We start from the raw sequence: 141,746 nt of genomic DNA, 5'->3' as shown, positions 1-141,746 counted from the left end.
TGGTCTGGTACATTGCTTCACAAACCAAAACCCTTCTACAAAAAGGGGTACAGGCTGGGTGAGGGTCTCACAGCATCCTCTGGCCCTCTACAAACACAGCAGCTCTCTTAGGCTTTGGGAAGAACAAAGGCTTTTGCAAGCAATGGTTAAAAGCCTTTCTCTTGCTGGCCTTGCTACAGATTCGTTGTGTGCCTTTAGGGCAAGTTATTTATCATTTTTGCACCTTCTCTTACATAAAATACTTGTAGCAGAGAACAGAAAATGATAAATGCTGGGGCGTTTTCCACCTCACACTGTACTGCAAAATATCACTTTGCTCCAGGAGCATGAGTGCCTTCTCTGCTCCCTAAACCAGAGATGGCAGACAAACAATGCAACATCAAACACTGCATTTCCAAATCAAAAAATCCAACCTTTGGACAAGAGTCCTTCAGGATGAATATTTTTCCTTTTTCTGTTACATTCTTTAAGAGGTTTTTCCTACTAGTGATGTCTATAAAGCATCTGCTTTGTGTAACAGGGTGCAGACTGCACTCCAAATCAGGTGGCTGAGTTGATTCAGTTCAGTTTGTAAACCAGGGGAAGGCACTGTCTGTCCCTGAAGGGCAGCCCTGGGCAGTGTGGGGTGTTTTGGAGGCACATGGACAGGAGGCCTCTTGGGACCACCAGCCCTTTGGGACACACAGGGCCACTCATAAGGAGCATTTACACTGCAGGATGCAGCTCAAAAGGATGGAGCAAAACAGCGAGGAATGTAATAAAACTCCCCCTGCATGGAGCGGGGAGAACAGTGTGTGAAGCCCTTAGAGCACCAGATCCTGAAAAAAAGCTGTGGGTGAAGACAGGGACACCATCCCCTGCCATGAGAAGGACCTTCAGGAAGGTTTGGGGACATGCTTAGGATCAGCTATTCCTTAAAAGTGGGGAGAAAGCCTCTCCTGCCTTGTTCTTGCTGTCCTGGGCTGAGCCTGCAGCCTGGCTGGGTGTTTTGGCCACAGCAATCCTCCACCCTGCAGCCAGGCAGTGAGAGCTGAGAGCCACTGTAATAGCAACAACTCTTTATTCACAAGCTGGAGCAAAAAAGGGATCTGCAAGCAGGGGGAGAGAAAGGGGTGGGGGGCAAAACACAATTGATCTTGTAAAAAAGACCCTTAAAAAATACCATACATGAAGGCCCTGCCTCAAGTTTTTAATTTATCAGTCTGCAGTCGGAAGAGGAGAATGCAATAAGTGCATGGCACACAGGGAACTGGGGGTAGGAGGGTCCCTTCTAATAAAAAAGAATGGACCTGAACAAAGAGAAAGGTTCTGCTAAACCGATGGTGGCAGATGGCATCAGCCCCACCATGTTCCCTTTCAATTGCGGGAAAATATAGTAAAGCAATTTAATGAAAACGCTTAAATAAGCAAACAGTGCAGTTAATTGAACCCATATGCATTAGGAAGGAAATCTAAAGTATACTGATTCATTAAGTTTTATATAACTGTAAACCCCCAGAACCTAAGACAGAGTAAGAAGCCATGATGAAGTGCCAGCCAGAAGGAGACCTTCTACCCAGCTTCACTTCGATCTGTTTTGTTATGACAAGAACAAGTGGTTTTAACAAGTACACCATAAATCAGGAGTGTGCACTCCAGCCTGGAGTCTTCCAGGTATCAAACTCTGCTGCAAACTCACATTCCTTTTCCTCTGCTAGGCTTTTTTATTTTCCAAGACAAAAATAACTGGAACTTGGATGCTGCCATCTGCAAAGAAAATAAGCAGAGAATAGCTGGTCCTTGAGGCCTTTATTATATATTTTATTCAAGAAAACTTGGTGCTGTGTCTGGATGACACTCCCTGAGACACTTTTAACTGAGGGCTACATGTCCCTCACACCTGGCTTTGGCAGGTAAAACAAACTCCTTTGTTTGGCAGTGAGAATGGCTCCCCAGCTGTGACTTTTGGGAAATAGGATAGACAGAAAGCTGGGATTGGAAAGACAACAGCTATACCCACAGTTTAAAATCCACAGTTTAAAAACCACCCATAAATAAAATCCTGAGGAGAAAGCAGCTCTGGCACCCCTGAAGAGAGTTCAAAAGTTCCTTTTGATTACAAGAAGGGCAGAACTTCAGATGAGGAGATCAGGAGACCTCTGGGGATGTTTGGTTCAGGATTTGCCTTGTGTGATTTGGAACCGGAGGAATTGACTCTGTTAGCTGCTTTCACTGAGTTCTCCCTGGCTCATGAAACAAGATCTGTTCAGTTTTCAGAGAAATCTGGTTTACTGAAAATAAAATCCAGCAAGTGATGATGAATTGATCCCAAGGCAAGCTAGGTTTTGGATTTTTTGGTAATGTTGATTCAAAGTGTCATTGCAGTGAGCAAAGACCTTCATCCATCCATTGATTTGGGTCTGAAATGAAGGTGACCTACAGCCAAGAGAAGAGTCTCAAAGGCAATTGGAACAGCACCCAGAGCATCCAGGCTGGTCCTGGAGGTCATCAGTAACCTGTGAAGACACTGAGGCCTTTTCCATCCATATTCACCTGCTATGTACAGCTCAGCAGATGGAGGATGTAACAGGAGAAAAAACTACAAAGGCAAAAAATTGCAAAAATTAACTTTTCATTCATAAAGGTTGACAATGGAGGCTAAATCATTGCACAGTGCAACTCTTGCTACTCAGGACTTAAAAAAAATCCCCAACCACTTGAAAATGAGCACAAAGAAAGCAAATATCTTTAATGAACATGCAGAACATTTTGGAAAAATTTATTGATTTAAAAAAAGTCAGTGAAAAAGCCGATAGATTTCGAGGTTGGATCTTCACAGAGACTTACAAATATAACGGGTTTTTTGTCTCTCTACAGGTGGTGCCGTGGGGATCCCAAGGCATGAGGAGTGATGGGGGCACGGAGGTGCTTGGGCTGACCTCACCCTGACACCCAGAGCCCTTTTGGCCATGAGGCAAAATAGATGCAGCCCCAGCCTGAAGGGAAAAGTTCTGCTGGTAGGTGACTACTGCAGCCCGTGTTTGAATTTCCTGGATGTCAGGCACAGTTAATGTCAGGGAGACAGAGGGAGAGCTGAATTGTTGGCCCCAGTTCAACAAGGCACTTAAGCACAAGCTTAACTGTAAGTACGTACTTAAGTCCCTCCTTATATAGCAGAACATATGTTAACACCTCGCTGAAGCCTGGGCTAAGTGCATGCTCAAAGTTAAGCGTCTGCTTAAGAGCTTTGTTGAATCAGGACTGTTGTTTACTTCCAACAATTGATGTCTCCTGGAGTATCCACAGTGCTAGTTGCAAACCTCACGCATCTGTTTTCTCTTAGGATTATTAATAGAGTCATTCTTTAAAAAACACACTTGACAATCTGCAATTGCTGCCTTCAGGAGATCAGGGAACCAACAAGACAGGAGCATTTCCATAGAGATGCCTCATGCCCTTCATTTTTCCATTTTATTCTAGGGAGTTTAAGGGAAAGCGACAGTGTTACAAAACAATGTGGCGCCGCCAACAATAGAAATTATCTGAATTTAACTTGATTACAAAAAATGTGTTTCCAGTTTTAAGAATTACAGAGATTGCTGGCATATAAACTTGTAAATGACAAATGGCTAATGTAAATGTGTGTCAGGTTAATATATATACATGTAAATCACACAAATACAAAATTGGTCCAATAAATCAAACGTCTATCTCAGGAAATGTTGACCAGTTGGACATGGCTTAACTCCACCACCAGGTAGCAGAAGGGACATTTTAGGGAAATTAAGATAACTCACAATTTGTGTTGTTTACAGTTATTCCCATTCCCAGGACGATGAGCCCCCAGAGAAATAATGCTCCCTGTTAAAATGGACTGTCATGAGTCTGGGACCTCAGGGTGCTCTCAGGAATCAGGTAAGGCACAGAGCAACATTTTGCGTCTCTACTCACCTTTTTTCAAGGTTTATTTTCTTTTGCCTGGTTGTTGGGCATCCATCCTGTGCTCTCTGCCCTTTGGGGACAAGGCAGCTCCCTGTGTTTCTCCAGGCGGATATCCACATCTCCATTTAGGTCCCAGGGCAGCCTTGGGGACCTGCCAGGGCGCTGCAGTGTCCCCAGAGGGGCGGGTGGCCATCCCAGCTGCAGTTTCTCTGCCCGGGGCTCAGGGCTGTCACCAGCCTTCCTGGCCCTGCCCCGCGATTTCCCAGCGATGCTGGAGACTTAGACCACAATAGAAGGAAATCACTAAAGCTGAATTGCTCCAAGTAAGTCCTCAGCAGGGTTTGACTGGTAAATATTTAACAAGGAGAACTCCCTATCCTCTCCTGGTACGTATTAAACTAATACATTTATTTTAACAAGGGAAACGGTTTCCCCAAGCTCCCGCTCAATTTGAGCCCTTGACTTCTGCAAAAGCCTCAGTAAGGCTGGCTTCCTGGGGCTCAGTAATTCACTGGGACTAAATGAGAGATGGCTCTGAGCCATGAACTTGGAGTCTGGAGGCGACAGGACCTCCCCAGGGTTGAGGAGAGCTCAGTACTGGGGTTTCCATTCCCACTTGCCTTCAGACTGGTCCAACCTCAGGACATCCCTGCCACCACCAGCTTCTGGCCACTTCAGCCATCCTGTGGAGCCAGGCTGACTGCATCCCACTACAGCTTCCAAGGCTTGGAAGCAGTTCTCAGGCCAAGTTCTCCCCAGAGAAGCGTTGCAAAGCTCCACCAGCACCCATCCCATACTTCCCTGACCCCCAGTCCTTTCTGCTGCCTCTCCCCATGCTCAGATGGAGCCAGATGTCATGGGCAAGGACATGATGCTGGGAGAGCCAGCAGCTCACATTCTTTGTCCCCCAGCTGGTGATGCTGAGGGATTATTTCCCCTTGGCTCTGCTCTTTCCTCCATTCCATGGACCAGAGGGGGACTGACAACCCCCTCATCAGAAATGCTTTCACTGCCAGTGATCCTCTGAGCTGCTCAAAGCCATTTCTCCTCAGGAAACCCTGCTGAGACATCTCCTCATGCTTTCTGACCTAAACAGGACACTCTCACAAGTGCAGCCCCACACATGGGAGCCTGGTTCTCCACACGACCTTCCCACAGGACCTGGGGCTCTGTCCCATTGTGGGCTGTGTCCCTTTGTGCTCCAAGAAGGAAGGTGGTTGCCCAGTGAATGCTGCCTCTGCAAAACATGCCCTGAACGGCTCACAGGACACAGCACTGGTGCCACAGCCCACCCACGGGCACCCACAAACTGCACAGCTGCTTTTCCTGCCGTGGCATTGCTGCTCCTGGGGGCCCCAGAGATGGTCCCATCCCCTGCAGGCAGTGGAGGCTCCTGGTGCTATTGGCTGCCATCCCAGCTGGCAGAGCCCAGTGCTGCCCTTGTGGGCTGCAGGCAGGTTTTGAGGTTGCTGGACTCTCTCTAGCTCCCTCACTAAGATTTTTTTCAGACTTTCCCTCAAAGAAATAAGAATCCCTGAAAGCAACTCCCAACTTTGCATCTTTGCTCCAAGCCATCCCATGACTGCAGCACTTCCACTCTGACTCACGGGTAGAGGGCAGGTTTGAACAACTGTGGCTGTTTCTGCCAAGGCAATTATGACTCCTGGCATCACAGCCCAAAACTCTCTGGGAAACTTTCCCTGCTCAGCTCACCCTGGCTGCAGTGTGTGAGATGATGTGTGACATTCCCAGGAGAGATGCAGGCACTTGAGGGGCAAACTGAAGATGTGAGACCTTGATGCATTGGGAAGAGCTCTCTGCTTCCATAAACCATCTTCTGCACACTTTGGCATCTCTCCCCAGGCCTGATGGGTAAGTAGTGCTGGGAGATCCTTTCAGGTGATGCTGTGAGCATGAAAACATCCAACAAAGCTTGCTGTGGCCTGAGCATCTGACTTCTTTTCTCCTGCCACTATGATCTGACACGTTTATCCTTTGTCACCATTAAAACATGTCTCTACGTATCCCTTCCCCAAATATTCCAACCTGCCTTCATTTCTTCTCATTATTTAATAAATGCCCCTCTTGAAAAGGGCTGAGGGAAGACAAGGAATGTTTGCAATGTTTACGTTGCCCTCACAAGCAAACAAGTCTGTCCCCGATCCTATCCCCACCTGTCCCAGCCCACAGCAGGCAGCGAGGTCTCTCCCACTGCCAACAACATCAGTAGGAAAATCCTTTCCACTCTGCTTTTCTGGGACAGTGATTCCAGCAAGCCTTACAGCAGCTTGGCAGTACAGTAAATAAGAAACAGATTTCCAATTGTTTTGATTTACCATCTTTTTCTTTGTAGCATCTAAGCCCGGGGGCTGAGGACCTGACTCCAGAAAGTCTCTATCCAGATCACCAACCTGCACCCACAGGCAGTGACCCCACAGTGAGGCAGGACCTGGCATGGGCTCATCCTGCCTGGGGAGTATCCCAGAGGAGAGTGTGCCACGCAGAGCAGCAGCTCATCAGGCCAGCAGAAATCCACACGCCTCTGCTCAGAAGTGCCCAGTTCCAGTGCAAAATGGAAAATTGGACAGAAAAGAAGCCTCTGGAGCACATCCCATGCTGAGGGTGGTAAGCCATGAAACACTCACTGCAGTTGCTTCTGTGCTGCTCAGAGATGTTGTGCTGCTCCTCACACCATTGTCTCCAGCTGCCTTTTCCCCACATGCTCCTTCACACCCGTGGGTATTCTAATGACAGGTCTCAAAGTGCTGATCCTCATGGGACTGGTCCTCTTCCCATGTTAGCACCAGTCCAAGATAACTTCATCTGCTGGAACAAGCCCTGGTGCATGGGTGTGCAAGAGGAGCATGAACGGCAGGATTCAGGTACTGACCCCTTTTATAACAGAAACCCCATTTTCAGGACTTTTCCTAATCTGCTTTTTACTGGACTCTCCACTTGCTGAGCTAAGGAAGTTCCCACCGAGTTGAAACCCTTCCCTACAATATTCCTTGAGAAAGCTCCAAGTAACATGACTTTATGTATCAGACCATGATGCTGCCTGTGAGTGTCGTATCAAATACAGCATCCATCTGAAGATACCTTCATGCAGAGTGAGGCTTGACTCCATTCAGTAGAACAATTTTGGAACAAAATTTGAGCCCTTTCTCAAGTAAAATCTCTGTGGGATGCGGTTATGTTGCAGAATAAAGACTGTTTTCCCTGTCTGATTCACCCAGGTGATGACTAAGCTCATGAAACATTCCTCAGGCCATGTGTTATTCACAGATCTTCCATCCAACACCTTCTGCCAGCACAGGAAAAAACCACACTGCAATCTAATAATCGCAGAGGGAAACCTCTTCTCTGTCCCTGTCTCATTCTCATGTAACTACATTGCTCAGGCTCTGCAGCCTTGGAGAAAAAAGCCATGACACCTCAAGGAAGTCCTCTGGAGAAGACCAGTCACTGAGCTGCATATAAAGCCTCCAAAGTTTATCCTCATAAATTAATTTTTCTCTTTTGAATACAATATTTCACACATTGCAGATTTGGTTTTTGAATACATCAGAGTCAGTTAATGGGCTCAGATTAGTCCTACCCTGGATTCAGCCAAAGCCAAAGTGGCAGCAGTAAGAGATGCAGCCTCCAGCACCAACATGTCTTTGAGCAGAGTCCTGTTGTCTGCTGCGCAAGGATGACTTGCAAAGTAGGCAGATAAAGTGCTTATGAATTTCATAATGCTGGCACTCAGATGCCGCGGTGCAGGGTAATCCCAGGGATCATGGAGGGAGTATTTTGACAGCAGAGCTTCAAAGCAGTGTCTAGATGCTGCAGGAACTGATGCTGCCACGGATTTATTTCCCAACCATCATTTTCTCTGCTATTTTCCTAGCTACTACAGCCCTTGTTTTAATCTCAGGTGTCAAAGAGCAGAGCAAAGTGGATCAGAGGCAGTCAGCGCCAGTGGCTAGAGGGGACAATCCCTTCTTCCTATGCATGTGTGAGCTCGACGCACTGGGAGGGAAGACCTGGAATTTGCCACCCTCCAAAACAGGTTCACAGGTGCTTCTCATGCTGTTACCCCTTGTGCAGGCACTTTTGAATCTGCAGAGCCCCACAGCAGCATCACAGCTCTGTGTGTGGAGATGCTGCAGTGTGGTAGGCACAGGCTGGAAAGCAAAAAAAGCTTCTGTGAGCAGTCCAGTGGTGTCCAAAATCCAGCCACATGCACACAGAGTAGGACCACTCACCAATAAATAAGTCAGCAGAGTTATGGTGAGCAATGCTCTATACTAAATAGGCAAAGTTCTGTTTGGTTACAGGACACAATCAACATCACCCTGGGGAGTAACTTGGGAAGTAATTAAGAGCAGTTTTATAGGTGCCAGATCCCACTGAGCAATAGACCAGTAAAACTGTGTCTGAGTCTTCTGAGGGATGGATGTGAGGATGGAACACACAGGCCAGGCTCACGCTGCAGGTGTGACAGTGTCTGCCCATGCCCACCTCCTCTGACGCCTGGAGAGCTCAGGGCACTTCACACGGGACCCAGTTACCCTCTCACTCCCACGCTGCACATTCGGGACTGGCTCCACCTGCTTTGGAGCTGATTCACACAAGGTACTAACCAAAAATAAAGGGCCAAAAAGCTGCACCAAAAGCTTTAAGCAGTTAACTTTCGAGACCACAGTGCAGGAGCAGTGCTCCCACAGTGGGCATGGCCTGTGTCCCTCTGCTCTGATCACAAAATACCTCCAGGCTGGGCATCCCAAGATGGGGGTAACCAGGAAGAGCCAGGGTTTTCCTCAGATCCAGGCTTTGGGTTTTAGCAGTTCAGCCTCAGCAGAATGGGCAGGAGGCTCTTTCCAAGATGCCAAAAGGAAACACAGCAGTGGGACCCACCAAGCCATTGGGTTCTCGCTCCCTGAATCCCACAGCCAGTGCTTGGCTGACCCAGCACCAGGGCCTGGGGAGCCAGCTCATGTTCCCAGACCAAGGCAACATTTTTATCAGGCCAATTTAAACCATTAATAACTGTCTGCCCAAACCCTCCCAAGCTTCCAACATTATGTAAATAGAAATGAATTAAAATTATTTTTTTTCCATCACTGTTTGAAATGTGCGATGCTTTTTCTAAACTGCCCCATGAGCAGAAGAGAGAGTGGGGTCTGAAACAGTTCCCTGGCCTCCAGCCAGGACCCAGCAAGTACTTTATATCTCACTTCCAGACAGTCAGAGCAAGGGTTTAAGAGGCTTTGAACACAAACAGCGTTAGGTTAGTTAAGTCCTGCTTTGACCAGTGGCGAGCAATGGAGACATAAACAGATTTCATTTGAACCGGGCTTAATGTAGCTGGGTTTACAGAGTCCCAGCTGAGTTCCACATACATCAGCAGTGGTGTATATGCAGGGTGGCAGCGTGGTCCCCAGGGGAGGGCAGCCATCCGTGTGGTGCCCCGGCGCCGGCGCTGACCCCCCGTGCACCTCTCAGCGTCCCCACCACTCCTTTATCTGCAAAATGGAAAGAGCTGACCTACTTCACAGAGCAAACCTGGAATCAATTAATGTCGAGTCTGCATTTAGGAGAGGCAAAACACTATATAAACATTATGTATCATTTAGCTTCTGAGGAAAAGCCATCGCCTGACAAAAGGGGCCTCTCCTTTCTCTTTTATGAAGTCTGGTTCACACTGGTGCAGGTCTCCTTGACTTTTTTTGGCCTGGTCCTAATTTTCACCAGCCCAGATTGCAGGAGACTTCAACTCACAAAGTGCATTAATTTCCCTCATTAATAAGTCGGGGTGTCCTTGCTGAGAACCCCCATCTCTAATCTGTCTGCTCAGTGAGCGTCCCCAGGACAAAGCTGAGGCTTTGTCACTGCCTGTTCAGCACCAGGACGGCTGCTGGCTCCTCCCAAGACCAAAGACATTGTTCAGAGAGATGCCTCTCACTGCCCTGCCTGCCTGGACAAAGGAGTTGAGCAACATCCCAACACACCACTTCTCCCAGCAACCTGTGCCAGTGCCTCCCCACCTTCACAGGGAAGAATTTCCTTCTAATATCTAATGTAAATCTGCCCTCCTTAAGCTTAAAGCCATTCCTTCTTGTCCTGTCACTTCATGCCCCTGTAAGCAGTCTCTCTCCATCTCTCTTGTAGCCACTTTGGGCACTGGAAGAGGATCTAAGGTCTTCCTGGAGCCTTCTTTTCTCTAGGCTGAACAATCCCAGCTCTCTCAGTCCATTGTCAGCTTAGAGGATTTTGCCACTCTCTGCCTTTTAGGTTGCTGCTTGTGATGCTTGGCCCCAGTATTTATCTCGAATTACTCACCAATGTCATTGTTGCACTCTCCTGCCATTAACATTTTATTTTCAGTTAAAAAATACCTCCAGACCCTTTATGACCACTGCCCCTTCACACTGGTTGCTGTCCTGCATTCTCCTGCCCTTGCACACCGTTCCTTCAGCCTGTCTGAGCCCTTCCTATAAACACAGGAAGGCTCAGAATTGTTTTTCACACTAAAATAATAAGAACCAGGATTACCAATAACCCACATCTTGGGGATGCCAAGCAGGGTGCTGCTGCTGCAGGTGCAGTGCTGCTGGTGAGAGCCAGCCCTGCATTTTTTGGGCACTCAGGGACAGCAGCAGTCCTGGCTCATGGATTCAGAGTGACCCTTGTCACTCACCCAAACACAAATGCTGCAGGAATTGTCCCTGTTCAGTGACAACAGTGGTGTGGCCCAAATAGAGCCAGTGATGTTGATAAGTCAGTCATACCCTTTGTAGAGGGATTTGCTTATTTAAATAAGCAAAGGTCATTTAACTTTGGCATCCTTAGCTTTGAAACCTGCAATAACTATTTCTAGGGGTAGTGTTTGCTCCCCCCAGTTTGGCTCTGTCCTTGAAGCCAGCACAGGAGCAAACCTGCAATTCAGAGAAAATTCCAAACAATACCATTTGTGTCACTCACAGGCCACAGAGCTGGGCTCACCTTAGTAAAATAAAATTTAAAAAGGAGGAGAAAAACTTTAAATAAATAATTGGCAAGAAAAGCCACCTGGAGTTTGTACATGCAGAGTTACATGAGCTGTGTTTCTGGAGGAGTGAACAGAGTCAGCACGGCTGGGGAAGGTCAGGTGCCCCACTTCCCACTGATTTTCCATCTCACTGGACCATATGCTGTGGAGATGTCAGAGAAAAGCAGGTTTTCATCTCATCTCTCCACCAAAAGGGTCACATCATTAATAAGAGCACCACATATGTTTCCATCATGTTGGCAAAGGTTTAGGAAGTATCTGTCATAAAACACAAAATGATTACAAATGAGAACATGAAAAACAAATTCGGCAGGAGCTTGTGTCACTGGTTTCTCCCTCACCCTTTTACGAGGAGCTCCTGTTCTCAGCTCTCAGCTGGCTTGGGGAAGGCTTTGGGGCACAAACAGTACAAATGGCAACCCAGAGCTGGGAACAGAAAGGCAGATTTTGGAGAGCAATGCAGACAAGCTCTGTGAGGTTGGTGAGAGGCAAGGACAGCCTCAACAGTGGCAGGAAGAGCTCTGCAAAGTGGATGACCCTACAGACCCACTCTGCTCTGTAGGGGTGCACCAGTAATTTTGCTTACATACTGCTCATTTTGGGGTCTTACTTATTTTATGGCTGGAAGCCATAATATAGAGAAAAGAGAATATTTTCTAGAAATTCTGCCCTGTGAGGGTGGTGAGGCACTGGCACAGGCTGCCCAGAGAAGCTGTTGATGTCCCAGCTTGGAAGTGCTCAAGGGCAGGTTGGACAGGACTTGGAGCAGCCTCGTCAGGTGGAATGTGTCCCTGCCCGTGGCAGCAGTGCAGGGACAAGGAACTCTGCTGACCTGAGATATTCTAGAAACACGTGGTTTTATTGCAAGGGTCATGGGTAAAGAGGGCTGCTTTCAGCCACCAGCCTCGGCTGAAGGGAAGCCCCAAAGAGAGAGGGAGAGAGAGAGGGGTGTGAGGTCAGGGAGGTAAGGAGAGTGCTGGGGTCAGGGTGGGAGGAGAGAGGGAGGTAGGAGAAGCAGAGGGAGAGAGTGGGCAAGAGAAGGGGTGAAGAGGAAAGCGGTAAGAGGCAAGAGGTAAGAGAGCGAGGACCTTGTTCCAACACATTCTATCTCTTTTTGTGTTGAATATTCTCATTTACAGTGATCAACCAGCACAAGATACAAAACCTACACACTTTGCACGCAACCTACTAAAATACCAATACATCCTATATTCTAAACTCTAAAGACTACTCCTCTTATCTACTTTTTCCTTGATGCCTTGACAGGATGGAGAGGGGCTGCATTCTTGGGTCCTTTTATTTTCTGTCCTCCAACCTATCTCTGTCTCTGTTAATCACTGTCCTCCTGCCTGCCATGCCTACATCTCAAAGCTGGCCTTCATTTCTATTTCACTCACACATTTTATATCTCCAGTATTTCTTACCAGACAATCATATCCATAAGCCCTTCCTGTCCCATCTTTCCCAACAAGCAGGGCTGAAACAAGAGGTTCTTTAAGGTTCCTTCCAACCCAAACCATTCTGGGATTCTGTGTTCCTCTGGCAATGCTGAACTCCCGCTGATTGTGCAGAATCACAAGGAATGGTCATACAAAACTGAGAAAAACTCCTCTGATGTTATACCAGCAATACCATCAAAGGCACACCTTGTGGCTGCCTGATGGTCAGGTGATGGAAGGTGTGAGCCCATTTGCACAGGAGCAGAGGAGTGATGAGCCCCCAGCATCCCTGCTGCAAGGCACACACCCTCTCCCCCCAGCCAAGAGAGAGCCGAACCCCCAAATGTACATTCCCCTGGGCACTTTGCTCCCTTTGGTCGCCCCCACAGTCATTCCTTGGTCCCTGTCACAGCATTAGAACAGGAGACCGAGCTGGGGCAAAGTGAAGCTGCACAGCCAGTCCTGCTCTGTATGACCGCAGTCACCAGGGTGCCTGAGCCTTCACCATCTCTGGCACATCAGCTCTGCCCTCCCAGGCACCATGGCCAGGCCGTGGGGTGCAGCTCTGTCCTGGCACACCTCGTGCTGCTCCTCTTTCCTTCTCCGATTACCCCGAGCTGTGGGTGTGTTTGCCCTAGAACTGCCAGGTGAGGTTGTTCCAAGGTGCTAATCAGCATCAGAGCACAGGAACAAGCTGCCTTGCTCTGAGGTGTCACAGACTGTTTCCTTCGTGCACAGTGGTTTGCTGGCTCGGAGCAGCTCTGGAGCTGCTGGATCTTAGAAAGAGGGAGCTGGCAGGGAGAGCCCTGCAGGCCTGGGCTCTAGTCCCAGCCTTGCCACAAGGTTTCCAGGAAAAGGACCTGGGCTGTGATCCCTTCCCAGCCCACAGCTGCTCCAGCTCTCAGTGGCGACGTTCCTCCCTCCATCTGCCCTCAGCACGGGGCCAGGGCTGATGGCTGCACTTCCACCATTTAGCTCACAGGAAAAAGGGAAGATCTTTCCACAATTCTTTTCAATCATAAAGGTTTATTCGTCAATCATTTGGGCTTATTTCAATGAAGATTTGAAGCACAAGTTGTAGGCAGAGCTCTGAGAGCCACCAATGCTCACATTCTGCCTAAAAGGAGTTCAACTTTTCATCCTCTCATGATCTGGTGAAGATTTTACTTTGATGACTTCAACAATCTCTCCCAATATGCCAGTATGCTCACAATGGTGATGTTGCAACAACCTGCAGGGAGAGAAGAGCATGGTAAAAAGATCCCCAAATGCTGTGCAGAATGAGAAGGGCCACATCTAAGACACATGGAGAACTGCTCTCCTGGCAAGCACCCCTCCATCCACCCAGCAGAGCAAGGAGCAGTGGAGACATCCCAAGTATTTCAAATTATGAGCCTCCAGACTCTTTAATATTTTTACTTTCTTTAATATCTTTCAAAATAATTTTCTCCCAAAAGATCAAAGGAGGCAACCCAGGAGTGGCTTCACAACATGTGCCACGTGCACACAAAACATTTGCAGAAGCCCCAGTCCTGATAAGTGATAGTGAGGAAATAACACAGGAACTCCTGACAATAACCACAGTCACCTGGAGTTTTGAGTAAAAGGGAACTTTTTGATATCCAGGGAATTTTTTTTCTGGACTCCAGGCCAGACTCTTGGTTTTTTAAACAACGAGTATCAAGCAGTAATCACAGGTTTGAATCACATTAAGGTTAACCCAAGATATGTAAAACTCAGCAGTCTCTACTATAGATGAGTAATGGGATGATTTGCTCTCGCAATTAGTGGATGAATATTTTGTGTATATTAAGAGAAATTTTATTGATGTGTGGTTATGTTATTGGGGTTTGTTGTTTGGTAGTTCTCTGTTGTCCCCAAAGTCCCCTTTCCCCGCCATGTCTTGTTGCCACTGCTCAGCCCAGGTCACAGGGGACATGAGGAGGGAGGCCCGGACACGTGTCCCCTCCATGGGGCAGTTGGGAATGGGGAACGCTTATTGCCAGGGAGGCGTGGCATGGCAACACCTCACCTCCAATCAAGTGATTTTGTGCTGTGAGAAACAAGAAACTCGGGAAGAAAGCACTGTCAGCGAGGAGGAGGTGACACTTGGGGCTGTCACCCCACAGAACCCTCCATTTGCTTCACACCAGGTGCTGCCTGGAAAAGGGGGTTGTCTGTGATCCCCACATCCAGTGCACTCTTGGAGAGGGCAGATGGGCCAGGCAGGGCAGGAGCTCCTGGTGCTGATGGAATGGGGATGCTCATCCCGAGGGAGCAGCCTGGCAGGCAGGACCTGAGCTCTGCAGGGACCCCCTCCCCTTGTGTGGGACCCAAACCACTGACCCACTCAGTCTAGTACTGAACCAGTGACTTTCCGGCCCAAAGGCAAGAACATTCTCAAGCAAGTCATCCTGAACTGGTTACTTTTAAATTACATTCGCTAAAAGCAAGAATGAGCAGAAGAGCTGGGGGAAGCAGGGAGTCATGTTGCTCTAATCATTTACATTTCAGTGACAGCTTTACTGCATTTATTTCAAGTCAGCTTTGCAAAAGCCCTTTATCAAGCAGTGGAGAGCTCTCCTGCAAGAATGTGTTTCAAGTCCATAGCAGCATTTTGAATATGTCACATCACTGGGCTGGCAGAGCTCAGGAAGGAGCACAACCTCCTGCAAATGCTCACAGAAAGTGAGTCCAAGCCATTCTGGACAGGGTTCTTGGCTTGACATGACCTAAAAGGGTCTCTTTCTAAACTTCCCTTTGAAGTTAAACAAACTCAGACAAATCACAACAAAACTGATTAAGAGCTTTCCTCCACCCTTATGATGCTTTAAGGTCTGTGTGCTGTTTGAATACTTTTAGCTGCACATGTGATGAACCTACCAAGGAGGGGAATAGGATCTACAGCAGGGATAATTATAAAAGTGAATTTATAAAATTTTATAAAATTATAAAAAGGAAAGAAACTTTTCCTCCACTGAAAGTAGTTTATCCACATCTTGCCCTGCTAAAGACCATCTGACATTTGCAGACAGTGCTTTCTGCCCACAGCCCACCTGCTCCAGTGTGAGGGGGTTGGTTGCTCAGAACACAAACTGGAGATAGAAGAATATCTCTGCTGACCTCAGTGCCTGGCTGCTCCTCCCCTGCCATGCAGCTTGGGTCAGGTGAGAGACAGGAGTCTGCCATCATCTCTCACCTCTAAACCTACTGAGTTTGGTATGATCTCCTGGAGGAGCCTGCAGAGACTTTCCTGCCTCCCTGCACACGAAGGTCTCTCGGGACTGGCAGGGGAACAAAAGCCATTCAGCCCCCACAATCAGGTGACGTTTTTGCCAGGTTATATCATGACATTGGGCAAGTTTGGACTGGGGCACACGGTCATAAAGAAAAACAGCCACCCAGAGGTGGGGGTGACAGGGGAGCCATAAAACTTTCCCAGCAACTGCAGGCAGGCCACTGCCTCCCATGCAGGACCATCAGCTCATTTGGGGCTGCCAAGGATTCTTTGCCTGCGTCAGGACCTGCTGCAGAGTCCTGTGAGCTCTTATTAAGAAGGAGCTTTGTGGTTCACAGCCTGCACAAGCAGTAAACTACACTGGAATTAATCCCAAATATATTTTTAAAAAGGAGAAATGTTGATTCTTTTAGGTTTTCTTCCACCCCCACTCCCCATTTTTCTTTTTTCGCAGAAAAACTTGGCTTTTTGAAAGTTTATTTTGAAATTGAAATAAGGCTGAGTGGGGCCTGTACTGAAACAGGGATCGCAGCTAACAGAACGTCTCTGTATGGAATACAACAAGGAAATTATTTCCTCAAGGTGGAAATTTATTGCTCCAAGGTGGAAGGCAGAGTGTTTTAAAGAGGTTTTTAATTAATAAAGGGAAATGTGCCAAGAATGTGTTGCATGTTTGAGCTCTCTGCATTAAATACTGCTAACCTTTTGAGGGCTAATTTAGGCTTCAATTAATAAATAACAACACACACAGAGGCATAAACAGCCTCCTGCACCTTCAGCAAAATGCATTTTGATGGCTCTGTCACATTTTAAACAAATTTTAGGCAAAGAGGTGTTTCTTGGGGTGCCAAGTAGCTCAGGGCACTTGTCCCCTCAGGTCAGGACACAAAGCCAAGTACCAAATGCCCTTGGAGCTGCAGAACAGCAGTGTGGTGGGGCTTGGCAGGATATTTATAGCATCCCTGGAACAGGAAGGGACTGTGAGACACTAAAGAATTTTTCTGTTTGGCATTTTTTGCTGCAGTAATGCCATTCTAGGCATTCTCACTGAAAGCCTGGATGCAATTTCCCAGTGGTCCCAGTCCCTTAGGTGTTAAGTCTCATTGACTTCCATCAAAATCTAATCCTGCATGGCCCAGATTTTCAAAGGCATTTAGGCTCTTAAACTTGCAGATTTGTGCTGAGTGGGATTTTTTTCAAAGCACCTCAACATTTTAAATGTCTCAGGGGGGAATGGTGCCAAATCTTATCCTACAGGTTTTCTTCCTCATGGTCCCCAGGTGAGGCATCTCCTGGCACTGGTTCCACAAGTTCAAAGTGTGAGGCTCCACCAACACACACACACCTTGATTTAAATTTCTCCCTACTTTGCCTTGTATCAATTTTCTCTGTCATAGACAGTCAGCCCAAACTGGAGCATCTAATCCTCCATGCCTAAATCATTCATTATTTCATGCCCTTCTGCCTGTCCTCCCTTCTCCCAGCGACACAGAATAATTAACATATAAAAGTCTGGTGATAAGTGAAGTTTACGATCCAAACTAGAGGAATGAAGGCTCAGAAGTGAACATTATAAGAGCCCTGTGCCCATAAACATCCCACTTCTGGTGGGCTACCCAGCCAATTAATTACAGGCAGAAATTCTGGCTGAGCATTCATTGCCCACATAAGCTCCTTGCTGAAAAATAAACCTCCAGAGTCGTCAGGAGAAAACGAGGTAGGAGATGGGGTGCTGGAGAGAAAAATAGGAATAGACATGGCCTATGTTTTATAGGGGTTTTTTGTGTGTGTGTCTACTCCAGTGTAGTAAAAAAAGAAAAAGCCTCCTCCTTTAGGGAAAAAGGAACTGCAAGAATACAATGACCAAGCTATGGGCTTCTCAAAAAATCAGGAATTATTAATTTTCACCTTTTCTCATAAGCTATTACAAGCATCAGAGCTCCTCTTGGACCAGGTGGCCCCTGACACGTGGGTCAGGAGAGCCTCACCCTGCTCTGGGTTTGGATCCCCCCTCTGATGTGGCTTAACCATTAAGCAGAGCTCCACACTCTGTACCAGAGGGGCTTGAGCACACAGAGGGTCTGGAAACCTTTGGTTGTCCCCTCCAGGGTGTGTGTGGTGCTGTCCACAGGTGAGAGCCAGGGGCAAAGGCAGGGAGGAGCATGATCTGAGATCACTGAACCCCAGAATGGTTTGGACTGGAAGGGACCTTAAAGACCATCTCATTTCACCCTCTGCCATGGGCAGAGATGGCACCCACTAGATCAGGTTGCTTAGGGCCCCATCCCACCTGGCATTGAACACTTCCAAGAAAGGGACAGCCAGAAATTTTATGGGAAAACTGTGCCAGTGTCTCATCACCCTCAGAGTGAAGAATTCCTTCCTAATATCTAATCTAAACCATTTGACGTAGTCCAGTCACTTCAGGCCCTTTTCCAAAGTGCCTTCCAGCTCTTTTGTAGCCCCTTTAGGCACTGGATGGGGCTCTCAGACCTCCAGGCTGAACAGCCCCAATTGTCCCAGCCTGTCTCCAGAGCAGAGGGGCTCCATCCCTCTGAGCACCTTCTTGGCCTCCTCTGGACCTGTTCCACCAGGCCCACATCTTTGCTGTGTTGAGCACCCCAGGGCTAGTCACAGTGCTGCAGGAGAGGTGTCCTGAGAGTGGAGTAGAGGGGGAGAGTCCCCCTCCCTCGACCTGCTGGTGATGCTGATTTTGACGCTGAAAAAGCTGCAGCTGCTCTCTCAGCAGGGGATGTGTACAGCTTCAGCAAAAACTCATTGGTGTAAACTATGAGAAAACTCTGTTACCTGGAGAGAGGGGGAGATGAGCCCAGACAGCTGCCTGTGGCTGCCAGAGCCTGTGACTGAGCCAACACTTTCACATTAAATGTCCCAAACAACATCTCTCTGCCCACAGGGACTGTTTTAAGTGGGAGGCAGCTCACTCTGCCACAGTCATCATCACTGGGTCACTGCCCAGTGTGGGAGGGTCCTGCCCACCTGTCCACACATCGTGGTCCCCATGGTCCCTTGGAGCCCAGCACGTGCCCCTCAGTCCCCTGCAGGGAGCCTGGTCCTGCAGCCAGAGCTCTTGAAACCTCTGATGCTCGTCACTGGGTTTCTTGACATTAGCCAGGCCTGGCTGCACATTTCTGGGATATACAATTAGGGCTCAGAGGTTTGCATACAGTAGCTGGCTTTTGTAAGACAAGGGCATCAAGGAGTGTGACCAAGAGGGATTTTTCAATGTGAAAATTGAGTATTAAAATGGGTGCTTAAGCCAGCTGAGCCAAAATCACAAGGAGGAAAGGGCTGCCTACCGAAGGAACAAAACAATTGCATTTTAAGAATTCTAAGTGTCAAACAGGTGAGGGGATCTGAAGCTGAAATGCATTTCACACAGGCTCTGGGCCAGTGCAGGCAATGGCACAGGGGAGGACAGTGAACTGGCAGCCACCCCAAGGGCTCACAGGGGCCAAAGCCCCATGCCCTCCATCCATCCCCTCCAGGCCATAGCACATGGGAACACACCTTGCAATAGCCTCAAGTAAATGCTGCAACAATCTAGTAAGAAAATTTGAGGCAGCATATCCATCATAGGAAGGATCTGGATGCTCCATATGCCATTTCCACAATGGCTCCATAAAACAACTGGGTGCTTCTTGTCTTCCCCAAGTGACTCTTTGCACGGCTGGAAGGGTGGAACTTGCTGTATTATGTCACCACCTTATGAGATCACTTCCAGAAAAAACCACATAGGCAATTGCTGGGGTAAATTCCTGGATTGACAAAATTCCAGCATTAGCACAGGCATGAAGAGCTGTGCCTTGGAGCTTCAGGGGGTCATCCTCCCTCCTTCTTTGTGCACCTATGATGTCTGGAAGCAGTGCAGGAGCCCAAGTGCAGACCTTTGCTCTCACTGGGACCCTTCCCAAGGCTCCAGCATCCCTGCAGTCCATGTGGATTGGCTGACTCTGACCAGAGAACCTCTGGCAGCCATTCCTGGGCTCTTTCCAGAGTTCACTTGCAAACGAGTTGCCAGTTCCTCACCAAAGAATCCAGCTCTGTGACAGACCTTTACGTAAACATGCCAGTGGGATAGCTCACATCCATGATTGCTCCTTGCCTTGGATCCCTAGGAGAAAGAGCGTTAACAATTGCCAATTGACTTCAGTTAGTCAGCAGCTCTGTGCTGTGAGTCTGGACACTCTGTGAACACTTGTTCCAGGACACACACAGGCTTCCTGAGGTGTAACTTTGAGCAAGCCACAAATATTTGTTTCTTGGAGCAAACGGGTGAAAAATCAAAACTAGCTCATGCGGAAGAACTCATTAACTTCATTTAATTGACAATCCCCTCATTAATCTGAGGCTAAAAGGGCCAGAGGAAATGCAGATACCTAGAAGATGCTGTGGAAAGTGCAAAGCTTTCGAAGTTGTTTTTTGCAGGATTGAAAAGCCCCTGAGAGGAGGAAAAGGCAAAGCAGGGCTGAGCAAAGGAGCAGGGCTGGGGCAAACCCAGGAATTGTGCTCATCATCCAAATCCATGGATGCTGCACCCCTGACCTTGCACTGAGCCATAAACCAACCAAAAATTCCAATGAGGTCCACCCCATAGTTCTACTCTGCTGAACCCCCAAGGCTCCAGCCAAGGCCAATGAAGAGGCAGCAATGACCAGCACAGCAGCCCAGACATGTCCCAAGGGATGTGTCCAGGATCCCTCCAGCCCCATCCTGGAGCCAGGGATGTGTCATGGACATGTTAAAAATAACCACATCAATCTATCCTTCCAGCCTGGAGAGCTGGCTGGGTGAGGACATGTCCTCCTCAGCCTTCTCATGTCCAAACTGTCCGAGGTGAGAGAGGCTAATTAGAAAACCCACGTCTTCTTCAGCCACTCCAGCACCAGTCTGGGCAGCCAGGAGGAGGAGGAAGGGCAGGAGGAATGCTGCTGCATCCAGACTGAGCCACAACTTACGGACTTTTGCTTTCTAATGTGTTCCTGCAGAGCTGTGGGACCCCATTCCTACAGCCCCATAGCACATCTGATGCCACTGCCTCTCATTCCAAAACGATTTTTGTAGTTTACTGGACCTGAGCTCCCACTGTGGGGAAAGAAAAGGATTATTCTCTGGCCCCGTTTCAGGGCTGGTGCTGTGAAGGTCTGATCCCCAGCCTGGCAGGAGCTGAGCAGTGATCCCAGCACACAGCACACTGCAGGCATCTCTCCTGCTCTGCTCTCTCAGCCTCGAGTTTTTGCTTTTTAATTTCCTGTGGCCACAGAGCACCACTGGAGGGTCTCCCAGGGACAGTGTTTCCCATACACACGGTCAAGGTTGCTGGGGGTGACACAGTAAGTTATATCAGTCTCAGCACAGGGAAGTTGCTGGCAAGACGACTGCATCTGATGGATTATCCATATATTTCAAGCCACAATCAGCCTTAAAGAAAAAAAAAAAAAATATCCCTAACACTCCAGGGGAATATTTAACCTGGTGGCTTGGTGATCTGGAATTAAACAGGGAAAGGTGAGTGCAGCAGCAGCAACACTCTGCCTTGGGGTGCAACCTCGTGGGCTCTTGAGGAGCAGGCACCAAGCTGCCCCAGAGGACAGCACAGCAGAGGAAGGTGCATTTTGGGCAGCTGCTTGAGCCCTGTCTTCACAGAGCAGCACAGCTCCAGTGATGCCACCACCCAGGAAAGGCCAAAATCTTGAGCAAATTATCCTCTTCTCAAAAGGAGCCTTAGGCTGAGTTTCCTGGCCCCAAACCAGCACCTACCACTAAATCCTTGCTGTCCAAGTTTGCTGTGAAGTTCCAGCTCAGGGAGACTGTGCATTCCTTCCCCATTGTCTTATTTTTATATTATTATTTATATTTCACAGCAATGCTCACCTTGCTTACAGGTCTGTGGGATGCCCCAGAAGTTATCAAGAAATGAGTACAGTATGGCTAAATGACTAAAATTATGGCTAAACAAGCACTGACCATAAAACCTGAAGCATTTCAAAGCTGTCCTTCTCATTCCTGAGTATTTTTGCCTCTTTGCTGGTCAGGATTCTCAACACCCCCAGCACAGCTTTGTGTCACAGCCAGACAGTGCAGTTCTCTGAGCTGAATTAGTTGATGGGGATTTTTTCCTCAGAGTATGTAAATAAATATCAATATTCTAAACCAAAGACCTCCCAGTAACTAAGTATTATTTATCTTAAATTTATCTTCAAACTAAACAGCTTTGTCACATATGTACAATAATAAAGAAACAAATTACAAAGGAGGAATTTGATTTTATTGGTTTTATTCAAAGCAAGCCCACGCATTATGTATCACTCCTGAATAACAGAGTTTTCACAGTTCATTAGAGATGTCGTCAAAACTTTGGGTGAAGCTCATTTCACTTCCCCACCAGTAAGAGGAGACATCACAGCCTGGTTGGTTTAGCTTTATTAGCTCTCCACAACAGTGACCATTTCCAAACCATATCAGGGAAATCCTCCACTTCACTGGGGAAAGGCACTTGTGAGAAAAGAACTGCAGAGCACGTAGTCTGATCCTGGGTCTTTTTAGGTATTAACTTGATATCCCAAGCAGGGTTACTGACAATAAACCCCGACATCTTGCTTCCTGTGTGGGACCAATTAGCACGTGACGGTGTGTTTGCTAAGGATTTGCAAAAAATATCTTCCTCATTTTATTGACACAGTCACTTGGGTGGCAGCTCCTGGCATTCTGCATCCCAAAATATCTGAGAGAGACCACCCACCTCGCGTGTACCCCCGATATAGATCCTGGCACGGGCACATCTCATTTCTCAGTAGCCGGTGGCTGTGCCCGGTGTCATCTGAGCAATGCACTCCGGCATTTCGGAGGTGTCAATCCCCGGGAGCTGCTCACAGGGCATGACAGAGCACACTGGGGACACTCTGCAGGGGGACTGCAGCGGGACAGGCCTTCCTGCAAGCTTTCAGCAGGGTGAAATGTCCCTGCTGGCACTGGAAATCTGTCTCGGGGAGGATCACAGGATAAAAACAAAGACATTCAAACCACGGAAGAAATTATTTTAAACATTGTCACTGGGATCTACAACTCCTGCAGCAACGTTTGCGATGAGTAATTCTAGCTATGAAGAAAAAAAAGTGGGTGAGCATAGCTTCAGTCAAACCCAGCTTAGCAAGAATCCTGCTAATGCCACTTTCTTCACCCTGGCAGCCCTGGCCAGGGCTCCGGGCACTTGGCCAAGCCACCCCCGGCCTGATCCAGCAGGTACTGGAGCATTACACCACCAACAGTGGCTCAGTCCTGCAGGGTGCTGAGCACTAACCTGGCCAAGCACTTAAACACGTTTTGTTTAAAGGTGTGGGAGCTGGGAGCTCACCAGGACTTTTTTGGATTTGTGGTACTAGCAACTTTCAGATGCAGTCCTGCACCTGGGAGTGTCCCAGGCAGCCTGGATGGGGCCTGGAGCACACTGCTCTAGTGGAAGGTGACCCTGCCCACAGCAGGGGGTTGAAATGAGATGAGCTTTAGGGTTCCTTCCAACCCAAACCACTCTGTGGTTATGTGACTCTATACTCTCAGACAGGGAAAGGCTCTCAAGCAACAACTCTGGATACAGCTGTTCCTGCCAGTTGAGCTGCAACTCCAAGGACACCTCAGCAGCTTGCACTGCTCTCTCCAGTGTCCCTGCACTTGTCACTGGTCACTGGCAGAGATGATGGTACCAAATCAGAGGGGACTGACCTGGCCAGGCTGCTCTTACACTGTTTGAAGCACAGAGCTGTACAAATCTACAGGAGGGAAGTGGCCAGGCATGGAGGAAGCTCATATGGCAGCTGCCACCAGTCCCTGTGGGCTTGGGGAACAGCAACACACATGGTTTTATTGTGCTCCTGGCTTTATCCAAGCTCAGTTTAGTTTCTAAAAAGGGACTGTTCAAAACTTATTTATTGCTGGTTTATCTATTACATCCTTCTGCAGAGCCAGCAATGGGAAAGGACAAGCACACACATCCAAAGGGGTCTCAAGACTGAAGGTCAGAGAAGCTCAGCCACTTCCCTCTATGGGTTTTGGAAATCAGGATTACAAGGAAAGAGGGATCCCATTTAAACACAAAATACAGGTGGACACTGTATTAAAGCTATTTACATCCTGGTTAAACCGAGGCAGCAGCTTTGTCGATAAACTGAGCCAGCTTCACGTCTCTCTTGGTCAGCCCACCACAGTCGTGGGAAATCAGAGTTATCTGAACCTGCAACAAAGGAAAAGAAAGAGGTTACAAAGACACTTTGATCTCTGACACCAAGGCTGAATAGCAGTTCTTTGGAAATGCCATGCGTCTCCATAGTGAGCTGGTTTTACTCGGTGCTCCTGGCAAGCACCAAGCTGGACCCTCCCTGCTCATGTAAACCAGAAGGCTGTAGGTGAGGAGGCTTTACAGAGCTTGGAATCTCACCAGATGAGCCCTTTGCAGAATAACACAGGCTTTGCATTCTTGGGCTTCATCCAAGAAGAGGTGTCTGATTAAATCATTCACTCTTTACATTTAATTTCCATGGATCAGTTTCATGGAGAACCCAGGCTAGTGACCGAGCTGCCAAGAGCTGGGTCAGGGGCTCACATTTTGTTAAGAATCAGCATCCCAAAGGTGAAAAAATTCTTAAGCTTGCTGTAGATTAATGGAAGGCAAAAAAAAAAAAAAAAAAAAAGTCTTGGTTACACAGCTGCATCACAGGTCAGTTTAGACTGAGCCAGATAACCAGTTGGGCATTATTTTGTCATACCTCTGACTGAGATTTTGGGAATGCTAAAAAAAAAAAAAAAAAAAAAAAAATAAGAAGACAATTTCTGAATATTCTAGAAATCTAAGAAAATCAGGAAGAGTGAGGTGATCTGATTTTCTTCCAGTGATCATTTAACATCCCTTGAACAGGGTGACATGAAGAGCTGATGAGTAAGAGTCTCTGCTGGGAGCTTTAGCTGCAGGGAGAGCTGGGATGTCCTGCTCTGAGGATGGTGGTGCGAGCTACAGACTGCTTCCCACATGTCCTTTCTTTTGGTATATTTTTAGTGAGATTGCCATATATTCACTAAATGCTACAACAAACAATGTGATACAATGCAATGAGAAGTATTAGAAAATAAAACTGAAGGGAGAGTAGTAATTTCTCCCTTCACACAGCACCTTTCATTCGAGGGTTGCAGTAATCCTTGTAACCCTTGTAAATATGAGACCACCATCAGTTAGGTAATATTATAAACAAATTTTATAAGCTGCTATGTTGAGACATAGGAGCCTACAATTTTTAACAAATCAAATCTAAATTGAGACTGCCAGGCTCCCATTTAGGTACCAACAGTCTGCTACCCTACACCGCTGAGTTCCTGACTTGCTGCACAGACAGGAATGAGAGCTGGTGAGTAGTTTCAAAACAGTCATTTATTCAGGTTGGCTACATAAGAGTTTAAAGGCTTCTGGTTTATTTTTAGATCTCAGCCAGAGAAGTGAAGCCACAGGCCCCAACCATATAGTGGCAGCAGGCGTAAAGAGCTTCATTCTTGATTCCTCACCACTGCAAATCTCAGCATCTCTTTATAGACACACTACCCATTCCCTTACCTTGTAGACAAGCTACAAATAAAGGCAGAGAGAATAGGCTGGTGGTTTGGCCTCCTTAACTCCCCTGCTGTGTGAGTAACTAGGGCTGGTGAAAATGTTAAACACGTTACCTTGCTGTAGACATTAAACCATTCTGGGTGGTGATTCATCTTCTCTGCTTGTAGAGCAACACGTGTCATAAATCCAAAAGCCTAGGAAAAGAGAGAGCAAAGAGGAAAATACTCCACCTACCAGGATTGGCAGTGGATTGGCAAGATTCACTCCAAAATCTCAAAATCTCCTCAAGATGCCCCAGATGGTTGCACCTTGGCCTTGTGTGTGTTAAAGAGGCATTTGAACTTCTCATGCTACTGGTGCATTTCCCAGTATGGCTGAAATGATCCTCTGCAGCCCCTGGTAAATCACTCTGCTCAATGTGACTTGGCCCAAGACTCAAAGCTATTACATGACAGCAATGATTTTACCTCTGCCATCAACAGGGATTTTAAATATCCATCCCAAGTCCCCCATCCCCTACTGCATCTTAGAAACGTGACATTTCTAATTAAGCGCCATGCCACAGTATGACACAACACTGCTTCCAGAAACACATCCCTCCGTTTAACCATTTTGCTATTTATTTCACTGAGCAGAAAAAGGCAGCAGGTGGGCCTGCCCCTCTGCTTTATGAGACGTATTTTCCCTTTAAATGAGTTAAAATAGGTTTTCCAATCCTCTGTCCCTACATGCTCCCCCAGGACGCAGGTTTTATCATAGGCTCAAAAGGAAAATAATAGCAGGCCCTTGCCAAAATACTTAGGAGCAAATCACTGCATTATAAAGAAAATTAGAAGGTCCATGCAAATCAAGACTGTGATTACACGGCGGGGCCCGACGGGCCTGGGAGCGTGAGCAGGACACAGGCAGCAGGCTTTGTTCATACCAAGCTCCATCCATCGGGTTCAGGACCTGAATTAACATGCAAACCTGGAGGAACATCCACATTACAGTCTGGTTCAGATTATAATACAAGCTACACAAAACCATACCTGATTTAGGTAGGTTTTTAGTGCTAATTTATGGGAGAGAATGCATATAGCCCACATTCCACCAAGCGATGGCCATTTCAAACAAACATGTGGTCAATGAATAACATATAATGGTTGATAATAGTTTCAAGTCTTTTTCCTTCGCACAAATTGCAAAAACCTTTAAGGGGAAAAAAAGAATTGGTGCCTGGATGAAGAATTACTTTGTTGGTCGCTTTGCCAGTCAAATGAATGCAAACGTTATAATCAGAGAAAATCATTCCAATGAGGTTTGTCATTTGGAAATCACCAAACTGTCAGCAATTAAAAAGCTTTTTTTCTTTGACCCAAGAGCTTTCCAAAACTCAGAAGAATCTAACTTCCCTTGAAGCTCCTGCTCGGTTTAGTTTTACTTTGAGTGAACAATTACTTTTAAAAATTTGCCCATGTTTCAGCAGCGTGCTTTGAAGTAGAAAGCCGCAAGTTGTGCATCAGATGTTAGCAATGATTTAGAAAAACTTCTCCATTAATAGTATTGATTTAAACGTTTTTAGAGTGTCCGTGATCTTAATAAGAATGCTGTTCCCAACACAGCAATTTATACACAGATATATCCTCAAAAGTTTAAAACAGTGTTGTATCTGCAACAAAACTGCCTGTACAGAAACAAATAGCATGGGGAAAATAAAAATAAATATAAATGTATAAAACCCCTTAGCAGTTTTGTGTATGCTCTATTGGTGTCTGTTCATCCCAGGAACTCACCCACCCGTGTACAGACCCTGGTCACACTGCAAACAGTCACTGATGGTGAGACAATAATCATTGCCCCAGTGAAAGCACACAGAGAGAATTACACAAGCACATTACTCTAAAAAATTCATCTCATCTATATACCTTCCTCTACACTTCAGACAAATCCTCCTCATCAGCAGACCACCAAATCCCCCCAGTCAGTGCACCAACATGACATCCCAGTGCCTCTTCCCTGCAGAGAGTAGAGTCTCCAGCTGGATAAAATGGACTTCAGTCACAAAACTGCTCATCCTACCTAAGACTGCTCAACTTGAGGCTGTCCAGGTCATGAAAAGGGATAAATTCCAGCACTGAGGACTCTTCACAGGACACATCCTGCTGCTTGTTGCTCCAGCTGCCTGCAACTGTCCCAACCAGGGCAATCCAGTGTCACAGTGAAGGACGAAGCCTGCCCGCCTTCGGCATTCCCTGCTCCGCTTGGAGACGTTCTCCCTCATTGCACATTACCCACGGCAACTTACCCCTTGCATTTTACTTTAATTACACACAGAATGTATCTCTCACTAAAAAAATGAGCTATGGTTCTACTGAGCAATTTCACCAACACAATCTCCATTAAGGTCTTAAATACTTCCTTTGCTAATTAAATGAATTGGAACACTATTGTTTATTAATCACCTTTATATTTGTAGAGCCTTAACCTTTCTTTGGGAAAATACAACCGGCCCTGGAAGGAAAAGATCTTTAGGTTTGATTAGATATGAAAACACTATTACACAAAATCAGTTTGGACATTTCTTCACGTCTTGAAACTTGATCGGTAATTTGGTCTAATTGGTGATCAAGGAAACTATCTTGTGATCAATTAAAGTAATTACCGCATTCCGGCAACACAACCAACCTTAATTTGAGCAGGAGTCTGCACTTCTTCAACTTTAATTAAAAATAATGAAAATTATTATGCAGTCTGCAGTGCAAGATCATTGTCAAGACTGCACTGATGGGCAGAGTTTATCAGACCATCACACATTTCTTGATGAAAATGGGACAACCACTTCACTCATGACAGTGAGACCCAACACAGTCTTGACTTTCACTCTGTTAATAACAGGAATCTGCAGTCCCTTGGCCCCAGACGAGAACTTTTTCTGATTTTCCCCTCAAAAATAAAAAGACGGGAGAAAGAAAGGTTTTGTGCATTTTCTAGAAGCCATAAAGAAGTATTAAAAGAGACTTCTATGAAGTAAATATTATTAAGTACTCTGGTTTTTCAGTAATAGCCATATTAGACACATTTTAAACCTAACCCTTTTAGGACATTTGGGCTAAAATAGTATCCAGACATTCAGGGAACTCCACATAAGAAGAGTTATGTGAGAGTAGAGTCTCTGCAACAAACCATGAACAGCAATATGAGAAAGGAGTGAAGCAATCCTGCATGGACAAGATGCCTTGAGTGCACTGGTACATCTCTTCCCTTCGTGTCTTTCAAGATCATGAAAGAAGGAACTAAAAACCGAAATGGTGTTTCAGTCAAAACATCACATCTAAAATGTTTCTTAAATACTAGCAGCCCTAATATATCTCCATGAGATAAAAATCAGGGCTACTCTTAGAAAAACAAGCTAACCTAAAAAAGTAAAAAAAACCCCAAGGTAAACTTTAAAAGAATTCAGCTATTTCATAATGTTTTGTGACTGGTCAAGTTGCTCTTGGAACTGATATAATCCACTATCACAAAATAAGACTTAATGTTACTTTTGTTGCCTGAGAATGGGAAAACCAGGGCCAGACACTTTGCTGTCAGACGTGGGAGGAAAGATGAAATCCCATCCACCCCTCTGCTCCACACAGCGCTGCACAGCTCCGGGAGAACCGCGGGATCCCGGAGCTAATCTGCTATTTTTCTTCCTTTCACACTTCTTAAGCAAGGAATCCATTCATCTTAATACTTTTTAAACACGCTGCTTTTGTACAATGCTTGCCAACATTATCTTGATGAGTTATACATCAAAGGCTCACAGGTCGTTGTGTTGTGCTCATACATCACCCACCGCAAGTCCCCCGTGATGGATCACCCCCGTGCATCTCCAGAAGAAAGCAGCTGACAGTACTTGACTCCAAGTGGGGATATTTTAACAAAACAGCTGAAAGGCTCAACAATATAACCACGCACACTTTTTATTTGTTTGTTTGTTTTAAAATGAAGTGCGCACTCAGGGCTTCTTAAATCCTCTGGCTGCCCAGCCAAGGAAAGCATGTGCTAATCACGAGTACATTAAGGTTTCTGCCTCCCATCTGTCATAATAACGCTGGAGGTAGCATTAACCCTGACCCTCTGCAGTGCGAGGGCTACCTGTCTTCCCTTCCCCCGCCACCCAGGCTGCATCTGTACCATTTATCTGTGGGAAATTAATAAATTACTCAGGTTACAATGACACTGTCACACAGGAGATGACTACACCTCACACATTTGCTCTCTCCACTCACCTGAGTAGAAAGTACCCAGGGTACAGCATGTATTCTCCTTAGCAGTCTGACACTTGCAACAATAAAATCAACCATTAAGGTTCACTCCCAGACTCCAGAAGCTTTCACATATCCAGCTGACATTACTACCTAACAGTGAGCTACAAGCCAGCAGATAAAAGGAAAAAGCTCTTTAAAGTCAAGATATTGTAAGTCAGGATTAGCTGCTAGTCACGAGGGCTCTCAGGACATTTTCTCTTGCGCTCTCAGGAAAATATTTGATTTGTTTTATTATGATTCTATTTACTCCATCACTAAATACTTTTATTGTATAAACATGCATAAATCATGTCACAAATCATGTACACTCTTTATCTGAAAATGACAACATAGTTAAAACACACAAAAAAGAGGAATCTAACTAGTATTTAGGAAGGTGATGGCAGCACAGGAGGACACTTATTCATTCCCAAAACCACGTGCCCACATTGGGATGGGATTCTTCCCTGTTGGCATCATCAATTTGCCTGAACCATCCTCAGGGACAGCAGATCCACATGACACCAGATATTTTCCTCCTTTTTTTTGCCTGTGTCTGGATTCATATACAACATAAATTAGGTGAACATCTTCTCTTTGCTGCCCCTCCCCCCTTTTAACGTCAATCCATAAACAGTGGGACAGTAATTAAGAATTTAAATAATCATGCACCAAAATAGAGCTAAACTCAGTCCCACATCTCTCTGCTGAGGCTTCAAGGCATGGACAAGGCAAATTAGGCATTGTGCCTACAATTCCCTACTCTCTCCATTCCACCCATCCTGGCATGGGTAGTCAACAGGGTCTGAAGGTGAACAATACCTGATGAACCACTGGTAGAAATTTGGTTTTCTCCTCTCTAATAGCTAGAACAGCAAAATATTGTGAACAGAGGTAACCCTCCCATTCCACAGCATCACTTGTGACAGGGGAAAGCAGTGCTCTTAACTCTGAAGGATACTCTTGAGGGCAAAAAATGGAAGAATAACACTAAAGACGCTCTGGCATGGACAGAAATGCCACTTCTGTGTTCATAGCAATACCTGAAACTGTAAAACCCCCCACAACTCCAATTTCCAACTGAATTGTCAATGCTTTTCTGCGTTTACAATGTTCTTTGAAAATCCAGAGCTGAGCACTCGCATCCTCCATTTTTATCTGCATACATCCTTTACACAAAAGTGCAATGCTGCTTTACACTCTGAAAAAGTTACCTATTTCTATTCCTATTGCAGATGTAAACAGTGCTGTGTTAGATATGCAGCAGAGAACGTGCAAACCTTTACACCATGGTCTCCAAAGAACGCTGTTTCTGTCTCCCAACACTTGTTTACAATTATGTCAGTGAAGAAACCAGCTTGCCAGCTCTATATCAAACATTTCTGACAGCAAAAGCACAAACACTGATCTATTCTAAGTAGTTTGCCACTCTGTGTAATCTTGGAAAAGGCATTCTTGCCTTTGATTCTAAAAATGTTTATACTTCGTACATTATGCAAATAGTTTTTATATATTAAGAAATAATGCAAGCAAAGCTCAAGTTAAATTAAATTCTTCAACAATAACCTTGCCAAAGCACTGATTTTCCTATTAAAAAAATTATTCCAATTTGTTGATCTTACACGGGATGAAACATACTGTAACAATCTTCATAATTTATGTCCTGTTGGGACACTATGATTTAAAGTAACATAATACAGACCAGCATCACTGCTAATCTAAACCACCTGACCAGATAAACAACAGTTTCCCCTTCTCTCTTCACTGAGAGTATTTCTGTTTATTGTCATATGATTTACCAATCTGAAGAAGGTGGAGAATAGATGGAGGCAGGGAGGAGCAGAGCTGGGAGGCACAGCCTTGCCTCGAAGGGGACGTTTCTCACACAGGTACCAGCACAGGGTCAGGAGCCGCAGGAGATACAGCAGGAAACCTCAGGGATGCTGCCCCAGGAAAAGCCCACAGCACTCGTGGCAAAGGGAAGTCTGTACTCACTCAGCACCCTCCAGACCCAGCGCTGCACTAGACACAACACCGTTCTGGCAGTGCTTGGGATGCAGCTCTCCAAAGGGATGGAGTTCAGTCTTCCCAGCCCAGCCGTGACCTAAGCTGTGCCACCACAGAATCAGAAGGACAGAATGGTTTGGGCTGGAAGGCACTTTGAGCACCATCAAGTTCTAAGCCCCTGCCACAGGTAAGAACATCTTCCACTATCCCGGGTAGCTCCAAGCCCCATCCAACCTGGTCTTGAACACTCCAAGAATGAGGCACCCACAGCTTTTCTGGGCAACCTGTGCCAGGGCCTCCCCACCCTCACAGGGAAAAACTTCTTTCTATTTCCAATCTAAATCTACCCTCCTTCACCTTAAAACCATTGATAGTCGTAAAGCAGATGCAAGTGTCATATGCCCCATCTGAGATTCAACCAATTTAAAAAGCAAATTCAATTAGTTTCTGTGGTCAACGGACATGGATCAGTGCAAGAAAAGGGACTTTGAGGAAGGTAGAGAGTACTCAGCTGCTGCACTTAAATCCTGCTCCTTGCTTTGCTCTCCTCCTCCTCTCAAACTCATTAAGTATGTAAAAAACCCTCATGTGCAATCTGCACAACAAACCTCAACCTGATCTTTTCTAAGCCTGTTTATATCAGGATTTTAACAACTGCTGCCTTCTTTCTCTTACTGATAATAATAAAACATAAAATGTTACACATATTACCTTCTTCTTCATCACATCTTTACTCTTCCAGCAGCCTCCATGCTGAGGATATGATAAGTGATTGCCCTTTCCAAGATTGGCTTTCATGAACAGAGCACAGATAATATTCTTGGTGGTTCAATAAGCAGATTTCACACCAAAACTAATCACCTGTCCACCAGAAAGATTTATAGACCCGATGGAGTAGAAGTGAGAAAACATGGAGATGTCTTAAGGCAGCACAAAAACTTTCTGGAAGTGATAAAAGTTTTAATGCCAATGCAACCATATTATAAAATTCATTCATTTGTTTATAGGTAGATAAATATAATGATAGCTGCCCATAAGAACTTGTGCAAAATAAGTAGATACTCTAAGTCCCAACCACATCTGGAACTAGGTCATGTGGTATTTGTAATGCATCATTTCATATCAAAATATAGAAAATAAATGCTTTTCTTTTTTTTCTTTTTTTTTTCCCCCAGGTCCCTCAGCACTTATAAACATAGACTAATAAATATAATTGTATTTATTAAAAATTATAGATCTCTAAATTACATTTTCCAGAAAAAAGAGGGAAATCATCCCAAGTTTCAAGACTGAACTAGAATATGGAAGAAATTCTTCAGCCATGTCATGTTTACAATGCAGCTCTCCACCTCCCAAGCCATTTTTGTGTGCTTTGTGTTAAAAAATGGAATATAAAGGTTGCCCTTAGGACATTTGCACCAAATAAAATAGCTATTTCAAGAAACACGACATTTTAAAATGAGCTTTTTGCACCCTACCTAAAAACATGAAATAACACAGTGAAGTCCCCATTAACTGAGCACCTGCTAAAGTAATCAGGCACTTAAAATAATAAACTCTCTTGGCTGCACAACTGAAAGAACAATGATAATTTGACTTGTAAAAACTAATGTTTGGTCCAGTAAATTAAACCCCTGGCTGTACTGTAATAAAGCCATCACACAAACCACAATAAAAATAAAGTAGTAACAAGGTGCAAGGAGTCTCCAGTTCCAACCTTCTGAATTCAGGCACCTGAGCCCTCTTCTAAGGCAAAGGGCAATGAATCATCCTCAACAGCACAGTGCCAGCCCATGACACAAAGGTATCGTAAACCAGAGCAAATCAGAATTCATTTTAGTGAATGTTCCACTTCTAAAAGCTTCTCAAACCCTCTGACTTTTACAGAGTGCAGGTATGGTGTAGAAGAACAGAGTTCATTATCCCATCATGTCACATTTTGGATGAAACAGATTTGACTGGAGCAGAACAAAATATTTCCCCAATTTCATATGCGAAGGAATGATTTCATTCTGTAGACATGAAAGTGAAGTTCACATGCCATCCATGCTGTTGATAACACAGGGATGCTCAGACAAAATTCTCCTTGGTCTTTTGGCCAAGATTACATATACTATCAGTTTAATATCCAACATCTTCTCTGCTGAGCATCCAAGGGCAATCATATCCTGCCTCTGATAATCCTCTAAATCTCTGCCATTTATGATCCTAAGAACACATCAAAGAGTGGTAAGAAAGGCTTTGCTTTATGATGGATTAAGAGAAGATGTTGGTCTCATGACCATTTCATCTTCCACTGTCCTGTCGGCTTTTTCGGTTTAGTTTGTTTTTTAAAGACAAGTTCAGCAATTCAAACATGCAACAGAGAAAACATGATGGAGATGTGAAGAATTTGGGCAGGTTTTCCCATCATTCTCTTGGGCCAAGCCAGAAGCTAAAAAGATCTAGAGATTTGCAATAACACAAACTAAGGACCATTTACTGCAGATCCAGTCAGTGAATCATTTCACTCCACTGAACTGCTGAAGGTGTCCGAATGTACTTCAGAATGAGTTTTAATGTTTGGACACCTTTTATAGTAGAACAGTTTAGACAATACACAGGGACAGTGAACTCAGGAGACTTGGGACAGCACAGGGAGGCTGCTTATTTATAATGCACCATAAAATTCAAATGCTATTTTTCAAACAAGATATTTCAAGTCTAGAAATAACAGGTCATTTGGGAAAAAAGAGTAGGACAAGAATTTTCCCAGAGAGGATGGGACATCCTTCAAGCTCTACACACTTGGGTCCCTTGCCTGGTTTGCCATGCCAACTGTTCCCTCTGGGATTTCTAGATCACTTGACCTGAGCTTCATCTCCTGTCTCTGCTCTTTGGAAGAATGGCTGGAGAGAAAAGAATCAAAGCAGCTACACTGAGCTGTGTTATTAGGACAAAGCTCATCTAACTGCCAACAATTCAGGTGCTCAACTGCACTTAACATTATCCACTGTCTTCTGACCCCTTCTTATGCTCCAAGCACATGCCTGGAAGTGACAGGGTATGTTCAATGAGCAGTATTTTGAGAAGTTCTATGGAATTTTTGTTTGTTTGTTTGTTTGTTGTTGGTTTTTTTTTTTTTTACCAGAACACAAAGATTTCTCTGGGCAACCCACACTGCTTGTACATTGGTCCATCTTGCAACAGAGACACAGGCTCAGGAGGGGAGGCAAATAGTAATTCTGAGTCCTCCAGTGAACACCAAATTTCTTTTAGAAATTCATATGAGCACACCACAAATGAAATCCTTTGTAAAACTTGTGTTTTTTTGTTAGATTGGGCATTACAGGACATGTGCATGAACTCAACATTCTGGGCTTGTACAGCTCACAGTATTTTGGCTCACTACAAGCACCCACCCATTGTAAGACAGAGTAAATGTTCCCTCAACCAGAGACACCTTGGACATACACAGACATATATTTAACTGTCTGTTGTTATTCTCACTCCAGTCTGAGGAAAATCATGGTAGATCATATAATCAGGACTTTTCCCTCTGATCCTAGGAATAAATAACATTTTCCTTCAAAGCATCCTTAGCAATAAATAAACCCAACAGTGCAGTGCTGACTCAGCACAGGGTTTCCCACTCATCACTGTGCTCCCCCCAAACCCCTCCAGAACATCGTAACCAGCTTCACGTTTGTCCAAAACGACTTTTCATCTCAGCCAAGCAAAACGAAAGGAGTAAAGGGCAAGGGGAAAAGCAAGAAAGGAAGCTCTCCCCGAAAAAAGCCAGGAAAAGTGGGTTTTGCAGCTTTATAAAAGAGGGCTGAAAAACCTCCACTCGCCTCGCCCCGATAAACGACGGCCCTGCCAGTGGCTTCTCAGAGCAGATGTAACGTTTTAGCCAAACGTGATTGTTTGTGAAAGAAATAATTCTGATCAAAACCCGAAATTGCAGCCAGCAGAAGAGCTGCACTTCGTCACGCTAATCCGCCCTGACGGGGAGCGGCGAGCGGAGATTCCTACTGCGAGAGGAGCAGATGCGAAAGGTCAGCGCCGGCCCGCGACTTCAAACCCCTTAACGTGTAAAACAGTGTGCATTAAAGCCTGAACCGGCTCACGGCGGGATTAACGGATGTCCGCTAAGTGGGTTTGATGTGCTTTTGGTGAGTAATGGGTCATTTTGAAATAGGGGCGTTGTAGCTTTATTTTAGTTTATTCTGCCAGCCGGAGTCCATTTTTAATTACAGCTGCAGAGAGTAATATCCCAAAGCGTGTTGCTCCTTTGTGGGAGTACGAGAAAGTGAGAGCTGTTGGTGTGAAAGGCAATTTACAGTTTGAAATTGTAGGCAGGGTGTTGCTCCAAAAGCGAGGGGATGCAAAAGGTTAAACAACCAGGATTGCATTTAACCAGCATCATTCCAGTGCCCCCATAAAAATACATTTTATTGCATAAAGAAGTTTCAAGAAACCAGTTTTCCTTAACTGAAAAGATAAAACCATTCATCTGAATGACCATCTTCTTCAAAAGAGGCAGTCACACTTGCATTTTTCCAAATGAAGCTACTCAACTGAATTCAAACCCACTGAATTTTCCATTCATTTTCCAAAGGTGTTTTATCATGGAAAGAGCCCAAACTGTAGCTAAAATTAGACTGATTTGCTCCCATTTATCTCTTTGAGCACTGTCCATATGGCTAATAGAACATTATTTGTTCTGTTTAATTGAAATAATCAATCTGTGCAGCTGAAAAAAAAAAGAAAAACTTTTCTTTTGCTACAAATCTACAAGACAGCTTGTGAGATCCAATAGGCATTTTGACAAATAATTTCTTTTGCATTTTCAGATCGATGCATGCAACAAGCATAAGACAAATGCTGTAATAATTTTTACTTGAGTGATAATAAATCCATCTGTTAAGAAAAGCATTTGTATTGGAGTCAACTGGAGAGCAGCCCAAAGGTCAACTGGGCAGATTTTAAGCAGTGGAGTGCATAAAAGGAGATACAACAGGTCTACTGATGGGGGGAACTCAGCAATTAGAAACACCACACTGCAGTAATTATAAACAATAAAATAATGGTTTATTCTAGGGAGAAATATGACTTAGCTCATCAAGAAAATGACCACGCCAAATTACAGTTAAGTCGCCAAAAAAAACCCCAAAAACCACAACTGATGCTAACTCTACCACAACAACCAGGATGGGACATTTTGCATGATGAAGGAGATGAAGGACACATGGTGACTCATGAGTCTTCAATTAGATCGTTATTTTTATTTACATATGATTAATATTGTGACATTTTAAATAATCCTGGTGGCCTGACACCACTGGCAGTGCCACAATGAAATTATAATAGTGACATGGGTATTGTAACAGCACTTGTCACAGGCAGGTGAGACACAGGAGTGATGGCATCTGCACACACAGACCCTAGCAAAGAGGAGACAGGATATTCAACAGCACAAAGAGAAACCATCACCTGAAGGAGCTACAGGAGAGATGAGGAGGGACTTCTTACACGGCAGGGAATGACAGAACAAGGGGAAATGGCTTCAAACTGACAAAGAGCAAGGCTAGACTGAATGTTGGAATGAAATTCCTCCCTGTCAGGGTGGGGAGGCCCTGGCACAGGCTGCCCAGAGAAGCTGTGGCTGCCCCATCCCTGGAAGTGTTCAAGGCCAGGCTGGATGGGATAGTGGAATGTGTCCCAGACCATGGCAGGGGTTCAGAAAGTGATGAGCTTTGAGATCTCTTCCAACCCAAACGAATCTAGGATTCTATGGGTTTGTACACAGCAGGCCATGATGGCTGTGAGAAGAAAATAAATACCTTATTTCCCAACTCCCAGCTCCAAGGATTTCCCTTCTTAGACACAATCAGACCACACATTTCCACCACTACACACCTCCAAGCTTTGCACAACTTCTCACCGCTGACTGCCAATTAACTGGAAGCATCACTGGACACAGGACACACTGACCAGAGCTCCAGTGTCATCTCCTCCTTCTCCAAGGCCAGGGAAGGAGAATCACAAGGTTCCAAACAAGCCATCTCCCTGGGACCTCTGATTTCATTCCCCCAGACCCTGCACTGCCTTTGTCCCACGGGCAGTGGCAGGCAGCAGCACGGGCAGGTGGATCATGTCCAGGTCCCACAGCTGCACCCTGACCTGCCGACTCAGAGGCGAGACTCCTATTTACTCAGTCAGCCCCAAGAATAAACTCAAGGAAGGTGTGACCATCCAGGAATCATATATTTTTACTGTGCTTTGCTCTGAAACACTTGATGCAGTTCATTGACTGTGTTTCAGTCTGCAGGTTAACCTCTGCCAGTCCCAGAAACTTCACTATCAGTTTCTAATAAAAGAAAATGTCAACAGGCAAATACGCCCAAAATTCATTATTTTCAATACAAAGATATTCCCAACTCTGTAAACCCACTCATAAATAATTCTGATTTATTACATATCGGTTATTGTATTCATAAATGCTAGGAAGTTAGTGAACAACATAACTACCAACAGAAATACTTTCATAACTTTGCAGGTGCACAAATCACAGCATATGGGAGAGGACTCAAAGGATAATGGAAAATGAAGCAGTTTCAGAAAGCCTATATGAAAACCAGCACCTACCTAGCTGGATAAAAAAATAATTTATTTTTAGTCGACAGGCAATCAAATGCAAAACTCTAGCAGAAGGAGCTGGCAGAGCAACACTACATTAAAAATAGCAATTCCCCCCAAAATGTATGAAAATGGGCCCAACTTTCGATTAGCAGAAGTGACAGTTGGGCTGAGGCTGCTCAGGCTTTGAGGTTAAACACAACTGACACAGGCTGCACCTGAATCCAATCACTCCCTGGGCTCCGAGAAGATTCACACGCGAGGACTAAATTTGTCACAAATGGGTTGGTTTCCGATCCTCCTGTAGCCAACTTGCTTTATTCTGACCCCCATTTAACAAATCAACTTAATGGGCACTGGGAGTGCTATAAAACTTAACAATGGAGTGACTTTAACTTTTAAAATATAGTTATGAAGCAAAATGTTGGAGAGCTCCTTCAATACTGGAAATCAAATTAAAACTAGACATTTTTTAACAGTCTTGACAGATATAATCCTAGTTACCATGTAAATTTATGGTAAGCTGCTGTGATATTAGCCACAGGTGCTACTTTTAATATATGGCCTGCATCTGGCTGGGAATAAAATATCTCAAGAGGACTGAAAATGACCTCACTATCAGACAATGGAGAAGAAAAAAACCCACAAGACCGCTGTGGCATATAAAAAGCTGGAGATGTGATCCACAACTGAATATTTACCATAAAGTTCATTTTAACTCTGCAGACTGTAAGTTAAAAGACATAATGTTTTCAATACATAAAAGGCATGGACGTATTTCAGACAAACAGCCAAAAGATTAAGCACATAAAGTGGCAACAAAATACACTGCCTATATGTATAAAACCAAATTTTCCAGCCTTTGATGAATGTAAAAAACAAACCAATGTGCCAGGAGTAGAAAAAGGAAGGACAGACCCAGATTATATTTAAGGCACTGGCACCAAGTACTGCCATAGAAAGAAATTAAGGGTATGCATTGTGTATCCTATCAAATTCATTTGGATGTGTAACTGGGATCATACAAGGATCATCAATTTAAAGGGACAAATCTGAGCATGTCTCCCTACAGCCAAAGGAGAAAAAAAAGACATGTACCATAACATGCTTTGTGTGATTTTTTTCTCCCAGATTCCAACCAAGAGAGATAGCAAATCTGGAAAGGAAATGCAAAGTGAGAATAATAACTTATTTAATACTCCTAGACTTCTTGCACATCTTTCAGTATGTTCTCAAACCCACAACACAAATTGCACTGAGACACATGTGCCTCTACTGTTAATGCACAGCATTTCCATACCATACCCTCTACTCAGGCTCATCCTCCACCTCCACCCTCTTGCCCCAAAAGACAAAAAATGTATCTGAAATAGCTTTAGAACTCTTAAAGCATTTGATTTCCTGTCATTTTAGAAAATGACGTTAGAGGTCTTATGAAAACTTCCTACACGATCATTTTTTTCTTTTCTTTTTTTTTCCTAAAACAAACTTAATTAAAAACTTACCCCATAAAAGAAAGCAGCTGTAAATTCTGAACCTGACCATCAGCAAACTTGCCCACCTTTGTAATTTCCTAACTGCGTTTGCTGCCTTGGTGTGATTACCTACGGAAACGCAATCACACAGGCAGTTGCCCCTTAAACCCTCTGGTCAAATCCAACCAAGTTTGACAAGAGACATGAAAGTCTCAGAGCTAAGATGTTCTGCAAATTCAGGGAAAGTGAGCAGCTGGATACAGGACTCAAACTGAGCACTTGGCATCCTGTACTCACAGCCTTTCGCAGCCCAGGACTGGGCTTGAAATGAATCTTTAAACCAAGCCTGTCCCCTCTTCCAGATCACTGTTCCCAAGGTGAACTGACCTGGAACGCTGGGAGAAGTTACCACCATGATCTGCAGGCATTAATTAACTTTCTGTTTCATTTCCCAGTTTTGTTTGGGCAGACTGGAAACAGAGGACTTGCTCCACTGGAAGACAACCGTTTTGTTTCAGCAGCACAAAGATGTGAATGGCTGAGAGCATCCCTTCATGATGCTACACCATGGCCTGACACCAGCCAGCCTTCTCTGCAGCCTGGGAGAGAGGCCCCAGAGAAGCTCCCTGATGTGGCTGTGAGGTTTGTAGAGGCTCATGAGCACCCAGATGCATAGAAGGGATTGGGACTTGCCATGCAGTGCTCCAAGCCCACCTCCCCTCCAAAACCCTGCTCACAGCCAGAGGTTTCTGCCAAGCACATGTTCCTTTGGAAAAGTGACTCAGCCTGGGGGCTTTGAGGGAGTGCACCCCATTGAGGGTCCTGGAGGGAAAAGACTCCAGTCTTAACTCATCCCTGCCTACCTGCCACTCCACAGTGGCAACAGCTCAGGGCAATTGCAAGGCATAAGGAGGAATGGAGGCATTGGTGCCACCAGCACAGCTCTTCTGGACACAGCACTCTCCTCTAGAGCTGAATTGCATTTTTTCCCCCCACCACTGGTGTATTATATTTTATACAAGATGCAGAACACCAATCCACCAGGAACCTGCCTCACATAATGGGATATTACAGCCAAGGACTGATGCTTGGTGGGCATGCACAGCAACAAAACCAACCAAGGCCTTTCAGCAGAAACCCCAGGCTGGTTGCCAGCTTATTTCAGAGAATTTTACCACCAAAGTCCATTTTCATGAAAATGTATCTTCAGACTAACAAACACCATCAGTGCTTTTAAATTCTGGGTTACAAACTAATTCCCTGAGCCAGAAGTGTCATTAGCTTGTCAGCCTTACAAAGGCAGCTCACTGCTGATCGCTTTTAACTGAGCTAATCTCAGCCTGAAAGCTTCAGGAATCTAAATACTCTTCTTGTTTCACAGAAGTTTCATTTCATTCTCATGCTGAAAATAATATACATAAACCAAGCTCATGTCTACACATTTGCACAACTTTATAATAAAAGTTGTGTTTATATTCTTAACATCTGTTGACATACACAGACTTTGTAAACCTGGCATAGATTTTGAAGCCACAGAATTTTCCATGCATCATGAACATTATCTGCAAGAAGCAATAAAAAAAATAGCAATGAATACATTAATCATACCAATATCATCTGCAAAACATAAATTTGAAATACCTTTCATGGCAGCTCAACTTTTTTTTTCTTTCCTTTTTTTTTTTTTTTTTTTTTTTGTATGTGTGTGTGTATTTTTGGGGGTGATTTTTTTCCCCCACACCTGATTTTTATGTCATCTGTGAAACGGCAGCAAGAAGATCACCGAGGAAATGACATTTCTCAGTCCTCTGACTTTTACTAAACACTTTCAATCCTGTAACTAGAATATTTATTACATTAAATGAAAGCAGTTGTACCTACAAGCTTTGTTTTTTCACTGCAGGACTAAACTCTCCCAAAGTACAAGGCAGGTATAGCTCCACTTTTGCCATTTATTTCCTAGGTTGTAGTAAACACAGTACTTACTAACAGTCATTATAAACACAAGTATATGTGCATAATTTAATAAAATTAAGCATACATGCATAATTTAAATTTATTTTCAGCTTCAACTTATCGAAAGGCAAATACCTGCTCTCTAATACCAGCTAAGGATCTAATGCCCTTGGGATCTGCACACTGAGCCTGCTCCTGGACTACAAGAACAGGAATGATTTCTGCCCTCTGCAACTGCAAAGGGGACACTGCAGTAAATCCATAAAAATCAACAGGTGAAGTTCTGCCCTTAGATATTCACATCTATACTTGATCCAACCAGAGCTGCCCAGAGCACCCACCTGGCATGGCTTTTTCTCCCAACTGGGGGCAGAAATTACATTTTGAAGCCAACTCCCAGCCTCTGTCCTCATTTCTGCCTTACATCCATGAAAGCAGCTAAGAATCAAAGGCACTGTTCTAGTATTTCCCAAAAAGTTCAAGTGGTGATTTTTTTAAAGTAGTCTTCCCATGACTACAGGTACTAGAGGTATAAGCATATAGTTCATCATTTACAATATGCCACTTTAGATATACTCAACTTCCTGTACTGGAATGTGCTCCATCCACCTTCAAATCAGGAAGACATATGGATATCTATCCATGCTGTAAGATAAATCTACACTGTAAAAAAGAAATACAACTTTGTAAATTTTTGTTAAAGCAATGTGTTTTCCAGATATCTGCTGGTGCAGGACACTGATTTGTCTCCTCACCTATCTGTTGGCAGACAGGGACTGTCTAAGTCCATCTGATCAAACTGAGTTACTCATTTACAGTGGGTAAAACTACTTTTTAATTAACTTTGAGGGCAACTTCATTTCTAGTTGTACTGAACCAACAAAGACTTTGACCATAACCAGGCAGAGGGGCCATTTCATGAATATTCAAAGTCAGAAAATCTCAACTCTTCCATGGGTCACTTCTATCCCACCCTGTCCCTGGCTGCTCCAGCCCCCAGCTGCCTGCACATCTCACCAAGGCTTCTTGTGAGCTCCCTCTCATGGGCTTCTCCCCTTCACTGCCCTCTGAATGAACTGATTTGGTTCTATTGGCTCTGTATTAACATTCAGGTTAAAAACGTACTCAGGGCTCTGGACATGCTCCCTGGAACCAGCACTGTCCTGCTAATGAGCTGGATTTTTCTGCAGTTGTTTTTTTTCTTTTGCTTTCTCCCAGCTCACCTCACCCACCTTCTCTCTACTGCCTGGGCTTCCTCACTGTAACAACTACTGAAACAGAAAAAAAAAAAAGAGCCAACAAATTGTTGTTTATCCAGCTCACTGTGGTTTCCTAAAACATCTTGTTCTGGGTTTAGGTACAGCCATATAAATACACAGCTCACAGCACAGCTCCTGGTCCCTCCACACACCAACAAACCCACAGCATCCCCAAACTGGAGCTTGCCATGTCCCTCCACAGTGAGGGAAAGAACCAGCTCAGTGAGACCCTTCATCCCAACAAACCCCTGGAAATTCTTCCCCTCGCAAGAAAGAGCTCACCCCTCCCTCAGAAATAAAACAGAAAGGAAATGCATGCTCTGGGAACGTGACTTTTCCTAAGCAATGTCATGATTCCTTAGAAGGGAATTTTCAGGGAATGTAGCTGAACAGGGAACTCAACACAAATTCAGTATTTCTAAAGCAAGTTTGTAACTGATGTCTGAGACAAGTTCTTGCCAGTCTGAGATGCGCCTCAGGATCCTGTCTCCAAACAAAAACCTACTGAGGTAAATACAAAACAGCACTCTGTGTGCCAAAGGCACTGCAAGATCAGCTATCACAACTCAATCAAGGATATACTAGAACTCTGTCTTCCTGTTTAGAAAGTGAAACGTTCCTATGTTCCACACCTTACTTGCCAAAAGTTTCTGTTCTTTCTTATATTTACCCATTTTTCTCACGTATTTCCCTGACAAAAATGATCCTCCTGCCCAACAGTTACATATTTCCAGCATTTATTTATGGGTGCTAGTAACAAAATAAAATAAAAAAAAAATCAGGATCAAATACTGCTTTGTTTGATTCCACAATACCAACCTTGACTCTGACCTGAATATTATAATCAAGAATCTGTAATATTAGAACAAATCTACTTATCAACTACAAAATTAATTAATTTACTCCACCTTCTGAGATCAGAATCTGAGAGCAATTCATCAGGGCAAATCCAAGAGGATTTGGCCCCACCAGGATCCTCCCAAACTTCTGAATATAAATATTTTCCCATCAGGATAGTATGGAAATAACAGCAATTACATTTCCTTTATATTAAAAGTGGCATATAACAATTATTACCTGATTAAAATTTTTGAAATTGAACTCCTTGTAGATGGCATCTCTTTCTCCCAGCTCAGACCAACCTGAAGCTTTGAGATCCAGTAAAACTTGGTTCCTTTCCTCTGTCGTCAACCAGTGAGACTGGGAGGACTATGGAGGGAAAAAAATAAAGGCATGGCACAAGTGAGGCTGAGGTTCTCTTTTGTACAACAATAAGAAAACCACACAAGGAAATTGTGGTTATGCATTGTGCAAAGGTGAGGATGTGGAAAATTCACCGTGCAGTTTCTTACTGTTTAAAATTTCACAGACTGGTTTAACCTAAACCCTGCCATTTCTATATGGGCAGGTAGGTTCAGCCAAGTGATTTTTGTACAAAATTAATGAAAAGCAGCAGCCTCTTTCCCAGGAATGAAGATGGACATCAGCATACCTGTACCCCTGGTCATCTGAATTATCCAGACGCTGTAACACCACATTTAATTTTCAAATGTTCCATTCTGTCCGGTAAGTAAAGGATGATTTACATTATTTGCTAAATGTAAAATTACAAGGCTAAAAGATATCAAGAAATACCTATTTCAAAAGAGAGAAGATAAACAGACGATTGCACTCTACCTACTTCGTATTTTACTATTTTAAGAAAGTGGGAAAAGACTTTTAAGACAGCACATGTCGTGGAGTTCTACAAGGAACAAAGAGCTTTGCAACTAAATTAAAAGAAGAAAATGGCAATACAGACACAATTACAAAAAGTTTGAAGCTACTGGTAAAAGCACTATATTCTGCAAGGCACCAGCGTTTAAGTATGGCTTACTGACAGGAGTCCTTACTTGGGAGCACAGACAAGACAGACTAACACTCTGCTTAAATATCTGAATCACGGGCTGACCCACACACAGGGTCAGAGCCAGACACAGAGGAACATTCTGTGGGGCCTTTGGAAGAGGTTTAAAACCTTCTCTAAAAGCAGGGACTAAGAGCATGAGCCCTTCTTCAGACGACATACTCTGAGAGATGGCTCGCAGTCTCTCATGATAAATGCAACGCTCCAGCGGGGAGAACCTTTCCCCCCAGTGCGGCTACATTCGGATCGGTTCACTCTGTATTTCAGCAGCTGGCCCGGCTCTGTGAGATCCTCCAGAAAGGCAGTTTTGCTCCTGAGGTTCACTCAGACACGGGAGGACCTTTGCCAGCGCTCCTCCAGCGGGAGCCCCGGGGCCACCAGATGGGGCTGTGAGTCTGAGCAGAGCAGGAATTAACGCAATTAACGCGACCCCAGCAAGGCCTTAAGATACACGAGCGCCGAGGAGCAACATTTTCATCAATAACATAGGATAAAATGCTCCAAATGGAGTAAATCAATCTAACAGCAATACTGCTGCTGTTTGTCTTTAGGGGGATACAGAGATGTAACAAGAGATGGGTTTTACAGGTGCCAAACTGAACTCATTTAGGCTGTGTACACTTCAAACAGAACACTGGGCTTGCAAGAACACAAATTTCAGATTTTTCATTGCTATAACTGCAGTCATAGGCACAAATTTCTTACTTTCTTTTTTTTTTTTTTTTTTTTCACATTAAAAAATCACCAAAGCTAAAGGCTGTGTTGAAATGTACTGTTTTATCTGGCAGGAGATGAAATTGGCCTGCAAATGCACAAATAATCATGAAGGTGGGTTGGTTTTTTTTGAGATAGCAAAGTCCAGAACTGCGACCAGGACGCAACACAAAGTCCACTCCTCCAGCTGGGACAGAGATGTCCTGTGCCAGCTCTGGGGACACTGCGGTGCCCTCCTGACACCTCCCTGACACACGGCCATGGACAGGACAATGACCTGAAATTCGATGACAGCGTTTTTAATAGGAATATGGAGCCTGATGCAGGCCCTGGTGAACACTGGGGACGTTTCGCATGGTGGAGGCCACATCCTGAGACGCGTCACGATGTTCAGAAATGTAGCGGAAAGCAGCAAGGGAAAAGATAAAGCAGGAGAATCCAACTGCGTTGGCACACTCAGAGCCCTCAGAGGCTGGTCACAGGCACGGCCAGACCCCAAAGCATTCAGACCCCAAAGCATTCAGACCCCAAAGCTGACCGAGCGCCGGGGTGCGGCACCTGAGCCGCGCTCGGGGCCCAGGGCTCTGGGGTCACACAGGGACCCGAAATGTCTGCTCCAGGACGCTCAGGAAAAATAGTCATTAAGTAAAAAAAAAAAAAAAAAATATATATATATATATATATATATATATGTGTATATATTTAGAACTCTCATGCCTGAGGGGCGAGGGTTGAACCCTGCACGTGCTGTTCACTATTAGCTTTGTGTAAAATAAAATAATCAGCCGTGAGGTGGGATGGCAGGCGGACACAGGGAGAATATGGACTGATTTGGGCCGGAAGGGATCGTAAAGCCCATCGTGTCCATGCCGTGCCATGGGGCACGCTCCACAGGACCAGCCTGCTCCATCCCCATCCAGCCCGCACCAACACTCCCGGGGATGGGGCAGCCACAGCTCCTCCGGGCAGCCAGTGCCAGGGCCTCCCACGGGGAAGATCTGCTTCCCGATATCCCATTTAACCTTCTGGCAGTGTGAAGCCATTCCCCCTTATCCCTTCCCCTCTACGCCCTTCTCCAAAATCCTCTCCAGTTGTCCCCGTGCCTCTTCAAGTACTGAATGTCCCCGTGCCTCTGGCAGCACTGAACGCTGGCAGCCGGGTGTCCGCAGAGGCTCCTGCAGGCTCAGCAATCCCCCTTGCCCCGGTTCCGAGGGGCCCCTCCGCCCCGGCGCTGTCCCCTGCCCCTCACCATGGCCGCGGGGCTCCCGGCGCCGCCCGCCCGCCGCGCTCCCAGCAGCGCCCGCCGCAGCACGGCCCCGCCGCCTGCCATGGCCCGAGGCCCCGCCCCGCCGCCCGCCATGGCCCGAGGCCCCGCCCCGCCGCCCGCCATGGCCCGAGGCCCCGCCCCACCGCCCGCCATGGCCCGAGGCCCCGCCCCACCGCCCGCCATGGCCACAGGCCCCGCCCCGCCGCCCGCCATGGCCCACAGGCCCCGCCCCGCCGCCCGCCATGGCCCACAGACCCCGCCCCGCCGCCCGCCATGGCCCGAGGCCCCGCCCCGCCGCCCGCCATGGCCCACAGGCCCCGCCCCGCCGCCCGCCATGGCCCGAGGCCCCGCCCCGCCGCCCGCCATGGCCCGAGGCCCCGCCCCGCCACCCGCCATGGCCCGAGACCCCGCCCCGCCGCCCGCCATGGCCCGAGGCCCCGCCCCGCCACCCGCCATGGCCCGAGGCCCCGCCCCACCGCCCGCCATGGCCACAGGCCCCGCCCCGCCGCCCGCCATGGCCCGAGACCCCGCCCCGCCGCCCGCCATGGCCCGAGGCCCCGCCCCGCCGCCCGCCATGGCCCGAGACCCCGCCCCGCCGCCCGCCATGGCCCACAGGCCCCGCCCCGCCGCCCGCCATGGTCCCCAGGCCCCGCCCCGCCGCCCGCCATGGCCACAGGCCCCGCCCCGCCGCCCGCCGTGGCCCACAGGCCCCGCCCCGCCGCCCGCCATGGCCCACAGGCCCCGCCCCGCCGCCCGCCGTGGCCCACAGGCCCCGCCCCGCGGGAGGAGCCGCGGCCCGCGCTGGAACCGGAGCTCCGAGCGCGCCGGCAGCGGGGGCAGACGGGGCCGGGGAGGAGGGGGAGATGCCCCCGCCGCAGCAGCCGCCCGGGGCGATGGGTGGTGCCGGCAAAGCGGCGAGCCGTCAGGATCCAGGAGGCGCAGGCACCACCGCATCGTTCCGTGAAACTCCCCGCGAGGAGGTTGGAGTAGGTGGAGACCGATCTCTTCTGCCGTGCCTGCAGTGAGAGGACCAGAACCGGCCTAAAGCCGACATTGGAGGATTCAGATATTAGGAAAAACCTTTTCGCTGTCAGGGTGCTCGGGCACTGCACCGGCTGCCCGGGGAGGTGGCGGAGTCACCGCCCCTGGAGGGGTTTAAGAGGCACCGGGATCTGGCGCTAGGTGATGTGGGTTTGGAGGTCACAGTGGCGGTGCTGGTGGAGGGTTGGACTGGACGGTCTAAAAGGTCTCTTCTAACCTTGATGATTCAATGATTTGTGACACCTACCCGGGAGGAGAAGGGCCGAGCGGAGGTGCCGGCCGCGGGTGGATTCTGTCACACAGTGAGCAGGCAGGTGTCATTTCCACCCCCTGAGACTGCACTGAAACAGCCCCGTTCTGTTTTCAAACACATCCCCGTTTCTTTAGCGGTATGGGCATGAGCACCAGGGACAATCCAGCCCTGGGCCTCTCAAACGAACCAGACGGCAGAGGCAAGAATGCTCCAATTTATCGTTCACAGTCTTTATTAATAACATCTGTCCTAGCTTTATCTTCAGTCACACCAAAGTTTTACCAGTGAGGTTTCCTTTTTTGACACCGGTATACAGAACCTCTGTTTTCCAGAGGAAAAAACAGAGGCAGCAGAGAAATATGTGAATTACATTGCAGGGATATGAGCTATCTGTCAAACAATCAGTCTTAAGACTGTCTTTGTTTTATCTTAGTTTAATTTGCCCTCTAAAGCACCCCATCAGGGTACTCTGGCAAGCGTCCACCATGACATATGCTATGCCATCACATAGTCCAAACCCCACACAACATACCAGTCCATACCTTATCCAAAGTCCTCCATACTGAACATAACTAAAAAAACACGTAAATTCTTTATGTAGCCTCAAGTGGAGAGTGTGGAACTAGCAAATGTGGTATTAGAAATTTAAATAAAATCAAGACTGGTTCTGCTAATTTAGGCAGGTGAGCTGTAGTTCAGAAATTGCATGTTACTTCTGAAAGAAAGCAACTTAAGAGGTTATACAAAAAACCTGATTTATTTTTTTAGAAAGGACAATTAATACAATTTCATCCAACAGTAATGTGGTAAATTGGTTGTATACACACACAGAAATAGTGAGGTGAGCTTGGGAAGTGACTCTAAATCTCATGAAAAACTGCTACTAAATCAAAACTCAGAGCGAAATGAATGAGAAAACCAGAGGTGGGAACAGTCACCTCCACGGGAGTGAAAAATAATTTAAAACATCTTCATAGTTCATTTTATGGACAGTCAGACTAATGTACCAACACCTCCCTTCAGCAGTGTTTTCCTTGCAGTGCCACGCACAGTCCAATGGGCTGTAAAAATCTTCCTTGATCTACAAATTAGAACTGTGCCACTAATTACATCGAAGTCCATTAAAAAGACGTCGGTCAGAGCAGCTTAATAAATACTTTAGTTCATGTTTTATCATACTTGTTCACTTACCACTGTAATCGCCACAAATATGCTTGTTAAAGATTCAGTAGTTGACAAATAAAGCCAATTTTTAGTCATTATTATAAATTACAACCAACAAATTCAACAGTTCATTCTTCGGTATTCCTAGTCCGTAGAAATCCCCACTTCACCAATAAGTGGAAAATTTTGTCCCTGTTTGAACACCCGAGGTTATTGCTGATGTTATTCCTGATGTTCATGCTCTTGTCCCGGGATGAGCCAGCGGATGCTCTCGGTGCGGACGGTGGCGTACATGACAAATCCAGCCAGGAAGAGCACAGAGAACAGGAGCAGCCAGTCTATGCCCTTTGTCAGAACACTTGGCAGGGGCCCTTCCCAGTCTTCCTCTGTCACAGCCACATTGCCTTGAGCTTCTATCCCTGAAAAACAAAGCCCTTGGTCAACATCATGAATACAGAGAAGCTGGTTCCATCTCTTGCTCCTGCTCTCCAGCTAAAGCTCAAACACAGGTAGACTTAAAATTTTGGTGAGATGGCTCTTGTACATAAACATATACCCACAATATGATTTACTTACATAAAAACTCAGTGATTTTTATGTGTATTTGCATAACAGGAGAAGGCCTGTTCTGTCCTCCCACAGTACAGTCTTGGATAAATCATGGGGGTTTTTCAGTGCATGGAAATCTAAGAGTGTTTTTCCAGGAATCTCATTTTTGCATTTTTGGAAATGCAGATCCACACAGCACTTCAGTGAGGATTAGAAGAGAGCTAGTTGGGTGGCAAAGAGAGTTTAGTTTATTTCATTCTCAATTAAGTCTTTGGGCAGGAAGATGGGCTCCATCCTTTTGGCAGCCTCTTTAACTGAACCCCACTGTTCCCCCTGCTCTGTGACAGCAGCCCAAGGAGCTGAGTTTCTGCTCTCAGCACAGGCTGAAATCCAGCTCTTAGCAACAACTGATTAAGTGAACCTCTGCTGGGTCCTCCCAGGGTCTTTATGACATTCATTTTAAAGAACACATACAGCGACAGGAAAGCCCAATTTGGACCTTAAAGCCAGCCCGTTATTCCCAGTGACAAACCAGGGCTGATTTACACACCTGTCTGGTTAAAGATGAAGTCTTTCAATGTTTCCAGCGTTCTGTCTGTATGATTAAATCTAGCCATAGGTTTAGCACCTTGGAAAAGGAGGATATTTGGTACAGCCACAGTTCCAAATCTAGTTGACAAACTACATAAAGAAAAAACAAAGCATGAAAGAAATTAAATCTTCTGGAGGAAAAATAAAGACAGTCACAGAACCAAAAGCATCAGTTTCACTAAATAAAATTATGACCTTACATAGAATAAAAGGTCACTCCTGTTTTTAAAACTCAGAGCTAACAGAAATAAACTGCAGCTAGAGCATAGGGAGTGTGTGCTACCTGCTGTGCTGGGATGCATCCAGTGCCAGGAAGCGAAGAGTTGGAAATGCTCGGGGCAAAGAGTTAAAATGAGGTGCCAAGTTGGCAGAAAAACGGCACCACGGTGTGTAAAACAGGACCAATGTACAGTCACTGCTGTTTGGGTTCAGGAACTCCATCAGGTCCTTGGAGAAAGCACAGGAACAAACATGGATAACTGTATATTTAACAGAGTTAAATTCTGTGTAGGGATGCAGCATTCAGCAATCTATTAGACACTTGGCAATACTGATCATGCAGCTGCACCTTTTAAAACAGGTGGAAAATTGTATATAACCTTTTTTAAAGGTTGTTTTAAAAGTTTATTACTTAAAAATATACATACACATAACAATTACAATATATGAGCTGGCACTAACTGCCATGAACGATTTCCAAGAGAAACACCAGTCCACAGAGCAGGACAGCTGCAGTACCCTGCAGGCACAGAGATGACACACACAGGCACATCAAGTGAGCTGTAACTCCATTTTTTCCTAACCAGAATGGCCCAAAAAAGCCTCCTTGCCCAGTCATATATTTTCTTCCGTAGAACTGAGGACGCTACACAAGGAAATTCACCAAGTCAAGCACTGAAAGCAACAGGCTGACGGGGCACTTTCCGCCACTCTCACGCGTTCACACCACCGCCGGGCAGTGAGCGGTACCTGGGACACGTTCAGGATCTGCAGCGTGAAGCGGTCGATGCCCGTGGTGTTCCTCTCCTCGCAGTTCACCTTGGGAGCCTTGGCGCCGTCGGTGCCGTTCTGCTCCTCAGCGGGCGCGGGCAGCACGGCCTCCAGCACGGGCTGCTGGGCCTGGGCGGCCGCGGGGCCGCTCCCCGCCGGCCCGCACGCATCGCCCCCATCGCAAGCCCCCGCCTCGGCCGGCACCGCCGACAGCAGCACGGGCTGCTCGGGCAGGGCCCCGCTGCCCAGCATCGCGTCCGCCATCTCGGCCGTGCGGTACCGCACCGGCTCGGGGCCGCCCGCGCCCCGCTCCGCCGCCGGCCCTGCGGGGACAAGAGAGGGACGGAGGGAGGTGTCAGCTCCGCGCCCCCAGAGCCCCGCCGCCGCGCCCGCAGAGCCCCCGGCCGCACCTGCGGGAAGGCCGAGCCAGGCCAGCGCCAGCAGCAGCCGCCACATCTCCAGCCCCGGCCCCGGCAGCGCCGCCGCGTCTCCCCGGACAACGAGCGCTTCCGCCGCAGCCCGGGACACTTCCGCTTCCGCCCGGCCGCATTTCCGTGGGAAGAGCGCTCGGGCCGTGAGGGGCGTGGTGGGACCGAGCTCTGCTCGTGTTAGGTACAATGCGGGTGGGTTTATCCGAGTTTTCTCGCGGCCCCGCTGAACCCCGAACTGGGAGCGTTCAGCCTGGAGAAGAGAAGGCTTCGGGTGGTCTAATTACGGCCTCCCAGTACCTGAAGGGAATTTACAGGAAGGATGGGACAGGACTATTTTACAAGCGCATGTTGTCACAGGACAAGGGAGAATGGTTTAGATATTAGGAAAAAAAAATCTTTACTAAATCTTTTTTAAGAAAAAAATTACTGTGGGGATGGTGAAGCCTTGGCACAGGTTGCCCAGAGCAGCTGTGTTTGCCCCATCCCTGCAAGTGTTCAAGGCCATTTGGACGGGGCTTGGAGCAACCTGCGATAGTGGAAGGTGTCCCTGCCATGGCAGAGTGTGGAAATAGATGTTCTTTAAGGTCGCTTCCAACCCAAACCATGCTGTGATTGTGTGAGCCCGCCTTGCGGGGCTGAGCCCGCACGGTGTGAGCGGAGCCGCTGCCCGGGCCGGGGGTCGGGCTGCTGAGATGCTGCTGCGGGCATTTCACTGTTGAATTAAATTCGTTCCGGTTGGAAATTCGCGGAAGGAGGCCATCCCATGGGTTCGGCAGGCTCCTGTGGCTGCGCACTGACTGAGGGCACATAACTCCCTGTAACTCATCCCAAAGGCTGTTCGCAGCCCCTCACAGCCGCGGCTCCCGGCGAAGGATTTGCCCGCTCCCACCCTCCTTAGGGAGGCACGGGAGTTGTTTGCACACAAACTGCCTTAACCTCCAGCAGGCTGGGGTGAGGGTAAAACGCGGCAAACTAAAGCCGTATTTTTAAAAGTAAAAAGAACGAGTTCATATCCAGCAGCTTGTCAACCAAAGCTCCCAAGCAAAAAGGCAAGATAAATACTCCCATATTCCTTTTTAGGATTTTTTTTTCCCTGCTGCAGAATTAGTTTATACTTTATTTCAGTTTTATGGTGAAGCCTCAAGACTATCCGAGGCATTCTGAAAATGAACTCGTTACTTTAAGTGCTGATATCTTTTTTAACACACTTCCTTAAAACTGCCAGCAGTGCACAATGAGATTTTGCCAAAACTCTGCATCTGTCAAAAACTGATAGTTCTGACCTAGGGGAGCATGAGCCATGCACACTGGGAAAGGACAGGAAAACTCAAGTACATGTGTATAAATGAAAATGGGGGTAATTTATTACAGAAATGGGATTTTTTGTTTTGATTTTACTCAGGTGTACTTCTTCAGCTGTGTCGTTCCTTACAGCGCACATTTTCTCACTTGAAGCTTTTTCTTTCTACGTCAAATTTGCATAAGCACTAATAATGAGGACATAATAGTCGAAAAACATGAGATTTGCACATAGAGGGGAAACATTTAATTCGATCAACAGATACAGAGCAAGCCTGAAAGCAAAAGCACAGAGGGAACTGGTGCAGACAAGCTTCCCCATTCCCACTTGTCCTTATATTTGAGTCAAAACAGCATTTTCAACTTGAAAAGAGTTTCCTACTGTGAATTTAATCCTAACATATCCTTCCTCCCGGAACACAAATCAAAATGGTAACAGATTTTTTAAGGTGACTGTAAGTAATCCACGTTTAACAGGTATGACATGACTAATTCACATGGCACTCTTTGTGCTGCTTAAAGAGCTCACACCAAGGAGTTGCAGAAGCACAGGAGTGCCAGTCCAGCCCCAAAACAAGCCCTGGTGCCTCACCATACACATAACTGAGGTTATGAAAAGACAGAACCATTTTAAAGACTCCTTGTGTAGGTGATACCCCAGCAGTGCTGGCCTGCCAGCATGAATAAATCCTGACCTGGCCCTGGCATTGGAAACCACATGTGGCCTCACAACCAGCTGTGCACTGAGCAACAGACTCCCTGCAGCTTCCATCCTTCCATTCATTCCATGGCAGAGCACACAGCAGCCATGCAAGCAGTCAAGGAACTGCCAACACACCTGAAAAGGCTCTATTCTTGTTTTGATACAATTTGTGACTGATATCATATCTAATACTTAAGGTTTCCTCACAACAAATAAAATAATGCATGTTGCTCATGCAATCATGTCCAGGACCTGAGATTTTTAGACCAGTATGTAGCAGACTGTTCTGAACATACCCAGTCATCTTGAAAGTCAAATACTTAGAACTATCAGAATGGCCAACCAAAAAAAAAAAAAAAAAAAAAAAAAAAACCAAACCCAAAAACCCAACCAACCAACACATCAAGTGTCGTCTTCTGGTAGATTCAAAGTCTGCAAAATAACAGCAATTGACATTTGGAATGTTCCAACTCCAGATGTATTCAATGACTTTGAAAGTTCATGGAAAAGAAAATAAAGGGTGCTGGAGAGCAAGCAGAGGATGCAGGCCTGGGAGTCTGGACTGCAGCTTCTGGTGGGTAGGACAGCCTGTTCTTCCCCAAAATTATTGAAAAACTTCAGTAAAGAGAAAAAAATATAAAGTGTTGAGTGGCAGAATACATTTACCAACACAGGTAAATGGGAGTATTCCTGGAATACAGAGATAAATACGTCTTATTCATCACAGAATAATGAATTATGACCACCATTCTACGAACACCTTATTTATGAGTACTTTCAAATTGATTTCCATGTGCAACAGAGAAAAAGTTAGCAGTTGACTATTTATCCACACAGGGTTATAGCTCCTTTCCTCCCCATTTCTCCTATTTGAGTGAAAGGACAAGAACAGTTACTGTCCCACTGTTTTCAATTCATAAAAAATAAGCAACATTCCTCTATCTCCTGACACCTTGCAATCATGGAGTCTTTTTGCCTTAATGCAAATATATGTAATGTGCCTGTAACAAGCAGGTAATGCTGTCAACTGGCATCTTCAGCCAGAATTTAAAAGATATTGAAAGAAAACACCAGGGAAAAATGGTTAGGTTTTAAAGTATTAACTTTATTAATAAATATACATCCATATGATGATGTAAATACAGATCATGAACACTACTCCATTCCCATACACATAATTGCACACGAGTAGCTCAAGTTCATGGACATAAAACCATACACAGTATCTAATCAGGCTTTTTACAGCAGAGGACAGGGTGCTGATACTAGTTATTTAACAGACTACTGTTACCCCCAAAGTAAACCTGTGGAAAAGCAAATGATCAAAGACTGAAGGAACAGAAAGTGGTTCAAATTTCAGAATACAGATTCTTCTATTTCGAAAAAAAGTCACAAGGAGAAAGGTCTAGTCTCTACTAAAGTCATAAATATATTTAGCGGTGGTAAAATATATGCATTAAAATAGAGAAGAATAAACTTTTTCTAATCAGAAATGAAGTTTGCAGTTCCAAGTATTTATGATTGTTATCAGCTGTTTTAACGGTCAACTCTAAGGGTAGAATGAAATATTATATACTACATGTAACAAAGAACAGCAGAGTCACAGCTAATGAAACCATTGCACAAATGACTTCACATTGCTCTGCCTTTTAAAGCTCTTCAAAATGGGGGAGGGAGTTAAATTCTCATCTGAATTACTCGGTGTTTTGTAGTTCCAGGTAATTCTCTTCACAGATACATCGCTGACAAGGCTTGGTTTTGTCCTGACTGAACATTAAGATCCTTCAGACAAAATGAAAATGTATTCATTCAGAAGAGAGATCTTTAATGGCTCTAGTTAATTTGATTACTTTAAACTAAATCCAAGATACAAAGAACATTGCTTTAATGACAAAGCTAAGTGCTGATTTTAAAAATACCATCTTTGATATCAAAGTCAGCTGCTTCTGATGGTATCTGATTTTTCCTGCCAAAATATGGTGCTAGCATCTTGAATCTGTCCAGTGCAAGACTTTATAGTAGCAAAATTATTTGGTTTTAAAGTTTAAGTAAATTTAATCAGAAAATGAATAGTAGTTACTATATGTATCTTAAACAGTTAACTTTATAGCATCATTAAGGAATAATAGCAAGCTAATACATTTCATTTATGTATAAATAAGACATTAGAAACTTGATAATTAAAAGAAATTATTAAAACTTAAACTTGACATGTCGGTTTTCTGAACAGTGTTAACACACAACAGTGATCCTAGCTTATGAATAGCTGAATTATGATATATAATATAAAATAAGCAATTTACCTTACAAGTAATGTTTTCATACTATGGGGGGAAAATGCCAGTTTTCCCATTGGTACTAATAAAGTTTAGGCATTAACATGCTGTTTCAGTGTTTCTCATGGAAAGAAAAGTGTTGAAAAAAGCACAACGTATTCTGCAGAGTATACATAGGAAGAACAGAAGTATCTGAAAATTCCATTTCTAGTCACTTTTTTTTTCCCCCTCACTGCACGGCACCAGTAAACTCTAGTCAGATATAAAATGAAGCAGAATTAGGAAATGCCAGCAGTGCACTTCTGGTCTCCTTCCTAAATCCAGAGTGCCAAGCAGCACACCACAGGCTCTCTGAACACTTTTCTATTTGATGCTCATCACTTCACAACTGACAACATTAATTAGTTTTTACTGGGATTATATTTCATCTGATATAATTAATAAACACTGTAATGAACAGAAATTGCTTAGGTGATTTCATTATTTCATTAGCATACTTGAATACAAATTATACTAGCAGAACAGCAATACATCTGCATTATCTCCTGACACAGCACAGCACCATTGAGTGGATGCACAAGTGAGGAACGGACAGGAGCAAACAGGATCAACAGGAGGAGGTAAGGAGTGGAGTTTCTCCAAGGTACAGTGGTGACATGCAACACGTTCCTTGCCAGCCGAGGTGTGACACTCCTGCAGTTATACATTCAGCTGAAGAGGACTGCTTGCCCAGCTGAGTTCAGGAAAGAACTTAAAGCAGTCTGGTGTTGAAAAATGATCTGATTAAAAACAGCCAATACAACACAGATCCTGAGGGTGAATGAACTCACGTTAGCATTTTGCATGTGTCAGAAGTTATATCTTCTGAGAGTGACTGCTAAATTTCAGACTTGCGAGTTTGTTGAGGAACAGAACATACAACTGGATTTCAGAGCTTCAGCATGAAGGAACTATTCCTTAGTAGCAATTTAGCTGCCATCAGTTCATCTATCGACTAAGGAGCCATCCAGTATAAGTTGAGGTTCATTGTCTTAGTTGCCAGTGCATACACAGTTCCCCCAAAACAATTCAACACACCTATTGTAAAGTACAGCAAAAGTCCAGCTCAATATGTGTTAGGCATCACTGGAACACCTGAAGGCTTGCTGCTTTTTTCCTGATAAAAAAGGTATGAAACATGACATCTGTTTCTTAAGTTGTCATCACTGAAATCAAGAGGTCTAGTCAAAATGACAGCAGGCCAGAATAGCATTTATGTTAACAAAAATTACCATCATCATTACCCATTCAGTACAGGCTCAATTAACCCAAATTTTATTCTCCCCCAAATCTGCAAACTCTACACATTCCCCCTCCCCAGGTATTTCAATCTGCAAGTTTATCATAAAGTCATTTTATAGGTGAAATTACTTAAATGTAAACTTTCTTCCAGATTGGGAAAAAAAAAGTTTTAGTTTCAGTAAAATTAATTTAGAACAAACAATATGCAACACTGAGGACTGATTTATTTTTTTTTCTTTTTAAGCCTGGATAAAAGTATTTTACACACTCACACTCACACATTCTCCCACACTTAAAAAAATTACACACACCCATTTGAAAAATGGAACATTTCTTTTGGGAGGAGAGGAGGTTTAAGTTTGAGTGAAGAAAGGTATTTATAGTTAACCAACAACATTTTTTTTCCGGCTTGCATGCATAGATGAATTACTCTATATCTGGGATCCAGCAGTGCAGTAAACTGCATCCTGTTTGCATCAGCTATACAGTTTGCTTTTATAAATCATAAAAATGGTGTCCTTTGGTAGATATATAAGCTTCCAAACCTTAAATATAGTATAAATGTCTAACAATGAAATAACTATTTCCAGGAATATCTGGCAAAACTGAGTCTAAAAATTTGGCAACAGTGTCTATTTTAAAAAGTTTAATTTGTAAACATTGTAAGTTATTACTTTAAAAGCTATTAAACTGTTGCCATCTAAGCACAGATTTGAAAGGCAAAAGCCAGCATAGCTATTTACAGACTTAAGAACATACTGTTTAATATTAATCAAGTGCCTAACTAGAATGAACAGTATTTAATTTCTTATAAAATACTTCAAATTTCAAAGAATTATTTGTGGTTTGGTATATGTACTATCAGGCATTTCAAAATCACCCAGCAGAATCCTGTAAGAGTGTAACTAAAAGAACAGCTCTCACCCAAAGGCAAAGTCACTTGTCTTTGTAAGGCGCTGTGAAGCTGTAATGCACTGTACACTCAGGTTTCTTTAGTATCTTCCAAAATATTTTTGGAGCATTAGTTGAAATTCACTTAATGCTACAACTCCAGAAATAAAAGCCACTGGAAATCACTTTAGGAAAAAAGGGCTGGGTTTTGTTTTGGTGGGGTTTTTTTCTTTCAGTTTTAAAGTCTATTTTAAGTCTATCTGAGGTCTGTAGAAGATCCTGCAGGAATGGAAAATGTGGCTTGCCATTTTGTTTATCAATTTTTCTTACCAAGTAAGAACTTAACTGCCTAAATTGCTCTTTGTGGGACAGGCCACATGATGAACCATCAGCCAGCTAATTTCTCTCCTCCTTATTTCAATTATTTAATGCATAGCCAACATCTAGATTTGTGAGAAACTGAACTTAAAACTAGGGACATGGACATTACTTAAGTATTGACACCAAGGCGTAATGTATCATTTTAGACTTCCTTATAAATTATGATTTAAAACCAACAGAAGCCTCTTTAAACCAAAGCCATCTCAACATTCTGTAGAAGTTATTAATCGCACCCCTAGGTTATGGCATTATTGGAATAAAATCTAGAAGCTCAGACTTAAGCAAACGTTACAAGAAAACTCAAGAAACATGCCCAAAATCAGCATAAAGCAGATTAGTAAGGAGTTACTCATTCCCTCCCTTCATTCATTAGGCTGTTTGATTTTGCTGCTAGTTTCACCAGCAGCATGAACTCCTCTGTTATGCACCATAGGGTAAGGAAAAGCTGCACTGCCACAAGTATAATTCAGATTTGCAAGCCGTGATAGAGCTTTAATGCTACCTGGAGGTCTGCCTGGGCTGACTTTGTATCCCGCTGCTTTAGTTGTACCCAAGGGTCTGCCTGGACTTGTCTTAAATCCAGCTGCTTTGGTGGTCCCCAGGGGTCGACCTGTGCTGGTTCGGTACCCTGCTGATTTCGTGGTCCCTGACGGCCTCCCACGTTTCCCGGAGCGGTTGAGGTTTTTCTTTTTCTTTAGTTCATCTTTTGTCTCTATATTCCTGCCACTTGTGGTCTGCAAGTGGGAGTCGCTCAAGGCATCTTGTCTCTGGCAGGCGATGGGTTTGTGGCTGACTGCGTGGCTGTACTTGCTCTGCTGTGTGGCGTAGAGGTCAAACTGATCTGCAGCCCTCACATTGTCTTCGTTCAGGCAAGAGCTCTTGCCAGTCCCACAGAAAGCTGGATTACTGCTGGCAACAGGGTGCATCATTTTCTATCAAAAACAGGAGAGGGAAATGTGTATCAATATATCACAATACCGCAGCATTCCACAAAAGAGAAGCTTTCAAAAGCTACCTCTGTTTCATAAACAAACTACTTTGTCTATTTTTAGTAAACAGTATTGATGTCAGTAAATTACTTTTAAAATCAGTTTTATTAAGCCTTCACTTGAGGTCTTGCACAGTAACCTTTACACATATTTAAAAAGGACAGTTTAAACCACGAATTATTCACATAGGTATAATTAGGGAAGAAGTAAGTTAAAAAACTGAACAACAGCATTTCAGCAACCAAGACCTACAATATTTGCTCATCTACGATTCCAAAACCCTTCTAACCAAATCTCATCTAGATTTTAGTTGTTCTAGCTCTAAGATTAATATGTGACTCAGCTGTAAGCCTAAGAAAGGTATGTTATAACTCTCTTCGTACAGTAGATACAGGATCCTAAAGATTTTTTGTTTGCTTAACTGCAGCAAAAGAATAAAGTGCTAATCAGTTCTCTTATTTCATGTCACAATTAACGTCAAAGAGAAACACACAAGGATTTGGCAAGACAATGGTGCCATAGTTGAGAAAGCAGAGGGATGAAATGAATTTGTAACGAAGGACAAGATGCTGGATTGCAGAAATGCCACTGCTGCCCTAGTTAGGAGAGCACGTACAAACTGCAACAGTGGCAGCACTGAGACATGTTGATATTGTTGGCACTGCCAACAACTCTGGGAAATAAAGCAATTACATCTTCCATCTAACTATACTGGTTCTGCAACTTAAATAAGCAGCAAATACTCAAAGTCTAAGATAGTAATATTTAGCCATGCTGAAGACAAAATTAAGCCCATAAATATCTGGCCCTTCAGAGTACTTCAATGTCTTACAGCCACACTTAAGACACCAAAAATGTCTTCCCATGGTTAAATTTCACAAGTAGATAAGGTCTGGAAGATTTATTATCTTTTCCCTACAATAGCTCTGGAATATCACCTACAGCAACACAATTTAAACTCTACCATTGATTACTGAATTTATTTGGCAGTTATGAATGCTTCCTGCCAGCCAGAGAGAAAGCACACAGCACAGTCTATTTATCCTGGAGTAAATCCCCGTGCTCTTTTCTCCTGATTACAAAGGATACATTCCCTGTTGGAACACTCAATCTGCCCTGGCTTGTCAAAGGCACATTACAGTGTGCATTACTCTTGTGCAAATATATTAATATGGGTAATGTCAAATAGTGAAATTATGATAGTAATATAGTTTAAATATTAGATGTTCTAGCAGAGATAATATAATCCAAGTCCTACAATCCTGGTGCATTGCATGGGGTACAGTAGAACAAAAGTGAAACCACTGTTATTGCAGCTGTTAACATCCAAACAAAACAACTAAGAATAGTTTGCAAGCCTGCACTTAGCAAAGGACAAAGGAAATAAGCTCAGGTCAAGAGACCAGACAGACTTTTCTGTGCAGCAATACAGAAGGAACCTTAAGGTTTTCTACAATTAGCAGTCAAAAAAAAAAAATGTTGCCCTTTCTATAATCCCACTAGAAAAGTGCCTGCAATATCACAAAAAAATACCTGAGATTTTTCATGATATGTAACTGCAAACGTGAGAGTTCTATAGTCTCCTTATGCTGCAGAGAGAGTAAAGACCAGCAGCTCTGAAAAGCTGTTCAGCTGTTTGTTGATCCACTAGACACTTGGAGTGGTGAGCAGCATTCTTGTCTCAGTACTCTTTTAAACACAGGAATACTGGCTTTGGCCCCAAAAAACTGCTCCAAGCTCAACTGCCACAAAGAAGGATCAGTTGAGCTGCCCAGTATCCAAGGAACACACCAGAGCTGGGAGAAGGCACTGAATAAAAGCAGGGGGCCCTGGTATTCCTCATGTGACCAACCAGGCTCACACTCACTCCTGTGTTACATTCTTATTCTCTGCTGCTTCTCCTCATTACACTGGGGGGATTTTTCCATCCATCTTTCTGGGGGAGAACCACCGTAAGTACTCCTGGGCAGTGAATACATTCTGCTGTAGCTGACAAGTGCTGGAGCTCCATCACTGTATGCGTGTGCTTTGTGTCTGCTGCAATCCCACTGACAAACGCTGACTTCAAACACAAGCCCTGGCTGATGGTACTTTACCTTCCATCTGGCAACAACCAGCACCACTGGAATGGATGAATGAAGAAAGACAGTACAAATCAGTAACTGTTTAAAATTTCTTTCTAGAGGAAGCTTAACAAAACCCCCAACCTCAGTGGAAGACTGCCAGTGGGATTTTTTTAATGCATTTCCCCCCCTCCCTGCATCATTTTTCATCAAACCATGCAAATTTCAAGTAGTAGCCAAGGTTCCTCTTCTATCTTCTTTGATTTAAGACTTTTTTTGAAAAGTTTTTAAAAGGAAATCTGTAATCAAGCTTAATTACCCTAACATGGAATCTCCAGCATAATTTTCCTTCATTCACATTACAGTAGGGAATAAAAGAATGTGGAGAGTCCATCTGTAGAGTGGAAGCAGGTTTCTTGGCAGGGACATATACAGTATAAAAGAGAATTGGTATAAAATGCAATGCTATGCCAATTTAAAAATTACACTCTAGCTAAATTGTATAGCTAAACACATACAACTTTGTGCACAATCATTCTTGAATAAAACCCTCCAAAAAGTTTCCAGCAAGATAGAACTTTCTCATTTTAAACCTGTAGACATGTAAAAATACTTGAGACAGTTTACTTAAATCAGTTTTTAAACTGATTTAACTGACTGGCTGAATATCTCTGTATCAACAAACAGTAAAATGAGGCACTGCAACAAGGAAATGTAGTTGTATTTCAAAAAGATTTGCTGGAAAGTGACTGTGGAGGATTTTCTGTACAGATCTTTTAGTGCCTGATAATTTATATCTATAGAAATGCTGGGGAAGGGAGGAGGCACTGGTAAGCTAGCTTTGGGAAAAGAGAGGCAGCTTCTCATGCAACAAAGCACAGAAGTTCCACCACTGTTAGAAAGAAGCAGGATGGTCCAGCTGGGACCCACAAAGCTTTGCTACAGGGGGATGTCTGGACATGGTCATGACCCCTCCTTGCATCCCTAAAATACAGCTTAACATCGAGGTCTAGCTCACAGCTGCTAAGGCTCCTGGCATTGTTATGGTCCATTTCTCTCCAGGCTTTCCTCCTGCAGGAAATTCCCAGTCACGACCTGTTTACTACACAAAACTGTAGCATCAAAGCTACTCAAATCACATGACATAAAAACATCCTCTTGGGCTGTGATGTGATGCCATCTTTGGCCTTCGAACATCACACCTTGCCTTCTCCATGGGCATGATTTAGCTGCCAGTGTAGACAAGATGAAACCTTTGATAAGCAGAGAAGTTCACAAGCCCCCCCAAAACAGGCACTTGCAGTAGTTACTTTATACTGAATACTAGACCTGAGACCCTTTACCTGCACTGAGCAGAATAATCAGTCCCAGCACAAGCAGCTGCTCTGCTCTCACCCACCCCAGCCTGCCTTCTGTGGCCTGCTGAGCACCAGGACAGACCTGACTCAGCAAGTGCCACTGGCTTCTGCTAAAACACACCTGAATCACAGCAAAACTGCACAAAACTCGAAGTCCATCTACATTATGGCTTTTCAAATGATGAATACCAGGAAGGGTAAACTCCTCACACCAACAGGGACAATTTTGCTTTTAATGAGGGTTAGTATACAACACCCGCTCATTTTTCTGAAGGTTTTCACCGCCGAGCTTGCAATAGTTTCCACAGTATCGCTGGGGCTGTGGGAGGCTGCAGCAGCACATTTTCATCCTCATCCAACACATACAAAGTATGTGACTCGCTACTTAACAACACAAGCAGCCCACAAGCATCATTTGTGGCCAGCTCTCTGAAGGTCACTGCTGCCAGCGAACGCGGCAGGAGCGGAGCACAGGCCCGGCTCTGTTCGGGATCCCTCATAAAGGACCCTCTGTGCTGAGCTCCACGGCTCTGGGGAGAGTCACAGGGCTCCTCTGCTTTGCAGGGGGGTTCAACAGCAACAGCAGCAGAAGGAATATTTTCCCTTTCAAGACCACAACAGAAATGTGTCAGTTCTGTTCTTCTCTCTTAGGACAGTATGTGTGAGAAATCGTTTCATCGCTTACTGAGAAGAATTAATTCTATCAATTTAAATGTTTTTCATGTGTCCCTTTCATTGTCAGCTCCTTTTCTACACATTAACTCTTGATAAAGTAGGGCCTTACCCAGTTTTTAAAACCCTGTAACTGCTTGCTTCCATAAAGATGCGTCTCAGCTGGAGTATTCACATAAATGTAAATATTGCAAAAATGTGAAGTATGAAATTCTATCAGTAGCACAACATACAGTGTAACACCTGAATCTACAACTGAAATCTTATCTACTTATGAAGCTCGATAACCAGCTTTCCCACACTGTGCTTATGAAGCCCTTTCCACAGTTGGTGCATAGTATGATTTTTCTCACCATTTGACACCACGTAAAATATATTAAAAATTGCCAAAATATAAGAAATAATTTCTTTACAGCAGTGCCTTGCTGCAGTTACTACACGACAACATAAGACTGCAAATCAAGAGACAACATGATTTTGGAAACAGTTTCTTTCTCAATTATTCTTAGAAATTAAGAGTTCCCCAAGCAATACACATTGCAAGCATAGTCCTTCCCCTGGTGACCCAGAGTAATTTTCTTATATGACAGAAGTTAAGAGAAGAGTTATTTGGAGCTGAATTCCCTTCAAATTCCCCTTCCCCAGATGTGCCAGGCAGAGTGGGAGCCTTCCCTCATCAGCCTCTGTGCCTCCTGCTCCTCTCCAGAGAGCTGAACCTGGGTTGGTCCCTGTGCCCCCGGGAGTTCAAGTCTTTTGACTCACACACTCTAGGCAAAACAAAGCTCTCCAAAGCCTAAGCACCAGCTTTGTATTACAGACAAAGCTCAACTGCTCTCACAAAGAGTTGATGTTGGCAAGCACCACTAGGGTAAATGTCAAGTAAACTGAATTTTTAGGGTTCACTTATTATATGATTGCAAAACCAGGTAAATGAGTAATTGTTACGCTTTCTAACCCTAAAAACCAAATAAGCCATATCCAAGGCTTATATGCCACTAGATACTAACATCAGCAAGGACGTCAGCTGACTTCTTCCCATCCCAAAATTAAGATCATAGATGATAATGATGATGATGAACAGGACACTTTGAAAGGCTTAAGACAGCTTCACAAAAATTAAGGAAGATGGCATCAATGATTTAATTACTTGTGCACCTCCAGTCACACTGACACAACTGACAGTTTGGTTTCATAATCAACAGAAACCACTCTGAATCCACCCTTTTTCTGAACGGGACAATCTTGCCTTTTCCTCTTCTCCCACATTCCCACTCCTTCTGCCAACACTAACTATTGTGCAAGAGCAGGACAAATCAACACCAGGGATCTGATCCAGGTGAAAACTAATCCAACAAGAAAGCAAAAGCAACAGTGTGTAGGCATGGGGACAAGAAAGTATCAGAAACCCACATTTCCATTAGCACAGAGACACTCCCAGGTCAGCCTAAGCCACATTACCCACTGGCTGCCACTGACCCCACTCCCTGGTAACGTTTCTTAAAAAAAGTAACAAGATCTCAAAAACATGGTCTTAGTGGACTTCAAAGATCCGGATGACAGGCATGACAAGTCCCCAAAACAGCACGGGAAATGGAGGTTGGAGAAAAACCCCAGAGCTGGGTATGGAGCAGCACAATGGAGCAGCCATCAGGCCAGACAGACTGGCTTAGGAGAGCACCCTGAAACGGCACCCTCATTATTCTGTGGTTCTGCAATTACCAAACTTCAAGGCAAACCAAATATGCATACGAACGATGGAGCAGGCAGAAGTGGATCTTTATAAAGAAAGGATTATTAGAGTTTGTGAATTGTCCATTCACCTCAAGGGGCTATTCCCAAAAAAAAAGCCAAAAAAGGAGCAGTCCTTGCCATAGCCTAGAACAAGGGCTTCGAGGAGCTGGAGGTACTTATTCATCTCTGTGGGTGTTCTCACCCACCCGCTCTTCTCCCCAGGGCTGCAGTCTCCAACAATAGCTCCAGAGGTAAGAGGTGTTCATTCATCTCAGTGGGTGTTCTCACCTACCCTCTCCTTTCCCTAGCCTGCTACCGAAAAAGCACTTTCAAGCTTAAGAGATGGATCAAGCATCTCCTTCCTGATGTGCACTTTCACAGTGTTTCTCTGTGACAGGACAGTGCAGAAGGCTCTGGTCACCTGTCCACCCACCCAAACCCAGCCACGGCAACGTTCTTGTGTCAGACAGCAGAAAGACAAAGTCCACTTGTTGAGTCTGTTCAACAATGGCCAATGGAAAAACATGCTGGACTTTCTTTATTTAAGGTTGCATCTAAAACACGAGGGATACAGGTACAGACACACACACACACAGACAAAATTCTAGGAGAAACTGCGGCATCTGAAGACTGAAATAGAAATAAACCATAATTTAAGAAATACTTTAACAGAGCGCCCTTCCTACCCTTTCATTTTACACAAATAAAACCCACATGGATCAAAATAACTGTTGATCCAGGGAGAACTGCACACGAATTTAAGGTGCAACTATTCACTAATTAATTACCCTAGAAGGACTATGCAGAAAACTATCCGTAACTGTCCACGGGAACACACAGCACTGACACGCGTTGTGTCAGAAGGCAAAGAGGCACAGAAGGGACACAGTGAGGCTCTCCAGGTACCCCCATGGGCAGGTGAGAGAAGGCATCCGCTACTCAGGTGTGTCGGGAAACACATCCCTGGGCTGTACGCACATATCCAGCTGCCCCACGCGAACGGGAACACGCTCTAAGTAAACAGCCGCACACACACCAGCCCCACGCACGGAGCTGCGGGTGCTGAAGGGAAGAAACAATTCCCGGCCGCAGGCTGGACAGCAGGAGGGCGCAGCCCCCCGGGAGCGGCCGAGGGCCGGCTGAGGGGACAAAGGGGCGGCACGGCTCCCTCGGCCTCGGCCGGGGACACGGCGCGGGGAGCGGCCCCGCGTGTCCCGGGTCCGGCGCGGGGGCACGGCCCGGCCCTCGGCCCGGGGCACGGCCGGGCGGGGACAGCGGGGCAGGCGGCCGTGGCGCAGCTCCCCCGGCGCGGCCCCGCGGGGCCAGGCACCGCAGCCCGGGCCGAGGAGACCGCGGCATCGCCCTCAGCGGTGGGGCGGGAGCGGAGGGGGGAGAGGAGAGCCCCGCTCCGCTCCCCTCCCCCGCCGGCCGCGGCTCCATCTTGCCCGCCCGCCGCCTCCCACCGCGCGGAGCAGGGGCCGGGGCCCGCGGGCCCGACCCGCACCTACCTAAGAAGCTCGGGGCGGCGGCGGCGGCGGCGGCGGGTGGAGCGGCCGCCTCCCCACACCGCGCCGAGCGGCTGCAGGGAGGGGACGGGCGCAGGGGAGGGAGCGGCGCTGCGGCGGGCGCGGGCGGCGGGGCGAGCGGGGCGCGCTCCCGAGCGGGGCCGCGCCGCGGGGGCGCGCGCGGGGCGGGGCCGGTGAGGCCCCTCCTGCCGCCGGGGGTCGGGGCCGCGCGGCCGCCGCCATTTTGTGGGGCGGGCGGGGAGTGGTGAGGCCGGGCACGGCGGACACATGTCCCCAAGGCGTGAGGGCCGTGCTCTGTCCTGGAAACGGGTGTTACTGGTGCTTCCATCACTGCCGTTTGGATGGAGGAGTGTGGTATCTTCTGTGTCAAAAGTATACACAGAGTCACAGGCTCACTTAGGTTGGAAAAGACCTCTGGGGTCACGGAGCCCAACCCCTGACCAACACCACCTCGTCAAACAGACCATGGCACTCAGGGCCACATCCAGTCTTGACACAAACACCTCCAGGGCGGTGACTCCATCACCTCCACTCCAGCACACGCCGCAGTCCATTACGGAATAGTCCATCTTCAGGGCTATCAGAACGAAGTGTTACGTTAGTTCTGTCTCCTGCTGACTCTGCAGTGGGAGCAGCTGCCATTTCCAGCACAGCTCACACGGGGCTGGGTCCGGACATGGACCGTAGGTGTCTTACAGCGCCAGTGTTGGACTGCTGGCTATTAAATATTTTGCTCTGTTTCACCCACCTGTGTTCTGAAGCGTTCAGTATTGCAGTAGCACCTCCTTGTAAACACAACTTTACACCTGCAAGCAGGAACAGCAACTGCAGGAATTGCAACTTCAACTGTTTCCCAAAACATCCCATAGAAACATGAATTTTAAGCACATTTCACCATCCAACCTTTTGTCCACTTGGTGGAGGGCTGTGACCAACATTTTTTAATCCACATTTGTTAATGAGTATAAGATTCCTGCCCCTCATTAGCGCCCTTGGTCCAGGTCTAAATTGCCATATTGGTCCTTAAATGGCTGACACAAAAAAGAGCCTGAAAAATATGGTGTACTATTCAGATGAGGTTTTAGAAAATAAACAGCAAGAACCTGTAACTTTCACAAATGGTTAATTCTTCTTTTAAAAATATTTTCCTCTCCTGCTGTTGTTTGAGGAGCAGACTGCTGTACTCCAACACTGAGATATTCCATTTCTACAATACTTGGAGCTCTTGAGGCCGAAAATGGCTGTGAAACATCCTGCCAAGATGATGATTCACATTCTTGCCATTTCTTCCTAATGCATGCAGGAATCCTCACTTGTAATATAAGAAAGCAGCAGGGAAAAGCAGCGTTTATTTAGCTTAATTTAGCAAATGATTCAGTTTCTTTACAAATCTCATCTTTCTGCTGTTCAAACGCCTGTTGGAAATGCCAATGAAAAATTGGTTCAATTCAATACCTTTTTGGTGTCCTGTTATTTTTCATATTTTAATCTGGAAGGTGATGAAGTCAGGCTGGGTTCAGCCTCCTGATTTCTGCAGAGCAACAGGGCCCAGTGCTGTCATGTGAAACTGTGCTAAAAACAACTGGGATCAAACACTGATTAACTGCTCTGCCACTGTCTTCTTTTGTCACAGCTCCCGGGGCCTGAAGCACCAGTGTTCCTCCAGTTGTGAATCTGCTTCCTCCATTTCTCCCTCTAAAGGACTAACTCATTAGCAGCACCAAATGATTAATTACCTGTAAAATAAGTGATGCAATGAAATGTTGACCCTTCCCACATCCAAACCACAAACTGCCATTCTCCTCCTCTCTCACTGAAGGATCTACATTTTCAAGGAGAGGAAGGGCCTCAAAGCACAAGTTCCTTCTTTTGCCAATACAGGAGCTTCTCGCCAGTCCTGGTCTCCAGAGCATGCTGAGCAAACAGGGAGAATTCAGTATGGGCACTGCCACGACCTCCTGTCTATTTAATTGTGAATTATCTGAGCTGATAATTTCTACAAATTCACTTCCTTGCTAACATGCACAAGCAGAGGAAATTTAGGTTTTAACGAAAATCCTTAATCTTAACTCTGAGTATAACATTTTCCTTGCTTGGCCATTCATTTCAGAAAAGTTGCCAGTGGGATATTTATTATTTTGAGAAATGTTTGTGATGATGAACTTCATACTTAGAATGGCCAAAGTATAAAATAACTTAATCATATGCTCACTCTGCAGTAGATTATTAATAATATCTTAGCTCACTAGAACAACTTAGATCTGAGATGTTAATTAATTTACCTCTGCTTATGCTGGTCAGCTTAACAGTCTTGTATCTCTCAGTTTGACTGAAGAAAAATATTTAAATCTGTTTCAGATGAAAAGTCTCAGAGAAGCAATGTTTGGGTGGCAATCACTCAAACTAATGGTCATTTATTTAAAAACAATTGTTTCCACTGTAGCTAGAACTATGAAAACAAATCTTCCTGCCTAGCATTGTATAAACATTGTACAAAATGTACATTTTGGGACAAATTTGAGTCCAGCTGTGCCCATTTTTGCATTTTTAGGTTGCTCTCTGCCTCCACTCCCCCATACAGCCAGCCACAGTTAGCTGGAAGCCAGAATTTATTCTGCAAACGCCCAAGCTCTAAGAACACAAACTTGTTTAAGCTGAGACCATATTTGGAAGAGATCTGGGTCAAGGAAAATAATCAAAGGAAAGTGCATTCCTGGAGCATCACGTGAGGAGGCCAGAGCACACTCAGGGCCTGGCACTAATGCTCAGGGACGACCCTCAGTACCTCCTTGAGAACCACCTCAGCAGGAAATGGAGGCACAGCCAGGCCAGTAAATGAGTTGTTCAGCAGCACACCATCAATAGGATCATGACCACGGCAGAAAGTTAAAAACCAATCCAGGCCAGCTCCATAGGCTCCATCCTCATAGCCACAGGGACCTGCCTGAACCCTGCCACTACTTGAGCTGAAGTAGCCACCTTTTCTTACAACTGTAAACATGCCTGGAGGAACTGAAACACCAAAGTAGCCTCCACTCCCTGAAATTCCAGCATTCTTTTTCTTACTTTAGGAAGATCCCAAATCCAGCCCTTGGTGTTTGTTTTATATTCAGCTGCCACAACTGCAGAATTTAATGAAAACGTCACTTAATGTTTTTTTTCTTACACTTGGAAGACTTGAGTAGGAAAAGCCCCTACAGATGGTAATTTGAGCCTCTGAATATTTTATTTAATTAGCAGCCAAATGCACATTAACTAAATTGCAGTGCTTTAATTGTACAAGTAAAATCTCAAGCAGCCAGCACAAGGAACAGCTACAGAACATGCTGGCTGTGATCTACACTCATTGTCTGGGTTTATGTTTATAGCATAAAGTCAGCATGTAAAATAGGCCTTGGGCTGCCTGTTTTAAACAAAAGGTGGCAACCATGTACCGTATAGTTCAGGAGTGTAAGATTCTGAACTGTGATAGCACACACTTTTTATCTTGCTGTGAATTTTTTCCCCCACACAAAATACTGGAGTTAGTCTCTCCTGTTTTCCTGGCTGGGCCTTAATCCTTCATGGTGGTGGTGGGGGATAATTGCTGTTTGAATCTCGGGTGGGTCACCTGCACAGAGAATGAGGGAGCTGGGCTGGGAGCAGGGGTCTCACTTTGCCTTCCTCTCCCTGGTGTGGGCCTGCTGCACAATGACACCACCACATTCTGTAACATGCAAGAAAAAGCTCATTCATGATCCAGTGCCAAATACTTTTATCACTTATCCACCCAAAACACCACTGTTCACTTCAAGTACAGAGAGCATAAAGGCAACCTTGAAGCTGGTAGCACTATCGCCTGGGCAGGTAACAGAACAAGCACACTTATGTATATTTAAAAAAAAAAACCAAACAAAACCACAGCATCCCTGTGCTCTTCCCACAACTGGCAACATGAATCTGACCAGGGCAGATTGCCTAGAAAGCAGCCAAATCATATTTAAGATCTATATCCATGGACACACTTGTGAAGAACTACATATAGCAGTTCTCATTATTGAACTGTATCTTCTTCAAACTTTTATTCTTATCTTGTTTCTAGTGTTTATTTCCCTGTGTATTTGTTAATTTGAGAACTTCTTTTCCCCTGGCTTTGATGCGTTTTGCTCTTGTTTTCACATATCCAAACACCTTCACTGTGACTTTCTTAACTGAGTCTGGGCTGTGTTGCATTGCATTTCCAGCACAAAAACAAAACTCCCAACTGCTGTTCACATCACCCTTCTCCAAACAGCGTGAGGTTAATTGTCATATGAAAAAACACACAAGCAATGCAAATGCAGAAAACAGAGGAGCTGTTCAGAAAGACAGTTTCTGAAAAATATACATTGAAATTGCTTTTATTTTTGCTGGAATTAAAAAAAACCCATAAGAATATTGACATTGCATTTAAAACCCCCAGGAAGTTAAAGATTACACATTTTTGCATTTCTGAAATCTGAAATAAAAGTATCTCCATCATGCCTCTTTTAGGATATATCAATGTTGAACATTTTGAACCAAGATTTTTAAAGACATGTCAGGCTGTCCAATCTCTGCAGTGCCCTTCATTAAATATACAAAATGTGTCAACTCTTCTGTGAAGGGACACTGTCCAAAAGTTAGACAATTCAACTAAGAATTTCTACGAAAGACATCAAACCCCAGTTCTTAAGGGAAGAAAAACCAACGCATTTAAATGTAATCACAGAGCTTTAGGATTTCTGTTTTAAGCTTTGAGAAGTGTTACTGTGTGTGCTGCTTCTCTCTGCTCTGCTCCATGTATTAATACTGGCAAGTACTACCTTAGGAGTGTTGTTACCCAAAAAGTAGACTGTTAAGCTGGTATTGTCATTCCTTTGCTTCTTCCCTGTACTGCAAATAAGGTACACTGACAGGGTAACAGACAGTTGTATGCAAACACAAAGTCACTTAAATTACCTGAAGTTTGGAAAGAAAAGTTGTGAATTTATACAGCCATGATGCAGATTGTATGATTTGTCTCCACCAGGGTCAAAGCAGTATATACACAGCTGGTTTAAAATGACACATTTCTTATTCAATGTGTCAGGTAAGAAAAGCTTTCAACGAAAGTCCTTTTGAAAGTCATCATCTTCAAAGTCTTGCAGCTGCTAGAATGAGACAACTCAAATTGCTACTGCCTCGGCTCCGGACAAGCAGGCGAGTTCAATGCTTAGGAGTAGAGTCCATCATGAATCCACTGGTTATGGGGTAAGACCTCAAAAACATCGGTCTTGCCTGTCCCAGTAGTTTATTGACTGCAATGACAGTATTTGTGGAATTCATTCATAAATATCACTATACATTTTTACTTAATGTCATAGCTTAACAGTAAAACAGTAATAAAGATGACAATCCTGGGGGAATAATCACATTAAGTGTATATATAAGAACACTATAAAAGAGTGACAAAGTTTTATTTCATTACAAAAAAAGGTTTCTCTTTTTTTCCTGCGAATTCCTTTTTAAACTAAAACAGACTTTCATTCTTATGTCACCAAATGAGGAAAAAAAATCCTAACGTTCTGATGTTCGGAAAAAACAGGAAAACTATTGTCATACTACAAAACATTTCACTTTACAACGACCCCAAAGAGTTATCTATTACCTGGATGATAAAGAAAAATCGGGACATGAGGATAAAATCGTAAATTAAGACCTTGAGTATTTTTTTGAAAAAATTCTCTACTCTGATCAATGCAAGACTCTCTGACCTTAGGAGGACATTTGTACAGGGAATGAATATGTGTGGAACCAGCCAGAGAGATTCTATAGATCAGGAGAAAAATCCTGCCTTTATTTTGGTGTTTTATAATTTTTCCAGTATAAACTGATGTGTGAATCATTTCAACAATATGAAGCAGGTACATTCTAACAATTTCCAACACAAATCCCAGTACTTTCATTTACTTAACAGTATACTGTCTGTCAAAAAGATTAAAATGTTTATTTCATATTCTTTATGATGAAAAGTATATAAACTGCACTTTTAAATTAAATAGTTTTCCGCCAAAACTGGTCTGCTTTAAGACTGATAACTTTAGTGGAGAGAATTAAGATGTTTCAGCAAGTATCAATTTTCCGTTAAAAAAATGTCCGCAAGATGAAATTAAAAAAAAAAATAAATCTTAATTTACAATAAGCAGTGTAAACAGCAAAAACAACAGAAGCCACAAAGTTTCACGCACCAGCTGCTGGCAGACAGATAACTCCAAATGCTCATAGAACTTTGTATCTTCCTTTGTTGGTTGGTTGGTAAGAATTTTGCTGCAAATAAAGAAGAAGATAATCACAGTTAAAAGTGAAGATGGATAAATGAATTGCAATAAAACCCCACTAAGGTTATTAGCTGGGTATGTTGTAAAGCTACAGCAAACCACATCTCTCAACACATATAAAATATCAAAATGAGGGAGCTAATTCTCCTCTTCCCTGCCTGACGGTGTTGAAGTTAGGAAATTTATTGGGACCCAACTCTTTGAGGGGTCTTCATTTAAAAAGCTCTGTCAATGTGTCATCTCCATCTGCTGGCTGATAGCAGCCGTGTTCTGGCTGATTAACCAATGCCATGGATTTTTAGGCTGTTCAATAAAACAGTGGTTTTGAGATCTACAGGTCCCAGTCCTTGATATTAATAAAACCTCCTGCCAGAGCATCAACATTTGCAGAAGTCAATCTCGTAGAGCACATATTATTCCCTTTACATTCTGGATATTGCACTCACCAATCTGATGAGCTCCTCTTTTATAAGTCGTGTGATTTCTGCCTTTGCTTTCTGTACAGCCAGTTCATTGGCACCTGAAGATAAAAATAGGTATTATCATCCTAAACACTTTCTGTATATGAAGCCTACAGAATAAACATTGCTGTCTACTTTCAGAAGCACAGTAAAATTTGCTGAATATCCTCAGCTATTTGGTGAAGAACACTCTTGCTCAGAAAGCCAAAGCTTGACTATTTTGTCTTTTAAGGAAGATACTTCAGTCATAAATTACACTGTTCAGAAATATGTAGGATTAGCGGTTTCTTGAGAAAAACTCAACCATCATGACATTTGACAAGTTTATGTTGTAGTAGTTGATGCAATTTCTTACATTTTTAACAGCCTAAACAGAATTCTGTTTTCTTCCTTATTTCACACTGGCACAGACCTCTCTATGCTCATTCCTTTTTTTCTGTTCTTTTCCTCTCCTCAAAACTGATTTCATACATTAGCTGTTTTTCTGTGGCAGGTGAAGAGAAGCCTCTCTGTGATCCCCACGGATCATTTCATAAGTGTATGAAGATTAACAAGTGATTTCAGTAATTGCAAAGTAACTGCAGTGAGTCTGTAACTCAAGTGTCCAAACACTGACTACAAAAATTCCATGTCTTATTACAAAACCAGACTCATACCTTTAATAGAAGCATTTATAAAAAAAGAATACATACTTTCTATAGCCAAATAAATCTTTCGTTCTCCTTCCTTGGGTTCTTTGCCTGGAGGGAAGTAAGTTCCCCTGATTGTAATGGCAGCTTCAGAATATTCACTGATTCTCTGCAGCGCTTCCTTGGAGGTAACTTTCCATCTGGCAGTCTGCAAGGTGAAGGAAATGAGAGGATCAACAAGGTGAAAGGCAGCACACCAAATGACAATCCATTGGTTCTGCCAGCGTGTACAGAACCTCAAAGATAAATACAGGGAATTTGTACTTGATACTGTGAAATATAAATCCTCAAAATAACAGATGAGGTAGATCAGAGCAGCAATATTCTGAATGGCAGAAATATCCAGGTACTAAAAAAAGACAAAGAGCTGTACCAGTCATGACAGTAAAGCCTTTCCAAAAAACACTGGTGTCAGAGATTTGGGTATTAGAGAAGTAGGTAGAGGATGAAGACATTTTTGACTGATACTTTTTTTTCTGATACTCTCTGGAACAAGTCCAAAGCACTGCATTTATATAACCTGAGAATAATCACAATTAATATATTAATTTCAATTAGGTATGATGAGAAATTGAGACATAGTATTTTACTGGTGTAAGTATGAGGAGAGGTTTTGTTAAATAATGGTAATTTAAACTTGACTATAGCAAAATGGTTACTTGCCTGTGGGAAGTCATTGATCTCTAATTCTTCTTCGTATCTCTTGAAAGATTCATTCTGTCCTCCATCCTGTTTCTCTTCCTCCTGCTTCTCTATGGGTACATAATTGAGCTTGGCATTGATTTTTTCAGCCAGCTGCTCTGCAATGGTCTTGGCAGACACAGTAGGAGCTTGAATTGTGCCTCCTCTCAGGATAGCATTTGTAGCCTGCTGCATCACATCCTGTAAAAGCACAGGTCCATACTGAGAACAAGGTCGCAAAAAAAAGTCCTATATAAACCAATAAGGGGTTTGTTAAAGTTCTCTATGTAAGGTGATTGTCTACGTAACAAGTACATTCTCCAAACTTCTGCTCTTCCTTCCTTGCTCTCAACAACTCCTTTCACAGCTGGCAAAGAAAAGATCTTCATGATCTTTTGCATTTTCAGCTTCAAATATCTTTGGACATTCCAGAACAATTAATCTCAATGTAAACACATTGTACTACAGCTCATGCTCCAGCAGATATTCTACAACTCTGTCAAAGCTGACAAAATGAATTGTGTAATGTTATCAGTAATGAATTAACTCTTTGCCAGGGCAGACAAAGCATTTACGGTTCTGTAATAAGCCTTACAAACGTATCAGCTCACTTACAAATCCTATGTAAGTGAGTAAGCCCAGCCTAAATGAGATAAACAATGCAGTATGTTACTAGTGTGCAGAAACACTAAATCAAATGGCAGCCACAGAACAAAGAACTGAACAACCTTTATTAAAAAAGGGTAAAACAGATCTGTAAAGAGCCTGACCTTAAAGTGGAAGGGAACCATGACTTGTGCCTCTGCTCCAAGATTCTTCTGGGCATTGATTCTCAAAGCCAATCTTTTAGCAATTTCCAATTTTTCTGCATTTCCAGCTGATGGTGTAGGAGCATTTGATGTTCCTGGTGCTGCCATGTCTTTTACTCTTTTCTTTGAATTGAACATGCTTTCAATTTGTTCATCAATCTAAAGAAAATAACAATTATATGATCACTGCATTTACCACTACATAATCATGTAATCATTAAAAAAAGAAACACTAAGGGGCATTTAGTTTACATGTTCTTAAATAAATCAATCCTGTATTAATGGTAGAAGCTTGCTCAAAACTACAGTTGAACAAAAGGATGATCTAATCAGGAAGAAGTCTGAACACAGTGTTTACTTGCAAGGTCACAAAAAGGAATCTATCCAACATCAAGAAAGGAATTTAGTAAGATTTAGAAATAGAAAATGTTATTATGTCTTTAAAACACTTCAAATAAAAATGTATTCACAATTGAGGATCATTGTTCTACTTCATTTATGCAAGATTAATATCCCAAATAATTTATGTGACATTTACATAACTACACACATTAAGTGTAAAATGCCGTAAGTAAAAAAGAGACACTGAAGATCTTCCTAGATCTCGATCTTCGTAGCTATATTGCTATATTTAAAGAATACATGCAGTCAGTAACAAAGGTCACAGTTACAGAAATTCATGCACTCTGCAATGTATTATGCAACCTCGTGGGGAAGAAAATCAAATGTATTGAGAAAATCCATAAGCAACTTAAATCCTATTCCCAAGTGCTTACGTCAACAGCTGTATCTTCATCATCTGAATCTTGCAAGCCAAGAGCTGCTTTTTGTAGCTTCTTTCTTTCATTAGCCAAAGCCTGTTCTGTTTCATCAAATTTAAAACCTTTGCCAGAGAATCCACTGCTTTTTTTTATCAACTTTCCCTCCTGAAAACAAAAACATGTATTGTCATAATTAGGAGTTTCAAATCCTAGTTCTGACAGTCATAAAATAATTGTAAGATTATACAAATAATTTTGAGATTCTTTAAAAAGCAAATCCCAGCACATTCATAAAGTGCTTGACATTTAAAAGCTGCATTTCACAATGAAATGTAATTTTAAAAAACTATGTTATTTCTGCAGAGACAGTACCCTATTGGGATTTTCTGAAAGTATATATTTTAAATACTTTTCAAATGCAGTTAAAAAACCTTCCATTTTCTTATATCAGAAAAACTTCAGTGCTACTCTTCTAGCATGAGAGAGATCCTCTCTGGTGGAGAGCTCTAGAAATTATCATACAAATTCAGTGAAAGGGCTTCATTATCTTGTATGTAAATTTTGTTAAAAGCCAAAGTGTCCTTTATACCATAGGTATTTATTTCATACCAGCTGACAGTGGTAAATTCTCAAGAAGAGTTCTTAAAATAAAATTCAAGATGCCAATCTTGAGGTCACTGACACACTTAGCCAAGCAGACACATGTTCCCAGAGAGGTGACCCATGTGTGCACACTGGACAACTGGACACATGTGCATACAGTAAACCTGGACCAAGCCCCCAACAGAAGAATTACTTACAGCCTTCTGTTGGTCTTTGAAGTCGGCCCAGAGCTTCTCCAAATCCGGAGGAATTGGATTCCCAGACAATTCCAAAGCCTTAATGATATCACCAGCATAACGTGCCTGATCCTCAGTAATGAATGTATATGCATACCCCTGGTCAAAATTAATTTAAGAGATAATTAGGAAAAAGCTCTAAAGACACAACCTCTAAATTTATTGAAGCACCTTGCACAGATACTAATTTCAATGAAAGTAACGACTAGAGTCATGCAATAACTCTTTTTTAGTGGAAGTGCAGAATGAATAATGTGATTTTCCAGGAAGCTGATGCAGAGGGGTAAGATAGTAAACACTGAAATCTCTCCTTCCAACCAGTGTTGTCATGATTAAAAATTTAAAAAATTAGTATCTTATCAATTTAATAGGCCACATTTCCAACAGTGGAAAACACCCAAACTTTCAGCCACAACTGGGATTTAAAAGAACGCCCAGACATCAGAAGAACACTAAGTTCCAAATTTCAGGTTGCTAACGTTCAGAACATATTAAAAACACTCTTCCCAACAACACCACAAACGACTCCCTCTGTAGCCATCCCTTGGAACAACTTCATCAAACAATAAAGAAGTGAAAAACGCCAGTACTAATGAAACCAGATAATGGAGTGTACTTACTTTATTGCCAGCTCGCCCCGTGCGGCCGGCTCGGTGCACGTAGTCCTCGTAATGGTTGGGACAGCTGTAATTGACCACCAGCATCAGCTGCTTCACATCCAAGCCTCTTGCTGCTACAGATGTGGCCACCAGAAGTTTGCAGGTTCCATTCTTGAAGTCATTAATGATGCTGTCTCTGTCATACTGATCAATACCTGCAAGACAAATCAGTTAATTGTAAAGCTCTGCTCTAAGTCATGAGAATTTGTACAAGGGTCCCTAACTTCAAACAACCAAAACCACAAGCAAATGGAGCTTCAATACTTTCACACATTTGAAGGCAAAATACAATAGCCAAAATAACCTCTGTAATTTAGAATAACTTACTTTTTCAACTATCAGAAGATATTTTCCCCACACCAAGATCCTCAAAACATTTTTTAATATTATTTTCTATTTTGTACTTCAACTGAGACCTCATCTGGAGGCTTTGTCTGTTCTCTAAAGGCAACTGAAATCTCAGAAGAACAAGAATATTTTTCCCTCTTCCACTGCTGCATTCCTGCTTAACACTGATTTTGTACTTACTGGTTGTATATAAAATGCTCTAAAAAATACTGTAAGTTTTAAAATATACTGGGGTGGACAGCATTGTAAAGAGATTTTTTTTCTCCTCTTGCTACTTCCATTCTATTACTACTTGATAGAAGAAAAGTAAAGTGACAACTGCTGTTACTGTGGAATTGCAAATATAAATATGATGTGATACTCCCCAATGGCACTCTCCACCCTACAATAACAAGTAGTGAGCAATTCCCTGAGAGGTGTTAACTCTCAGTAACAGTTCTCTTGCACAGACACAAGATTTGGCATCTGATGACATCTCACAGAGAACAATGAAGAGTAGTTACATCAAACTATCATGTCTATTTCAGATTAAGAGACAATTATCCTCCCCAATTACAAAGCAAAACCTGCTTATGAATACTTGGCACTATACAGGAACTAAGTGATTTTTAACTACTGGACACCAACATCCCAGTTGGAAGTAGTTAATATAAATCCTTAAATTTGCAGATTACCTCCATGAAGAGACAAGCAAGGATAAGAAGCCCTCATTAAATCTTTCAACAACCCATCAGCGTGTTCTTGCTTATCTACAAATATGATAACGGATCCTTTCTCCTGATAGTGTCCCAGTAACTCCAGTAACTTCAGAAACTTGTTCTCCTCTTCTATGACAATCTGGAAAAAGACATACAAAAGCCAAGTAGAAAGAGTACAATTTGTATCCTGAGTCATTAAAGAAATCCAGAACGTATAAAAGTAAAAATCAGGAACAGGAAATTACTTTTCCAGGCTGTTCCCACAGCTAGCAGTAAAACTGCTGTTCAGCTTAGTGCTACAAAACAACTTTGAAAATCACACTCATTTGCAGTTAAGGGTGTAGATTAATTCTAAGTTCGTTTTTCTTAAGGTCACTAAACTTCTAAAAATAAAAGCTCTGTGGATATATTGCTTTATATTCATTGCTGGGAACAATCTTTTGTTCCCAGCAATGAGCAGATAAGCGAGGCAGATGTATCACACTCACCACGTGCTGCTCCACATCAGAACAGACAACACTTCTGCCTCCAACCTGCACCTCTATGGGTTTACTGAGGATCCTGCGAGCCAGGGCCTCCATAGCTCTGGGAAAAGTAGCAGAGAACATGACAGTCTGTCGGTCAGGCCTGACGTTGTCTACAATGCGCATAACCTGCGGGGAGAGAACAGTCTCTGTTAACATCCAAGTGCTGGAACTCAATTTCACACTCGTACAAAGCAGTCATCTTTAAAGTCAGGTGGTATCTGCACATCACAGACTACAAAACAGTCTTTACAGATTTCCTCTTGGCACCAAGCTGCTGGCATTGGAAGACAGGCAAAACTTGCTGGATTCAGAAGGAAGTTGCATGGCAATATGCAACCTGGCAGCAGCAGCTCAGCAAAAATCCGAGGAAATGTAGCAGAAACTCTACAGCTCAAGACACAAATAAAAGGAATTTTCCTAGTTTTGGAGAACAGTATAGCCCATGACAACTGAAAGAGCCCTGGATGTCCAAAGCTCTCAGCAAGCAATTAGCAGCATTTCCAACAGTTAGTTCATACCTCTTGCCAAGAGACATCCAAGACTATATAAAACAGACTACAACTGTATCAAGGAATTACACAGGGATACACCATGGCCACAAGTTATTCAAAGTAAGTGTGTAAAACACTTTGTGTATTAGAAAAAAAATCTAAGCTATATAGGAATTTATTGAAAGCAAAACATAGAATCACAGAATGGTTTGAGTTGGAAGAGACCTAAGATCAACCAGTTCCAACCCCTTGCCATGAGCAGGGATACCATCCCCTAGATGTGAGGATAATGTGATGTTATAATAATGTAATAACAGATAAAAGAGTAATCATAATATAAGTCAGCTTAAGCTGCTGTCTGTACGCAGCACATCCTTTTAAACACCCACTGGCAGAGAAGTAATAATCCAGCGTTGCAAAATCCCTGATGTGAAAACCAACATCTTTTAGCACCATCCCTCATGTCATGAATTACCTGAGGCTCAAAGCCCATGTCAAACATTCTGTCAGCTTCATCAAGTACAACGTATGTGACTCTGCGGAGATTTGTCACCCGACCTGTGAAAGGAGAGGAAAAAACACATGGGAAACAAAATCAAATGGAAATCTAGTTTCGCTTAGGATTGTCTTTTAAAAAATGTTACATAGTCTCACTAATGTCTAACAAAGACATTAATTAATTGTTTAAAAAGTTCACTAAATGTGAACTTCAATGTTCACACTTTAATCACACATACATTCTGGGAAATGTGTAAGTATGCACAAGGCCCTTTTAGTTTGTCAAACTCTTCTCTTGCATACCATCATAGGGCCAGAAGAACCTGTAAAATTCAGAAAACTGCCCTCGCCAAAACACATCATAAAACTAAGACTGAGCTGAAGCAAGGAGCCACATCAGCCAGTATCTGACAGCGGCACCTAGAAAAGAACATATTAGAGATTACAGCGCATGTGTGGAAGGCAAAGCCCAGTGCTAACTGCTGCAGCCTCAGAAAATTCCTTTATACACAATCTGTAATGCTTCCTTGGAACTAAGAATAACTATTTGAGGATAACCATACTAGTTCTATATCACTGCTATTAATAGGCATACAACAGAGTAAGCAGTCTTTTCAAAATTACTACATAGAGATTAAAACCTACCCAGTAACACTACTGAATTTAAAATCAAGAACCACCCCAAACTCTGGGACAGGTTGAAATAAGCAAGTTGTGCTTCTGTGAACATTTTGAAATTATCACAGACAGGATAACTAGCACCCTTCCCAAACAGTGAAGAGACTCCCTTTCATGAGAAGGATTTAACTCAAGGATTCTAGAATCATACTCTCGAACAATATGAACACATTCCACACCACTGTGGAGTGACACTGCCAAATGCTCTCTGAATGGAACAGATTTGTCACATTTTCTAAAACTATCACTCAGATTTGTGCCTGTCAAATTACAGAAGAATTTGGTCCTCTCAGCTTCAGCAAATTGTAGCTGAATCCTCAAATTATTTAAGACATTACGCGCTGCATTTTTTAATATATGGAACTTAAGGAACAAAGCAAGTATTCCTTTTATCTAGTATCTATTTAACATCTCAACACTTTCATCCCCAAATAATAACTTTGTAAAATTACTTGGGAACAGCATTAATGTACCTACCTTTGACGATTTAAGTCTTGGAAGCCCAGTTCTATATGTCTTGAAGGTACTTTTTTCACAGAAGTTAAATAATGTCAACAGTTTAGTAGAGGTTTTGATGTGGAATAATTTAATCATAAAACTTTATCTAATAAGCATGCAATGGTTACACTAGGACAAAACCTCTTAAAGCTGCAGTGGCTCAGTTTAATCAATCTGAGTAACTGATATAAGGTCAGTTCTTTTACTTCTGAGCAGGTATTTAGGGAGGGCTTCTTTGACTGGTTTTTAAAGCCAACAAATAAAGGCAGTCAGACGCTCTTGCAGAGCAGAGAACTGCTGAGCTACTCTAACATAGATAACGGATCAACGGGCAGACAAGATAAGCAACTATTACATAACCTTTATCTAAATGACTCCAAGTTGAATTTTGGACCAGCACATTTCAACTTTAGCAATGATAAACATTCTCAAAAATTCTTCAAAAATGTTGTATCCTGTCCTCCCCAAGAAAGTCAAATCAATATACGCTTAAACCTATTATTAGTGCTATATATTCTCAATAGCTATATAGTGCAGCCTGAAGAGATATAAGAAAATTCCATAAGACCATTTATGAAATTACATGATCTTTTGAATTTGTTAGAATTACACAACAAATGTAAAAAAAAAATCTTCAAAGGAAAAGGTTTTCTACTCACCATTGTTAGCTGCTAACATGTCAATCATACGTCCAGGTGTGCAAACAATAATTTCAGCACCTCTTTTGAGTTCAGCTATCTGATTTCAAACACATTAAACAATCTATTAGTTTTTGCTTTGTGATATTTTTTGATTTTTCAAAAACTTCTATCACCTTCCAAAAAAAAAACCACCTAGACTGTAATACAGCTGTTCCACTAATGTGAATTATGTAAAAAATTTAATTAGCAATTTCTTCAAGTCTCTGGAAAACTCTGCTTCCAGAATAACCCATGACAGAGTGAGCTACCACCACCTGAAGTAGTTTTAATGAGAATGTAACTTCAATACTGTTAAGAGCCTGTAAGAAATGACAGTGTTACATCAGGAACAAGTGACAGTAGACACACCACGTTCCACCACAGATGGTCACTCCTGTTGTTTCCATAAACGGGTGGGGTGGAGGTGTGGAAAACCTTGAAATTAATCTCTAAGTTACTTCAAGATGTAATGTTTGATACTGCAATAAATCAATGTTACGGTTTTCTGGCTTTTTTTATCTTAAGGAGAACTCTCAGAAAAATGCAGCTTATTTTATATATATATATATATATATATAAAATATCCCACTAATAATTAGATTTTAATTTAATGCCCAATACATAAAGAAAAACAGTCTGAAATTTCTATGGATCATATCTGAGACTTTCCAGGATCACTATTTTTAAGGTTGTTACAGGTAAAGCTTTCTGCATTACTACCATTCCCACAGAGAAAATCCATAATGAAGACTGCAGAGGTACTGGATTAATGGAAAAGAAAAAGCAACTAATCTTGCTACAAAAGAAACACTGACTAATAAAGCCCAAGCATTCTTTGACAAGGCAGGCATGTGTTTTGCATACCTGCTCACTGATTCCTGTTCCTCCATAAACACAGACAACTCGAAGTCCAAGTGTCTTTGAGAATTTCTTGCACTCCTTGGTAATCTGCAAAGCCAACTCACGTGTAGGTGTCATAATGACAGCTGAAAAGCAAAACATTCTCATGATACACTGCAATATAAGAGATGTCGTAATTTCTACAACAGAAATTGATCTTTGTAACGATGTTTACAGCAATTTACTTCCTATTTTTAAGATTAATTTCAAGGAAGATGTAATTGAGACATTAAAAAGAAAGAGTCAAAATCTGGTCCAAGGGTAAAAATCAAAGGAGTAAGGTCTCCCAGATACATGGACATGGGAGTGCTACTGAAACAACATGAGATAGCACAGTGATCACAAAACAACGTTAAAGAGCACAGTGATTTTTCACAAAAAGAAAAAGCTACTTATCAATGAACATTAGTAAGCACTTCTCCTTATAACCAAGCAAAGAACTGAAATCCCATCTAAAGCAAATACTTGGTGTGATGTTTATTGAAATAGTAACTTGGAAAACAAAATCTTTTTACCTATGGGACCTTCTCCTTCTTCTAATGCTCTCTGATCCATAATGTGTCTGAACATAGGCAACAGAAATGCAATAGTTTTTCCACTTCCTGTTTTAGCGATGCCAATCAAATCTCGTCCGTTCATAATTGCTGGGATGGCCTGGGTTTGAATTGGAGTGGGCTTTTCATAGCCGTGTCTTAAAGAAGGAAAAAAAGTATTTTAAGAACAAAATAGAATTTGATAGATGTAAATCATGAAGTTTTGATAATTATTTTTTTACATATTCACATTTACATATACATCAGTGCCATTCAAAAAATACAAATCAAAATGAACAAATGCTTGATACAAATGGCAGAGAATAGTTAATAACAATAATTCAACACTGAGTGATAAATACTCTGATGACTATACACGTAACATTTACAGATACTGACATATGGCATTATGCAGCAAAGTAAAAGGTCCTTCTCATGGACATAGAACAGAACGCAGCAAGCAAAATCGAGGATGATACAGTTTATAAAGTGTTTGCTTACTTTTTGAGGGCAGTGAGAATCTTCATGGAAATACCACATTGTACCCAGGTTTTTATTGGTTTGGGACAGCCTTTTCCTTTGACTGTAATTCCCTCCAGTTCCAGCCTGTACACATTCACCTCTGAAATAGAGTTTACCTTTTAACAGAGTCAAACTTGACATTTCTCTGCTACCCTGATCAGAAAATTTTTGCTTTGTCCCTTAACATGAAATACTAATTTTATCACTACCAGAAAAATAGCTTTTTGCTTGTTACACATAAACACAGGAGTTAGCTTGAAAGGACTCAGGTTTATTTTCCAATCAAAGCCTCATATATAATTATAGTAAGTTATCAACAATAGGGGTGCACCTGATTTAACACTTTTCTACAGCAAGCTGCTCCAAATGCTTTTTATATTCCAAAGCATTTGCTGTTCCTTAGCACACTGAAATCCACCATTATTTTCTTCAATAGTACCCAAGGTGTTCTGGTTGCATTTGTCTTTACCTTCTTGAGTCATTTTCGCTAGTTCTGGTACTTCAACATAGAAGTTTTTCCTGAAAGGTTCATACTCTATCTTTCCATGATCCACTGGTTCTAGCAGCTTTCTCTGCTTGGTCTGATAGCCAGTCAGGGCAGTCTGAAGATCAACTTCCTCCTCTTCTGAGGAATACTGTAGGGATCACAATTTTTGTGTACATTAGGATTAATGAATCATTAAAGTGTTTGGCTTTTTTATTTATAGCAAAACTATTAGACGTGCATTTGACTGTACTAGACACGAAACTGAAGACGTGCTCTCAATTGTTCCTTCCCCTAATTCCTTCATGTTTCTCCCAAACCTCCTCAACTCTTACCATGTTCTGTGTCACTTTCACGACTTTACGCCTGCCAACTACCAGCCTTGTCATTTAGAAATAATCACTGCCATATAAAAGAAACAGTAAGAGGAAATGAAAAGAAAGCAGGCAGGCAGCAGACTGGCGTCACACTGCAGCCACAGCTCTGGCAGATGTCCCCTCCTCAGCTCTGAAGGAGCACCACTAATGCTGAACTGCAGCCACAGAGCATGAGCTGGCGTGGCTGAGCTGCAGGGCCTGTAGGGTACTGACTCTGTGACTCACACAAGGCTGTCCCTCCACAGCCTCCCAAGGAGCAAAATACCCACAGCCCTTCACAGCTCTTCAGGCCAAACACCACACAGCCATAGGAAGCAAGAAAAGGCACTTGGCCTGTTCATAGGAGAAATGCAAAGCATTTCCATTACCTCCATTGCATCCTGGTCATTCTCCATGAGTTCCCCTTTCTTCTTTTCTGACTCAGCAGATGCCTTTTTGGTTGTCACCACAGTTACCACCTTGGTAACAGTTGGTCCAGTTTTCTATAAAAAATGTTTAAAAAAATGCGTATTAAACAAAACCCGTCCTGTAAAAAACATACAGAATATTTGTACTTCTGGATACATTATGCTAAGTGTATTTATTTCCCACTTCCCTCAGTGAAATTTTATCAGAATAATGCTTAATAAACAGTTTCATAAAACCACCAGGAAAAGAAAGTTAAAGCAAACATGCATTGAGTGTATATAACTTCTAGCTTTTTGGCACTTTCCCCTATTTCTTCCCAAGCCATTTTGCTATTAAAACACAAAGTTATCTTTGTCTTTTAAAAGCAAATAACCTTTAACAAGTGATTTTACCTTTTCACTCCCACCTCCACCTTTCACACTTCTCATATTGAACTTCTTGACCTCTTCTTTTACTTCTTCCATATAAGCATCCAAAGGATCTAACTCCTCATCTTCAACCTCATTGCCTTCTTTTTCTCCTTCTGCAGTTTCCTCTTCATCATCTAATAAGAGTGAAAAAGATGAGGATAAATTATGGGGAAAGACAGAAGTCTTTACATGTGTTGAACTACTGTCCACCCAAATAATTATAGCCCAGTGTTATTACTGAATAATTTTTCCTCATACAAATCTCTCCAGTTGGTTTATGAAAAATGTATCTTAAACCATTTGACACCATGACCAGATTTAGGCTTTGTTATTTTACAGTTCATATTCTGAAGAGTTATTGGATGCTTTAAAGATATTGTAATAAAAATATTATGAGGCATCAAAGTATTCTGTTATATGTGAAGGGGTTAAGTACCATCATCATCTTCTAAACTCCATTTTTTCCCCTGTTTCATCTCTTCAATTTCTTTTTTTAGCTCTCCTATGTTTTCCATTGCCTTCTTGCGTTGTTCTTCCCTCCATTTCTCCACTCTTTCTTTTCGTTTTCTCATTTCTTCTTCTAGTTTGTTCTGATCAAAATTCTGTGACAAAAACCAAAAAGTGAAAATTAATGGCCACTGGCTTTAGCCTACGTTTCTTTAAACAAATGTAACTATTGAGTGAACAAGCTGTAGAAGACTGGACATCCACAAACTTCCTGGTTTAAATTCTTTATCTTTTAAATTTACAAATGTTAGAACTCTCTACCTCAGTGGCCACAGCATTTGTGGTAGCATCTTTATCCTTCTCTTCCTCTTTGTCATCTTTGTCTTTTTTCTTTTCTTTGGAAACTTCCACACCTTCTGTCTTTTCTTTAGATCTTGATCTGAAAGTAAGATCAAAGGTTTCTTAGAATACAACAGCTTTTCTCGGGGAGGATACATATATTCTGGACAGAAACAGAACTATAATCATCCTGTTACGTTTTTGAACACCTCACAAAGCACACTACTTCCCAATCTTTCCATGTCATGGAATTACTTCCTCTAACTACCAGTAATGTAGACTCTAACCCAATCCACCAATTCACATGCTTTTCCTCATTTCTTTGCAAACTTTATTTTCAGACCTCTTACAATTGATACTCCAGTTGTTCTGAGCTTTATTTTACACCTCCTTGAAGCCAGCATTTAGAAAAAAGATAGAACATATTTCCTGTTTGCAGAATTTCTAGAGAAAGATTAAAGTGACCTAGCATCTTGCCATGGAAATGTGAGCATCCCCCTAAACACACTATGCTGGCTGACAGACAAAAGCCTTTCTCCCTGGGAAAAGCTACTCATGTAATGCAAATGTAAGAGGCAGACATGCACAAATACCAAACCCATTTATCACAGGTGTTATTATCCTTACTTGCTTCCAATTTAAAAGAAAGCATCAAAATCAAATTTGTGCTAGCTTATAACAATAAATATAAAATTCCCTTCAGCTAATTTAAGATCATACAGCTTTTTTCTTTGGACTGTTCTAATACAAAACATACACTTATTCCCAAAGCCTTTGTGATTCTAGCTTGTCATGATTTCTAGAGTGCCATCACTACTTATGCTGTATATAGACTGTTGTTACCATTTACAGACTCCCCACCCATTTTACAGCAGAGCCTTATTATATGGTGTTTGCAATTATATCTAAAAACCTTATCAAGATATATTTAAAAGACAATGACCTGCAGTAAGCATTTTTAAAGCCAAGAACACAAGAATACCTGTTTTCTGTTTTCCTGTTCTTGCTTGGACTGGAGGATCGAGACCTTCTCCCTCTACTCCTGCTCCTTGAGCGCCTCCTCTCTCGGCTCCGGGATCGTCTCCTCTCTCGGCTCCGCTCCCTTTCTCTGCTCCTTGAACGCCTGACATGCAACAAAATTATCTTTACTTAAGACATGCTCATAGCATAACTTCAGTCTTCCATTGAGGAACAGGTTGTAAAAGGAACCCACTCATCATCAAGACCACTAAGAACTCACAAACTCCAGCACCAGCGAGCCTTAAGCATAGTGAAACCCACCACAGACATCAGCAAGGAACTAACTGGAGAGTTAATCAATGCTCAGCAGAGAGGCACTTTTAGCTCCTTTGAGGGGAGCTGCTGCCGTACCTTTGGCGCTTCCTGTCCCTCGAGCGAGACCGTCTCTTGTCCCTGCTGCGGGACCTCTCCCGCCTGCGGTCGCGGCTCCTGGAGCGCCGGTCCTCGCGTTTCCGCTTGTCCGACGGGGAACGGCTCCTGGAGCGGCTCCCGGAGCGGCCCCGGGACGCAGAGCGCTTGCGATAATGCCTGCGGGGCACAGCAGTGTCAGCACCACGGCACCGGCACGCAAAGGCGGGTTGTCACGTGGTCCTGAATTTCTTTTTAAACGTCTAAACTTTTGTAATCATCTTGCCAAACTGATTAATATATGTTACATATGTGTAATATACACAATATACACTCGTAATGATGCTGAAATTAGGATTATTTGGTCATAATTTTCTTTTAGTTTTAGAGTACTATTATAAGCACATCATGAGAACACCAGGAACATCAAGAACAACTACGTTTTCAGAAATTCACTAATTTCCACTTCATATAAAGGAAAAGCTGAAGACTCTTTGAAGCTATCCCAAAATCTGTCAAGCAAACAAAACTCCTCTTTGTTACTTTTTATACAATTAATGTTTGCCCACGTAAGGTAGACAAACTATACCTCTGCTCAGTGGGAAAACTGTCAGACTGGAGTTAAAGAAACATAAACCCCTGAGGATGTGACTCAGCTGTGGTCAATGCCTTTACCATGCTGACATCAACAGAAATTCTGCAATATCAAACATCACAACAGAAGGTGTCAGAAGTCAGCAAGACTTTGAGGGGTGTGTGATAGAGATGGGTGCCTCCTTTCCTCCCCTCACTGATGTTTTTATCCTAACCACACTGTGGGGCAGAGCAGGGCTAGGAATTTTCTAGGAAACTTCAGCTGAGTGTAGAAGTCACAGAGGGACCCTGATTGTGACCACTTCCTCCAGTCCCAGGTATTCAGTCACCAGCCAGAATAATTCCCTTGTTCACTCTCCTATGGATCAGGACCCTCAGACCTTTCCCCTAACAAGCCCAGCAGTCATGCTTGAGAAGCGGGAAACAGCAGAGAAGGCAAGACTTTAAGCCCACCAACTCCTTGTTTCCATTCCATGGTAGTATTGAAATAGCTCAGCTCTAAAAATAGCAGTATATTTGTATTTAGTCTATGCTGTGTGGTATATTTAGTCACCACATGCACTTGGAGTTAGTAGCATATACTCACATCGTGCCTATCAGCAGGATGAGTGCAAACAACACCCATCAGCATTGAGACTTAATTTCTTTTCCATCTCCATCACACAATGCCATGGGATCTGCTCTATACTTCTCTCTTTCTAATCTTTTTGTTTTAGAGAACTACTTTTGGTTTTCATTTTTTCCCTCTATAGTGTCCAATAAAGCCAAAGAGATGATTTCAGGTTATAGAAGCCCCAGGGTGAGGAACATTTCTTCACACCAACCCCACCACGTGCAGCCCCCACCCACCATTCATTCTCACCCTCTTACCACTTCTTCAGTTTTGAAACTTTTTGTATGTAAGAACAGAAAATTAATACAAATTTAATCCCACTTCTAGCATTATTTTTAGCCCAAACAGAAGAACCATGTCATTTTCAGCAGAGAAGCCATAGTGTGACAAACAACGGAGTCCTGCTGGCTGGAGTGCCAGAACTTGGCTTTCAACTCAGGGGGCTCTAGCGGTGCCCTATACTGCCCACTGCGGCCCCAGCTCATCTGGAGCTAATTTAGATAGATCTGTGGGAGTCCCCAGCCGTGCACCAGATCACTGATTTGAGCCTAAGGTAGTTGCTAAAATTTCGATGTAAATTTCCGTTATGGACCTGGGAGATGTTACAGCGTAGAACAACTGCATTTGGGGACTGTCAATTTTAATGTTAAAATCTGATTAAACTACGACACAGAGGCATATACCCGACAGAATTCTCCTACTGTGGAAGCGGTTTAAAGCCTGATAGGTGTGAGCAGCTCCGTATCACCTGGAGCACAGGCTTGGCCCGAGACACGCAGCACAGGGGCACATCACTGCCGAGCTGGTTACAACCCTAACCACGTCTTTTTATCAGCTGTGACAGGGCAAAAAACTCCATAATCCTGCGTAAATACAAAAACCACAAGCAGAACCATCTAAACCAAGTTAACCCCCCTACGTGGCTAATTGACGGCATTTTGGAACAAGCCCGCGAAGGCCGGAGGTGCTCCGGGAGCCGCGAGCTCGGTGCCGGTGAAGCCCGAGAACTCGGAGCCAGCCGGCGCTGGGACGCGCGGCCCCTCGGCCCGCCCGGAGCCCCGAGTCCCGGCCCTACCCCTCAGGGCCGGCTCCAGGCCCGGGCGCTGCCGTGGCGGCCTCAGCGCACCGGCCGGCCGGGAGAGCCCGCGCCGCCCTCTGTTCCCCTCACGGCCACCTCACCGCGCCACGAACCCCGAGCGAGCCGCGACCCCCGGGCGGGCGGTGCGCCGGCGCCGCTCCCTCACCTGGACTCGCGGCCCATGGCGGCGACGCTCCCGCTACACGGCGGCGGCCATTCCGCGCCCGCACGGCCACAGCCCGGCCGGGAGCGCCGCCCCTTCCGGCCCGCGCCCCGCGCCGGCGCCCCCCGGCGGGCGGAGGGCGCAGCGCCGCCCCGGGCACACCGGCGGCCGGCGGGAACCGAGCCCGGCCCCACGCAGCGCCAAGGAAGCGGGTAACAAACAGGCTTTTAATAGAAAACAATCGCTCTGGCAATAAACGTTAAATAGGAATATGTACACCAACAGAGGGAAGGTAAAAACGGAATAAAAGAGGTTGGTTTCTTGGTCAAAGGTCGTTTCTTGATCGCCATTTCTTCATCGAGATTTCTTAATTAAGCGCAAGCCCCCTCCTGGTGCTCTTTCCATGCATGAGTATTTACCTGATTAAAGTTTTTATCGTGAAGATTAAAAATCCACTGCTTTTTGCACGTATTGGTATAGGGATTTTCCCAAAGTATTATATTACATTTGGGCATATAAATAGAGAATCAGAACATGTAATGTTTTAGCAAACTCATTATTTACACAGCTCAACCTTAAATTACTGTAATTTCAATTTTCTGAAATTACTATCTAATATAAATAAATTTAAAGCCGCTGAATTAATATCTGTGCTAATAGACCTAAGTGAGAATTTTCTGCAGCCCAGCCCTGGACATCTGTAATATAATACTCACTGCAACATAACCAGTTAAAAAAATCCATGAAAATGGTCAAATCAAAACATAAGGTTCTTGTATTCAGAGCACAAGCATGTATCTAAATTAAAAGTCAGAAATGTATCACGAAAATTACAGAAGGAAGCTTTAACAGAAAATAATCAGCTGAAAGTTGGGCCATTTAGAGAGATACAATCAAACACATCTGCTCCCTAAAAAAAATCTCTGCAGGCAAATACCAAGTTAAATATGTGGTTTACCATGCTAAAAATGTGCATCAGCCTATACTACCTGAAAGTCCAGATCTTAAACACAAAACTACAAGCTGAAAACACTACCAAATGTAGCTTCAATTGAGATTTTCAGAGATTATCAGCATTTAAATTGGCTATTTGGAATGACCCTTCCTCTCACTGTGCAAAATTCCTAAGAGATGTAAAACAAAACGGTTTCCCTTGTAAGTTTTACAAACACTAGAGCAAAGACTTGACTGCAGCTGGGGTGCCAATATATAAAACTTCTCAATGAGATGAACTGTTAATATAAAAAAGGGTATCAGAAAGCACAGGTGTGAGCTGCACAAGGATTAAGTTGCTGGAAACTCACAAACAGATGTGATTAGTTCTCTCTCTTCTTACTTTTTGATTAATGACCTTTATAAGCACCAGGACCTCCTTCTTGTTGGTTTTGCTTAGCTCTTTTCCCAAATAATCATCAAATTAATTTAATTACAATCACAAGTAATGTATAGCAAGCCAAGGATAAGGACAACGAAGTGGCAAGTTTCACCAACATTCTCCAGAAGCAGCTACTTGGTTCAACATTCTGAACTTGAACATTTGATGAGAATACAGGGATTTCTTTTCTTTAGAGCTTTCTTTAAAAAATGGAAACACCAAAAAATGAGCAGATCTTGTTAGTTATAGTCATACAGGATATACACATATATAAGGTTCTGCTGAAGGGAAATCTCTTCTTGTTCTCACTGAAAAGAACAACGGCAGCTTTGTAAATGTTTATGAAGGAGGCTGAGAAGGGCATCATCTAACTAAAGCAAATAAATCATCCACTGACACTTGCATCCTAACCTTCACATTTGTAATACACAGACACAGCATTTAAATAAACTGAACCAACACAACTTGGCAGTCAGGGACCCTGCTCTCCCTTTCCCAAAATTACTGGATTTAAGGCCCCTTTCAAGCATTCCAGCAGGTGAGAAATTTAATGAAGGTTTAGACCTGCCTGCACAGTCAGATGTTAAAGGAACATAGTCCAGAAAGCTTTAGTGTAGCTACTGTGTGAAATTCTACAGCCATCATGGTACTTCAGAGCCAAAAACCAAAGTAAGTTCATGGCAAAAGATAAAAGTAAAGAAATAGACACAAAGGTCTGTGAAAACATCTCCCATTTTGCTGTAGGTGTCCATGGAGCGGCTGATCACTTCTGCAGGGATTCCAGATAGGAGAAGAGCAGCAGTCAATACCGTCGTTTTCACCTTCTTCTCACACTAAAAAGGGAAAGAAAAACCAGTATCACGTTACTTCTTCTAATCCAATTCTGCTTTACATGTCACCAATGCTGTGCCAATTTTACACGTTCAAATTCTTTGGTAGAAGTAGCAGGTCTGGACTGATTCTGCACAAAATCAGCAGTTATCAGTCACAGCAGTTATCCCAGATACAGATTCCTGCTGTGATGGATCCACCAGAGCCCAGTGAGATGCAGATTAACAGCAGATAAAATTCATCCCGGATATTCTGCCTCCTTCACACTACTGCTCCAGCAGGCTGAGACATGAGGCTGGAAAGCTGCTCCTGCATGAGTGGGAACATTCCCAGACAAGGGAAATTTGGACATAAGGAGCCAAGCCTGGCATCTCCACTCTAAGATTTGGATTAGTCTCATCACACTATTCAGGAGAGAACAGAATCCCAGATTGGTTTGAGTTGAAAAGGGCCTTAATGCTCATCTTGTTCCAACCCCCTGCTATGGGCAGAGACACCCTCCACTAGACCAAGTTGCTCAAAACCCCATAAATACTGTGAATTTTTTTAACACAAGAAGTATTTACAGTTGAAAACCAATTGTTTCTGTTTTAGAGAAACTTTATTTAGCACTTTTATCCTCTGAACTCAGAAATGCTCCAAAACATTTTGAAAGCTGTTCCATCCTGATGATGAGGAATCCCAAGAATGCCAGTCTGACAGGAAGGAAAAGTGGCTGAAAATTCTAATAATTTGATGATACTTGCTGGATATTTTAATTAACTCCAATCTAAATTGAGCTTTCAAGAATATTTCTGATTTTCATGGGAGAAAAATGAAGGTTAACAAAGGGATTGACCTTACCCAAGGTCTAACTGCAGTAAAAGCGAGTTGTGGAAAGGAACCACCTCTTTGAATTCTGAAATTGGAAAGCTGATTTTAAGTAGATCAGAAACAAGATCAAGATGATGTAGCAGACGAGCTGGTGCAAATCTAAGGCTAATTTTACTATTTTGTGTTGTGACACATCAGCTTAGAATGACTATTATGATATGATTAGTTTTAACTACAAAACAACTGATTTATTCTGATTTTCTACAAGTAATCTCCTATTCCTTTTAAAATGCAAATTTCTCCTTTTAACTATGGATTGAACATCATTCAGTCCCACTCTGCACCACAGAGCTGACAAAAATCATCAACCTAACAAACGCTTCAGCACAATTACCTGTTGTAAATATATAAAGCAAGTGGTATAGCAAATCTTACTAATAAGCAGCAAATTTCACACACAAAAAATGTCTCATTTCAAGTTGCTTTCCAAACCAATATCAGCAGTGGAATGCAGAGCCCTTAAAACTCAACGTTCTGCCTCATTTTTTAGCAAACACTCTCCCAAATTTTATCCAGATATTACATGCAAACCAGCTACTTAGCAAAGCAAATAATAACCAGACAAGAGCATGGTCTAGAAGAAAAGCAAGTTTCCTGAAGACATGAAAGAACTACCTGGATTTCCTGGTCAGATGCTTTTAATTAGGCTACAGCTACACAAGCTGCTAGTCCATGTTTTCACTGCAACTTTAAAAAAGATCCTGGACTAAATCCGGAAAGATTAAAAACTAGTATCAACTATCAGCACTGGCCATTCAACTCCACAGTTTAAAACAAGGGAAGAACACTTCAAATGCATTGGTCCTAAAACAATACAATCAAAACACAAGTTTAAATTGAAAACACTTCAAATTAATCTAGTTTTTTTAAAAAATTACCTTTGGAAAGTACTTGGACAGTCCCATGTAAGCAAGTTGTAGAGTAAGAAATGGTGCAAATATTGACTGAAGGAACAGAAAAGAATATATAAAAATTAACTTGGTCAGAATAGCTAAGAAACACAAAGATTTAATGCTTCCTAAGTCATAAAATAAAATTAGTAGATAAAAATTAATTTATGGAACAGAGCAATGTTGTTCTTGAACACTACAAATCTAAGTAGACAAGTTACATGTCAAAAATAAGGTTCTGCCCTGTATTCTTTAAGCCTAAAGATCTGAAATGGCAGAAGAGAGCAGCAGAGTGTAAATCTGAGCCCAGTGTGTAAAACTAAACCCAGAGATCCGGGAGCTGCATGGCTTACCCACCTCACACCTCTGTTGTTCTGGAAGGCACAGGGAATACCAAGAAACTATTTTTCCCAGGCTGATAAATGAGTAGGACCTACTAATCTTGGTACAACTATTATTCTTAGAATCACAGAATGGTTTGGGTTGAAAGTGACCTAAAAAGCCACCTCATTGCAAGCCCATTCCATGGGCAGGGATACTTTCCACAAGATCAGGTTGCTTCAAGCTCCATCCAACCTGGTCTCGGACACTTCTACAGATGGGAACACTATTCTTACTCTATTATTCTTTTGTAGACCCCAATATAGAGGCACAGCTGACTCTCATGCTCACCAAGATGGGAATAAACTTGCAGGAGACTTAAGCTGCAATAACTATTCCAGTGCATCTGCTCCTGAAACACAAGAGACCAAACGTGCTGCTCTCAGTGGTTACACAGTGGCTGTGTTGGTAGCAGATTAACTTCATACAATTCAGCAACTTTTTAGGTTTTATACAATTTTTGGAAATGTAATGAGTGCCTGAAGTCCCCAACTTGGTCATTACCAATAGACTTCAGCCCCACATATTTCCCAAAAATTTGCAGCAACCAGCAAAGCCCAGCAGGACTGTGTCCCTGAACTCACCAGGTACTTGCACACAAAAGCCCTGACCCCGATGGCGAGTAGAGCACATCCCACCAATCTGAAAATGCGGAAAGAGTCAAACTCCTCCGCCGCATTCCCGTTCTCTTGGCTCGGCTTCTCACTCATCAGCTGGTTCCTCAGCTTCAGAGCTTCATCAAACCTGGACAGGTACTGCTCCAGGCCGTGCCTGGGTGGCCGTGGTGCAGTCTCAGAGGGCAGCTCTCCCCTGTGACGGTGACGGAGCTCGCCTGTCCCCTCGGTGACCAGCTCTGGGCCTTTACCGAACAAGTCCTTGTCCCCTCTGAGCTCTGCCACGCTGCCGGCGTGGTCAGTCGAGCCTGTCACGTTACACACAGAATCACCAAGCACAATCCGCTTAGAAACTGAAGGAATGGGAAGGGAGTTTGATTTATCTTGCTCGTGCTGAAGCTTTGATTCTGTGTGACTTTCATCGCCTACAGAAGAAAAATAAAAACACAGAGTTATGCACGCCGGGTGCATGGAACATTTCAACTCTACTGGATCAGGATCCTGGGTCTCTGCTTCCCAAGAGAAAAGACAGATTTATCATTAAAGAGGGCACTCTTCACAGAGCAGACACAAGACTGTGCAATAAAGCTGTGCAATGCAGGTCAGAAGTTGAAGCTGTCAGTCTGCAATGGAGAAATTGAAACATTGAACTTCCTTAAGCAACAGCACTACATGCATAAGCAGAAAGATCCAAATGCGTGGATTGATGTTAAAAAAAAAAAAAAAAAAAAAAAAAGATTTGCAGAAATCTGAATCAACCAGAAGAGCACTAATACTTGACAAATAAGCAGACAATAGAAGTTCACCTTAGCTTTCTGTCTACTGTCAGAGGTAGGGCAGTGTTAACTGCTCTTTATCAAACCGAAGACCCATCTTACAGAGAGAGAAGTGATGGCAGAAAACAGAAGCCAAATCAAAAATGCGTCTGATCCTACCAGAGAGCAAGAACTAACACTTCAGGAGTACTTTTCAGTGTTACATCCGACTGAGTCATGGTTTATGGGCCTCCTTGGAAACCCAAACCTGAGAACTCTTTCCTGACAAGACAGCCCATTTGAAGAACGTAGAGATTTAACTGAGCTACCCAGGATACGGTTTTGCAAGAAAATTCCGCATACCAACCAGAAACATCCGTGTCACTACCCAAATGTGATATAACTTTGCTATAAAAAGCCAGCTATGAAAACCAGCAACTACTGACTGAAAACATGGGGGAGGTTCATCGCTTCTTCAACTAAAAACAGCTACTGGCAGTGAAATGACAGCTTGTATGCTCGCTATCTAGAGACCGTGCCCGGCCCAAGTCCCGACCTTCTGACGGCACAGGGATTCTATGGGCGGGTCCCTGGCGGAGCAGGGCAGGTCGTGCTGCCTGAAGCATCCCTAGGAACGAAGGCGGCACTGCGGGACCGGGGAACCAGCCGCTCCTGCTCACCAGGGGACCGCGGGCAGCGGGCACGGCCGGAGAGGCCGAGGCGTCACCGCATCCCCGGAGCCCTCACACAGCCCCGCCGCACCCGTTCCGGGGCTCACCCTTGCCCGCCGCGGGCCGGTGGAAGCCCATGATGCGGTTGATCCGCTCCTCCGAGTTCATGAGCAGCTTCCTGCGGCGCAGCTCTGCGCGGCGCTGGGACGCCGAGAGCCCCGCGGGGGGCCCCGGCGGGGAGGGCGCCGCTCCCGCGCCGCCGTCCGCCATCCCCGGCACCGCAGGCCCGGCACCACGGGCCCGCCCCGCCCAGCGCGCAGGCGCCGGCACCGCCCGCCTCCCGCCGCCGAAGCGGGCGCCGCCATTTTGCTTAGGGGCAGGAGGACGGACCTCTCTGACAGCGCGGCGCCCATACTCAAGATGGCCGCCCCGGCCTCGGAAGTGACGTCACGGGGCGAGGCGGAACGGCGTGAGGCCGGGAAGGGGCCGTGGTGGCCTGAGGGCGGCCGGGGGACGGTGACACTCCGAGCCAGGCCGGGGGCTGTCCCCGCCACACACAGAACAGCCTCGGACCCTGCCGCTGCACCGCTGCGGGACTGACGGTGCACACTGAGAAAACACCAAGAGACAAGCACCTCTTGGACGCCAAAACTACCGGCATTAGAGAACAGGGAGCGTGGTGACTTCTTTCCACTAAGATACAATTGGCGTAATATTCATCTTTACGTACACTAGAAGTCCGTTACACCTCTCCTCGTGTGCCAGGTGATGAAACTGCCACACTACCCTTCCCTTACCTGCAGAGCCCCATACGCTCAGCCACAAACACAACGGGGTTGTGGAGCTCAGCAGCAGCAGCACAGTGTCATAGGTATTGGGGAAAAAACCCCAGAGCTGACAAGTCCAATTAATATTTCTACAATACTGAATGAGAGAATTCTGTATTTAAAACCAGTTAAATACAGAAGTCAGACTACTAAGGTCATGCATTAACTAGTCTGTAATGGGCCAGAGGCAGCAGTGACAACATCTCAAAATAATCTGCAAGCATTAAGATGGAATGGCTTTTACAAAAAAGCTGCTGGAATAATGGGATGTTAAATGAAGATACAGGATTACCTAAAATAAAATTGATCACCATCTTGGAATGCTGCTGAAGGCTAAATTCCAACCATCACTGTCAGCTGCCTCCTGTGACCAACATGGTATTTATCTCAACTGATTAAATACATTATTCTACTTTTATTTAGAAGAAAGGAGTGATGGACTGGCATGAGTTCTTTCAATTAATTTTATTGAGTAGCCAAATCTGATAAATTAGCACAGATAAAATAAGCATTTGCATGTGTTATAAATGACTTTTTACAGGAATAAAACAGTGAAAATTACAAACTGTAAAAAGGAGGACAAGTAAATCCTGTCTCAAATTCAGAAGGGGGAAGATTTATAACTTCATACTGAAGATCAAATCTTTGAGTTCAGAGAACAAAGATTTAATATTACAATATTATACACTACTTTACAAAATTAAATTTACTATAAGGATTACATCCATAATAGTAAACAGAACCTTAAAATCACATTTAATGGTCCCTTAACTTAACAGCCATTCTGCATGTTTGATTAAATTCTGTTAAGAAATTAATTCTAAATAAAAGTGAATCATTCTAGTTATTGCAACACAGTCTATGTGGACTTAGACTCAAATATATTAATTTAAAAACAATAATGAAAGCAAAGTAAAATGGATGGTAACAATGTTGGCTGAACACTAATGTGTCAAATACAGAAATAGTTTTAAAAAAAAGTGTTCAACTACAAAGAGAGACACCACTCTACCACACATTTACAGTGGCAGAGTTGTCATGCTGAGATCTAAGTACCAGAGCCACTCCTACTTTTGCAGTCCATCTTCAGTGTCCTCCTTTTTCAATTGTATGTAAAAATGCAATCACAGGTAGTGTGTGTGTTCATGTTCCCTGTACTGCCATTACAGCAGTACAAGTGAACCAGCAGGCTTTCCCCACTGCCAGGGAATAAACTAACAAAGTTCAATACAGAACTTCTTCCAAAGTGAAGAAAACTCCAAGAGGGTTCATCTGACTCATTTATCACGTTTTTGCTCTGTAAAACTTAGGGACTCAAATTCAAACTTGTTAACTGCCACGAAGACTGACATCTTGAGCCATTAGTCTGGTGTACATAAAGCAACGAGGCCATCTCCAGTATTTATGTTTCTTTAAAAAGGGAATATAGTAGCAAAATACGATCATAGTAAGAAACAGACTTTGGGTGGGCTATTTGATGCAAGGATGGTTTTCAATTCAACATCTGAGTGATAACATACCCAAACCCACAAGGTTTAGGGCAGAACCTATGCAAGTGCAGAGGTTCCAGTTATGATTTAAATGAAGAGACCCCTTCCCCCCTCCCTGGGAAAAACATAAATCAGTCTGTCGAAACTTAAAAGAAAGACACCTCTTCACTATGACTAGAAACTGTGCAATTCTCTGAAAAGCAGTTCAAGTAAATATATTCCTGTTTGCTACAGAGGCAGCAGACAGGGAAGCTTAAATTGGTTCTATAATAATCTTTTCATGCTGTTTTAGCCATTGTTCTGAACTTTAGCTTCTTGTGCTCAACAAGAACAATTTCTCCCAAGGGACTCCCCTAAAGTAAGGCAACTCCTGACAATCACGATCAGCTACAGCCTGAAATGGGAGCAAGTGTTTACCCAAATGTTGACCCTAAGCACAGTACGTTTGACCACTCACAAGTGTTTTACCTTTTCAAGTTACTTGGCCCAGAAAGTAGGTTCTGCAAGACCTTTCAGTTTACCAGTATTAAATAAAAAAGCAAACCAAGATTTTTCCATATGCAACACTTCCATGGGCATTGGAATACAGTAAGTTAAATACTCTTTACATTGCTAGCCATCAATGATAGCTTTATCTTGAAAATGGAAGAATTATCAATACACTTCCATATAATTATTTTAAATTTTTTGTATATTAATTTTTACTTCAAGTCCGATGTCAGCTTTGATCTGTATCTCTGGCAGGATCTGAGAGTATATTTAAAGCTTTTATTTGGTGCACACTGGCCTTGGACCTGGGCTCATTACACAGCTGCAGCAAAAAACCTTTTTGAAAACTTCAGGCATGTCTGCAACTATATACAAATCTTCAAATGCAATATAATAATTTCGTTCTTGGAAAAATAATTTACAATTTTAATGTCAGAATATTCAGTGTGGCAGACCAACAATTGGTCTGAAGTGCTGCCAACAAACTTGCTTCAGATACACACCAAATCTGAGGGGTCCAACATTCACTTAATGTAAACAAGAGCCAAGTCTACTGAACATAAACCAAACAAAATCTGAGAAAACCCTCTCAAACCATTCATAAATTGAAATTAGAACTATTCCTTTTACCAAAGAAAAGCAAAGCTTACCATCTACCTAAGTCTACTTTTGCTGCTAACTCAACCAATGACTTTTTAAAATCTGTCTCATGTAGGGCCCACTCTTCCCCACTGTTTTTAAAATTAGAATAACGACTTATTAAAAGCTTCAACAAATTCAGCCACCTTATCCAGGTTAAGCTTACCTTTAGTCCTATTAGCCATAATCCAATCCAAGCACTGGATTCTACACTTCGTAAGCATTTGTTCATTTCACAATGAACACTTCTTTCATTGCTACTTAAAGCATTAAGTTGAACATTGAGATGCTCTGTCTGTAATCACTGGATGCACTTAGAAAGAATTTCCCTGCAAATCATGATCAGTATTGTGAGGTTTTATATCTAGCAGCAAAAACAAAAACAAAAAAAAAGTTACAGAAATATACATTTTGAACAACAAAGAACTCTTTATTTTACAAAATGTATTTCACCTTCTCAGTATTGCCTTTGTAAATGTACTTCATGCTGCAACTACTTACAGTAAAAACACGATTTGCAGCAAATTAAAGGTGCTCAACCAGTTCCAACAGTTTGATTTTTTTAAGGTACAATATTATGTAGTTGCACATTTGATTCTCAGATGTGGTCCTTTATTTGCTTTAGTTCGTTGAAATCACAGTGAGAACTTCTCATCAACTGCCTCAGGCCACAGATTTAATGAATATTACAAGCACAATCATTCTTTACTGCAAAATCTTTCCTTAAGTAAGCCAAATGCTAGTGTTTCATTTATTCACTTGCTGCTGTATATGAAGGAGGAATTCATAGTATGATAAGGCTGATTCTGTTCTGTCTTCAATCATATTTTGCAGAAAACTTGATTTCAATGGACTCTCATCCCTTAAAAACAAAAATATAAGTGTTTGAATGGAATAAACAATTGCCATGGGCATTAATAAAGTTACAAGTCAAGTGGCAAGACATTTCAAGAGCTTAAGGACATATGAAAAGATGATCTCAAATAGCCCTTAGTAGTGATTAATCCTAATAAGTGCTCTTACCAGTACTTACTACATTTATCTGACATTACCTAAAGATTCTTCTGTGACATTTAGTCTTTTGAAATTCTAATTGGAGACAGCTCAAATCTGTAGTCAAAATCTGTCAGGCACAGCACACACTATTGTTAAGAATAACATTCCTTGCATTAAGGAAGTTCAGGATATGATATCCAAGTATGTATTGTTAACAGGCTGCTGAAGAAGTAAAAAGACTGTTAAAAACCACTTACTTTATTATATATAGTATAGGAAAGAAAGGTCTCTGTTCTCTCAGCCAAGAAACAAAAGCTCGTGTTCTGATGGATTCCGCAGTTTCAAGTTCTGGGAGATGTGTCTAAAAGCCAAAGGGTTTCATTAATACAAACAAGGTATTTTCAAGGAAAACAGTAAAAGGAATACTTAAACTAGCCCAACTCATTTGGTATAAAGAAAACCCAATAAGGATACGTTTTGTGATGTATAGTTTCAGTTTCTTTGAAGGGCTTGAAAGAGTCCAGAGGACTAAACTGCTATCAGCAATTAGCTGTCAGAATGGTGATGACTGAGCTGTGACTGACTCCTGTTTTGTGGAGAAACTAAAGGACTTCCCACTAACCCACTGTGCTCACTATTTGCAAGCATTCTTAGTCTGCTCCCACAGGTCTGAGAAACTCCATCATTGTCAGCCCCTTCCCACTGTGTCTTCATGGGAAGAAACTCCAAGAGGTAACAGAAATGATTTCTTTCCTTGGATCTGGATCTATACCACTAGAGGGCCAACATGTGAGTAGTGTATTTTAATTCTCATACAAGTGATATTGTGGAAGCACTGTGTGTAAGACTGATGTGCAGAGCAAGCACATACCATATTCTGTGGTATTGAGCCATAATTTGGGACTCCAAGGACTTGGCTGATGAAGCCCTGCCCGCAGTTCTTCCCAATCCACAGAAACATCACCTGAAAGACACCCATCATAACAACATTAGCCCAACCCAAAACACACCTCAGCAGTCTTGTACAGATTTTGGATTCTCAGAAAGAACACACCAAGTAAACTTGGATACTTTTTAAAATCTCCCCCGCCATACAACTTACAGAGCCAGCATCCATAAGATAAGCACCATCCCTACTCAGCTTCTCCACTGACAGCTGGAGAAGGGGTGGCTGAGGTATAGTTCTGTCATTTATGTTAAGAGCCCCCTGAAAGAAGGATAAAAACAGTGGTTCACGTCTTGATGCAAAAAACCAGAACAGAATGTTAAATAAGAGTAGGATCTATTACACTGGATACTGGACCTGGACTGTTTTTCTCAGTTTAGCTCAAGTCATACTTAATGTGATAACTTACTTTATTCATTAATAATTTACTAATAAATACTTAGGAAACGATTTTTTAAATTTACTAATAATTTACTAATAAATCTTAATGTTTTGAGAGGGTGAATTTCATCAAATATATCTTAATCAGTTCTAGAATTGGAATATCCAATTTGTTAGGTACCAAAGATGTGATTTCTAAAATTGTTCAGGGTTTTACACATTATGATAATGTGATTTATAGCACAAGATAATGACACAAGACAAAGGTGAAATAAGTTAGGAAAAAACCTTCCCCATCCATCCATAGCAAAGCTTCTCTCCAGAATTCATCAAACCAGTCCCAACTAACAAATGCATAAATGCAACAAGTGGGAGAATATGAAACATTACATTTTAGCTGTGCAGCTTTAATATGGAAAACTTGGGAGACTTTTAAAACATTTACATCACACAAATCTTTGGGATGAAACAGATTATGTAGCAAGGCAGACTCACCTCATCTGTGAGATTATCAACTCTGTACAGACTGGGATGTGTCATGAGCATGAGGTAAACAAGGGGCTGGTTTTTCACCTGACACATGGTGAAGATGCGTTCATCCAAACGTGTGTTTGTCCCAGTTTGAAATGCTTTCTGCAAACCATCAGGCATTTAGTTTAAGCATTAAAGCAAAGATAAGCTGAATTTCACACATCTTACTGCTTATTACTTAGTTAAGTTTTAGAGATGTACCTGAAGTGCTTTCCCATTGTATTTTACTTTTCCATAGTTCTCTTCAGTGTTTCACATATAAATCATACAAGTCTCATTCCCATTTCTGGATTTTAGAATTAAACTCGACCTGGCACCACCAATCCTTTCTAGTGAGCACTACAGCTGAGATGAAAGCATCCTGAAATACTCTCTAACCTACACCTCAAAAATGCTGCTTGATGAAATTTAAAGGAATAAATATTGGAGCAGTTTACAATTGGCTTCAATGTACAGAATCTAAAGTCTGTATTTACAAGAAAGAGATAGTCCTGGCTTGTTGGGACCACAAAAAAGCTATAAATCAAAGTAGGGCTTACTCCTCCCACCTGACTGGATCAAATGCTTACCAAGCCTTTCACATGAATATGCTGGTTAATTCCTAATCAAGATGTATGAATCCAAAACTTCTTTTTGAACCAAGAAACCACTTTGTCCAACACTTAAATGACTTCTAGTATCAGTTCAGGGAAATTCAATTTAAAAATACTCACACGGAGCAAATACTGTGAAATGCTTTAAACCTCTTGCAAGAACAGCCAGCCAACTCCCTCTCTGCCATGCACCCAGCTCTCTTCTAATCCACACTGAACTGCTGTGTGGATCTACATTTCCAGAAACGTACAAAATTGAGATTCCTGAGAAAGCACTGTCAGTACCCTGACACATTCTCTTCACTAGTCAGCGTCTTTATTATTTTGCCCTTCCATTGCTTAAAACATTTATACTTTTGGTTTTACGCACACACTTCTAAATTCCTGCTTTTGAGCTGAATCATTCTCCATTGAAGAACTGTCCTTTTACTTCAGGCTGACCTGCCAAACAATCATCCTCTTTCCTGGCTTCCTTTCCCCTCTCACCTGTTTTAAGAGTGCCAGTATATAGAGTGGGAAGAGGCGCAGTGAGAAGGGAGCTGTGAGCCCAGGCTGCTGGATGCTCAGCACGGAGGAGCGATAAGCAGCTAAAGAATCTATCACTGCATTGACCAGGGCGTCCCGAGCGTCGCTCAGCGTAGCAGAAACAGAGCGGTCCACGGCTGGAAACAGAGCACAAGGTTCACATAAGAGGGATTTCCTCCCTCCCGTGGCAGGAATACAGTCACAAACATTAACTTCTCTCACTTTATCACATATGTTGATGCAGCTTAAGCTTTTACTACATGCAAGGGAAGTCAGGTTTCCGGGAAAAGCTGGGGCCCACAATGATGCACCAGACTAAGCCTAAGCCCAGGTGATTACACACAGCTCTACTGATCCTTCACCTAAGCCAAGCATTAAAACCAAAAGTCTCTTAGGTTTGGGACTTTGAAAGTACTCTTAGAACAAGGGAGAATCTTTTATTCTAATGTCACTTCCCAGAGGATTATTGCTCAGATCTTTAAAGATCCAATCCAAGCACATCCACAAACGAACTCTTAGCACACTCACCCATATTGGCTAAGAGCCCAGTGATGGCCTGCACATCTGCCCCTAGGTACACATCACTCAGTGTTGTGACAACAGGTAAGCACATAGTGTGGACACGAATCCGTCTTTCACCTGCAAGAAAAGAAAACTGTAACCTCCATTCTTGCTTTGTGAAGCAACACTACGAGTGCCACTGTTGGCTCAATCTAACCCTACCTTTGCTGGAGGTGTAGAGGAGAGCTGACTGAAAAGAAACAACTTGCATATCTGTAAGACTCTCTTCCACTGACATTTGCACAGCGTATCCTGCATCTGGGTTTACGTTGGGTAATGACAACAAGTCTGTAGATCGTACAAAGAAGTTCCCGTGGAAAGTATGAATGGAAAGACCTACAAGATAATCATGAATCAGTTTGGGGTTTATAGCTGTGAAGTATAGGCACCATGTACAGATCTGCCATCAATATATATGACTGTACTGGAATGTTCCCTCTCAATGAAATTCATTATTTTCAGAAAAGATAAATACTGCAAACTGACAACTCATCCAAAGAAGCCACAAAGCCTAGCAGAAAGTGATAATTAGCAAGAGATCAATGCAGAGTAGTAGAAAGTATCTAGATTATAAAAACAGTCCCTAGCTGAAATAGCAGTCCAGGAAAATTTCCAGTTTTGACCATTACAAACTGGAACTTGGATGCCAGAAAACACATTGCAAATAGTCTTTAAAAAAATGTCCTATCCCTGGTACTGAATTTTACTTTTCTCATCTTTGCGTTTTGGTTTCAAAACAGCTGGAACACCAATAAAACCATTCCCAAAGAACAGCAAACACCCACTTCCCTCTTCCCCACTCCCCAAAAATCTAAGAAGGTGAATTCAGACCTTTGGTACATCTTATCCTCATGACAGCCTCGAACCCAATCTTTCTAGTTAAATATCGCTTCAGTTCCTTTTGCAATTTCTCCACCTGGACAGGGTTGTGTTTATGATGGTAAGATTGGTAGTAGTAGACACTACCTGCAGAATACCTTGATATACAACCTGAAACAAAACCAGTACACATTGGAGAGTGCGGACAGTTGCTGCTGCAGTCTTTAAACTGTTAAATTGTTCACACCTGCAAATCACTCAGATACAGAGTTACAGACCTGCCTACAGAGACAGAGATGTAGCACAACTGTATATTCTAGTATGTGATAAGTTTCAGGTGTGAAATAATTTTCCACTGACCTGAAATTGCTGTCACTTGAAAGTTTGGTTAAATAGAAAAAAAAAATATTAGAATGCTAATAAAACTTGCTCTAAAGGCAATGACACTGATGGTTAAAAGGTATAAAAAGGAAGAAAGTATTTCCACTACTTGTAACAGTAGCACAAGAAACCTGACTCACTAAGGGAGGCATGAAAGTAAGTAGGTTAAATCAGGACTGAAAGATTACATTCTATTCACTGTCCCTGCTCAGCGAGTAGTGACAGTTTGTATCTTGACACACTAGGTTAATTCAAGTTCATCTGCTAAGTATTAACACAGATGCTATGCATTTTCTCAAAATACAAGAGTTCCATGCCCCAAAACAGCTTAATATGTCTTACCTAGAGAAGCCAAGTCAGAATATTGCCCACTAAGAAGAAATAAATCCACTGCAACCTGTTGCCCTGAACAGTCCAAGGCCAACTTCTTGTAAAAATCAGTTGATGGTGTCAGATGTATATCCTGTTAACACAGAGGAGAATTACAAAATACAAAGGAAATTCAAATTGATACATACATTTATTGCCTGTTTTAAGGGACACTTATAAACAATTCTCCATCATTGATTAAAAATATTTTATCAAAAAACCTAAGTAATTAATTTGTGTTTATATTGCTTGGTTTTTCTTTTGTTGTTTGTTTTTTTTTTTTTTTTCTACTTTAACAAAGGAACAAGACAAGCACAAAATTAACCCAGAAGAGGAAATCCCAGAACCACCTACATGCACAGAACCGGGTTGTTAGTACTCTCAACCTTTTTGCTTTGCTAACCTTTGCTGTTGCTCTTTGGTTTGGCTCTTCTCGTGACTTTAGTGCTCCCATTCCCACAGATGGGAGCTGTGTCTGGAAGACAGTGATTCTACCTCCAGTGGGGGACATCAGTTTAAAGGCAGCCTGTAATGCAGGCCCCAGAGCACTGTGAGTTTCCAGGGACTTGGTAAACATCTGTGGCAATGTCTTCAACAGATCTTGAATTAGCTACAAGTGAGAAAACAGTATTAGATCTCTGAGTCTTCATGGTTTTTCTACTTTATATAGAGCTGATCACTGAACAAAACCAAATATTAGCACTTCCAATATTAAGGCAACAAAGAGGAAGTCCTAGAAGAACTGAAATATTGTCTTGTTTCAGGTTGGCAAGAATTTACAGTGACAGCAATAAAAGACCTTTTTCTTGCTCAAACTTTGCATTTGAACAGCAGTTGTTAATGAGCATTAATTAATCAAAAAAATTACCAAACATATCCCAAATTATGTAAATGTCAATAGTTATGTAAGAAAGTCTTTGCTTCTTACCTCTTTGTTTTCATTTAAATTTACTAGTAAGTTTTCTGGCATTGGTATAAATACATCTGAAAGTGAAAAAAAAAAATTTGAGTTATCTTTTAAAAACACATCAAACTTTCCCTGACTTTATTTGCCAACCATCATACTTACTGGGAAAAAATACACAGTATCATTGTATTAACCCATGCAAACAATTATGTGGACTTCCTTTTTTCCTCATAAGCATTCCTGTGGCTAGAAGCCCATGTTAGAGTAGCAATCAACAGGGCTGAAGGATAATCAAGACTATGAAATAAAATCACATAGCAAATATTTCCAGTGTTCAATCTACCCTGTCTAATAACATCCAGTGAAAAGTGATTTGAAACAAAAGACAGAAGGACAAGCACTAAGCACCAGCCACAAGAAAATCTATAGAAAGGTATTCAGCATCAGTATTTGGGATTTCAAGATGAATCTAGAGAATTGTACAAATTAAACTAGAAGTTAGGAAGGCTGTCTTCATGTTTGAAGTCATGAGCAGCCACAGCATTGCTCAGACATCCAGGAGATGTCTTCACAGACAAACTCACACATATGGTACTTCTAAAGTCATTACTAGAGAGACTAATGGTGTGATCTAGAAACTCCCACCAGATACATATTTTTAAAGGCTGTCACAACCAGAAGTCATTAATAGATACTGATCACAAAAATTATTTTTGCATACCTTCAATATCTGAAACGATAAGCATCTGAGGCTGAGAAAGACCTTCCTGAAGACTGTAGAAATGGATTGTGCTGTCAAATGTTATGAAGCCTATTTTTGTTCTAGTGTTCCCAGGAAGCCTGAAAATGAGACATATGGTGTTCAATAAGATGCAGGCTTTTTTTTTTTTTTTTTTTTTTTTTTTTAACATCCACTGCATCTCTCCATGGCTGTTACCAAGCAGTTAGTTTAACAACTAGACTGCAAAAGCTTCCCTAAGTCATTTTGAAAAGAACAAAAACCATAACAAAAAAGGAGTTCATGGTAGAGTCACCTAGCAGACAGGTGAAAACCTTTCAAGAGAGTAATCAGAAGTGGAAGAAAAGGAAGAAATAAACTGCAAAATACCAAGCAGTGTTTATGTAAATTCAAATAGTACGCATTTTATGAGAAGTTTATTAGATGTGTGACTCAGCAAATACTTATCTAAAATTTCAGCTTTTAAAAAATACAGTTCAAAAGGTATCATAGACATGCCATTATATTCTTTTGGGGATTGATGGAGCATATAGGAAAGAGTCAGACTGAAAATCAAGCCTCAAAATTATAAAACTTTTCTACTGGTGTAGCTGTGGTGGGAAAAAGACTACAGCTTTATGGTACATTTCAACACAACACTGGCCATTGTTTGCCCACACTAGGAAACTTGTCTTCCAAACAGAAAGGACTGGCAGGTTGGTGTCTATCACGAGTTTCTTAAGAGGAATAAAAATGGGATATTTTAAGACAAAGGTACTTACGAGTCAAGATTGTCTAACAAGGTCTGGCAGACTGTGTTCAAGTATCCTGTCTCTATTGCATTGTGAGAGACATCAAACACAAAGAGGTACACGGGTGGCTGAGGTGGACGCAGCTGAGCAAAGAAAAGATTACCTTTAATTTTCAAACAGTGTTTGTTAGATTTGGTTTATTCATCCCATTGCAAGTTTAAACTGCTAAAACAGCAGGCAGGTGATAGCTAAAATTTCTGAATGCCTTTGCCTTACTTGGTGATACCAGAATTCTAGTTTTCTTCCAAAGATACCTATATATTCTAAATACAGAACAACTTTGACATCATAAATGTTTAGAAGTGAACTCTCTGAAGTTCTCAGACACCTTAAGGCAACAGCTGTTCTACTGAACCAGAAAGCATCCTCTGACATAAAACTTTCTCTGACTTGCCTCTGAAAATAAAACAAAGGGAGAGAAGAAATAAAAAAAGCCTTACCATGTATTCAGATGGAGCCATAAACTCAATAGTAGCATTCTGGACTTCAGGTCTTTTATGAGGTTCTCCATATACTCTTGTCACAGGATTATACAGGAATTCTTCAGGAACTATGCAGGTAAGTTTATATATTAGTATTTCACACTAGTATTGGCTGTGCTGTATTTTAAAACAAATATACCAACTCTTTTGTGGCTGTTGTGCAAAGGTCCCTGAGGGACTGCTTGGGGGAACAGTATTTCTTTAGGGACACCACTGTCACTGGGAAACACTTCTCTTGACTGACAATAATCCCCCCACTGATGTGGCCAACAACACTCCAGTCTCAAGGGCCAAGGTGGGAAAGGTTAATTGCAACACTTTAAAGCATGTTTAAAACTTACCATCATTGACTCTATAGCACAAATTGCATTTCCATCTCCTTTGGTCTAGGAAGCTGACAAAAGGGTTGATGTACGTCCGGCAGGAACGGCATCTCACAATAATACTGGAAGTGACCACTGGCAATTGCTGGAAAGGAAAAACTTCCTGTTTTAAAGCATCCTCACCCTGCAGCTGTTCACCTGTGGTAACAACACCACCTACACTGTGCTGGCTAGTGAGGCAAAGCAACTCCTTGTTGAAAGGAGTACTTCTACATCCTCACAGCATCCCTGTCATTCCTTAATATGACAGGTAGGAACTGAGCTCTAACATATTTGACTACGTGGATTCCCTTTTCAAGCCTCTAAATTCTTGAATTTTACACTCGTGGTTTAAGATCAAGTACTGCACCCAATACAGATCAAAAAGCAGGGGGAAAAAAAGTCCAAATCTTTGAAAAATCAATTAAACTGAGAAAAAAAGACAACGTATAAGTGAGACATTGCTAAATTCAAAGTCTTCTGGCTATCACATGACATCCAAATCCCTTCAACTTTGTCTAGTCTTGAGTTTAGAAGTAGCATTAAGTTTGAAATCAATAACTACAACTGATACGTGACAACCTGGAATTTAGATGGCGCCTTCTATCACAGTCCAAATTCTGTGCTGCCTTTAAGCTTTCAGTTTTTTAAGGTTTGGGAGGCTCTCTTTTTTATTAAGAAGCGAGATCTGAAGGTTTAAAAATTATAGGTAGAAATAATTAAGAAAAATTACCACGATCTGTATGGAACAAGGAAATGTCAGTTACTCTGGTAGTTTTTCTGGGCCAAGGTACCTGCCCTTATTTTATAGTTCATTGTCCATTGTCTGGACTCTCGTAAAGGCATAGTTGATATTTCAGCATGTAAAGTTTTGAATATTTCTCATACCGATAAGTCTTTGAAAGGATGAAGCAGGAGCCCCAAAGGAAGTTTGGCTTTATTCAATAAGGCCTGAGTTTGAGGAATGTTAGTCAGGGTACAGCGGAACAACCTACATGAAGGACAAAGGGTTATTTTTAGAGGCTTTCAAATAAATTATGATTTCACTAGTACAGTATATTTTTCTAGAGATTTAATGGTGAATTTCCATTTCCAGATGAAAGATTTTCTCCATCTCTTTCATCAAATCATTTTGTTTCTGTCTGAGCTTGACCCACAGTACATACTTTGAGTTCTTATTTTATACAAATGCTCTTTACACAGAACTGAGTGTCATTTTAGTCACTCATGTCAAAGTTAAGCATAACAATAGTCAAAGTTGCACCAAATCTTTATATACTAAATGTTATTTTAGAATAAATTAGAACTGGCAATGTTTAAAAGGCAGTTTAAAAAACTTAGTAACTATAAACAAGCTCACAATCATTTTCAGAGTCTTGAGCACTCAGCAGCTTCCACAAAATGCAGATGTATGTGGTAGTTTTGCAAATCCTGTCCAGCTTGTTTGCATGAACAACATCACAAAGGCACTGTTATATCCTTTACCTACCATAAAAATATTTGCAAAGCAGGAGTCCCTGGCTATACACAGTTTGAGCAGTCTCCTCAGAGAGAATAATTGATTAACCAACTGCCAGCCTCTTGTTTGAAATTTCATTTACTCGATTGTTTTAAATGGTTACTTTTCAATACAGAGGTCATCCATTTTTCTTCATGCACAATCTTTCTGGTGTACTTCACCTGACTGAATTAACTCCTATTTTATGTCTTCTCATTCATACTCACTGCCAGGCATAAAAGTTTGGTACCATACCTAGCTATAGATGCCTTGTTAACAAATTTTTCCTCATGCTTTCTACAAAGCTGATTTCCCCTCTTCAGTTAAACCCACTTACTGCCTTTATCATAACACACTGAAGCCCATTTTCAATATTTTCTACTCATAAAATGAAGAAAACATTTTGTGAAGTTATGTTTATAAGTAGGAATTTATACTTCTATCTATCTTGATGTATTATAGCAAATGCATCTTACTCAGGATTGCAGTTGAGCTTCTGGATGTCTTCATGCAAGTTGGGAACAGGAGCCTTCAAAAGGGTGGTAGGAAGAATATTTCTTTCTTGAAGAAGATTCACAGGTCTTAACCCTTCTTGCTGTAGACTCAGGCCACCCATTGATGCAGTTAAGTGATTAGTGCCTAGGGCAGGCTAGAGTCAAATAAAATTTCACAAATTAGCACTAATTACTTAGATGAAATCCACAGTCCATTTAAACCACATATATATCCCTTTCAGTTTGTTTTGCTCATGTACTAACTGCCACTGTATCAATATATTTAGAACAGTGGCTGTCACATGAACTTGACTTATGCATGTAATATAACAGAGGAAAACAGTAGCATAAATTGCCTATAAAGATCTTGAAATACAGAGGCTCAGCTGGAGAAAGTATTGGTCAGTTCACTTTGAAAGTTGAGGGAAAGAAAAACCAAATACTTCAGCTAACAATAACAATGCCACGAAAGAGAAACATGCCAAAAGCAGCTGAAAGTTTCAAAAGAAACATCCTGATGAGATTTGAGAGTGGAACATTTCCCAAAGAGCTGGCACACAGCTTTTCCAAACTGGTACCAAGGCACATACAAAAACATTAATTGTGGGTTATGTCTGTCCTCTTGAACAAACGGGGAACAAACAGGGAACAAAAGCAGCAGCATCCTAGGGATGCACAACATCTGCTAGCCATAATTTTTCTTTACCCACACACCCGCACTGGAGGTAGTAATGAGATAGAAACCAGACACTCTTTACCTGGTGGAAATGTTTTGCTCCATCTGGATATTGCAAAGCAGATGTATTCATTCCTGGTGCTCCAGGGGGAGAAGTATGTTGGTAGCCTGGAGGTAAGGCAGGGTAAGAATATCCAACACTTCTATTCATCTTAAGATTCGGGGCTGCGGGAGAATGATGTGGAGTTGCTGGAAGCAGAGTAGACAGATACTTAATTTCTGAAAAACTGTATCTTGAGGCATTAGTAAGACAGGAGAGCTGCCTGTTCAGGTTTTTTAGGTTGTAAGTATAAAAAATACAGCTGCTGTCAACTTTGCAAAGGGCTCTCACCTACTTTACATATCACAGGCAAAAACATGCTAATTGTCAATGCTTCAAATTTCACATTTAGCTTCAAGAGAGGCATTGAACCAGGTACATGTTTGTACACAAACACTTCAACTTCTTTCTTCTATCTTTTCCAGACTCTTAAAAGTTCCATAATAATACCAACCGTTTTTACTCCCAAAGCCTTACCCATGAGGCCACCACCCTCAATTGCGTCGTAGCTGTTTTGCACTACAGACACATCACTGGCAGCAGATCTGGCATCACCTTTAAAGAAAAACAACCACAGGAAAATTTGCACAAGTTACGAAGAAATTTTAGTGAGATAACTGCAAAAAATATCCTACTTGCATATAAGACAAGCATAGTTTGAATCTACTTTGGTTTTGACCCAGGATGAAACTGAATTAAATATATACTTTGTCCTCTTTCTCACACACATGGCCCCTGCAGACGTGACCTCAACAAAGGACATTCATAAAATATCACAATCTTTTTTTTTTTTTCTTTTAAGGAAAACAAAAGTCTCTACAGTTCTGGTTCAATAATCTTTTACAACTCCTTCAGATTAGGGATTTGCCATAGCTTCCAAGCCGACATGCAGTAAAGGGTGAGGGGACACTTCCTCCTCAGCAGAGGAAGTCTCTTTAGACTAGCTGAAGTCTTCCAAGTAACCTGTGGTTTGGACTTCCCTGAAGAGTTTTTTCCACTGACAATTCACAGAAACACCTAATTTCCTACACTTACACACTTAGTCCACTACTGCTCACCAAACAGCAACAGCTCTGACACAGTCAAATACCACTCAAGATAGGAAAAACCCTGAATCTCAGAGTGCTCCCAAAGGACAGTTTTTGGTAAGCCAACTATGTCTAAATATACTAACACAACTATATATTGCTAAGGACAAGTAGGTACTCTATTTTTATTACCATTTTTTATTAAAATCTTCAAAGATGACCCAATAAAAGGAACTTACATTACACACTGAATCTTGCTAGCAGCAGTCAACCTGCTTCAGAGACTAAACATTTTTATCTCTCCAGGACTCTGAAAATGTTTCTCTTCATGACGAAGAAAATATTTTCTACGCAAAAGCTGTTTCTAATGCATTTAATACATTGCAAAGTAAGCTAAATCTGAACACACTATTCTTGTGCTCACAGAGCGACCACAGACAAGAAGCTGTCAATCTGAACATGCAAGGAATCAACAGCTTTGACAGAACTAAGTATGTAAAAATAAAGCTGCCGACTCGCACATGGCCCCATCTAGCATGGGCACTAAATGCCAAACAACTGGAGTCTGTCTGATACAGAGCCTGAAGAGTTTTTCAACAATGGCATATTTGTGCAGGGCCCACAGGAGACACAAAGTCAGGTATCTGTCTTCAACAGCTGACACTTCACAGCCTCTAGTAACTTCCTTCAGAAAACTAACAAATGCAGGATGTGTGTTTCAGTGATTTTACAGAGAAGAATAAGGTACAGCTACATAAACAGCAAGGAACTGCAAGGTCCACATTTTATCTCTCCCTGTAGAATGAACAATAAAGGGAGTCATACATGGATTTCTGTCCTCCCAGTAGTCAGGAATGCAGAGAAATGAGAATTTCCCTATCACTTTTCAACACAAAAAAGATAAAAAGCAATGCCAACTACAGGAGACATGGCCATGTAAAACAGCACTTGGAAATTTTCAACTCTTAATTTCTATTAAAATCTATTTCTAATTAAAATCTATTTTCAACTGTTAATTTCTTAGATTTTATTAACGTTTGTTTACAAGAATTTTTCTTCTTTCCAGATCCTTACCTGTTCTTTTCAGATTAAATTTTTAGCTGTATTAGTATTAATTTTACAATTTGAGTCTCTAATATAACAATGTGCTTGACTTTAAAGGTTGCACACTACACCAAGTTGCAATGTTTTAATTCAACATAAAGAACACATTGTTTCTTACCTTCTTGGTTTGTAGCTGATTTTAGCAGAGACTGTGCACTAGGTGGTCCTGCTACTGCTGGTGATGGCCTAGGTGGCCCAGCAACTGGTGGAGGTCCTAAAGGTGGCCTTGGAGGGTGGAGTGGAGTTACAGGCTGAGTCACTGGTGGAGGTGCAGGTCCTATAAAGAGATTAACTTTTATGAGGAGTTTAACCCAGCTGAAAAAGGTCACTGAAGTTTTATTACAAAAACACACAGATTGAATTCTAAGTATTCCTGTTATTCAAAGATTGAACAGCATGGGATACATAAATCCTAACACATGGGTCTCAACTTCAGGTTGTTTCTGTCTCATGTTTTTCACATTCTGGGTTCCTTTAGCTACTGATCTCTCAGCTTTTTATTGCTATTGTTGGCAAGAATTTCAAGATGTATAGAAAATATCCCAACTCTATAACCAAGTTTGGAGCAATCACCAAACAAGTTTAATTGATTTTAAAAGTGATCACTGTTACGCAAAAAAAATCCAGGGAAATGGCTCAGGAGGATTGAATGGATATAAAAATTACTTATTCCAAACACTTGCTCTCATTTCATATGCCACATTTCCAAAATTTCTCTGCATTTTCCTCCCTAGTTCCAAAGTACTAACTGTTTATTCCAATTAAGTGCCAGAAATAGTTTCATAAATTCTGCGAGCTTCAGACATTTTGAACAGCATAAGAAAATTAGGCAGGCATATAACAAAAAAATTAGCATCGTAAAAATCTCTAATGAGGCTAAAAAGCACTTAACAAGAAAAATTATTTGCTTTTACATGGGAAATATTTCTGTACCTAGGTCCTGTTTGCATGCTTAGTCAGAAAAAAACTAACAACATACAGCAGTTTGGCAAAGAGAAACTTGAATATTAACTGTGTTTCCATAATAATCACAAGTTGCACAATAGAGCTATTTTGTGTTAGAAAAGCTTTTACCACTGCATATACCAACAGAAAAACAGCAGGAGCAAAGTCTCCTACTTTTAGAGTACTTTCTGAAGACTGACAATTATCATTAAATGTGAAAATTACAAGAATGGAGGAAGGAAGCTTTCCATTGAACTGACCTCTATTTCAACACCCCGGAATGCTTTTCAGTTTTCTTTCCAGGCTGTGCTCCAGTTATGGCTGTGCTGACAGGCTATTCAGAAAATTACCTGAATCAAGTGGTTACTGACCATGCTTACTAAATAGAACTAGTTTTCAGTGGTGAAGTCCTGGACTGAAACATGCTAATGCTCCAACAGTTACCCTAGGAAATGGTGAAGGTTACAGAAGTAGCATCACACACACACAGCATCCCAAAACAACGGGACATCATTCAGGAATTACCTGCTCCAGCCAGATGAAACACTCAACCTGGGCACAGAACTTTTATTTCTAACCCAAAGAAAGCATCTGGGTATTTCTGATGAGTGTATTGGCTTTAACAATCTTCCACAAGCAAAACGTCACTGCAGAGTCAGTTCTGTACTCATTATTGTAAAAGGTCGTTGAAAAATGGACACAGGTAAAAGATCAAAAAGTTGTGGTTACCTGGCTTCATGTAGCTGTTCTGCAGCGGAGGAGCCCCCGGAGAAGCAGCATATTGGTAACTCCCTGCAGGGTTGGTACTTCCCGGTAACGACGCCGGCGGCTGGGCTGACCCCGTCCCAGGCACAGGAGCCAAGTGGCCCGGTTGAGCCCCGAGTGGCTGGCTCACAGGAGTCTGGCTGTACTGCCAGTTTGAAAGCACCGGTGGGCTGGCTCCAGGAGGAAAACTCCCAGCAGATGATACAGCAGCTGAGTTCTGTAATGCAGGCGGCAGCACTTGTGGAACAGGACCTGGCTGTTGTACTGGTGACCCAGAGAAAGCTGCCACTGGTGGTCTATTGAGAGTCTGGCCAGGTCCTTGGTAACTGTTTAATTGAGAAACATTCTGAGAGCCACTATAGCCATACTGTCCAGAAGCCTGGTGTGGAGGAACCTTTGCTGGCATCTGATGGGAGTATGATCCTGGAACTGCAGGACTGTATCCTTGGCCATCTGGGGAATGCATCAGCTGATTCTGAACAGGGCCTGGAATGATAAAAAACTACACTCTTTAGGAAGTCAGTGTTGTGTATCATTTCTGAAAATAAAAGATGTTCCTGTGAATGTCTTTCCTTAGGATTTTATTAGTCTCCAAGCCATTTTTAATTTAAACCATTAGGTGTGACAGAAGTACTACTGCAAGGGACATTAATTCGGCAGTATTTTGCTATCGACACTTACATCTTTGTTTTGTTTTACAGTAGCCTTGAAACCATTAAGCATTCCAGTACCATCAACGCTCCTGGACTGAAACTCACACAGGATCCCATCCAATCTCCAGAAACCCCCAAAAGCGAGCTGCCACAGAGGAGCACTGTCCCACACCACTGGCAGTAGCACACATGAGCAGACTGAAAGCGGAAGATCCGTTGCGTAAGAACTCCATTCCACATGACAGCTCACACCAGCCTACACGTCAGCTCACCACGACACCACAGCCAAGTGCCAGCACAGGTCACCACACTACTTCTCAAGTGACTGACTTCATCTATTAAAGTTTCTGCAGTTAATTTTAGTAAGAGAACTACTCATACACATACTGCTCATGTGAGTGGCAAACTGGTCACCAACACAGAATGAAGGGTAAGTTTATCATAAAATAACTCACCAGTCAGGGAAATAAACCTTGACAGGTTGATGATGCTCATTATGCATTTGTTGGTTGGTATACATGAACTGAGTTTTACTCATTTGAAGAAAAAATTTGAAAAAAAGGTTAGTAACTCTCCAAAGAGTAAACAACATGGGCAAAAATATCATAAGATTCCTGTTTTACAGAGGAACAGGTTGACAGAATCCCATGGGATTTCCAGTACAGTAAGAGCTCCACCAAGAAAGGTACTACTACAGATTGTTTGTACCATTGCCACAAAATGGACATGCTGAAGAGAGACTATCATTTTTTGGTGAAATTCTTCTGAGGAGAACACACTAAATATTGCAGGCCACAGCCAGCTATGGCTCCTTCACACTTACCAAAACACTTTCCAGTGTTGTATCATTCAGTTCAGCCAGTCATATTGTGGCTCTCCTCATCCCCTAAAAACACAGCTTAGATACTGGAAACATTCCACACAGGCAGTTACACATTTAAAAAAAAAAAAAAAAAAAAAAGATGGTTGGTTTCCTATTGAAAAGTAATGGCTAAATTCTGAAAGGCGAGCAAGTTCGCATTTCCAAGTTAGAGTAACTCACACATTTCTGACAATAAATTAAGCTAAATGCTTTGAATACATTGAAATTCTTAGTTAGGACAAATACCGCACTGATTGTTCAGCTCCTCATCCACTAAAAAACCTTAGGCTCTGGGTCACACTCAGCTGTTAATTCACTGAATATTGCACAGGTCCATATTACTACTACAGCGCCAGTGATCTCATCCTCACTGCCTCTCATTTGTGCATAAAAGGTACACATAATGTTATTCTCCAACCATTAATTTCAGCATGCAATTTATCATTCAGTTAGGAAATCCAGTTATACCCTACTGTCCTTACAAATGCTACTCCTAGACATTTGCAATTAATAATTCTCTAAAATCAAGGGTCTTTAAAGAAAAATCCCTCAAAGACAAAAGTGCTTACACTTAGGAGTAACCTTCAAAAACTACCCTGCAGGGTACCAGATGGTTTCCAACAATCACTTTACAAACTCCACTGGCAATTAATCTTGCTAACTTTAAAAATGATGAATTCTTATCAAACCCTCTGACTGCACTGCAGAAACACTGATATAGCAACACCGCTATAAATTGTAGGAAAATACAGAACAAATACAAATTGAATTAATAACTTGATTTTTCACCCTAGGGAATGACTCCCTATCCCAGGCAGAAATTAGAGTATTTGGATTGCTCTTATGCACTGTTTTCCCTGCTTAAGGATAAAATAGTGGAAGTGAGGTGATATCAAAAAACTGACCTACTTGATACTTTCTATGGCACTTTATCACAGAACAATGTTCCAATTTCAATTTTTATTTTTAAAGTCAGAAACACAATGAAAAGTCTTTGTCATCCTCATGTAATAGTTTATGTTTCCAAGACAAGTCTGCACAAAGCTGCCCAAAAAGCTATAGAAATAGCACTAAGGGACAAAATCTCTTTACAAAGAGTTTCACAGTACACAAAAACTTTTCAGGACTCACTGTTTGGTTACTGCCACATACCCATCTTGACCTGACCTCTTTATGAGACCCATCAAAGAGTATCTAGGCTGTCCAGCTTTCCCCAAATGCTGTTGGTTTTCTGTGAAGCCAGAAATAAACAAGGAATTCTGTGTGGACTGAAGAGCTACTTCACCTGCACAGCAGCAAAACAGCCAACACTCAGAGACCACAGAAATGAATTAGTAATAGAAGAAAGGCCACCTATTTAACAGCAAAAGTCTCCTCTACAACAAAACAAAGCCATTTCATGTTTCTAAGAGATCAGGAACAGCACCACAATATATATGAAGGCCACTTGATGGTTTTATAAAATGGTCAGAGCACTAATGTGGACGGCTAGGATCCAAGTAATATTTTCCGCCATAAAAAATTTCACTGTCCCGTACTCCGAGCCAGTTATCAGCACATCGCTTTTGCCAGCCACAAGGTCTCCAAGCTCCAGAGAGATGCAAAGATAAACACTTTGAAAAGTTACATCCCAAGAGATGCCATGGAATCAGTCACCACCAGTGCCCATTTCATCTGACTCTGACCCACTGGATTCCCAACCCAGCAGCTCCTAATGCACCTCATGTCATCAAAGTACCATGCTAAGGTATGACAGGAGAAGAGCAAAACATTTCTAAAAGAATTGCTTCTCCTTCTTGTTTGCACTTCAGATCTATCAACTGGAAAACAAATTAGACACCTGCAATTAAATGAGTACAGAATAGTGGTCCTATTAAAAGACAAACAGAAATGAAGGAGAGGAAGGTTGTTGCTAAGCAACCCAAAGCTCTGTGCTAAACAATTTCCCGGGCAGCACATGGTGCTGCTGTGACAATTTACTGCCTTAGTGGACATGCAAACTCAGGGAGTTACCTGCAAACACTTCAGCAAGCAACAGGCTGCAAAGAAGGGCTGACAGCTATAGAACAATTTATCGTCCAACTGACAGTTTTCTTTCCTCACAGACCACTATAAGCACCACTACAGCACTTAGTACCCCCTAAACTGTTTTATAAAGCTTTGGTGTTAATATGAAGGTCAAGGATCACAGCACCCTCTCAACATCTATTTTGAACAATGCCATGAACAGTCCATGCTTGAATAATTTGATGTATTTCAAAGGCCAGCAACCAAACTTTATCTCTAATACACCAAAAAAACTGTTTCATTTTATTACCTAGTATTTGCATAACACTACATTTCAGTTCTTTATTTTTCACACACCTGACAGCTGAGTAGCCTGAAATTCCTCTTTCTCAACTGCCTCTCCATAACTTCCATTATGTGCTTAATCTGACACTAGGGAAATGAGCAAACATAAAGCAATGCCAGTCTGTAAATCATCCCACTCAGTTACTCCATTAGCTAACATTCTCTTTGTACAGTCTCTGCTCAGACCACAAGTTCTCCAGGACAGAGCCTCTCTCTCCACACTGTATTCATACTCTTCCCACTCTCTTGACCCTAGAAGCAGCTACACAGTTAATTGCAAATTGTCGTTTTGCTGATGACTTTGAAGAACAGCAATAAACACACTGTGCAGGAGGAGGGGGAAGAAAAATCAAAAGATCTCATTATGACTGAACTGCTTATGATGCAGCACAGCTACTGAAACACACAAGTGTATAATTAAGGAAGCAAGTGCAGAGGATGTGTATGTGAAATCAGGAGACATTTCCATCAGCACAGATTTGCACACATGCAACGAAAACAGACACAGAGACAAGGCTGGCCTTGAATTTCTTATTACTGCGTTAAAACATTGGCTAGTAAGTTCAGTTTCACCTTTAACATCTCCTTTTAAAGAAATACATTTTTGGGGGAAGAAAGTAACCAAGACTTTCCGTTTGCAGCACACAGAACCACATAATGTCGGCTTTACGAGAATGACAAGATAAGAAAGCCCCGCAGCGCCGCAGGCTGAGCTCAGCGATAACCAGAGTGCCACATGTACAGTCTCGTTCCAAAGGGTCAAACCTCGGCTGTGTCACCTGTGTCACCGACAGGGACCCACCAGAACTAAGGGACGGCCTGGGGCAGCTCGAGCCGCACGTGTTACCTCGGCAGCACAGACACGGGCTCTGAAAGACGCTCATACCGACAGACAAATGTACTCTGGGATACTTCTGCCATGAAAATAAATCAGAACGAAGATTTATTTTGCCTAATGAGCCGCTCTGTGTTTTCCTCAGTGACACGTGGGGCCGGGCCCGGTCCCACCGCCCCACGCCGCTCCCGGGGTCGCACCAGGAGCCCGGCTCTGCCGCCGCTCCTCCCCTCCCGAATTCGGCTGCGTTTCGCCCCGGGCCGCGGGTGGCCGGGCTGCCGGGAGGACATCGCCGAGCTCAGCCTGGTGTGACCCAGCGACCCGGGCGGCGAACGGGGCTCCCCGGAACCCCCTCCCCGCGCTCTGCCCGCGGGCACCGGCCTCTGCCGCCGCTGCCCCGGGGCGAAGGGCGGCCTGGGTCCGGGGGAAGTGCCGCGGGGCGAGAGCCGTCCCCGCCAGGCCTTATCCCGCGCCAAGCCCCACGGGCCTGCCCCGCACTCACCGTTGGTGTAGGGGTGCTGGCCGGCGGGGGCCCCGGCGGGCTGGGCCATGGCTCGGCCGGGTGCGCTCGGAGCCGCCCGTGTGGCGGCGCCGGCCCGGGCGGGGGGGACGGACCCACCGGAACTGCCGGGCGGCGCGCGCAGCCGCACTGCAGACACGTGGCACTTCCGGGAGCGGCGCTGCGGCTTAAGGGGCGGGGTCAGGGGCGGGGCTGGGCGGGCACGAGGAGGGGCGGAGACGAGCGAAGCCGAACCGAATCCAGCCGAGTGACACCGAACCGAGCCGAGCCTAGCCGAGCCAAGCCGAAGGTAACCCAGCCGAGACGACGGCCGCTTATCCGAACACAGCCGAGTCTGTCCGAACACAGCCGAGCCCACCCGAGTGCGTGCGTCGCGGGCGCCGGTGCCGGAAGGAACCGCGGGGGGCGGAGCGGGCGCAGCCGCGGGTGAGTGTCGGTATCGGTATCGGTGTCGGTATCGGTGTCGGTGTCGCTGTCGCTGCTGCCCGAGTCCCGGAGTACCTAGGCTCGGCGGTGGGTGAGCGGGGCGGGCGGTGAGGGGTCTGTTCTCCCTGGCCGGCGGGGAAGCCGGGCGAGCCCGCGGGGCGCTGGGCCGTTCCCGTGTCCTGCTGGGAGCGGGCTCCGGGCCGCGGCTGGGCCTGGCCGGGGTCCCTGCGCGCCCCGACGAGCTGCGGCCTGGCGGGGCGCGGGCAGAGAGCTGCGAGGGGCTTGGGGGGCGGCGCTCCGCTTCCTTCCCTGCTATCTCTTCTGTCGTCTCCCTCTTTTTGCCCCCGGCACAGCCCTGGGGCTGCTCGGGCCGCTGGGGACACCGGCCGGTCCGTGGGGCTGTCACGGTGCTCGCAGGTCCCGAGCAGCGCTGCCTCAGTGCGTCTGCCATGGTGAGGTTAAGTAACCCCATAACCCACAGATGCCCTGCAGCTTCCCTGGGCAGCTGTCTGCCACGTTGTATCGACCTGGCAATACTTATTTGAAGTGCTGTCGTATCTTTAGAAGTTACTGCTTTGAAGGGTTTTGTTCCTAAGTCAGTGGATGGTGCAGCCACCCTGCAGTGAGGATGTGCTCTGACAGCTGGGCTTTGTGAACCGGGGCTGCCTAAACCTCTGTATCAGGGGCCCCCAGGAGCTCGTGTGTTGTAGTGCTGTCTTCACAGGTAACTCTGCTGTCTCAAAAATTAGTTGCTGTCTCAAAAATTATTAAAATACTTAAAGAAAGTCTGTACTGTTAACCCATTTTCTAACTGCCTTTTCTCAGCTTTTAAAATACAGCATCCTAGTGCAGTTTCAAATCAAAGAATAAACTGTGTTGTAGAATCTCAGTTTATCCACTGAGTTTCCTAGGGATTTTGACTTTTGTTGCCTGTGGTAATATTTTATAATGTTACGGTGATCGTGTGTGAAATTATAACTTTGAAGTGATCATGTTTATTATATCCTACTTGAAAAGCCTGCCCTTGGCAGTAGGCTTTAAACTGCTGCTTGCAGGTTGTGGTTTCAGACTGAGCTGTGGCTGAGGTGCAGGTTTGGTGCTCTCAGGCTGGACTGAGATTTCCTCCCTGGCTGTTGCTGGCAGTCCCCACACAGGTGTAGCACAGTTTGTTCCCAGTTCACGCAAGAGCTGTTCACTTGGGTGTCACTGGTTTCTGTTTCCTCATTGTTCCATAAAGGCATTTAAAACTCTCTTTAAAAGCCTGATATTGTCTCTTACCTTAACCTTGAGAGGCTTCCGAAGTGAGCGCTGTCCTAAGGTTTGGAAGTGAAATGATGGATTTTTAGCTAGAAAAAAACCAAGCTGAGTGTAGGAGGAAAAAATTTTGTAGCTTTTAGGAGATAAAAGAGGTGTGAGTGGGTTTGCTTACTAGTCCATGCTGTCAGCAGCTTTCCCTTCAGGAGGCTGGCTCGGCATTACCAGAGCCACTGCGCGGGAATTCCTCATTCTCCAGTCTCCAGGCAGCGAACCCACAGCCTTGGTCTGTGGAGTGGTGGACCTGGCTCCACAGGAGTTACTGGGTGCTGCTTTGCTGATGAAATTACATTGACCAGGGTTGATGGGGATGTTTTTCAGTGGTAGACATGTGTCACTGAAGTGATACTAGAAAGTTAACTTTGGTGTCTTTGTAGTGAAGACACAGTGAGTTGGTGATGTCTGTAAAAGTAGTTGGTATCACGACTGTCTTGGTCCAGCACAGCTTTTCATTCAAAGCTTTTGTCTGCTTCCAGTGGGTTATTTTCAAATTAACCCTTGAAATAACATTAAAATAGTATTTTTGTCTCCATCATGGCTTTTAAACACTGATTGCTGAGTCTTCACTGTTCTGCTTTTATGGTGTTTATGTGAGCCTGAGAGTTTGAGTCCGTATATATTCAACAGCCTCAGCTCTTCCCTGAATTAGCTCTCAGCATTACAACTCTCTAAACCAGAGTAGAGCCACTCTGGTTTTGTAATGCTTTGATTTGACACAGCTGTGAATTATATAGTTACTTTTCCTGTGTGATAAGAGTAGATTTAATATCTCTATTCAAATATTACCTGTGTACTTTTACAATTAGGTGTGCATTTTTTTCCCATTTTGAAAGTGTTTTCCTTTAACTGCTGCCAGCTGATATGGAGGTTGTTCTGGGAGGATTTGGGTAGCTCTGTTTCCGGCCCCACTTTTCCTACAGTGATGGAAATTGAACCAATATTAATGCCACTACAGCTGTGTTTGTAGAGTAATCCTGTTCTCAGGTTAATCTCACCCCTTAAAGGTTTTTCTGTAATGCATGAAGATTGTTTTGGTTGATGTTTTTTGTAAGCCTAAGTGTAATAGATGGAACAGGTTAATACAGCTGAACACTGAAGTTATTCTCACCTCAGTAATCTGAGCACTTCTCTTACATCACACTATTTGCCCTGATTTACAGGTTATTTGAGTCGATCGTTTCCCTAAGCCCCACAGAGGCTTTTCTCGATTGGTATTTTGCTCAAGCAATAAATAAATCTGCTGACGTGTGCGTTCTGCCATGTTTGCTTATTCTTGACCTTTGATTTTTAGCCGTGCAAGGGACAGTTTCAGTCATGACATTGTGTAACTGGGTGTTTATGCATTGACAAGCATATTTGATTTATATTCTTAAAAACTGCCTGTTGCAGCTGCTGTGTTGTTCACAGTAATGTAGACGTGGTTAAAGGTTTAAGGGTTAATTGTGGCGAAACCAAGACACCTGGTGCTTGATCATCTGAACAGATTTTGTTCCAGTGCAAGCAAAGGTCATTTAAATATTCACTCCTCTTTCCACATTATCTCTGTATGATGTACCTGTTGTTGTGTAGCAAAGAAACACTTTGTCGTGAGTGTAGCTGCTATGATGGATGCCTGGATGTTGGGCTGGTTCAGACCTGTGTTTTGACTTGTGTGTGCTGTGCTCCAGGCTCAGAGCTACCCTGAAGTCCTTTTGTGATGCCCCAAGGCAGCTCTGCAGTTTCTAAACACGTGTGGTGAGAACCTGTAGCAGTGTGGATGCCTCTGCCAGCTGCATTTAGCAGGGCAGTCCCGTGTTTCTAGGGCAGTCAGACTCCACTGTCCACAGGGGTCAGGCATTCCAGTAGGAATTAGCTGACTAAAGGCTTCTAAGGATATTATCCTTTAGTCTCCAAGAGAACTAAAATACTCACAGTTCACTGTGTCAAACTGGTGCTTTCAGTGTGATTTAGAGCACAAGTTTGATGAGGAGCAGCTGAGGGAGCTGGGGAGGCTCAGCCTGGAGAAAAGAGGCTCAGGGGGAAACGTCATCACTCTCTACAATTCCCTGACAGGTTGTAGCCAGGTTGGAGTTGGTGTTTTCTCTCAGGTGACAAGTGACAAGACAAGAGGAAACAGCTTCAAGTTGTGCCAGTGAAGATTCAGATTAGATGTTAGGAAAAATTTCTTCACTGAAAGAGTGGCCAAGCCCTGGCACAGGCTGCCTCACAGTGGTGGATTCACCATCTATGGAAACACTCAGAAGTCCTGTGGAAGTGGCCCTTGGGGACTTGGTTTAAGTGCTGAACACGGTGGTGCTGGGCTAACAGTTGGACTCAATGATCTTAGAGGTCTTTTTCAACCTCAAGGATTCTCTGATTTTCCTCACTTTAGATAATGAGGAAATTGGGATGAAAGCTAGGAAATTAATCACTCATGGCTACACAGTGAACCTAGTACTGGCTCTCAGCTTATCCTTTTGTTCTTGAATCTAAGCCGAAGGAATTCAGTGGGAAAATATGGGAGTCTGGTGGGTTTTTTTAAACAAAACTTTTGCATTTAAGGTTTGAATTGTGGCAGCCTGTGCAGGATGATACAGGAGATCACTGTCTTTGAAGGGTAAACAGACAGGTTCTGTGTGGACAAGGATTTATTTGGTATTAAACGTCTCTAGGTTCAACCTCACAAAACTTCTTCACCTCTTACTGCCTCTGCCTTGAGCCCCAGCTGCTCCCAGGGATGGGTGGAGCACTAAATCTGATGTTCTCTAGGGCCCTCTCTCAAGTGTCACCTTTTCCCAGTTGAAAAGTAAAAATCCTGTTTAAAATCTTCAGTGGATCATCACATACCTTCAACAAATTGTACTTTGGATAAAACTATTTTTACTTCTTGCAAAGACTTCAGTCCACACAGTGTTTTCCCAAGGGAGGGGAAAATCTTTGCTGTTGTCACTTAACTGGTCTATGATACAGTTTACCAAAACGAAAATGTTTTTTATTTTCAATACAGGGTTTTAAATTACTTTTGTTACCTATAAATATTTTACAATGCTTAATGTGCTGTGCTGACAGAACTCAAATGCATTGTGTTTTCTCTTTATTTCAGACTATAAGATTCAGATATGTTCCTATTTGATTGGATTTACAGTGGTTTCAGTAGCGTATTGCAGTTTTTAGGTAAGTCATTATTGTTTGGGGCTTTTCCTTTCTGCTGTTCTTGTGTAAAATATCTGTTCACCTCTGTTATCTTCAAGTAAGACTGCTGAGTAAATAATAATATTTGATTTGGTGTACATTCAGTAACAGTCAAACAAAAGTTTCATTTAATCAATACTGAGCATTTACATAGTGTGCTCTCCACTCCATCTTACATTAATCCTTCTTGAGAAAAATTGCGTTTTATTTCATGATCATAATAGGTTGAACTTTTCTAATCATACTACATTTCAGCTGGTGTAATTCAGTTGGCTTTTATGGGTCTTCTAATTTTCCTCTGCTGTAAAGAACTGAACTCAGTTATTTTAATTCAGTTCTTTTGCACATGAGGATATAATTTCAGAATCCAAATAGGAGGGACTGTCTACAAAAAAAATAGTACCAGATATTGAAGCCCTTTCTCACATTCAGCAGTGCATTGTTCTGTGACTTTTTGTTCTGTACCACAGAAATTAGTGTGAAACTTCACTGGCATCTGTCAAAGAGCTTCAGAAAATTATTCCCTGGCCAAAAAGTGTGCAATCCATATCAATTCAAGGTGAACAACCATGAGGAAAATTAATGTTAGGATACTAAAAAAAAGGATCAGAAATTGCAGATCATACGGGTAAAAGGCACAATTTCCAAGTTCAAAGGATTTTATTGAAGTGGTCAAAAAGCATTTGAGGCTAAGAAGTCATAGCAAGCTGTGCCACCTACCTTTTATCAGCTGAAAGTTTAAAGTTTTGCACTGAATGTCAGACCCTTGGCCTGCTATCAAAATGTTAGCCAGTGAAATTTTAACTAAGTTGACTAATCTTTCTTATCTCCTCTTCCCTAGCTGCACAGTGATTACTGCACACTGGCCTGCTCTTCCATTCCTGTTCAAGCAAAGCTAATTCTGCTGAAAGATAGAGGAGCTTGAAGTAGCTCCCTCTATTATGTCCCTCTTTTTCTAAAAGAAACACTTTCTCTTTGCATTCTCAGTTATCTTTGCAGTTGAAGGCAGATCATAACATTTAGGAAACTCTTCACAGTTCCCTGTGCTGTCCTGTTAGAAGGCTAATGAGATCACTTTAGGAAGAACATCTTTGCACAGGGATAGTTTTGGAATGCACAAAAATATTTTAAACTTATACCTATATCTAAAATCTCGGGGTTTGGTGTAGCAAATGCTGAAGTATGGCTGCTTGTTAGTCTTGTGTTTCTCTGAAAGACACTTGGGAAGCTTGAAATGTTTTGGTGAAACCAGCAACATCTGTCTGGGAAGCAAGGAGTCCTGGATGTGCAGCCTGAGAGTGGCAGGAATACTGTTTTCCTACCCTATAGGGTAGTAGAGTTTTGTTTAACTCATGAGATGAGTGTGAACTGGAGATTCTCCTGTGATGTAAGTTACTATATGAAAATGTTTGTCCACTTCTTTCTCTGTAAACATTAACACTTTCTTCTCCACTCTGTAGTTTAATAGTCAATGGGCATGTGAGGAGGTGAGTTTGGGAAGTAAGAGTTGTTGTATTTGAAAGAACTGTGAAGACACTCTACAGGACCTGGAGTAATAGAGATCATTAATGAAATAAGAGAATAGGAGAGAATATTCATTCCTACAGGTTACAAAACATGTCCAGCTGGAATGTGATCCCTGAGATTAGCTTAAAGGCAGAGGGAGAGGTGAGCAAACAGCAGTGGTGTAAAGGTCTGCGGGGCAGAGGAGCCTCTGCCCCTGGAACGCCGCGGCCTCAGCAGGGCTGGCTGAACATTCCAACACACAGGACAATAGCACATTACAGAAGATGGGGGGGGGGTTTGGTTTTAAATTTGATTTATCGTAATGTTTTACAGTGAATATCAATGAGAATGATGCAATGAAAACTAATTCTGGCAGGGGATACAGTGTTGACAAGTTGGAAGAGAATTGCCCTTTGATAATCTCCAGTTTAAGAAAATATGGTGTTGGTGTTTTAAACATCTTTCCTCTCCTTCACAGCAACTGTTGCATTTCTGGGATTACAAGTGGAGGAGGAGAAGAAGGGCAGAAGGCATTTTTATAAAGATTACAGCCAATGAAAATAAAATCTTATTCCTGTTAGGAAAGCATTGTCACATGGGACAAAGTGTGTCAGAAGTGCCCTGACAATGCCATTCATGATGTAGCCAACAGTTTTCCAGGGGGTATGGGTGAAGGTTACTTTTTGTCCAAATAATATGTTAAACAATATTAAAGAATTCATACACAAGTTACGATTATTGATGTTGAGTCCAATTTCTCTGTGTTACTCTGATTGAGGTCTGAATTTTCCTTGTGTCTTGGACAAGCGTTTTGCTGTAATTGGAGGTAGCTGAACAGAATTCAGGTTCAGGATGGTCCATGGTCCAGAGCTTGCTGTCAGTGCTGTGGTCTGTGCCCACCTCTCCATCACCTGTGAGCAGAACTGTCCTTTTGTTGGGGCAGAGTAAACTACACTAGTAGGATTTAGTCCTGTTCTGCCATGCTTTCCCTAAGATGATACAATGCATTTCCATGATTGACACATTCACTCCAATTGTGTGCCTCTCTTGCTCCTGCCAAGCATCCTGTAAGCTGCATGTTACCTGGTGCAGCAGGCTTGTGGTAACTGGGAATGTCGTTTGTACAGCATGGATAAAGGGCACTGATAAAAGTGGGTAGAGTTTGCCTGGTCTGTATTTTGTACTGTGACTGTAACACTTTGTTCCTAGGAGCAAAATCGTCTCTGGTGCTGGAAATGAACTCCTGCTGGTTGAACTGATTAATCACTAGGTCCTTTTTTTGTTCTAGGACTGTACAAGAAATCAGGTAAACTAGTGTTTCTTGGGCTGGACAATGCTGGAAAAACTACACTTCTGCACATGCTCAAAGATGACAGACTGGGACAACATGTCCCCACGTTACACCCCAGTAAGTTAATAGTGCCGTTCCTTGGCTAGAAAGCATTTGAAGGATTGCAAGAAAAGCAGGATCTGATTATACATGATAAAACCACCAGTGTAACTGGGGAGACAGAAAGGGATTTTTGGGATTGCAGTCCATGGATAGTTCAAATAATCTTAAAAAAATAATGTGTGTAGGATAGTTCAGTGCATTATATTTAAAATTAAGAGGTGAATGACAACCAGAACAATGATGCAGAGAGTTTGTACTATGGAAGCTGCAAGAAATAGGAGCTTGCAATTTTTGGGAACAGCTTCTCTGTATAATTGGAAGATCAGTGTTTGTGTCTCAGAGGTTGCTGTGCAATTGTTATCCTGGTGATCTTGCAGGAGAAAAAGTTCAACACAGTTTGAAAATGTGGAGTGGGGAAGTCCAGTTAAGGAAGTGAGAAACTGGGAAAGGATGTGAAGAGGAGAAGCCTTGAACAGTATTGAAAACAAAATGCCAAATGCAAAATCTTTTTTGCAAACCAGATGCCAGAGCCAACTGTTGTTTGTGTAATACGTAGGGATAAATAATGTAGGAATACTCTTCTGTTCTTAGCTTTGTAGATATTTCACACATGCTTTAATGGTTAATAACATTTTGGTGATGCATGAATATGCCATTGATTTTGAGAGAATGTATTGCTCTCATTTTCTTTTTGAATAACGAAATACTGGAAAGAACCAAAAGAAAGTAAAATCGGTTTGCTAGAAGGCTAGACTTTTCCAAAGCACTGCATAATCTTCACTTAGAACATAATTCTATGTATTTCCAGCTTCAGAAGAGCTGACAATTGCTGGCATGACTTTCACTACCTTCGATCTGGGTGGACATGCTCAAGGTAAGAGTGTGTGCTGCCTCACTTAAGCTCACTGAACTGGGCAAGAGTTTGCTTCCAGTCAGAAACATGGCCCTGCTGCAGAGACTGACTTCCCACACTCCTCTGTGACAGCATAGAAGACATTGGCTGCACTTTTGCCCATCTCCACCATTTATCACAAATCACAAATATGATTTCGCAAGAGATGCAGTAGAGGAGAAACTTCTGACTAATACTGTGAGGAGGAGTTCTGTACTTTGAATTCCTTACATTTATCTTTAAACTTACCTTTGTTGACATAAGTCTTGGGGAAGCCAAAACCATTTCCATACATCAGCATTCGTGTTGGATAGAACAGTGAAAACATTAAAGAGAATGTACTTTTGCTCTGTTATTTCAAGCTTTGTAAAACATGAAATTGCATCCCAACGACTGGCAACATAAGTTAAGAATTAAAAAAAGTCACATCAATAAACCCACACACACACCTGTTGCTTCTTAATTACTAATGTGCATCGCTCTGTATTTGGGGCTAATTTTCTTTTATTTTTATTTCTTCTTTTCCCTGTAGCTCGCAGAGTGTGGAAAAACTACCTGCCTGCAATTAATGGTGTTGTGTTCTTGGTGGACTGTGCAGATCATGAAAGATTGCTTGAATCAAAAGAAGAACTTGATGTAAGTTTAAATAAGCTTTTTGAAAGTTTGAACTTCTAAAAACTAAACTCAAATACCCAACAGACCTCTGCTGTTATCTGCAAATGAGTAGTAGTGCTTTGACCTTCTGTATTCTAAATTAATCAGTCCTCATTTCTCCATTCCTTTGCAGTCACTAATGACAGATGAAACTATTGCTAATGTGCCTATCCTAATTCTTGGTAACAAGATTGACAGACCTGAAGCCATCAGTGAAGAGAGGTTACGAGAGACGTTTGGTCTGTATGGCCAGACAACAGGAAAGGTATTGCTCCTTTTTTTTGTTGTTGCTGTATTGTTCTGGCTTTTTTGTTTTGGGCATTTTTTGGGGGTTGGGTTAGGGGTTTTTTTTGTGAGATTTTTTTCCTTAGGGAGTTAGTTTGTCTTATTTGTATATTGACTCTGGTTTGCTCCAGCTATACAAAAGAAATGTTTTTCTAATTTGTAAAGTACTTAGTACATAGTAACAGTATATAGAATGAATCCCAGGGTTTCCTTGTGTGTGAGTGTTAGATGTATGTCTGCTACAACTTTTTATGTCGTATTTAATGCCATGTTTTTTCAGAGAAAATCTATTTGTATCTAGAATAGTTTTTAGTACTTTAACTTTCTTATGCACTATTTTAAACAGTTTTCAGAGGCTATAGTTATAGAGTGAATTATAAGAGAAAACTGAATAGAATCTTTCAATAAGTGACTTTTCTCCTTTCAAGTGCAGGCTTTAATAATTTTCCACTTAACATATTTGCCTAAAGCTTAGAGATAGATTTGTGCCATTGTAGAAATCTTAAGTGTGTAGGTTGTGGGAAGGAAAAAATTCCTACTGGCATTTGTAGCAGCAAGGCAGATGTTTAGTGAGGATCTTTGTGATACTTCAACTCCTCTTAATGTAAAGTTAAAGTGCTCTGCTTGTGAGCATTAGGAATGGTGTTCAATGTCCTTGGAAAGAAATCTCCCTGCAGCTGACGGAGTGGTTCCACTGTGGCTTCCAATCACAGCTTTCGTGAGCTGGCCAGTTCTGCTGAGGGCACCTGCCTTGCAATTCCCCTTTGCTTATTCACTCTGAGGTGCTTCCCTTAAAGTTCAGTGCCAGTCAGAGTTTAGGTCAGGCAGGAACAAATCTTTACTTTCTTGTTTGCTGCATTTTGCCCTCTTGTGTTCTGGTCTTTACACTGCCTGTATTTGATGAAGCATGGATGGACACCACTGTGAATCTCCAGTTGAACAGCAGCTTTATAGCACTGTGCTGATCATGGCAAGTAAGCACCTTGCAGTCTTGCTTTGGTCAGTCCTAAAATTTTTAGCAAATGAATTTTTTTTAATCTGGTTGGAAAACTGTTGGAAACGTAGCAGAGAACTGTGACTGAACACCAAATACAAGCTCTAAAATTCTCTTTGCATGTTTGCTGTTCCACTGTGGTTTCACATACTTCCCCCTGTTCAGTGTGGATGCGCGTGAGAACAGGCACAGTGTATTTCTTGTATACAAGTTACTGAGATTAGAGTCACGTATTCTCTCTCTGTGGAGGCCCAGAGAAGTTGGGGATGCCCCATTCCTGGAAGTGTTATCATGCCAGTTTGGACTTGGAGCAGCCTGGTCTAGTGGAAGATGTCCCTGCCCATGGCAGGGGTTTGGAGTGAGATTAGCTTTAAGGTCACTTCCATTCTATGATTTTAGATTAATTTATGTTCCAAAATTCCAGTGTCAAACATGAGTTAAATATGAGCATTCCATAGAAGCAAATGTCCATGTGGGATAGATGCTGTTTATAAGTGAGCTGTAAGGGAATGTTTGTGTTTCTCTGCAGGGCAGCACACCACTGAAAGACCTGAATGCCAGGCCCCTGGAGGTGTTCATGTGCAGTGTGCTGAAGAGACAAGGCTACGGGGAGGGGTTCCGCTGGATGGCCCAGTACATCAACTGATCCTGCCAAAATCACAGCAGCACATCCTGGCCCGGGCCTCAGTCTTGTCTGCTCCTTATTTGATCACTCAGTGTACGTAACTTGAATTCATTTGACTGTTCAATTTTAAAAATACACATTTTTAGCTAATTATATCATTGATGCTAAATTGCAAGTGTGAGGATTGCAAAATTATTTCAAGCAAGTTTGTAAGTTTAAATACCACAACCTGTGAGCTTTCTAATCCCATGCAACATCCTTTTGCAGCTTTTAATTTAATGAGTCTCCAGCACCATTTTTGGTCAGAGCAACTTTCCAGTACAGTATGTTTGAATGCACTTTTTAACAGCTGAAAATGATGAACATGTGAAAAATATTTAATGCTTATGTTAAATTTTTTATGTACTTTTTTGAAACTGGTTTTATAACTTTAGAGTATATAACCATCTTTCAAGGAATAATAAATAATTAGCTGATGGATAATTGCATGATGCCTTACAGTTTTCAATAATACACTTTCTTATGCAACGTCATGCAATAAATTTAAATCCAGTTTTTGGCATCTGTAATGGGAAATGTTTCATTTTAATGTGTCTTAACTAGTGAGGCTGATCTGAATATGTGGGATATTTTCCTGAAACACAAGCAGGCCACAAAGTAGTTTCATTGTAGGTTAAGTAAGGTGTGTTTTTTTCAGACTACTAAATTGTATTTATTTTAGGATTTTCCATAGTAAAGGAAAAACCTACTGTGATGCCCTTATAATTACCACAAATAGTGTAAATTAGCCATGCCAAAGTAAATCTTGAACAAATGACAAAAGTGGTCTTAATCTACTGATCTCTTGAATTAAACCCCTGATCTGACACAAGAAATAAAGTTTCTTGAAACATAATTTCTGAAGAAATTAGGAATACCACTGCACTAAATATCCTGTTTCAAATTTGATTCATTTTTGAGTCTGCCAGAAGAGTTGCCTATGAAATTTCTAGGAAGAAATATGGGTTGCCACTGCTGCTTTTGAAGTTATGCCAGCTCACGCCCACTGGCCAGTTTTGCTTTTGGTATTTTGAACTGGGACAAGGTTTATTCTTTTACATGGTTCTGCCCTGAAACCTGGCCAGTGTGGCAGCTGCTGTCTACCCAGGGCACTTATTTCTGGGGTAAAATTCAGTCCCTCTTTCCACTTTCTGGCTGCTTTTCTCTGCTTTTGAATGTTAGTTCTCCAAGGAGAAAGCAGAAGAAAGGGTGTTGCAGCATGTTTTAGCAATGCTGGTTGGGAGCTGTGGTTGGTGCTTTCTTGTGCTGGGCGTGTTTTACTCCTAATTTGCCAAATGAAGGTGGGGTTTCACCCCTGGAGTCACCATTTCACTAGGATGGGTTTGAGTTTCGCTGTGTAGTTTGTTTTGTCCTTGTACAAATACAAAATACTGCAAGTTGTACTGAATCCCTTTTACTTCCTGTTGTACATCTTCTCCAAAATAATTTAGGCCTTATGTTTCCAATATCCATGGCAGCAAATGTATTTCTGACTGGTTTGATTTCACAAATAACTTTCTCTTGACCTCTGGGCTTGAATCTCAGATTTAAAGGCTATAGGCACAAAGTAAATAAATGAGACTTATTCCTTGCCCAAATCTGAACTGAACTGGTATGATTGAATATTGATGATCAGTTCCCCACAGTCCTAGATTGTGCATCTGAATAATTCAGAACTTAACTTCATTTACAATTTATATTAGTTTATTACTGTAGAATCACATGCAAAACATTAAGCCCAGTTTGTTTGTGGTGCAGTTCAGTGTGAGGGCCTTGGATGGCTTTTCCAGATGACCAACATAGAGAATTCTGCATTTTAAATTTGTGCTCAGCTGTAGAGTGGTGTCTCTGCTCCATAAATCCAAACTGGAGGCAAGAAGTGGCATCTCACCACTGTGTGGGCAGTGTGTGTGTCTTTACTACCTGCAGCCATTATGTAGGGGATATGCCTTTTGTTTTTTTCCCCTAGCTTTTTCTGATGATAGCTACGATGCAGCAAACCACAGCTAAATCACTAGATGGTGTAAATATTAAAAGTCACACTTGCAGAGTCACACTGCGGTGTTGATGTGAGAGGTTTGGGACTGTGTTGCCTATGCTTATGGAAATGAAGCTGGAGGTGGAGATGTTCTGCTGCACTTCCACAGGCTGAACCATTGCATGGGCTTGGAGGGATCCTCTTCACCTGCTCTTCCAACCAACCATGAACAACAGCACTCAAGAAAGGGGTAATCCTTTGAAAAATTAAAAAGGAAGGGAGGTGATGGTGCTTAAAAGTGTGTGTTAAGAATAATTCCCAGTGTTATGGAAACACTCTTGATTTCCTGGTTCCTGCTGTGGCATGATGGCTGAAATGTGATTGTAATAAGGGCATGAAGAAACCTGGACCTTGTGTTATCCACCTGGGTATGTTGTTGGAATAGGTGATCAATGCTCAGTGAAATACATAAATAATCTTGCTCTGTTTCATTTCATTCAGCAGAGGAAGGACCTTTCTTCTGCAGTTTACATTCTGTTGTGCACATGAATGTGAATGACTGTTGTGTGTCTTTGTGTGAAGACTTCATTAATAGACAGATATACTGATGAGAATTTTCCTGGTGATTCTCATCCCCACCCCCTCCATATCTCCCTGACCATTTATTTCTATTTTATTCCTATGACTGTGACCAGTCTGGCTTCAAAAAAAGTAGTGTTCACATTTGGGTCTGACTTATATGAATTTTTTTTGCACTCTTGACTATGCAGATTTTAATTGAACATCACTTTAAAGAATGTGAAAAAGAAAACTCATTAATAAAGATGTTATTTATGAATTGTCTCATTTTGTTTTTACATTGCAACAATTCCTGAAAATAAATGAATGCAGATTTCTAAGATGCTAATAACTACTTCTGACAGTGGCCTGTATTTCATGGCAGTGACCGCAGTTGCTATCATCTCTGGGTTGAATAAGATTTCTTTTGCTTGGATGTAATTAAATTTGGGGTCTAAGGTGTACTGTATAACTGAGAGGTGATTGCTGTATTTCAGTCTTGGTTTAATACATTTTTTAGCAACAATTATTGGCATTGGAGATGGGAAAGCTCTCCAAGCTTTCTTATTTATTTTCTGCCAGATCAGGATTATTTCTGTGTTCAGGTCCTGACTGTGATGTGCCAAAGGTGACCTGTGGCATTCACTGGGTTACAATTCCTGCATGCATGGGAACTTTATTGTGTTTTGGTAATTGGATTTGAGCATCAAATAGAACATTTGGCATTCACTTATTTATAATAATGTCAGTTCAGAAAAATGATGGAGATGGTCTCCAATCCCAGTGAATTCACAGGTTGGCTGGAGGTCAAATTGTTCTTCTCTTGTTTGTCCTGTCCAAGTATTTGGTTGTTACCAACCAAAGCTCAGTGTTTCTGTGGACTACAACGTGCTCACATTTAGGTCACACTATTGTTAGCTGTGGACTGAGGAGTTGCATTTGAGTCTCATCCACTGGTGTCAGTGGGGACGTGTAACTTCCTTGCACTTGGACAAACCACTCCTTGCACTGGTGTTTCTGTTCTGAAATGTGAGTGCTCTAAATGTTGAATAGCGTAATTTATATAATAAACTGCAGAAGAAAAGCTAAAGATGGAAGTGTTCTTTAACATGTTGTCAATGCATTTGTTATTATGTTGTCCCATCCTATGCTGGAAATACAAGTACTGGGAATGGAAAATAAAATTTTGCTTGAAAGTTGAAGGAGTTTTAAACAGGTAGTTCTTGTCAAATTATCAAAATCAGGAAAAAAGTGCTCAGTACATTGTCTAGGAGTGAGTTTGGATTTTCTTGGGTGGGTATAGTAGTAGTTCTGTCTCATTTTTGCTCAACTTCTGTTCATGGGTGTATGGAAAAAAAATGCTCTATCTAGAAAACTCTGAACATGGAAAAAATTGCATTTCCTTTGTTGCACTTCTAAAATAAGATGGAAAGATATAATCTTAGAAGTGATTGATGCTTCCTTAGAATCCAGCTGCACTCTAAGATTGGCCCTGTGGGTGGGACTATGGAGTGGGGATTGCCTCTGAGTTCAAATTTATCAGACTGAGTGTAGCTCATAGGGGAGTGTGTTAACCTGCTGTTAGAGAGCTATTTTCCAACCCTAAGCATACATTCTCCTTAGTTTAAATTTTTCAAGTTATTTGTCTGCTTTTGAATTACAGTTAATAATTTGATGAGCAATTACGGTAAAATAATAATTAAAAAATATAATTTGTTTTTCTTATGACCGTGTTTCTTACTGCACATGTTGCATCACAGTAAGAAATCTTACATACTTTGGAGCCTTTGATGCCTTTTATTTCAGGGCCTCAGAGCTTTCAATGTGCTAATGCTGCCTCATCATCCTTGTGGGTGGGAAGGGCTCTTGTCCTTGTTTTACCTCTGGTGACAGTGATAGCTGGAGGGATTGGGTCATGCTTGTCTCTTGCCTGAACAAGAAGAGCCCTCACAACAGCCTCGAAGGAAGTGGCGTCTCCTTAACATGGGCACCGTTTGTGCATGTCTGCAGCAGGATGACAGAAGCCTCCCTCACTCAGAAGCTACTGGAGATGCTTCAGAAGCTTTGTGTAAGTTAGTGGCACTTTGGGTCCTGTCCTTGGTGTTCACAGCACAGCAGCCACTCTGAGTGTGTGCCATTCCCCGTGTTACACCCAACGAGGTTCAGCAGAATACAAGGTAAAAGAACAGCAAAAAAACCTTGCAATGTGTACACTACAAAGCTTGGATCTACTTAAAATTTCTGATTCTCCTTCCTAAATCTAAATAAACATTTTCATAAAAGGGGACTCTAAAGGCATACTTTCACTATTGGGTCCAAACGCCTGGTTTTGGCAGAGAGAAATAAGAATTTATATTGCTTGATTAGGTTTTCCCCCTTCAAAAAGTACTACTCTGACAGTAGTACTTTACTGTCAGAGTGGTTTGATGAACTCCCAGGAGCAGCATTCACTCTGGAGCAAGCCCTTGGCAGTAGCTTGGGCAGGGATGAGCTGTTGGAGACCTGATATTGACCACTTGGTGATACTTGAATACCCGACCCAGGGGAGATGCAGCAGCTTTGGCGACAAGGGCTCAGGTGTGTGACAAGCTGTGTGACAACCAGTGCTGTAGCAGCCACTGGTGAAGCAGAGCTGAGGGGTCTGGATGTAGCACATGGGGGTTCTGAGCAAAGAGATTTGGTTTTCAGTGTGAATGTGGCTCTTGAGAGGAAGGGCAGAAGTTAAGTTCGAGTTTGTTCAAGGTTTGGTGAAAGCTAAAAGCCTTGCTAGGGGACATTGAGCAGGCTGGAGGGGGGTCAGTGTTGGGGGTGTGGGACAGGGACTGCCCTGCAGATCGTTGTGAGCATGTCTAGGAAATAATTAACTGAGTTCCCCCTGTGTAACGGAGGCAGGGAAGAATTAGTTGGGTTGAAAAATGTCCTTTTGCCAGTGAGAAGAGCAATTAGGGACTGGGCTCCTAATGCTGCCCTGCCACAGCTCGTGTGTGGGCTGACTGCAGGGCGGGCCTTTGGGAACGCTGGCAACTCGGGAAAGCAAAAGGGAGAGAGGACTTAGGGAGCGATGGGAGCTGTATTTCTGTCAGTCCGTGCATGCTGTGGTCATGCCAGGTTATTTCAAAATCTGTCCAGTATCCTAGAAATAGGCTGGGGTTTGCTAAGTTGCTGAAAACTGCTGCTTCTTGGGCCACTGTTCCCCAAAAATAAAACTGAGGTCACTTGTTCAATGCACTTAACTTGTGACCAGAAAAGAGCATGAGCAGCAAATCTTAAACCATCCTGAAAGCGTCTCATGGCCCATTGGCACTCAGAGGTGGATTTTAAGTTCAGTCCGAGCTCTGGGTTCCAGCCCCAGTACCTGAATGCTTCTCTCTTAGAGCAGGACTTTGGTTTAGGTTCAAATAAACCGAAACTGTAAAAAGAAAACTGTACATGTCACTTAACTCTTCTATTCTTTGCTTTCTATTTAATTTGTCTATAATACATTCATACATATACATACATATATATATACACACACAAGAGGTTTAATATAAACCTGTGAAAAATATTGTTACCAAGATGCATTAGTATGAAGTTGCAGAGGACCTTTACTACAAGTCTGCACTCATAGTAGGTTTTAAAAGATTAAAAAAAAAAATCAGGAGTCTGCAGGAGAGAAAATTAAGAGCTTTTGCTTTACTGGCAAATACATAATTACAGAAGATAGTGTGGGGAAAATTGAGATGTGCAGCAGCTGGACCTCTGGGTGCTGTCTGGAGAAACAGTGGTTAGGCAGAGCTAGTAATGTAGTTTTCTCTTTTTTGAGCTTATGTTTTGTTGCTGGCATTTGAGAAGCTTTTAGCATTGGTTTAAAGAAGGATGGGTGTTCCCTCAAAATAAGAGGTTTACTAGAACATGTGTTCTGGAAGTGTGTCCTGTGCACTTGCTCCAGCTCACTGCCCTGTCAGTGACAGCTGTCTCTGGGGAGCTCTGATGAACATCTTCAAAAGAAGGTTATGATGATTTGACACTTGGACTTAAAGATTTGTTTGTAAAGAAAACTTATTTTGATTTAAAGTAATTTTTATTTTTTCAGTTCACCTCTAGCCTTACTATCTGCCTTAATTACCAGTTCTGTAATAGCTTTTTGTTTCCTAATCTGTACATTAAATTGCCTTCCAACTTAAAAAGAAAAAAAATTGGTTCTTTTTGTCCCAGGCAGTTTTGGGGGGAGCTTTTTTCCAGCACTTTGATGCTTAAAAATCCTGAGAAAGAGAGACCTCTACCAAAGAAGAAATTCTGCTTGTGTCTTCAGAGCCATTGTCGGGCACAATGCAAGAGAGAAGCAGTAAGAATTTTACAAACGAGGAAAACCCAAGAAGTTATTCTCTGTGGGTAGCTGAAGTTAACTGAGCTGCTGTGAGTCTGACTGCAGTGGAGAATGTAATAGATGCTCACACATGTGACTGTGGGATGTGTCTATTTATGTCTCTGTAAACATGAAATTATGAAATGCACACCATGGAGATGGCGCTGGTGACGTCCTTGGCTGACATGGTCAACTGTCATTTGGCTTGCACCTCCCTGGGAGTACAAGGCAAATTTAAACTTGCTGCAGAACATTGTGCTGCTGGAAGATGTTTAGTGAAAGGGAAGCAGGCTCATGCAATAAAGCAAAGAAACCATCCTGTGTGTTACCAGATAAGAGGGAAAATGCTGTGAGTTTCTGTAATAATATCTTAGACACCTTGTGGGCATAGGAGCACTTCACAAAGACAGCATCTAGAAAAAAATCACAAAGAATATATTTTTTTGTATGGTCCAGATCTGAAATAAACAGATGTGTGGCTCAGACTTGGATCCTTTCTGCAAAATCTGAAGTGCAAATCTCAAGATTGCAAAAGAAGGGAAAAAAAAAAAAAAAAAAAAAAAGGAAGAAGAAGAAAGATCTGCGAGAAATGGGTGATGGAGACTTTGCTTTTGCACTCATTCGATGGTACCAGAGGTGACCTGCACAGTACCAGGCTGTGGCTGGGAAGGAGCTGCTGCTCCCCTGAGTCCTTAGCTGGAGCCTGCTGGGATCCAGCCCATTGCCAGAGGGAGTGAGTGGGAGGGTGGCACTGGGCAGACACTCTGGGACAAGGAGCAGCCTGTCTGAGCAAGCACAGGAGTCCTGCCAGGTGGGAGGAGACCCAAAGCCTGCCCTGGGAACTGGGTGAAAAAGTCATGCAAGGAAGGGAGAGCAAAACTCCATCCAACCTGTTCTTGAACAGGGACAGGGCAGCCACAGTTTCTCTGGGCAGCCTGTGCAAGGGCCTCACCACCCTCACAGGAGGGAATTTCTCCCTTAAATCCAGTCTAACCCTGCCCTCTGTCAGTTTGAAGCCATTCCCCCTTATCCTGTTGCTCCATGCCCCTGTCCAAAGTCTCTCCCCAGTTCTCCTGGAGCCCCTTTAGGCACTGGAAGGGCCTGTAAGGTCTCCCTGGAGCCTTCTTGACTCCAGGATGAACAATCCCAGCTCCCCCAGCCTGGCTCTAGAGCAGAGATGCTCCAGCTCTAAGAGCATCTTTGTGGCCTCCCCTGGAGTTGCTCCAACAAATCTGTGTCCTTTTTATTTACTCCATTTCTGATTTTCTCATTTTGCAGAAGAGGCAATCAAACTCCCACCTCATTTTCAGCAAATGCTTGAGCACAGTCCTTTCAGAAACAGATGGTGCCCCTCCGCTCACACAAAAATCCCCCAAACTCCTGGAACAGCATGTGCCTTCATTTCCCTCCTGTGTAATGCAGCCTATGGGGCATGTGTTGCCACACTGCATCTGACCCCTGGAGCCTGTGCTGCTGTATCTCCCTGCTCCCAGTCCTGACCTTTGGAAAGTTTGTGGGTTTTTTGAGCTGAGTGAAATATCAGGACAACTGGAAAGAGCAAGCCACCTAGCCCACAAGCCTTCCACAGTAAAGAAAGGTTCTCAGTGGAAAGCTGTGCCTGATGGGAAGGATTCAATGAGGAGCCTACGTTGGCATGTTTCTGCTGTATCAGAACCAAAGAAAACCTTAAAGCCCCAAATTCAGCTCATTTCCCCCTGCACATGCACC

The 141,746-nt window shown here is 42.9% G+C and overlaps 7 protein-coding genes and 1 long non-coding RNA gene across 16 annotated transcripts; 1 reads left to right on the top strand and 7 right to left on the bottom strand.

Annotated features, from left to right (window-relative positions):
- Positions 1-21,915: 21,915 nt before the first annotated feature.
- PCBD2 (pterin-4 alpha-carbinolamine dehydratase 2) lies at positions 21,916-46,789 on the bottom strand. The gene is made up of 4 exons (XM_066329047.1): positions 46,709-46,789; positions 43,917-44,048; positions 25,361-25,441; positions 21,916-23,882 (listed from the first exon to the last, which is right to left on the bottom strand). The coding sequence occupies exons 1-4, from the start codon at positions 46,787-46,789 to the stop codon at positions 23,787-23,789; spliced, it is 390 nt and encodes a 129-aa protein (XP_066185144.1). The 3' UTR covers positions 21,916-23,786.
- Positions 46,790-48,229: 1,440 nt separating this feature from the next.
- TXNDC15 (thioredoxin domain containing 15) lies at positions 48,230-51,794 on the bottom strand. The gene is made up of 4 exons (XM_066329046.1): positions 51,294-51,794; positions 50,608-50,771; positions 50,284-50,414; positions 48,230-49,603 (listed from the first exon to the last, which is right to left on the bottom strand). The coding sequence occupies exons 1-4, from the start codon at positions 51,768-51,770 to the stop codon at positions 49,407-49,409; spliced, it is 969 nt and encodes a 322-aa protein (XP_066185143.1). The 5' UTR covers positions 51,771-51,794; the 3' UTR covers positions 48,230-49,406.
- Positions 51,795-54,831: 3,037 nt separating this feature from the next.
- Positions 54,832-67,697, bottom strand: C14H5orf24 (chromosome 14 C5orf24 homolog). 3 transcript variants are annotated; one of them, XM_066329045.1, is made up of 3 exons: positions 66,898-67,054; positions 59,079-59,508; positions 54,832-57,179 (listed from the first exon to the last, which is right to left on the bottom strand). In XM_066329045.1, the coding sequence occupies exons 2-3, from the start codon at positions 59,503-59,505 to the stop codon at positions 57,139-57,141; spliced, it is 468 nt and encodes a 155-aa protein (XP_066185142.1). In that variant the 5' UTR covers positions 59,506-59,508; positions 66,898-67,054; the 3' UTR covers positions 54,832-57,138. The 3 variants fall into 3 exon arrangements, with proteins under 3 accessions (XP_066185142.1, XP_066185140.1, XP_066185139.1); XM_066329043.1 differs by lacking the exon at positions 66,898-67,054 and adding an exon at positions 67,366-67,697 and having other exon boundaries at positions 54,832-59,508; XM_066329042.1 differs by having other exon boundaries at positions 54,832-59,508.
- On the bottom strand, positions 65,911-66,574 carry LOC136367291 (uncharacterized). Its single transcript, XR_010744669.1, has 2 exons — positions 66,178-66,574; positions 65,911-66,019 (listed from the first exon to the last, which is right to left on the bottom strand). It is a non-coding gene; the product is annotated as an uncharacterized lncRNA (long non-coding RNA).
- A 3,581-nt stretch (positions 67,698-71,278) lies between the features above and the next one.
- DDX46 (DEAD-box helicase 46) lies at positions 71,279-90,881 on the bottom strand. Of its 3 annotated transcripts, none has more exons than XM_066329040.1 (24): positions 90,789-90,881; positions 88,341-88,517; positions 87,952-88,092; positions 86,952-87,069; positions 86,620-86,785; positions 86,166-86,317; positions 85,734-85,847; positions 84,974-85,139; positions 84,484-84,604; positions 83,965-84,140; positions 83,414-83,535; positions 82,529-82,607; positions 80,671-80,753; positions 79,666-79,830; positions 79,154-79,316; positions 78,093-78,286; positions 77,434-77,571; positions 76,649-76,798; positions 75,834-76,031; positions 75,046-75,264; positions 74,386-74,530; positions 73,679-73,752; positions 73,143-73,221; positions 71,279-72,212 (listed from the first exon to the last, which is right to left on the bottom strand). In XM_066329040.1, exons 1-23 carry the CDS (start codon positions 90,803-90,805, stop codon positions 73,174-73,176), a joined length of 3,126 nt encoding a protein of 1,041 aa, XP_066185137.1. In that variant the 5' UTR covers positions 90,806-90,881; the 3' UTR covers positions 71,279-72,212; positions 73,143-73,173. The 3 variants fall into 3 exon arrangements, with proteins under 3 accessions (XP_066185137.1, XP_066185138.1, XP_066185136.1); XM_066329041.1 differs by having other exon boundaries at positions 71,279-72,065; XM_066329039.1 differs by having other exon boundaries at positions 71,279-73,221.
- Positions 90,882-90,993: 112 nt separating this feature from the next.
- On the bottom strand, positions 90,994-100,893 carry CAMLG (calcium modulating ligand). Of its 4 annotated transcripts, XM_066329037.1 has the most exons (5): positions 97,283-97,479; positions 95,720-96,174; positions 95,427-95,487; positions 94,743-94,808; positions 92,875-92,993 (listed from the first exon to the last, which is right to left on the bottom strand). In XM_066329037.1, exons 1-5 carry the CDS (start codon positions 97,443-97,445, stop codon positions 92,989-92,991), a joined length of 750 nt encoding a protein of 249 aa, XP_066185134.1. In that variant the 5' UTR covers positions 97,446-97,479; the 3' UTR covers positions 92,875-92,988. The 4 variants fall into 4 exon arrangements, with proteins under 4 accessions (XP_066185133.1, XP_066185130.1, XP_066185131.1 ...); XM_066329036.1 differs by lacking the exons at positions 95,427-95,487; positions 97,283-97,479 and adding an exon at positions 100,787-100,893 and having other exon boundaries at positions 90,994-92,993; XM_066329033.1 differs by lacking the exon at positions 95,427-95,487 and having other exon boundaries at positions 90,994-92,993.
- Positions 100,894-101,025: 132 nt separating this feature from the next.
- Positions 101,026-121,964, bottom strand: SEC24A (SEC24 homolog A, COPII coat complex component). Of its 2 annotated transcripts, none has more exons than XM_066329031.1 (23): positions 121,818-121,964; positions 116,578-117,099; positions 115,022-115,180; positions 113,249-113,326; positions 112,754-112,920; positions 111,978-112,150; positions 110,892-110,994; positions 109,983-110,109; positions 109,600-109,709; positions 109,130-109,242; positions 108,351-108,469; positions 107,651-107,706; positions 107,126-107,332; positions 106,696-106,816; positions 105,985-106,143; positions 105,316-105,489; positions 105,121-105,231; positions 104,554-104,729; positions 103,439-103,576; positions 102,719-102,823; positions 102,488-102,580; positions 101,874-101,977; positions 101,026-101,482 (listed from the first exon to the last, which is right to left on the bottom strand). In XM_066329031.1, the coding sequence occupies exons 1-23, from the start codon at positions 121,864-121,866 to the stop codon at positions 101,368-101,370; spliced, it is 3,279 nt and encodes a 1,092-aa protein (XP_066185128.1). In that variant the 5' UTR covers positions 121,867-121,964; the 3' UTR covers positions 101,026-101,367. The 2 variants fall into 2 exon arrangements, with proteins under 2 accessions (XP_066185128.1, XP_066185129.1); XM_066329032.1 differs by lacking the exon at positions 121,818-121,964 and adding an exon at positions 117,295-117,409.
- Positions 121,965-122,062: 98 nt separating this feature from the next.
- Positions 122,063-135,950, top strand: SAR1B (secretion associated Ras related GTPase 1B). The gene is made up of 7 exons (XM_066329038.1): positions 122,063-122,261; positions 126,658-126,728; positions 129,541-129,660; positions 130,454-130,519; positions 131,070-131,173; positions 131,325-131,456; positions 133,000-135,950. The coding sequence occupies exons 2-7, from the start codon at positions 126,674-126,676 to the stop codon at positions 133,114-133,116; spliced, it is 594 nt and encodes a 197-aa protein (XP_066185135.1). The 5' UTR covers positions 122,063-122,261; positions 126,658-126,673; the 3' UTR covers positions 133,117-135,950.
- The last annotated feature ends 5,796 nt before the right edge of the window (positions 135,951-141,746 follow it).

The sequence above is a fragment of the Sylvia atricapilla genome, chromosome 14, assembly GCF_009819655.1.
Source record: "Sylvia atricapilla isolate bSylAtr1 chromosome 14, bSylAtr1.pri, whole genome shotgun sequence".
NCBI classification, from domain to species: domain Eukaryota; kingdom Metazoa; phylum Chordata; class Aves; order Passeriformes; family Sylviidae; genus Sylvia; species Sylvia atricapilla.
The sequence above is the reverse complement of the archived record's forward strand: the minus strand, read 5'-3'. Positions and strand labels throughout refer to the sequence as shown.

Bases quoted from the DNA above. Each gene is read 5' to 3' on its own strand.
- SAR1B (XM_066329038.1), top strand. From the start codon at position 126,674: ATGTTCCTATTTGATTGGATTTACAGTGGTTTCAGTAGCGTATTGCAG. The intron at 130,520-131,069 runs GTAAGAGTGTGT...TTTTCCCTGTAG, and splicing joins TCTGGGTGGACATGCTCAAG to CTCGCAGAGTGTGGAAAAAC. The intron at 131,457-132,999 runs GTATTGCTCCTT...GTTTCTCTGCAG, and splicing joins ATGGCCAGACAACAGGAAAG to GGCAGCACACCACTGAAAGA.
- SEC24A (XM_066329031.1), bottom strand. From the start codon at position 121,866: ATGGCCCAGCCCGCCGGGGCCCCCGCCGGCCAGCACCCCTACACCAAC. The intron at 108,470-109,129 runs GTAAGTACCTTT...TCTCATTTTCAG, and splicing joins TTGTTAGACAATCTTGACTC to GCTTCCTGGGAACACTAGAA. The intron at 105,490-105,984 runs GTCTGAATTCAC...ATTATCTTGTAG, and splicing joins GAGGATAAGATGTACCAAAG to GTCTTTCCATTCATACTTTC.
- DDX46 (XM_066329039.1), bottom strand. The intron at 82,608-83,413 runs GTATGCAAAACA...GTTTGAAATCAG, and splicing joins GAACAGGAATCAGTGAGCAG to ATAGCTGAACTCAAAAGAGG. The intron at 77,572-78,092 runs GTAAGTACACTC...AATTTTGACCAG, and splicing joins CGGGGCGAGCTGGCAATAAA to GGGTATGCATATACATTCAT.
- C14H5orf24 (XM_066329043.1), bottom strand. From the start codon at position 59,505: ATGATGCACCCTGTTGCCAGCAGTAATCCAGCTTTCTGTGGGACTGGC.
- CAMLG (XM_066329033.1), bottom strand. From the start codon at position 97,445: ATGGCGGACGGCGGCGCGGGAGCGGCGCCCTCCCCGCCGGGGCCCCCC. The intron at 94,809-95,719 runs GTGAGTTCAGGG...CTGTTCCTTCAG, and splicing joins CTTTTGTGTGCAAGTACCTG to TCAATATTTGCACCATTTCT. The intron at 92,994-94,742 runs GTAATTTTTTAA...TTCCCTTTTTAG, and splicing joins TGTCCAAGTACTTTCCAAAG to TGTGAGAAGAAGGTGAAAAC.
- TXNDC15 (XM_066329046.1), bottom strand. From the start codon at position 51,770: ATGTGGCGGCTGCTGCTGGCGCTGGCCTGGCTCGGCCTTCCCGCAGGT. The intron at 50,772-51,293 runs GTACCGCTCACT...GCTTTCTCCAAG, and splicing joins AGATCCTGAACGTGTCCCAG to GACCTGATGGAGTTCCTGAA. The intron at 50,415-50,607 runs GTAGCACACACT...TTCTTTATGTAG, and splicing joins GATGCATCCCAGCACAGCAG to TTTGTCAACTAGATTTGGAA.
- PCBD2 (XM_066329047.1), bottom strand. From the start codon at position 46,789: ATGGCAGGCGGCGGGGCCGTGCTGCGGCGGGCGCTGCTGGGAGCGCGG. The intron at 25,442-43,916 runs GTAATAATTGTT...CTCTTTTCCTAG, and splicing joins ATTTCAAAAATTTTAATCAG to GCTTTTGGATTTATGACACG. The intron at 23,883-25,360 runs GTAACGTGTTTA...CCTTTGTTGCAG, and splicing joins GGTTTAATGTCTACAGCAAG to GTTCAGATAACTCTGATTTC.